The sequence below is a fragment of the Dipodomys ordii genome, unplaced genomic scaffold (genome assembly GCF_000151885.1).
Source record: "Dipodomys ordii isolate 6190 unplaced genomic scaffold, Dord_2.0 Scaffold24, whole genome shotgun sequence".
NCBI lineage: Eukaryota > Metazoa > Chordata > Mammalia > Rodentia > Heteromyidae > Dipodomys > Dipodomys ordii.
In genome coordinates this window covers 13,588,032-13,718,370 of record NW_012267240.1, presented here as the reverse complement: position 1 = coordinate 13,718,370, position 130,339 = coordinate 13,588,032, and the positions used below count along the sequence as shown (strand labels likewise).

General features: G+C 38.9%; 2 protein-coding genes across 4 annotated transcripts in view; both read left to right on the top strand.

Moving 5' to 3' along the window:
• Nucleotides 1–28,352, top strand: part of Mrc1 (mannose receptor, C type 1) — an 80,388-nt gene extending 52,036 nt beyond the window's left edge. The window contains exons 16-30 of the mRNA XM_013014757.1: nt 1,156–1,197; nt 2,236–2,399; nt 3,461–3,528; nt 4,675–4,775; nt 5,697–5,839; nt 6,210–6,324; nt 10,567–10,733; nt 13,271–13,373; nt 18,433–18,665; nt 21,682–21,847; nt 22,092–22,241; nt 23,732–23,845; nt 24,582–24,746; nt 26,259–26,300; nt 27,430–28,352. Coding sequence (XP_012870211.1) covers nt 1,156–1,197; nt 2,236–2,399; nt 3,461–3,528; nt 4,675–4,775; nt 5,697–5,839; nt 6,210–6,324; nt 10,567–10,733; nt 13,271–13,373; nt 18,433–18,665; nt 21,682–21,847; nt 22,092–22,241; nt 23,732–23,845; nt 24,582–24,746; nt 26,259–26,300; nt 27,430–27,677 — 2,021 coding nt within the window. The 3' untranslated portion in view covers nt 27,678–28,352. The remainder of the gene's footprint in view (nt 1–1,155; nt 1,198–2,235; nt 2,400–3,460; nt 3,529–4,674; nt 4,776–5,696; nt 5,840–6,209; nt 6,325–10,566; nt 10,734–13,270; nt 13,374–18,432; nt 18,666–21,681; nt 21,848–22,091; nt 22,242–23,731; nt 23,846–24,581; nt 24,747–26,258; nt 26,301–27,429) is intronic.
• Nucleotides 28,353–43,160: 14,808 nt separating this feature from the next.
• Slc39a12 (solute carrier family 39 (zinc transporter), member 12) lies at nt 43,161–104,588 on the top strand. 3 transcript variants are annotated; one of them, XM_013014648.1, is made up of 12 exons: nt 43,161–43,406; nt 49,599–49,880; nt 52,024–52,231; nt 59,634–59,806; nt 62,832–63,003; nt 69,377–69,549; nt 73,492–73,644; nt 75,790–75,897; nt 78,359–78,425; nt 83,984–84,142; nt 85,831–86,018; nt 104,460–104,588. In XM_013014648.1, exons 1-12 carry the CDS (start codon nt 43,161–43,163, stop codon nt 104,586–104,588), a joined length of 2,058 nt encoding a protein of 685 aa, XP_012870102.1. The 3 variants fall into 3 exon arrangements, with proteins under 3 accessions (XP_012870102.1, XP_012870101.1, XP_012870103.1); XM_013014647.1 differs by having other exon boundaries at nt 75,787–75,897; XM_013014649.1 differs by lacking the exon at nt 75,790–75,897.
• The last annotated feature ends 25,751 nt before the right edge of the window (nt 104,589–130,339 follow it).

Here is a 130,339-nt window from a genome sequence, read left to right as displayed (position 1 = left end):
ATAAGCAAAAAGAAAAAAGCCAGAAGTGGTGCTGTGGCTCAAGTGGTAGAGTGCTAGCCTTGAGCTGAAGAGCTGAGGGACAGTGCCCAGGCCTAAAGTTCAGGCATGACCGGACCCCCCCCCAAAAAAAAAACAACTATAAGGAGCTATTTTGATTAAACTACAATGCATACATGTCCTAAATAGCATGGTGAAACTTATTAAGATTAATACACATACATACATATATGAACATATATGTACACAGATAGATAGAAAGATAGATAGATATGCATTATATTACCAGAAAGTAAAACAGACTTTGATGAAGGACAGTAAGGGGTAAGTACTCACAAGAGAGAGAGGGAAAACAACAGAATAAAAGAGGATGAACATAGCTGAAGTATTTCGTATGTATGTATATGAACAAAACTGTGAAAGCTGTTGAAATTTCTTTAAGAGAGAAAGTGGGGTAAGGAGAGTGATAAAAAGTGAATTTGATAGGGTGACATGGTATAAATACGTGGAATTGCCACAATGAAACCCCCGTGTACAATTAGTACATGTTAATAAAAATATTAAAATATATAAGCTTAAGAGCTATGTCACCAATGTTCTGTGGTCACATTGCAACAAAATCCATATATATTACTAGCTACTTAAATTTTAGTAATCTAAAATAATATTATAATTCTTTGGACAAAACACACATATATATTATACAAAAAACTAGTTCATATCAACTAGTCTCAAACAATGAAATTGTAAGGAAATTTGTAGTTAATTGTAGGATATCTGATTGGAAACCTATTATTTACTGCACACCCCAGTTTAGCAATATTTCCTATTTTTTATTTCATCTATTCACATGTTAATAATACCTTTTTCTTTCACAAATTAAAGCTGAGCAATTTAAATCTGCATTTGGGATTTAAAGGACTACTTATGCCTAGAAACCCTGTCTACATTTCTGTGGCACTAGGGGGTGTCATTTGCTTAAATCTTAATTCCTCTTTCCCTTCATTTTCTTCTCCATAACACCGTAAGTGAAGTGGAGCATGAGGGCTGTGAGAGGGAACAGAAGAGACTTTATTTTTCAATATTGACACATGAAAAATAGAAGAATCTGTAGCATAAGAACCTGATGCACATTTTACATCTACTTTTCTTTTATAGGAAAAACTCTAAAACCAGAGCCAACACCAACCCCACAAGAAAGTAAGTGTTCCACATTTTATAGTCCCTGAATAGGGAGTGTTACCCCTTTCTTTCTCAATAAAAACAATTCCTCTAAAAGGGGGAAACCAGTTCTTAATATTTGAGGGTCTCGTGGAAGGTTGAATTTTTGTCTCCAGGAGAAGCCCCTGTGCACAAACACAAGATCTAATTACTTCAGCTCCCCATGGGTTCATGAATTGAGGCCAAGTATCTCCTTTAGCACAGGACCAATGGGTATTATAACCAAGTCTCTTGGTCAAACAACATGGATGGAGTTCTTTGTAGTTCTGGAAATCAGAAATGTGAAATGAGTTTGACTGGACCAAATCCACATGACCAGAGGTTCTTAAGAGATGTGTTTCTTATTTGGCCACCTTTTAGGCTTTTAGAGGGTATTCCCTGAACTCATTGGCCCAAACCAAGCAGTGTATTGTTTCAATTGTCTTGTTGCCTTTTTATGTACTTACACCTGCCTGTTTCCCTCCATCAGGAACTTGCATACTGATTTAATCTCTCTTTCTTAAGATCCGTGCTTTAATTCCAGCTTTTGTGCCTTTATCATTGTAAGCTTCCAGGCTTAAGAGTTGGGCACCTTTGGGGCCCTTCTTCTTTCTTTGCATAGAAATCCCAAATTCCATAGCTTGGCAGAAGCCTTAGAATCAGTCTTGCATGCGCATTTCTTGATTCTCCAGTTCTACCCTAAAGTTCCCAAGTCTGTCTGTGGTAGGTTATTTCTCACATAGAGATGGAATCTGATTTCCCATACTCTTATTCCTTGGAGCTAAAACATGCCAGGGACGTTGTTTAAAGCCTTGTAGCGATGCTCCCCTGCTGATTAAAGTGTCCTTGGGAGTTCTTTTACCCAATGATGACTCATGGACTTAGACTGGAAGAGAAACTGGCTTGTTTTTGCAGGGTGGGTGGCAGGTGAATGGTTGTTTTTGACAATTCAGTCTGTACTGGACATAGACATGTCTTTAATTGTCTAAGTAAAACTCTTCTCATTTTCTCATCTTTTTTTTTCTTTTTTTCTTCTAGACCCGCCAGTCACAGAAGATGGGTGGGTGATTTACAAAGATTACCAGTATTACTTTAGCAAAGAAAGGGAGACCATGGATAATGCACGGGCATTTTGCAAGAGGAATTTTGGTGACCTTGTTACTATTAAAAGTGAAAGTGTGAAGAAGTTCCTATGGAAATATGTAAGCATATAATTAACTGAAAAAAATGCAAGAGTGGCAAATTAGGAACAAAGATGAGATCTACAACTTAAACCCCATGACGTAAATTTAAACTTTGTGCTAAATTTGAAGCTTTTAAGTGCAGGGGTAATGATGTGAATTCCTGAGGCAGGTCCATAATAAGAGGAATAACTTATTGCCAAAGCATGCAGTATAGAGGTTATAACTTATTCTTTGACTATGCAGCATGGAAGTTGTAGCTTGTTGTTTGACTATGTAGAACAGAATCACAGAATCCAGAAATATTTTTTTTTAGTCTAGACTCTCCGAAGGGCCATATTTGAGTTGCGTAGAGTTGCTTAATTTCATTTTCCAAGATTATGTGTCAACGAATTGCTATATATCAATTATAGGCCCTTTGCATATCATACAGATTGATTGATTATTCATTTTAAAAATCTGCTTGGGATCATACTGTTGACTAACAAATAGTACAACTTGATTATTCATGTAAAAATCTTTCTTGATTGGTACCCAGATTATCAGCTATTATGGAAAATATAATTTACTTTTTCTAAGAATTCTTGGCTCATTATCTTTCTAATTAAAAATGATCAAGGTATGTTTTTGCCAGGGAAAGTAAGAAAGAGAAATGACAAAAAAAATTCATTTGATTAAACAGCATGCATGTATAGTCTAACTTAGCCTTTTCTTTGTGGATATACCTTGCTTTGAAATTGTCAAGTCACACAAATATATGTTTATATGATATATTATGTATTAAATCCATCGATAGTAATGAAGAAGTAAAGATTTGTTCAACACACAACTGTTCCAGGCAGTTGATGCTTTACACAATTACTAAGGCACTTATTTTATAGATAACTGTGGTAAAATTCTTTTTTTGCACATTTTTGTTTCTATTTCTATGAAGGATTAAACTTAAAGATATGACATAGCTGAATGAATTCCTCCTTTGGAAATGTTCCAAGTAGACTACCCAATTAGCATGCAGGTTTTACTTAAGAGCCTCCTTATTATGTGATTCTAAGTTGAATTATATGTAAATTTTTGTGTTTTAGGTAAACAAGAATGGCATGCAGACACCATATTTTATTGGTTTATTGATCAGTCTGGATAAGAAGTTTACGTAAGTAAATCAAGACAAAATAATTTCACTTAGAATAGTGATCTGATAAGTACTTAGGAGTTCTTTGAGGCCTTTCCTTTGCTGAAAAAATTTGAGAAGTAAATTCTCTCTTTTTCTCTTTTTAAAATATACTCTTTATTATCCTCAAATACTTGTACAAAGGAGTAACATTCAACAAAGCAGTTTATAAATGCAGTGTGTCTTGATCAATGAAAATAAATTCTGCAGTGTTCTTAATCTGAAAAATATCCCTTAAAAAGGAATTTAAAATCATCTCGCTAAATATTTTGACATTAATAATGTCAACCCCAGATTGGATTTAATGTTGCAAAATGTCATTTGTGTTATTTTAGGGTACATCATTGACTAAGATGTATTAGATAGACATGAGCACTAAATTTATTTTTTAAATTACAATCCTATTTGGACAAATATTGGTACTCAAAACCAAAGCTTTGCTTTTTGTTCTCTCATTCACTACTTTTCTTAACAACATAGCTTTGAAGTATTCTTCCTTCCAAGTGAATAAATGTCTTATATCCTAATAGATATAGGATCCAGGAAAATCTGTGCAGGAAAGAAGAAATAAGTATATTGGGGGAGGTCTTTCCTCATTCATTAGTAACTATGTTCTCCTGTATTTGAGGAGTCCATATGTCTGCTGGCCCATATACTGGTATCTTAGTCACATACCTTCTATGAGACTTTTATTGCTTTTGGTAGTAGAAACCTAAATTCAAGCTGATCATTTCTAAACATTAGAAATGTTTGCTATTCCTATAGAGAAGCCCCATTTCTTATATCATGTCCAAAGCAGGAGACTCACATTTGATGATCTCTTTTCCTCATAGCTCTCACAGCTTCTGAATTTCTATAGATGGTCTTCTTAAACAAATAAAGACAACATTGTACATGACGAAACCCAACTTGAAGTCGTGGTGAATTTGACCCAAGGGCTTCAAGAAAACACAATGTGTTAGATCTCAAGTGCCCGGACATCTGGTGTTTCCTGCCAGTTTCTCTAAGTTCACTTCAGTTTCCTAAGCATCTTGTGCCCCAGTCATCTCCATTGACTTGAACCTTTCTAGAGTGTAGCCATTTGTTTTAGGACTGGATATTGCCAAATGCTTGTATTTTCTTTTCCAGTTGGATGGATGGAAGCAAAGTAGATTATGTGGCTTGGGCCACAGGTGAACCCAACTTTGCAAATGAAGATGAAAACTGTGTCACCATGTACACAAATTCAGGTAGATAATACATATACCTCTTGAATTTGCTTTTGTTGGGAGGTGGAGGGACAATACCATCTCCTATAGCCTTAAGCTGTAAGTAGTACCTACTTAGTTTTAGAAAGGAAAGGAAAGAAAAGAAAAGAAAAGAAAAGAAAGTTGTAATTTTAACAGCGCTAACTGCTCAATTTTTAAGCAAAATTGTGTAGACATGCTCACCACCACGCAAACACAGGACCCTGGTGATTTTTACTTCTTCCTAAACTATGAGTCACAGTTTTCAGGTTCTTACTTGAAGAAAATACCTAGAGTATAGTCATGTATCATCTTTTCCTCTTTCTTTAGTTCTCCTATTATTCTATAAAATGCCAATCATGTTACAGTTCATCTGTTTAGTGGAAATTAGTTGAGGTAATGCATCTGAACATGAACACATATTGAAGGATCATTAGACTGTTATTACTAGTGAGTGCTAATTGCATAATACCTGTAAGTACCAAGTATACGTTTGGCACATAAAGAACTTTTTTTTTTGTCTGTTGTGAGGTCTGAACTATGGGCTCAGGCCCTATCCCTCAGCTCTTCAGCTCAAGGCTAGTGCTCTACCACTTGAACCATAGCACCACTTCTGGCTTTTTCTGCTTATGTGGTGCTGAGGAATCGAACCCAGGACCTCATGCATGCAAGGCAAACACTCTACCACTGAGCCACCTTTCCAGCCCCCTAAGGAACTTTTGTAAAACTGAACTATTACCAGTTTAAGTGAAAGAGGAGGGATATTGTGTTGATTCTTCTAGTCATTTGGGTACAAATAAAGTTTTATTTTACTTGAAACTATGTTTTTGAGAATCCTTCTAAAAGTCTAACTGTGGTTCTAAGAGAAAGTGATTTTTAAACATGGGCATGCAAATCTAACAGCTCTGTTGTGCTCTTTGCCAGGGTTTTGGAATGACATTAACTGTGGTTATCCAAATGCCTTCATCTGCCAACGCCACAACAGCAGCATCAATGCCACGGTCATGCCCACTACGGCCTCCACCCCAGGCGGCTGTAAGGAAGGTTGGAATTGGTATAATAACAAGGTATGAGGAGAATTGGTTGACATCTTGGCATTGTAACATGCAAAGTGATGTGTGCAAAGTTAACTTTTTGCATATGTTATCACTTTGGATTATTTTTTTTTGGCAAGAATAAGTGGGTCCTATAGAAAATGCTCAGTGGAAATTAAGGGCTTCCTTGAGATACTATCCAAATAGTTGTAACTTTTATCTCAAGGGGAGAAGTTGACTTGTAAAGAAAGTTTGTGGGTCATAAAGCGGACTTTCAATTAAAAAAATCCCTACTTGGGATCAGCTATCATTGAGCTATAAACTTTATGAATTGTTTTGATTTCTTTAGAGCAGACCTTGTCATCTTTAGTTAACCATCCCCCCCTCCCTGCTTCTGTCTCAGTGTTTCAAAATCTTTGGGTTTGTTCAAGAAGAGAGAAAAAATTGGCAAGATGCACGGAAAGCTTGCATAGGATATAAAGGGAATCTTGTATCCATACAGAATGAAAAAGAACAAGGTATGTGGGCTCCTTTCCAGTTGATGATGAATTTGAATATGTATATGTAAGTTTGCCCTAAAATGATAGGCTATGAGTATTGTAATGGAATCAAAGAATGATTTTATTTGGTTGTAGGTAATTTACTGGGTATTTTACATAGAATCTTTTCAATTATCATAGCAAATCCATACAGCAGGTACTATTTTTTATTATTGAGGAAATGATATTAGGAGAGACTTGGAACAGGGACCTTGACTGTGAAGAACTGGATTTCAGAATAGAATTCATGGATACCAGCTTAAATCCTATCCAGTTCATTTCTGAAGACTCAAAGAAGAGTAGTTCTAAGGAAGAAATGAATAATTGCTAAATTCTCATATGTTTATCTTCTAGGTACTTGGTTATGTAACTCATAATTAAGTGAAACTAGTATTTTTAATATGAATTTTGATTTTTTAAATAAGTTTTTTATTGTAAAAATACTTTACAGAGGGGTTACAGTTACACGAGCAAGGTAATGAGTACATTTTTTATCAAGCATTATTGCCCCCTCCTTTGTGTTTCCCCTACCATCCCTTCTCTCCCTCTTCTACAACTATACTACCCCCTCCCCCGCCTAAATTGTAAAGTTCTTTTTTTCAACATTGTATCTTGTACATCTCATTGTTACAATGGGTCAACCTGTAGGGTAAGTCAGAACAGCGGAGAGTTCTGAAGGAGAGCACTTGGAATATCTGTAGAGAAGATTGCAAACTTCATTCCACTGTAAAAATAAAGGCACTGCCTGATGCTGGTGGCTCATGCCTGTAATCCTAGCAACTCAGAAGGCTGAGGTCTGGGCATCTCAATTCAAAACCAGTCCAGGCAGGAAAGTCTGTGAGACTCTTATCTCCACCTCACTACCAGAAAACTGGAAGTAAAGCTGTGACTCAAAATGGTAGAGCACTAGCCTTAAGCAAAAAGAACTCAGGACAGTGCCCATGTCCTGAGTTCAAGCCCCAAGACTGACCAAAAAAAAAAGGCACCTCTACATGTGGGCTTTTGGGGACCGCCTTTGCTGAGATAAGTTTTAGGTTGAATTTGTGATTTGTGCTTTAAGAAGGAAGTGATGATAAATGACAGGAAACTCAGATTAAATCCATAAAGGGTTTGGGAATCACTGACTGAAATTAAGTTATTAAAGGCCTTTAAACAACTTAGGAAAGTCCTTGTGTGGATTTTGAAGATTTCCTTCTATGACAGGAAAAAGATTAAAATGAGGAAGGCATTCAAATATCCAGGACTCATCCCTTTGGCTGCTTCTTGAGGAAGATGGGCTTTTCTAAGGACTGTGAAAATCGCTCTGCTGGGGGTGGAGAGTGTGTGCTCAAATGAACAATGTAGAAACACCTGTGCTGGCTGGGCTATCATGGAGGAAAGATGCTCAGTAGATGTTGGTTGTGTGTGCCTATTTATGAGGATGTTATATACTGGATATTCTCTAAAGTTCCCTTTCATTTTGAATTTCTTTGACTTTCTAGATCACTTACAGCCCCAAATATTAGACCTAAAAAAAGGACAAGAAAGAAAGACACTAGAAACCTACAAATGTTTGCTTTGTAAATGTTACAGTGGGCTCTGTCTGAAGGCATTGAGCAGTAAACCAACTGAGCTTCCAATGAGAACCCTTGACAGATAGGTTCAACAACTTGCCAGATACTGAAAGGAAAAATCAAATGATAGCCAATACAGGAAGATGATATTCATATTTCTCTCATTGGCCTGCCATAGTCTAGGATTTAGCTACCTAGCAGAGAAACACAATAATTGATTTCCTCTTGTAACCACAAAGTGCTAATTCCTGGCATAGTGAAATTAGAACTCAAGTAATAGTGATGTACAGAAGGAAATGATTTTGAGATAAAATAATATTATTCCTGGCAAAACAGGCACATATTGTTGAGTTCTTATTGTGGTTGTTGGCAGTAAAGAAAACTTCAGTGCTGAATGCTGACAGGTAAAACTTTTTTCCCATTTCATTTCAAGTTGAACGTAGGCACACGTTGCCATCTTAAGACACAAAATAAACCAAATAAATATCTACTCATGCTATGTCTTTGGAATATATTGGAAGAAAAGTATATCTCTCTTTTTGATATTTTTATCTTTAGTTTGTTCAGAAAATAGGAAATCTTTGATCAAGGTAGTAGTTGCTGACTATACCTCTACTTTAAAAAAAGAATAAACGCATATAGTGGCTGCCCCACAGAACTGTTTTTGTTAAAGTTTTTGTATTATCTTTAAGTGTTTGTTCATGAATAGCTAGATCATTGCATGTCTGCAGGCTTCAATTTTACATATGTTATTAGTAACCCTAGGTCTTAATCATTCCATCATTTACATACCAGGGATACGCTTGAGCATCGATCTTGGCAGATTGTTGTTTACTGAGCAGGAGCTCATTTACCTAGGAATGGAAATAGCTCAAGTGTGTTGCAGGAAAGGAATGAGGCCCAGGACATTTAATTCTAACCTAGGTTCTCATAGTTACCACTGTCTTCGTTGCCATTGAACAGACAAAGATATAGCTTGCCATTTTGTTTTGTATGCTCTGAGTTTCTCTAGATCTTCCCATCCAAGGCTGTGATCACGTTAGCAATTATACATTTCTAGGGCCAGTTTATGACCACTGATCTCTAAGGAGGTACCTGTCCAGGAGGTATCTCAATTGGGTAGCTTTTTGGGTTTGGCAGTCGAGATATTGATCATTTGAAAATCTAATGCTTCTATGTCTTGACATATAGTTTTGATTTTTCAGAACTTTTCTAGGTTCTAGGTTCTCTCCCTTAGTTATTATTATTATTATTAATATGATCTTTAGTTTTTTATTATCCTTACTTACATGTACAAGGGATTTTAATTCAACATGGCAGTTTGTGAGTACAATGAATCTTGATCAACGCCATGTCTTTCATCATTTTCAGCATCTCTCCCATCTCTACCCATCCCCTGCATTATTGCTCCATTGTTGTATATACGTTGAATATTATGCCTACTTCATCCATACTTTCTCTCTCCAATTGTTCTTTCTTCTTCCCTTAACTCTCCTCATTTTTTCTTGAAAACACATGTTCCAGCCTCCTGGTATGCATTTTGTCAAACTGTTGGTGGTAATGTAAACTGGAACAACTACTATGGAAGGTAATTTAAAGATTCTTCCAAAGAACTAAATATAGAACTATCCTATAGAGGGGTGTAGCTGAGGAGGTGGGAGGTACAGGTTGGTAGAAGAAAAACAAAGGAGGAGGCAACAATGCTGGATAAGAAATGTACTCATTCCCTTGCTCATGTAATTGTAACCTCTCTATACAGTATTTTCAGAATAAAAATCTTATTTTAAAAAGAGAACTATTCTTTAATCTAGCAATACCACTGTTGGGCATTTTTACAAAAATATTACAAATCCAGATACAGTAAAGACACTTGTACAACCCTATTCATTGCCGCACTATTCACCATAGCCAAGCTAGGAAAACAGCCCAGATGTCCTACAATGGACAAATGGATCAAGAAAATGTGTTATGTATGCACAATAGAATTTTACACATCAATCAGAAAGAATGGTATTACATCATTTGCAGGGAAATGGAGGGAACTGGAAAAATTAAGTGGAGTAAGTCAGGCGCAGGGAGATAAATGACATATTTTCTCTCATGTGGAAATTTGATCTAAATTATAAATACATATGTAAATCCATAAGGATCATATACATATATACACAAACATATTAGTTCAATATACCTACATATGGTATATGTAGGAGAGGATTCCAAAGGTGTAATTCCTTTGAACACAAACTTATAGATTCCTCCAGCTATTATGATCAGATTATTGTCGTAAGGATGAAATATGTGCCTCTTTCTGCAGGCTAGTAGGCAGCCATAACCCAGATGGGGCTGTTTGACATAGGGAATGAATGTGCTTTGACTTCCTTTGGTCCCTTGCCCTCTTTCCTTGGCAAAGTACATCTTGTGTAGCTGTCTATAGTGGCCTCGATCAAAACCTAGACTTTCAATGTGAGAAATTTCTTTTTTTTAAAGTTCAATTGCCAACACCATGTAAAGGGGAGAAAGGATTTGTTTTGATGGTAAGTGCTTGTAAATAATAATAAAGACTTAAATCCTATGCTCCATATATTGAGCTGGATAGATTTAACCTATCTTCACTGCTTTGAATAGTAATTCCCAAAGTGTGAAATCACCTCATGAAACTTTCTTTTAGCATTTCTTACCTATCACATGAAGGACTCCACTTTCAATGCCTGGACTGGACTGAATGACATTAACTCAGAGCACACATTCCTTTGGACCAATGGCCGAGGAGTTCATTATACAAACTGGGGGAAAGGCTACCCTGGTGGAAGAAGAAGCAGCCTGTCCTATGAAGATGTAAGGATCACTTTCCTACCACCTCTCTCCCTACTATCCTCGGTGTAGATTAATCTTATTATTGATTACTGTCTTATGGAAAAACAAAACAGAGAGAAAGAGTATATAGTTAGGGCACACATTTCTCTCATATTTCTATAGGAAAAGGAAGGGGAAATGGGAAGGGAGATAGAGGTGAACTTTAAAGGGCAATATTTTCTTCCTGAAGAATTGGGCTAGGAATAGTCAATGGGGTAGCTGTATGGATCTGACAACCCTTAGCCATCTCCATGTGGAGAAGTAATTGCAGTAACCTAGTTCTATGGAAAAGTAAGTTTATCTGGACTAAGCCATTCAAGAAAATCACAGTCAAACTACTCTAAACAATAAGGAGATGTCTTAGGTCCAAGAGGAAACGTCTAGAATCCAAAAGACATATTACAATATTTTATCACAACTAAGATAACATCAGTTGAAAAATTTACTGGTGTATGTGCCACTAAAAATTCCATTAGACTCTGATATATTGCTGATTGTGGGATGTATTTCCTATTTCAGAAATGTTAACATATGAAAATGCATGTCTTCAAATTGGTGAGATAGGATACATGACTCACTGAATATTCCCTTCCTTTGGGTGTCTTTATCAATAAGCAGCTCTTTTTCATTCCTCCACCATGAAAAGCAGTGGAGAAACAGTAGACACGCATGTGTGGGCTTGAATGGCTGGGTCTTGAATGCCATCATTCCATTTATAAGCAGTGTGGTTTTGAGCTCACATCTCTTGTTTACATGAGGGGCAGAATCACAGATGAGAGAGAGAGTTTAGAAGAATTAATATACTTATAGCACTTAGATCAGTTTGCAACATTATAGTGCAAGGTATAATGATTATAGTTGATGGATTAAAAGGCCTAATGCATGCTATAATCCAAATCGCTATTATTGGATGACAGAGTATTCCACAGCCCTGATGTAGTCTTCTGTAAAGTTACAAAGATGTGATGCTTTCTAGCTGTCTGAGATAGTGACTTATTTTTCATTGTTACATCCTCCTTTATTTTTCCCCTACCATCCCTTTCCTCTCCACCTCCCCAACTCCTCCCTCCCCTCTCCAACTCACCCCCCCCCAAAGTTATACAGTTCATTTTCAACATAGTATCTTGAACATCTCATTGTTACAATGGGTCATCCTGTATCCTTATTTCAGCATTTTGTTATTTCCCTTCCCCTCCCCAAACTAGAAAAATGTATATACAAGACACAGGACACCAGAATCAAATACAGTGACAACAGGGGTTGTACCATGGGGAAAAACATACAAAGAAACAAAAAAAATCACATAGTACATTTTAAGTACATTTAAAAGAACAGAAACGAAGATAAAACCTCTTGTGTCCTTATTTTGGGGTTCATTTTGCTTAGCATCAGGTCATATGGTCATATGTATATGACCTCTTCTGTTTGTCTTAGACATATACTAGTTATTGCAGATAAGGGAAACCATAGAACCTATGTTTCTTTGAGTCTGGCTTATTTCACTTAATATATTTTTTTCCAAGTCTTTCCATTTCCTAACAAATGGGGTGTTGTCATTCTTTCTGATGGAGGCATAGAATTCCAGTGTGTGTGTGTGTGTGTGTGAGAGAGAGAGGGGGGGGAAGGGTACTGGGCTTGAACTCTGCCTGAGGTGCTGTCCCTTAGCTTTTTTACTCAAGGCTTGTACTCTACACTTGAAGCTTAGCTCTACCACTCTTCATCCTCTGATAATTTATTGGAGATAGGAATCTCACAGATTTTCCTGTACAGGATGGCTTTGGTGATCCACAGATCTCAGCCTCCTGAGCAGCTAAGCACTTGTGAGCTACCAGTGCCTGGCTATAATAATACTTTTATAATATACTAATATATACTAATACTATAATAACATTTTATAAGGCAAGTTAACAATGAAAAAAGTAGGGGTTGTGCTAATTCCCTCTTAATATTTCAGGATTGGAATAGTGTGAATTTGTATGGACTAGATGTTATATTCTTCTAGAATTTTTGGTTCCTAAGTTTTGTTAGCAATTTGTAACATTTCAGGTTTATATCTAAAATGCATCCCAATCTATAGGGTTTTTATTTCAGACAGGAAGAGCTCAAATGTGTGGGATCTACAGGAAAGGTGGATAAAAGTTGGATGGAAAGAAATGATGGACTGAATAGATCATAAAGTAGGATGATCTTAACATTTGGACATTAGGAATAATGTGTGTCAGGTGCTTATTATAGAGTTGATCTACAGCCAGGCATTGGTGGCTCATACCTGTAATCTTAGTTACTCAGGAGGCGGAGACTGAGGATTTCAGCTCAAAGCCAGCCTGGGTAGAAAGGTCCATAAGACCCTTATCTCCAGTTAATCTCCAAAAGGCAAGAAATGGAGCTGTGAGAGAGTGCCAGCCTTGAGCACTCTGGCTCTGAGTTCAAGCCCTTGCATTGGCACACACAGAACAAGAAAATCGATCTAAATAGTTGAAAATTCCTGCTTATTTTTTCCTTTTTCTGCACATGTACAGGCTGACTGTGTGGTCATTATTGGAGGCAAATCAAGGGATGCTGGGTCATGGATGGATGACACCTGTGACAGTAAGCAAGGCTACATTTGCCAAACAGAGTCTGGTAAGTTCTACCAAACCTAACCTGCCTGGAGAATCAGTTTGAGGTGATAATTGGGGGCAGAGAGGGCCGCTGTGTTTATACTCAGAAGCTGAATTTCAGTTCGAATCCTTGTTCCCCCAGATTTTTTTCTTTTTTAAGCACTTCCTGGGGAGGCAGGGAAATCTGGACAACTCACGAGAGTGACTGAAAATCCCTCTGACATTTCCGATGTTTGAATATGACTGCAGAAATCTTAACCTCCTCTTCATCTGAAGGCCAATTCAGGCCAGACCCCTTTCCTCTTTATTCACCCAGCCCCTCCCCCCCTTCTCCTTCTTGTCTATGGGTTCTGGACAGATTCAAACTATATCCAGAATGAAAACATTTGGGAAAACAATATTGCATCTCCAGTGAACATCTGTAACTGTTTTCTTTTGCCCTCACCATAATTCTCTAAACACCACCATATTGCAGCTGTTTTTCTGGCATTTACATTTTATTGGTTATTATAAGTACCCTAGAGCTGATTTGAAGAATACAGGAAAATGTGTGTTGATTCTAGGCACATGTCACACCACTGTTTTATTTTTTACTTATTTGTAACTGATAGATTAAAACATAAAATGGGTTGGGAGGGATAACCTTGTGACATTGTAATCCTTGTGTGCATTATAAAGTGTTCAAATCGGGCTATTCGTATGCTATTTTAGATAAGGGGCATGAACATGTGCTGATTTGTCTATCCAAGTGAGAAAAGGGTGTCCTGTCCCGTCAAAAGGTACTAGGGACATTATGGCCTACCCCCTGACTTTTAGACTGACAGCCAGGACTACCAACCAACATTGCCACCTGCTGTTCTTTAGACATAGGGTGAGAGTGAGGGCTCTTTCCTTAAGTTAATAGAAATTCACAAGCTCACTGAAACTCTTCCTCTTTTTGTGAGCATAAATGATAGATTATTTTGCCATTAAGAAAATACAATATTTTTAATAATAAGGAAAAAGTCACAAAGTGAAAAATGCAGCTTATAAAATTGTATAAATTATAAGTTACCAAAGAAAAAGAACCCACTTTCAACCTCCCTTAAAAGGGAGAATAAAGCTGGGTGCTAGTGGCTCCTCATCCATGTAATCCTGGCTACTAGAGAGGCTGAGATTTAAGGATCATGATTCAAAGCCAAACCAGTCAGGAAAGTCTGTGAGACTCTTTATCTCTAAGTTATCACCAAAAACACCAGAAATGGAGCTGTAGCTCAAATGCTAAAGTGCTAGCTTTGAGCAAAAAAACTCGTAGAGACAGCACCAAGGCCCTGAGTTTAAGCTCCAGGACTAGCACATAAAAAATAATTCTAAGGAAATACATCAAATAGCAATAAGTTGTTATCTTATAGTGGAGCAAAGAGTGGGACACAGAGCCATGGTAGTGCTTTTTTTTATTGTGAAAATACTGTACAGAGGGGTTACAATTATGTGGGCAAGATAATGAATATATTTCTTATCAAGCATTGTAGCCTCCTCCTTTGTTTCCCCTTCCCATCCTCCCCCTGCCCCCCAACCAATCCTCCCCACCCCCTCCTCCCCTGCACCAAAGTTGTAAAGTTCATTTTTTGACATAAGGACTTGTACATCTCATTGTTGCAATGGGACCACCCGTATCCCTATTTAAACGATTTGTTTTTCCCTTCCCCTCAACAAATTATACCGACATCAAATACAGTGAAAGCAGGGGTCATACTGTGGGGGAGGGACATACAAAGCAACAAAGAAATAATCTTATAATTGTGTTAGAAACAATTGCATGAAAGAAAAAAACATTTGAATACATATCTTAGGGTTCATTTCCCTAACATCAACTTATCTGACCTTTTCTGCTTGACTCAGATATATTCTAGATATTGAAAATAAGGGAAACCATGGAACTTATGTTTCTTTGGGCCTGGCTTACTTCACTTAATATAATTTTTTTCCAAGTCTTTCCATTTCCTAACAAATGGGGCAATGTCATTCTTTCTGATGGAGGCATAGAATTCCATTGTGTATATATACCACATTTTCTTGATCCATTCATCTACTGAGGGGCATCTGGGTTGGTTCCATATCTTAGCTATAGTAAATAATGCTGCAATAAACATAATCGTGCTGGTAGCTTTAGTATGGTCTTGTTTGTGATCATTTGGGTAAATGCCCAAAAGTGGGATTGCTGGGTCATAGGGGAGCTCTATGTGGAGTCTTTTGAGGAACCTCCATACTGCTTTCCAAAGTGGTTGAACAAATTTACACTCCCACCAACAATGAAGTAAGGTTCCCTTCTGTCCACATCCCCTCCAGCATCTGTTGTTATTAGAGTTCTTGATTTTTGCCATTCTAACTGGGGTGAGGTGGTATCTCAATGTTGTTTTGATTGCATTTCTTGTATGGCTAGAGAGGTTGAGCATTTCTTCATGTGTCTATTGACCATCCTTCTTTCCTCTTCAGAGAAGCTTCTCTTTAAGTCTTTAGCCCACTTATTTATTGGACAGTTGTTTCTTTGAAGATTTGTTGTTGGGGAATTTAATTTTTTGAGTTCCAGGTATATTTTAGATATGAGACCCTTGTCCATTGTATAGCTAGTGAAGATCTTCTCCCAATCCATAGGCTTTCTATTGATCTTGCTAGCTATGTCCTTTGCCATGCAGAAGCTCTGCAACTTCATGCAATCCCATTTGTCCAACCTTTCTTTGATTTGTTGTGTTAGTGCTTTTGTTTTGAGTCCATATTTTTCAAATGTCTACAAAGGCATGTCAGTACACATAAAAATATTTTAAAATACCACCACTTAAAGAATATATAAGGGATGTGGCTCAAATTGTAGACTGAGAGGCTCTAACTTCACTCCCCAGTGCCACAAAAATATAGAAACAAAGAATATATGATACACATGCTTTGCTGAAAATTTATAAAATACAGAAATTTATAAATAAATAAAAAATTATGTTTCCTATTACCTATCCATAGGTAACACGGTTAGAAAATGGTAAGAGAAGCTATTACCTATTGCCTGGGAAACAAAATAGTTTTCTCCTTGTTCTCCTTTTTTTTTTCCTATGAATGTTTTTCAGGAATAAGAAGACCTAAATTTCTGAGCTGTGTATCGCCTTCTGTAAACCTGTTACTTTTTTTTTCTTTCATCTTTACCTCAAGCCTCATTTACTACTTATTTTTTTTTTTTTTTGGTCCAGTCGTGGGGCCTGAACTCTGGGCCTGGGCGCTGTCCCTCAGCTCTTCAGCTCAAGGCTAGCACTCTACCACTTGAGCCACAACGCCACTTCTGGCTTTTTTCTTTTTTGCTTATGTGGTGCTGAGGAATCGAACCCAGGGCCTCAGGCATGCAAGGCAAGCACTCTACCACTGAGCCACCTTCCCAGCCCTTATCTAAATTTTTTTTCCAGCAGCTTTAGAGTCTATCCCGATCTAGGCAATTCTATCCACGCAGGAGAATTTACCTCAAGGAACAGGCCCAGGGTGTCTTATGTAATGATAATCTATCAACACTAGAGGGCAATACAATCAGAAGTTACTCAGTTGCTCTCTTTCTGAAATAAAATTAACACTCACCAGGCATGACAGAAGTTTGGCAACTTCTGTAGTAACAGAACAAGGCAAATGGTGGCTTGGGTTGCTACCCAAGTGGAACAGTTCAGAGAATTGTCCAAGACCATAGCTGGTAGGAATAGAACTTGAACCCAAGGCCAGTGGCTACTTTTTCTGTTAAAAACCCAGACATATTTTGCTGGCTGTTCCATGTCTGTTTGGACTACTTACCTCTTTCTTGCCCAACAGTCTTAAACCTGGCTGTATTCCAGTAAAGCTTTATTTATGGCATAAATTGGAATTTCATATAATGTTTACAGTGTCAAGTACTAGTTTAAAATGGAGTTTTATATAATGTTTACAATGTCAAATACTGGTCTTTTGATTTGAAAGTCATCTGTGGCTCATCTGTAAAAACAGATGAAAGGTGCAATTTAATCCTCTGGTGGTTGTTTGCTGACCTCTTTCCTAGTGCTTCAGCTAAGCTATGCAGAAACTAGCTCTATTTCTGTGTCTTAAGTAGCCTAGAGCACAGGCCTGGCTACAGATCAGTGGTTGGAAGCCAATGATAGGAGACCAAGGAACAAAGATCAAGAGCTGAAATGTGTGTCTTCAAGAGGCTCCAGACTCTGGTTCAAATGGCAGGCTAAATGAAGAGCATAGGAAATCATCATAAGCATTAAATTTGATCCTGAAAGCAAGATTAAATTAACCAGGGGTGGAGATGTGCATGTCATTGCAGAACATACCATTTTTTTTTTAAAAAAGCGTGATTTACAGGTGGAGTCAAATAGATACAAAGAGACTTCAGCTCTTTGATAGAGTGGAACAAATGGGGAGAAGGGAGGATGAAATTATTCTTGACCTTAACATTTAACCAACATAGAAAAGTAAAGATGAGTAATGACAATATTATGGATATTACATAATTTGTGGGATCTAACTGTGGTATTTCTTTTATACAGGGACTGGATCACATTGAATTTGCAATACAGTTTGTTTGTTAGTTTAGAAAGTTGTTTCTACCTCTAACTTACTATTTGACATGCAATTTGGAAACTATTTAATCAGGTCTGCTGATTTAAAATAACACCTTGTTGCTGGGCACCAGTAGCTCATACCTGTAATCCTAGCTACTGGGGAGACTGAGATCTGAAAATTGTGAGTCAAAACACAACATGAGCAAGAAAGTCTATGAAATTAACTACCAAACAGCCAGAAGTGGAATTGTAGCTCAAGTGGTAGAGCACTAACCTTGAGCAAAATAGCTCAGGGAAAGTGCCAGGCAATAAATTCAAGCCACAGGACACACACACACACACACACACACACACACACACACACACACACACACACACACACACACACACACACACACACACAGCTTGTTTAATATTTTCCAGTTTGTAGCTAGGATATTCTGATTGTTTCTATGATGGGTAAGATACAGTAGTCATGATGGTTAATTTTTATTTATTGATAATGCTAATAAAATAATCTTTTCATTACAGACCCTTCCTTGCCTAATCTTCCAACAACTGTTCCAACAAATGGCTTTATCAAATATGGGAAAAGCAGCTATTCATTCATGAAATTAAAGTTACCCTGGCATGAAGCAGAGAAATATTGCAGAGATTATAATTCTCTTCTTGCTAGCATTCTGGATCCTTACAGCAATGCATTTGCATGGATGCAAATGCACATATTTAATATTCCTCTGTGGATTGGACTCAACAGTAACTTGGTAAGCTTCTGGAAACATGCACAGCTTGACATGATGGATAAACTGTGGTCAAAAATAATACTCAAATTTTCCTCCTGTCAGACATTTATGTGAAAGAAACCATGTGGCATAATGTGACATATTACCAACAATAATAATACCCAGAGAGCCAAATGTGATGATGAACAGTTTTAATCCCAGTACTTGGGAGGCTAAGACAGGAGGATCCCAAGTTTGAGGCCACTCTGAGCTACATTGTAAGTTCCAGGACCACCTGAGTTATAGATGAGGAAACTGTGTCTTCAAACCCCAAGCAAACAAACAAAAACACAACCAGATCTTTCAAGGATTCACTACCTTAAAGGATCTGGTAGCTACTTTTGTGTCAAAGATCAAACTAAGAATTCTATAACTAGTATTCATATTCTTGTTGCTTTTGAACAGGAAAATGACAGTTTGCAGCTAAACAGTTTTACTTAGTCACTTATTTTGTGGCAGAAGCATGATTGTAATGATGTCATGATAAGAAAGCAGATTGTGAGCGTGCATGCCGGGTGATGGAGATGGTTTTATGTTTTGTTAGCAAGACAGCGTAGGTTGTTACAGGTCATAAAATGTGGATCTTCTGTGCATGTGTGCGAAACAGGTCATTGTTATCTACTCCCTTCATTCCATGATAGAAATAGTTAATTGCTATGCATTGTCTTGATGGCATTATAGAAGGGTTGGTAGGGAACAGGAAGGAGGAGGCCTGGAACAAAGAGTGGTGAGAGAGTTGCCAAAATAGTTCTAAAATGAATCTTCTCTTATGTTCCATCTGTCCACCCTCCATTCTTCTGTAGCTAGGCAATCAGCATCTCTCCAAGCAGAAGAAACTGAGATGTCTATCAGTAGGTATTTCAGATGTAATGCCAGAAATATGAATATCTACATAAAAAGTTTTTGGATGAGAGAAAAAGATCCACTTAGGTGAAAGAAGATGTACAAGAGGACTTATTCAATAAAATCTTCCTTTTTAGATGTTGGCTAAAGATGGCAGTAAATTAAAGAAGAAATGTCAAAAGGAGAAGAGGGTCAAGGTTCAAATTGGAAATTGGTTCATGCCATCAAATCTCATAGAACTCCCAATTCCTTGATACAGAGACAGAAATAGTTTGAGTATTTCCTAAGTAGGGAATTGGATATTTAAAAGTAAATCATCCCATGATGATTTCAATAATTAGACTTAGGCAAGACACTTTTGCATTGATGTTGGTTATGGTTTTGTTTATTTTTATTTTTGTTTTTATTTTTAAAATCTTCAAGTAAAGATGTTTCAATTCAACATGTCAATTTGTGAGTACAGTGGTTGATTATGATTTTAATAATTAGTTTAATAAAGTATTCAGTTTTCTCATGAATTTAAGATGGGTTTATATTTAAATTTGAGAAAAATGGTTCTCTATGATACCACCACTTATGAATAAAACTGTAGTATTAATTTCCCTATGTTTCTAGAGGTGATGGTTATACAGAGATTCTTCAATTAAACATGGGAGAATGTAAGAAAACTTGAACTTAAGATACCATGCCCTTTTAGTTTGTGACATTGAATCTCTGATAATTGACTTGGCAAATTAAATGATGTAGCTAAAATGCTTAGATTAAAAATTGTTTCTAATGTTGTATGTCTTCTCTTCTTAGGTATTATTTGTAAAAAATATCTCTTTTGAATTGTTAAAAATCTATTACTTATAAATAATATCTTTGAGGTTATCGATTACATGATTATACATTTGACAAATTTGGTAAATGAATTATACAAATGGAATGAAACAACTGTATTTTCAAAAACTGATATCATGATTCATATAGTTGAAAGATCATTTGACTGGAAATCAAAAATCCTGCCGTCCTCTCTTATCTCCCCAAATAAATAAATACCTTGTGCTGATACCACTGCAGAACAATGAGAAGATCGGAAGAGATTAGGATTTCTTCCAAAGACTCATAGAACTTAATATAATTACTTAAATGATATAATTTTACTATAGTACTATGTACTATTTACTATATTACTTAAACTACATAATTTTACTATAATTTCAATAATCTAAGAATATTTTTTTTTTTGGGTCCAGTCGTGGGGCCTGAACTCTGAGCTCTTCAGCTCAAGGCTAGCGCTCTACCACTTGAGCCACAGCGCCACTTCCGGCTTTTTTCTTTTTGCTTATGTGGTGCTAAGGAATCAAACCCAGGCTCAGGCATGCAAGGCAAGCGCTCTACCACTGAGCCACCTTCCCAGCCCTCTAAGAATATTTTGTTATAAAGATTAAACTTGTCTTTGATCATGAAAACTTGAAAAAAAAGATTTTAAAGAAGATATAGACTTTATCTCCCTTCTTTTCTCCCTCCCTCTCTCCCTCCCTCTCTCCCTCCCTCCCTCCCTCCCTCCCTTCCTTCCTCCTTTCCTTTCCTTTCCTTCCTTCCTTCCTTCCTTCCTTCCTTCCTTCCTTCCTTCCTTCCTTCCTTCCTTCCTTCCTTCCTTCCTCCTTGCTTTTCTTTCTTCTTTGTGCCAGTTCTGGGGCTTGAATACAAGACCTAAGCACTACCCATGAGCTCTTTTGTTCAAGGCTAGCACTCTACTACCTGAGCCACAGCTCCAGTTCTGTATTGTTTTGTGGTTAATTGGAGATAAGGTTTTAATGACTTTCCTACCCAGGCTGGTTTTGCACCATGATCCTCAGCTCTCAGCCTCCTAAGTACTAGGATTGTAGGAGTGAGCTATTGGCTCACTAATTTTATTAAAATTAGTGTTCTTTTAAAATATTTTCAATGCTATATTCCTCAAAATTTCTAAAAAATACACATTTAGGGGAAAAAAGTGTGCCTTTACTAAATTTGATTATTTTGTTTTTTTGTTGTTGTTTTATTCCCAAATATTCAAGATTCTATATCAGATCACAGTCTTTAGTATACTTTTTATTCTTCACTTGATTCTTTTGATGGCTTCTAAAGGAAGCACGATGCAGGCTCACTGTTGTTTTTCCTTGTGCAGACCAATAATGAGTACACTTGGACTGACAAGTGGAGAATGAGGTACACTAACTGGGCTGCGGATGAGCCCAAGCTGAAATCTGCCTGTGTTTATCTGGATGTTGATGGCTACTGGAAGACATCGTATTGTAATGAAAGTTTTTACTTCCTCTGCAAAAGATCAGATGGTAATTATGGGTGTGACTGATTGACCTGGTTTCACGGTGCATTCTACCAAAACACACTTACACTATTAAAGTCAATAAAACCCCCCAAATAAAAAGGGCAGATCCCAATAACATACATTAGACAATTGTTATTTTTTGTGTCTGAGGATAGATGATATAATTCGCTTTAGTTACTAAAATAGGGTCCTATACTTTATGAAAGCCTTAGGCTTTGCTTGGTTTTAAATACGGTTCTTATTCACAGAGATCCCTGCCACTGAGCCTCCCCAACTGCCCGGTCGATGTCCAGAGTCTGAACACACAGCTTGGATCCCTTTCCATGGACATTGCTACTACATAGAGTCTTCCTTTACAAGAAACTGGGGCCAGGCTTCTCTGGAATGTCTTCGAATGGGTAAATGTCACATTTTCCTCATAGAAAACTCCGTGCATCCGGTCACATGAATGACACTATCTATTAGCTTATAAGGTGGTAAGATGATATGTATGATGCTGGAGTTCAGAAATGATGGGTAAGCACTCTGCCATTGAGATACATTCTCAGACCCAGGTTTAGTGTTTTTTAAAAATAATTTTATATACCCCAAATAATACTTTCTGTCTTTTCAATCTCAAAAGAGAATTCAGGTTAAAAAAAATCACCTGCTGAGTGAAACATTCTTCTCAAGTGCCTTAAGTCCTTACAAGTATCATTTCTCGTAATCCAAAGCACTGAACTACCCTCTTCATTGACAAGCTCAGGTTTGGCAAGTGTACAGAAATCAATTGGCTATAAGAATCCATAGAAAAGTTTTTACACCGGGACATTGTAGTCATAACTCACATAGATATAACACAGATGAATGACTTGTTAATGAAATTTAAAAACGTCAAAGACATGAATCTTTTCTTCTTTGAGAGAGGTTAAGAGTCTCACTATATAACCCAGGCCGTACTTGAACTCATTATACTGCCCAGGCTGGCCTCAAACTCACGGTTCTCCTATCTCAGCCTCCTAAGTGCTGGAATGGTAGGTGGTTACCAGCACAACTGGCTAAAAACCACTTATTAAGTCCCACTGAATATTTTACTGCATTGCTTTTACTGTATTTTTAAAAATCATGTCACACCTTATAGTTCTTTGTTCAAGAGTTGAGTGCAGAGCTATAGGCTCATTACGTTAAACTCATTCAAAATTTAACCTTGATCTTCAACTTTAAATTCTCAGTTGAGAAGTCTGCTGTCAGTTTTTTGGTTTGTGTATATTTTTGTATATTTGTGCTCTGTTGTCAGATACACATATATCTAATTATTATATTTTCCTAATTAGTTGAAGTTTATTTTTGTAGAATATCTTTGTGTTCTCTAGCAATGACTTTTTATAAACTTCTTTAATCTAATGTTTTGTCAAATACCCATCACTTTGGGGAGGGGTGTTCTGGGCCTAAACTTTGGGCCTGGGCACTGTCCCTCAGCTCTTCAGCTCAAGGCTAGCGCCCTACTACTGAGCCACTTTCCCAGCCCAAATACCCATCACTTTTAAAGTTGTTATGTGCAGAGACATCTTTTCCCATGCTTTTACTTTGAACTGATTTATGTTTTTGAATGTCAACTGTGTCTTTGTCAGATGGTATAACTTTGGATCTTTTAAATTAATTAATGTGATGGTTCTGCTGGTCTGTTTTTTTTATTAGAAGGTTTATTCCATTTACATTCTTTGTACTGAGGAAGTAATCATCTATATCATCTAATCATCTATATTTCTATTCTTTCATCCATTAGGGCTTTTCCTCCCCAGTAAGGAGGCTAGGCTGATTTCTATTGCTCTTCATAAGATTTATAAAGATGCTTCCAGATACATATAGGTGTTTGTTCCCATTGTGTTCATCTTCGTGTCCTTTACAGATTCCTCTCTGGTTTCTATTGAAAGTACTGCTGAATCCAGCTTCCTGTCCTACCGGGTGGAACCTCTTAAAAGTAAAACAAACTTCTGGATAGGCATGTACAGAAATGTTGAAGGTAATTTTCACGGTGACATTATTTAATTACAAATGTTTCAGAAGGTGGCATACAAAACAAGGCTTCTGTTCCAGCAAGCCTTGACTGAAACACTGATTTGTTTGTGACGACTTTGAACCCTCAAACTCATAATGTTCATGTGAGATGAGAACTGAAAATTGAAGTGATGGAGATAATATAGTGCCCTCTACCGTTGCTAGGAAACACGGTCTTTTGTAGCTAAGGTTTAAAGAGTATTTCCATCTTCATTTTTGTTTGAATAAAAAGATGGAGGGAAAGGTAAAATGCAATGTTTGTACTAATTAGAAATAAATTTCCAAAGGACAAAGGGTGAATGCAGGAAGCCACAGTGCTAAGTAGATACTGTATGGAAAATGAACTGTACAACTCGTGAGCAGGGAGCGCAGGGAGAAACTTGGAGAAAGTAAAGGAAGGTGTAACATTGTTCAAGAAGAAATGTACTCACTACCTGACTTATGAAATGCTAACTCCTCTGTACATGACCTTAATAATTACAATAAGGAGAAAGAAATTGTCAACCAAAGCTATGTAACAGGGTCTTCTTGATTTCATTTCCTAGTTTTATAGTTTTGCCTATGTTTTTTTAAAAAAACAACAGCCTGGTTGTAAACAACTATTGGTTCTAGTCAAAATAATATGCTTTGGATCTATTGTAACCTGGGCTTCAGATGGCTTATTTCAACTTCTGTTTTAACTGGTTCCATGTGGTCACTAGGAAAGTGGCTGTGGATAAACAATAGTCCAGTCTCCTTTGTCAACTGGAACACTGGCGACCCCTCTGGCGAACGAAATGACTGTGTTGTGTTAAAGGCATCTTCTGGGACTTGGAATAACATCCACTGTACTTCCTACAAAGGGTTTATCTGTAAAAAACCTAAAAGTAAGTTTGAAGTTTGTCATCTGCAGGCTACCATTTCTTCCCAAGTGTAGGATGCTAGGAGTGGGATTATAACGTGATGATGATGGACCAACCCCTTGCAGGCTCTTGCAATACCTCTTGTGAGGTATTGCTCACAGCAGTCAGGACGATTTTGGTATATTAGTACACTTATACCTGGATATCCACACAGAAGGATTTGCTAATTTTCAAGAAGTTGGGACAGCTCATCTACAAAGCTGCTATTATTAGATGTTTAAAGACAAGAGTTAGATGAAATAGTTTTGTTCTTTCAGTCAGTTTGATTATTTTGAAATTGTTCTGATTTTTAAATTTTCCTTAATTGTTTTTTTTTCTTTTTGGCCAGTCCTGGGACTTGAACTCAGGGCCTGGGCACTTGTCCTTGAGTTTCTTTTGCTCAAGGCTAACATTCTACCACTTGAGCCACAGCACCACTGCCGGATGTTTCTGTGTTTGTGATACTCGGGAATCGAACCCAGGGCTTCATGCATGCTAAGATAGCACTCTACCACTCAGCCACCTTCCCAGTCCTTTAATTTTGTTTTAATATGGCATACCCTCTGCAGTGTCACAGTCTTCCTTCAAACACCTTGTAACACCTCAGACTTCCATGGGCTAATTTCAAAACCCTTAGTCTAGAATGTATATGGCTAGATTGGGAAGGTAGATTGTTTATCTTAAGTAAATGTACATAGAGGTTTCAATTCCATATGTCAGTTTAAGATTACAGTGTAGTTGATATCACCTCTTTAATCATCCCTCTCATCTCATCCCTCCCATCCCTTCAGTTTACCTAGTTCTATTTTCACATACACGCATTGAATATTGTGACTGCTTCTCGCCATCCCTCAACTCTCCATTCATTAGAGTGGGTTGGTTTTAAAAGCACCAGTGCTTAAGTTCCACCTGGAGGAACACATTGTGTGTGTGTGTGTGTGTGTGTGTGCGCACGCGTGCACACACACACGCGCGCACACACACACACACACACACACACACACACACCAGTCCTGGGGCTTGAATTCAGGGCCTGGGTGCTTGTACCACTTGAGCCACAGCCCCGTTTCAGGCTTTCTGGGGGGTAGTTAATTGGAGATAAGAGTTTCATAGGCTTTCCTGTCCAGGATGGCTTTGAATCATGATCCTTAGATCTCAGCCTTTTGGGTAGCTGGGGTTACATGTGTGAACTACCAGCACCGAGCAAGGAACACATTTTCAGATGTTCCAATATATTTAGGCCTATTGTCTAGCTATAGGATGATGTAATGGTACCGACAGATGGAAAGATACCTAGATAGATGGTAGATATATAGATATCCTCTTCTATATCTATCCATCCATCAGTCCATCCATCCATCCATCCATATCATATCATAGCATAGCATAGCATCATAAGCCAAACATAGAGAATTTCATACATCTCTGAGCCAAATAAAATGTACTGTCTACATGCAGTTATTGGGTTTTTATAACTGTTACTATGTTTTTTGCCAGTTGTTGATGCTGAGACTACTCATACATCTGTTACAACAAAAGGTAAGGCCATGATTCATTTCATATGAGTAATATTACAACACTTTGTTTTGAAGGCCCCATTACTCCTTTCCTAGGCTCCCTGCACATTTTGGTTGCTACTGGAACTCAGAACCTTATGTTCTCACTTGGCTGTTTTGCTTAAGGCTGGTGCCCCACTGGTTGAGACACTTTTCCACTTCTGGATTTTGCTGGTTATTTGGAGATAAGGATCATGTAGCTTTGTCTACTCCGGCTGTCTCCAAACTATGATCCCAGCTCTCAGCCTCCTTAGTAGCTAGGATTATGGATAGGCAAGAGCCACTGGCCCCAGCTCCATGCCCTTTTAGTAGAATTGCTATGTCTTAATAACAAAGTCATTACCTTGAGTGATAATTTAGAAAAGGAAATCTTATAGCCAGATTTTACCCAAAGAAATCTCTTGGAAGCAGTGTTTGCTCTGTTACAAAATAATTCCCTCACAAGATCCCAGAAAGGAATTTCTCTCCAGAATTCTATGGTATCTGTCTGTTTCTCTCTCTCTCTCTCTCTTTCTCTCAGCAAAGTTTTTTGTTTGAATTTTTGTAGGCAAGTGGGATTAGATGACTAATCTGATTTCACTCACTTTGCTGGCTTTTAAAAAACCCAAAATGAGACTCATGGCTTGCCACTAACTACCTGATTAGCCTTTTGTCTACTACATTTTACTTGTAATATTGATAAGTTAAAATTTATACTAATATTTTTACCTATTTTTCATTTGTTTTTAATAATTATTGTTATCATTTTATCTTCTCATATTTGTAATGCAGCCTTGGATTATTTTGCAAGAAGGTACACACATATACTTTAATATATATTATATATGAATTATTATATAGTATAACATATTGCATATAAATTATTATATCATATATAAAATATATAGTTTTACAATTATATTAATCATCTTGACATTTTTTTTTACAAAACATTTTGTTGGCTTGTTTTCAATGTTTAGAATTCTGTTTGACCAATAGCACTGAAAAGAGTATTTATGTATTAAATTTTTCAACAAGAAAAGCTGTATTGTTTTCTATCCATATTGAATGCTCTCTCTTCCTTTGCCCATTGCCTTGTTTATTTATTTGTTTACTTCTTTATTTATTTGTAGCTGACTCAAGGAAAATGGAGGCTTCTAAACCTACTTCCAGCGTGGCAGGAGTTGTGGTCATTGTGATCCTGATTCTCATAGGCGCTGGTGTGGCTGCCTATTTCTTCTATAAGAAACGCCGCATGCACCTACCTCAAGAGGGAGCCTTTGAAAACACTCTCTATTTTAACAGCCAATCAGGTTCAGGAATGAGCGATACCAAAGATCTCATGGGCAACATCGAACAGAATGAACATGCTATCGTCTAAGATCATCACATGACTGGGTGATATGGGAGTTTCCAAAAGTTGGGACATTTTAAATTCTCTATTGCAATGTGACTTGTGTCTTTTAAAAATTAGTACCGTACTGGTCTTTCCTTTGCTTTATTGAAGAAAAACGTAATTGCTTACATTTTCTAATCTGGCAAGACATTATTGTTATTATTATTATTTTACAATAGAGAGCTAATAGTGTTGATGATCACTTTAAAAAAATATTCCAAGTGAATACACCACACTGGAATGCTAACCCTGATGTGTTTGTGGTGGCTCGGGTCACCTTCATGCAGATGACAAGAGCTCTAGAAATTACCAACTATTTTGAAATAGTTTAAGGAACATCTAAAGAGATGCTACCCACTACAGTGCAATTCAACAACTGGAAGACCATTATAAAGCAAGTACAAATAACATCAAGTGGAATAAAAAAAATTTAACTATTGTTGAGTTCATTCCATTTACTTAGAACTATATTTGTCAACACAAGAGTAAGGATACTGAGAATTTCATCATCCCCAAGCAAGATGCTACAGACTGAATACTACTGTCCTGTTATTTGTATATCAAGGAGGCAAAGATGTGACATAAAAAATGTAAATTTGATTACCTGGGTGTATTTAGATAATGTGAAATAAACATTAAAGACAAGGTCTATTTTTAATAGATTTGCATTTTGGTGATCTTGCTAAGTATAAATTTACTTTAAAATGAAATTTCCTTATACTTCACTCTTAAATAAATATTATCAGTAGAGGAATACTAAGTTAACCTCTTCATCTGTTTGGAAGGTATGTTTTTAAAATGCTGTGTGTAAAGTGAATTTTCTTACTAAAATAATTTGCATAGTTCCCCCAGACTTCCCTTTATAACACTGAGCTAACTCAGAATTCAACAATCAGAGGAACTCTTATTAGGGATTGAAACAGTAATCAACCAGTTACGTTGGTGGATGCCAATAATTTCAGCAAACAGGAGACTGAGATAGAGAATCGTGAGTTGAAGGCCGGCCCGATCTACAAAGTAAGTTCAAGGCCAGCTTGGGCTATATAACAAAACTGTCTCAAAATAAAAAGCATTCTAAATAATCATTTTTTCCCTTTAGCAATTCGTTTTTGCTTAAGAACCTTGCCTTAGGTAAAGCTTTATGTCTTGTGAAATATTTTGTAAGTTTCCCATTTCCATTACCATACAGGTATACTGCCCCCTTACTTAAGGGGTTGGTCATGTTCTGATTTTGACTTGATATTTTGATATGTTTGATATTTGGCTGGGGCAAGTTATGATATAAAATTAACCATCAGTCCCCTGTATGTGGCAATGATTTTTGTCGGCTTTTTTTTGCAGAGGGAATAGAAAGGCAATTTAGTCTCTAGTACAGCTGGACAAATAAATTTTTAGAAATATTTGATAATATAAAAATTTGAGACAACCTTGTTATATGTAAGTTTTTAGGATTGTCATCAAATACATGAAGACTCTCATTTACAAGCAACTCAGGGCATTCACTCTGGTGCATGTATGAATTGAATATACTATTTAGGGACATTGAATTTGACCAATAAGATTTATGGATTTTTTTTTTTACAATGACATAGTCTGTCTCCTGCTTCCCGCCTTCCTCTTTCTTCTCTGTTAGAGAGGGTGTGCTCACATAGCCCCCACAGTGCTGGAACTTGGCATGCCCTTGCCTCAGTTTCCTGAGTGTTGGCTGAGAGATTGGTGTCACCATGCCTGATAAAAGGTAGTTTTATGGTGCGTCCATCCCTTCCACTAGGCTGAGCTAGGGTACTACTACTTAATCAGCCTTAATCGAGGTGCTCTGTAAAGTCATGTTACAGATATAAAGTCCCTAACCAGTCGGCATTAATTTGGAGAGATGGTTATGGGTGGGGTCACTTACCAGATGCATGGTCTTAAGATGGCTTTTTTTTTGGTGGGCGGAGGGGGGGGAGAGGAGGAGAAACAAAGAGCACAGCTTCAGCATGTGGAGCTCCAGCCCTATCCCGATTGGATTGTCAGAACTGATTGTCCCTTTCTGATGGCCTGTCTAATGGACTTCTGACTTACTTAGCCAATGTGGCTGGCACAACAGTACAAGTCAAATCCTGTAATATATCTTGATATGTACTTAGGTGGGTATGTACAAGTTTTCTCTATTTTCTACTGGTTCTGTATCTATCATTGAATCTTGATTATTTCACCGTTCCTAGAGGGACAACCACACCCATATATTTCTTATCCCACTAAAACCTAGACCAAGTATATTCTGAAGTCCTGAGTCCCCAAAATACTCCATGCCATGCAAGAGAAAAGAGTGATGGAAGAGTATTTGAAACGAAGAGTCAAGAACAACTATGATCAACACATCTTAGGCAAATTTTATTTAAAAGAACACAATCTTAGCCAAGTATCATGCATGCCTGTAATCTCAGAACTCCAGAGGCCAAGACAAGAAGACTGTGAAGTTTTCCCCCCTCTAGCTCCCGCCCCGGACTATAGAAAGCCAAACAAGGCCAGGCAAGGCACTGCATTCCTCAAAAGTGGAATACGATCACAGGCAGAGGTTGGGAGGATTAAAGTTCGAGATCAGCCTAGGCAAAATTTTAACAAGACCCATGGCAACAATCAAGCTAGAGCTTGTGGTTAAGGTCTATAGTTCCAGATACACAAGAGGCCTAAATAGAAAGATTGAACTCTGAATTTGGCCCAGGCAAAAAGTGAGACTCTCTAAGAAAAAAGCAAAATTGATCTGGAGGAGTGATTAAAGAGCTAAGAGAATGCCTGCCTAGCAAGTGTGAAGCCTTGAATTTAAAACTCCTGTACTAGCCAGGTGATAGAGGCTTACACCAATAATCCTAGCTACTCAGGAGGCTGATATCTGAGGATCATAGTTCAAAGCCAGACCGGGTAGGAATGTCTGTGAGACTCTTATCTCCAATTAACCACCAGATAATCGGAGGTGGCACTGTGGCTAAAGTGGTAGAGCACTCGCCTTGAGCTGAAGAACTGAGGGACAGCGCCCAGGCCCAGAGTTCAAGCCCCATGATCCACCAAAAAAAATTAAAATGAAAAAAGTGATCTGGAAGCTTCTGTCTTAATGTCAGGGCTGGCTTGGGGAGCAAAGCCAGTTGAGTAAGACACCTGTACACTCTTGAAAATGAATAGACAGCATCTTACAGGGAAAGGGGCAGACAGGCAGGAAAATGGAGGAAGATTTGATCAAAGCCATAGAGATGAGAGGCGGCTGGGCCTGAAGCAGGAAGAAGTGGAGAGAGACATCACACATTCCTCACAGTGCTTTCTTCCCTGTGTGGTCCTCCCGCTTCTCCCACACTCCAACATAGCAATGTCAGGCAACCAATGGCTCTAGTAAACTCTCAAAATTTAGCATCAGAGACCTGCAGAGACTGAAAGCATCTGAGAATGGATGCATATAGCACATTGACTTTTCTCATGAACAGAGTACTAGGCAGGAAATCCTATCTTTCCTTTGGGGATGTGAATATTACTTACATTGCACTTAGAACGGATGACAATCTATTCTTTGTTGACACCTTAAGAAAAAAAAATCACAAGTTAATTAACTGTGTTCGGAGGTGCATTGTAATCACCGGGGCTTTGCTGTAGGCTCAATAGACCAGAATGGGAAAATGGGACTAGGGACGGCTTAGTTAACTGAACAAGCATAATTCAGGTGATACCACTGGATCGTGAGGGCCTAAGGTTTGAGAGTATCGATCCCCACCTCCGGTGTTGAAACTTCATTGGCAATGGATGGATTGGCTGGTGGGGCTCTTTGAAGAGATTGTTAGGAGCCAGGAAGAGGGCTCCTCCCTTGTAGCTGGGGTTGGGGTCTTATAAAAAGAGGCTCCCTACTACATTTGGGAAGTTAGACTTTCTTCCTATACCGCGTGAGGTGCAGCTTTATTCTTTGCTTTTCTACCCCTGGACCAAGGATGAAGCTGGATCACCTCGGGGGACACCAGCATTTTAATCTTGAACCTCTTGACCACCACCATGGCAAGACGGTGAGTTAATTGGTTCTTTATACATTATCAACTCTGTAGTAGTTCATTATAGCCATATGAATCCATGGAGACATTACATCATGTTAAATAGTGTTACCTAGAAGGTACTCTGTATGACCCAGGGCTCCTTATCTGCTCAAATTCTCTGTTATGGGAGAGCCAGTGGGTGAATTTCCAGGTTTAGAATGGCAAATGAATTTCCCCACCCCCTTTTTTTGTTATTGTTTTCTTTCCCTTTACCACAGAGAAGCTTTGGCCAACACTCATTATGTGATCATTGGTCTATTTTCATGTTTCTGGTTTTTCTTAAGAAATCTATACTATGTCCAAATATCAAATATGAAAATTTCCTTAAAGCTTTGTTTTGGGTTAAGCTTTACTAGATGATAACGTCGAGATGATAGCGGTAACAATTTTAACTGGAAATTTCACTCAACCCACTCAACCGAGTACCAGGTGTTAGTATTTCTTTAGTGCTGTTCGTTCTGCAGTGCCCTCTGATGGGCAGTTACTGGCATGGCTCTCTCTCTCTCTCTCTAAGCCCCACTGTGCGGTGGGGCTCTACATTATTAACTTTACTCATGGCAGCTCTGCACAGTGGGTTTTGGTAAGGATTATTGATCTCCTTGAACTCGCTGAGAAGGATTAATGGAAATCTTTCCTATCACAGCTTTCTCCTATGAGTCGGAGTCTGATTACAACTCCTGTGAGCCAAATCTCCTAGGAGTTTGAGAGTGCTACAAAGCTACATGCTCTGCTCTCTCCTTTTTTTTTTCTTTCCTATTGATTGAAGTGTTTTGGGGCAGAAAGTTCAAACTTTCTGGATCTGTTCTTGATTCATAAACTTAGCAGGAGTTTTGCAGAGCATGAAGAAACTGCAGGAGCTTGTTCAAACCTCAGCTATCTCTGGGTGGTACTTAAGAGACTTGGGTCTAAGCTCTACAATGTGCATTTCAGTCACCATCCTGGGAGAATCTGAGGCCTATGTCTTTAGACTGACTTTCATGAGCACTCTGTTTGGGAGTTCCTTTGCATTGAAGTAGCATTTCTGGGTGCCAACTACATTGGAGAACTCTGAGAAGCTAATTAAAAAGAAAAGGACTGAGGATACAGCTCAAGTAGTAGTGTTTGCCTAGCAAGCTTGAGGCTCTGAGTTCAATCCCTAAGAATGCCATAATAATAATAATAATAATAACATTTCCCCAAAGTGTTAAAAATTTCACCATCTATTGGGTTAGCTGAGCCACTCTTTCTTTCCAACAATTAACCAGGAACGGAGAAGCTGAAATCTTTTTGTCCTCTTCTAGTTGGATCTAGAATGTTCCCCAGGCTGGGTCCCAACAAGGCAATACTGGAAAGTAATGAAACTTCTGAAAGGTGGGGCTTTGGGGGGAAGACTTTAAGTCATTGGGGATGTGTCTAGGAGAGGACTGCAGGACCCAGCCCCTTCCTGTTTGTTCACTGGTTGTGATGGACGAGGATTTGCTCTGCCATGCATCCCTGCCATAATGTACACCTCAGGCCCCAAAGCAACAGATCCCATTAGAAGCAGCTGTAAATCGAAAACTATAAACCCAAACAAACCTTCCTTTCTTATCTGTTAATTATCTTGGGTATTTTGTACCAATGACAAGAAAGCTAAGACAGTACTTTCCTCCTGTGTCCCCTTCTACCTTCCTGGTGTTAAATGCTTCCCACATCGCCTTCCCCAACACTGTTAGTGAATATGTGCAAATGAAGATGTCTTACTTATCCACTTCTGAACTATGAATTCTGAGCGGAGAAGCCAGATATTCTGTCATCCTGGGCAGAGCCTAGCTCTTTCTCTGGTCTGGGGGTAATAACAGCAACACATTTTTTTCTTTCTAGAGATGCCCATGTCATAAAAATGCTAGCCTGCCAGGTTAGAGTTTACCCATCTTCTAAAAGCCCATAAACAAAACTCTGATGTGATCACGCAAGTGAACTTAGTAACCCAGCTTTATTCTGTCTGGAAGAGTGAGGGCAAAAGGAAACAGAAAATACATCCAGTTCTTTGAGATAAGTTGCAGTAAGTATTTCAAAAGACATTTTGCTCTTCCTCAGTTTTCTGCAACTTTGGAATACCACATGACTAAAACAAGGGAATTGATGAAGTGTCTTTGGCCTATCATGATGTGCTAAGACAAAGCATGTGACCAAATAGGTTCTGTTGACTGTCAGGCATAGTATAGGGGTTGACTAGGAAACTCAAAGGCCCTAGCTCTTGGGCTGGGGAGAAGACTGTAAAATGTCTGGCATGGAAGGAGGAAGGGTGTGGGGTGGATAATCTGTAGGAATCTACATCTCTGAATATTCTATATTTAATCTAGCAAATGTTGGCTCCTTTGAAAAAGCTCTGAGCAAAGAGATAGGCTAAACTTCTATAGTTTCTTATGCTAAACTTCCATAGTCTCTTATGCCTTTTGTGTTGTTGAATTTGTGACTTATATGAAGTCCTCATGCTGTCCGTTGTCAGGTGCTTATGCTATAATCGTAGGAGGCTGAGATCTGAGGATCATGGTGTGATGCCAACCCTGGGCAGGAAAATACATCTCCAATAAACCACCAAAAAGCTGAAATGTAACACAAATGGTAGAACACCAGCCTTAAGCAAAAAAGCTAAGAGACAGCACCCAGGCCCTGAGTTCAAACCGAGGTACCTGTGTAGACACACACACACACACACACACACACACACACACACAGTTCTCATTTTATCTGGGCATGCCAGTCATTCCTCAGCTCACTTGCTGCCATGTGTCCCTAGACTGTCACTGAAAATGAACTTTATAAGAATTGCTTTGGCCTCAAGAGTCTGTTTCATACTGCTTGTGGTCTGCTTCCTCTTCTGAGAGTTCCCCTCCCATCTGGAGGCAGCCTGGCTGGATGCACCTGCTGTTGGCTCCAAGTCCCTGTGATCTACACATCCCAAAGCAGGCAGTGGGATTCTTGATCTTACTCTCATACAGTGTAGAGACTCAGGGCAGACCTGCAGAGCAAGAAGAAAGCAGACCTGTTGGGGGCGGGGTGGAGTGGGGGGCTTTAGCCTGAGCAGCTGACTTGAACTCCATGCCAAACAGCAAGGAATCTGGCACAGATCTGTAGAGTCTCAGCCAACTGGGGCCTCTGAATCCACAGCTTTCCTCTGGGTTTCCCTTAGCATGTGAAAAGTTCTTAAACTTGCCTTGCTTTCCTCTTTGTTCTTGTTTTAAAGCCAGCTTTCTGTTGTGAAGGGCCGCAAAATGTTTTGGGGTTTGCCTGTGGGCAGAGAGGAGCAGAGAGAAAGAGCTTGGGGTGCTATCAGGTAACTTTTCCTGAAGTTGATTCTGGGGGTATCCAAGCCACTGTGTTCTTTTGGACTGTCTTCAACAAGCTCATTCCACAGTGCCAAGCCTCCGGATAGCAAAAGAAAAAGCACTTATAAAATACTCGCTCCTTCACAGGAAACAGAATGTTTCAGCCAAGACAGCATGGCTGCCAACAAATCTCACATAGACCAAGACAGAAAATGAAAAAAATAAAAAATCAAGCACCATGGAGGGAGAGCACTTACTTGGTAGAAAAAAAAAGATCCTTCCCTAACAATTCCTATTATTCATGTATCAAAAGATGTTTAGGTAGTTTCCATAAAAACAAATGAAATCTTCATGGGCAAGATGCTACACACTTGTAATCCCAGCTACTTGGGAGGCAGAGGTTAGGAGGATCATGGTAGGAGGCTGTCCTTGGTCAAGTGAGCATGAAACGCTGAAAAACAAAAAGTTAAAGAGGTATGCCTCCAGTGGCAGAATGCTTGCTTTTACAAGTGCAAGGCCCTGGGTTCAATAGACAATATTGAATAAGAATCAGAAGAGAGAAACATGGTTATTTCAAGGACTAGAGACTGCACAAGATGTGGGTAGCCAATACTGACGTTTGTGCATGTCCTAGCTCTGACTTGGACCTATTTAACCTAATGGAATTTCCAGCATCCATTGCACTGGTATTGAAACACCCATGTATAAAATGTGAAGAACCCAAACAGAGAACTGTCTTCAAAGGTTGTCACTGGGCCCCAGCCAAGAGTACAGGGGTCAAAGACTCTGTGTGTTTTTCTGTGCACCCAATTCGAACATCCAATCCTGACACATTTGTAAAGGGTATCACCCTGGAGACACTAGCAAAACTAAAATCCCCTGTTCATTTGGGTAAGCTTTCAGACCAAAACATCAACCACAGGTGATCCCCATGGCCTCCTGTGGACTTGATCTCTTAGGAGATCCACAATCACTGCCAGCTATGACATGAACAACCAGCACAAGGGTCACGTGCCCTGAGGCTGGAAATGAAGGACACGTCCACTAGCACCTGGACAGCACCGTGCCTTAAAACATCCCACAGGGAAGCTGACTTAGGATGCAAAGAGCTGATGACTGGAAGATGTGGTGTGAAATGAGTGCTACTTGGGACTGTCTTGGCAGAGTGCATTTATAGAGATGGTAAAGATGGCCAGCAACAAAGCCAAGACTGCAGATGGATCATGCCAAACCTGCTCCTGGTCACAAAGCAAACAGCTCTACCTGGCAGGCTGTCTTCATTGCTCCTGCCATGTTTTCACCTTTCCAAGTTACCAGCAGGACTGTACCCAACAGAGCACTGAACTAGTAGTCTAGATTATAAAGCAGGCACAGAAGGACAGACTCACCAAGTGCTACTTGTGTTTGAAGTGTGTCTACAGGTCTTGAGGGGCATTTCTCTTTTGAAATGTGTGTACGTTTTACATCAAATTGTATTCTGGACATTATTTTAATGCAATTTAAGAGATATCCTAGGTGCCTAATAGACATGATAAAAATAATTACTGAAGACTCCCTTTTAAGCTGGGCACTGGTGGCTGACCCCTGTAATCCTAGCTACTCAGGAGGCTGAGATCTGAGGACCATAGTTCAAAGCCAACCTGGGTAGGAAAGACTGTGAGACACTCTTATCTCCAATTAACCACTACAAAAGTGGGAAGTGGCATGGTGGCTCAAGTGGTAGGATGCTTGCCTTGAGCAGAGAAGCTCAAGGACAGCACCCACGCCCTGAGTTCAAGCTCCAAGACTGGCAAAAAATTAAAAAGGACTCCCTTTAAAAAAGTTATGATATTGACTGGAAAAAGACAAAAATTCCATTGGTGTGAGTGGAAGGTAATCCTAACTTTACTGTGGATTTGTTTCATTGTGACATTAAAAACAAAACAAGACTTTGGGATTTAGAAAGAGTGTGTGTGGATATTGATATTTTCACCCTTTTTAATACAAAGACGTGCTTAGAGTCAGTCCATTCTAGTTAGAATTTCCATGAAATGTTTGATGAGTAATAGTTTTTGTTTTTTAAAAATAGTCCTTTAATTAAGAGAAAAAGCCTCAGGATGTAAAATATGTGAATGGGTGAATACAATATTCATGCCAGTGAATTTCAAATTTATACCTTTGGGCTCAGTTTCTACTTGGAACTTTTAACTGGGCTACTTGCTTGCTCTAGTTGAATGTTTGACAGATTTAAAATTCACAACTGGAGCACAGCCTATTCCCTGTGTGGGTGCCAGTCCCACGGCCTCCTTCTTGATGCATGACAGCATGCTTTATCCAATTGCTGGGTGTTTCTACAGTCATAATATTCACTGGACCAAGAATAGGTGGGAGGAGCTGGCCGCTGGTGGCTAATGACAGTAATCCTAGCTACTTAGAAGGCTGAGATGTGAGGATCACAGTTCAAAGCCAGTCTGGGCAGCAAAGTCTGTGATATTCTTATCTTCAAGTAACCACTAAAAAGCCAGAAGTGGAGCTGTTACTCACATGGAAGACCACTAGCCTTGAGCAGAAAAAAAGCTTAGGGATGGTGCCTAGGCTCTGAGTTCAAGCCAAGGACAGTATACACACACACACACACACACACACACACACACACACACACACACACACACACACAATGGGTGAGTATAGTCTTGAGGCTGTAGATCGTCCTATTTCATACAAGCTGTAGCAGTAACTTTTACCCAACAAAATATATGCTTGCTGAATTCAAATGTTATTTGTTGAAGTCAATGTTTTCTAAGAATCATTTTTGGAAAAGGTGTGGATAAAAGAGGCATTTCTCTAATAAATTGTACGGATATGTTTTCCTTTATATTTTAACAACCCCAGAGGGTTGTTAAAACAAATCCATCAATTTGTTTAAGAAATGTATATTTTCTCATATTCCAATCCAGAAGCTATAATCTCAGTGTTTGTTGGTATCAGTGTTTTTATAGAGAGAAAAAGCCAAAATGATTGACATCAGAGATGTCTCATGTCTTTTACAAGAGCCAGTTTTTTTTTTTAAATCAGAGATGATACCTTAAGGATGAAAGATAAAAAGCACTCTTTAGAGAAAGGAGAGAAGGAAGAACAATGTCACCAGCATGGGTGTAGCATCCATGGAGGACTAGTCTACCACATTGGACTGAAGCTTACACATGGACTAGGATTACAGGGAAGGCTCAGAGGAACACTTAAATACTTAGCAGTAAATCAAGATAACTCTCTGAGGCTGACTCAGTCTCTTGCAAGGCAGATCTCCTGTGATTTCCGGACCTTCCGGATCTTCTCTTAAAGGTTTAGCACCATCTCCCAACACTGCCAAACTTTCAACAATGAACTCTTGGGAATCAAACATGTCTGAACCATCTTGAGAGTGGGCAACACCGAAGAGGCTGAGGGAGGAAGATCATGAGTTTGAGGGTAGCCTGGGCTTCATAAACAGATCCGGCTTCAAAATAACAGCAAAACAGCTCATACAGAGCCACCGGTGGTCATTTACTCCTGTAATTCCAGCAATTGGGAAGCTGAGACAGAAAGATTACAAGTTCAAAGTCAGCCGGGGCTACATTGTGAGAAGCTCCTCCTTGCCCAACCATGAGAGAAATTGGTTTTAAATCTTAGTATCATGCAAATAAAAATAAAGGAAAAAGAAAAAAACACACATTACTTCTTTTTTAATTATTATTTATTTTTATTGTGAAAATACTGTACAGAGGGGTTACAATTACATGGGCAAGATAATGAGTACATTTCTTATCAAGCATTGTAGCCTCCTCCTTTGTTTCCCCTTCCCATAAAACCCACATTACTTCTTAGTACTCAAAAATATGAATAACTATTACAATGAATTTTTGGCAGTATTTGGAGCCAACCCTGGGCTTTAAAACAGGTTGGAGAGTGGTCAGAAAATAGGAGGTAAGCATTAAGAAGCGATGACAGTCTGTTGGGATGTGTCACACTGTAATAGCTTCCTACCTTTCCAGCTTTGGCACCTCTTTGCTTTCCAGAAAATCCCTACCTTTTATTCCATTGAGAGTAGTCAGGACCTTCCATCCACTTCTGCTTTGTGACAAATTCCAGCAGACTGCCAACAACCACATGAGCTTGCAAAGGGATCCCTGCCCTTGTCAATCCTTCAAAAGAAACTCCAGCCCTCTCTCACACCTGTCTGGCAGTCCCTGGCAGACTTTGAAGCAGAGGGAGGGCCCGGTGGTGCTGGTCTCCTGACCCACAGGAATGGTGAGAATAATGCATCTGTCTTGTCAGAAGTGATGAAATCTGTGGCAATTTGTCACACAGAAATGTAGTACAGGTCTCATTTACATGGTACTTTGCTCGGAGTGACTCAAAGTAGCTGTGAAAGTTCATGCCATCCAGGCCTCCATAATGCCAGATGATGAAGATACATGCTGTTGTCTCAAACTGGGTATCTGTTTTGGTCTGTGGCCCAAAGCAACAGAACAGTAAGGGGAAATGATCTTATGATAATAGAGGTTTACCGGTCCCACTCCAAATCGGAAGCCAGGGCTTCTGGTAACTTCAGCCATAATCCTTTCGCCTGCCTTCTTTAAAAGGCCACCTTTAGAAAGGATTAATTAAACAGATACTCAATACATGCTACTATCCATTATAATAATCATTATAAGCATGATTTAGAGGGGCTGGCATTTTGAAAAGGGAAAGAAGATAACATAAAGGGATCATGAAGCGGTGGCTAGAATTTGCCCATAAAATCTATGGTAAACACTGCGGGTGGTATGCAAATAGTTACAAAGGTATTAATGGAAACATGATAGACTCTAGGGAGAACTCAAATAATGTAATTCCTTAGACAAAGACAAAGCCCAACAAAATAAGCACCAGGAAACGGGTACTTGTGAGAGGGTGATGGGGCCTAGAGAAGGGGGGGTGAATAAAGGAGGGATAGGGAGGAGAATGCAGTCAAGAATGTATTGTATATAGTACAAAAGAAAGTAAGGGAAGGGGTGGGTGGAAGAGTAAGATGCGTGGTATTCCCAAACCACTTTGTTGAGTGGCAACTCTGTTGGACAACCACTTAAAGATGTTTTTTAAGGGACTATGGATCCGGAAGCATCTATCTCCTCATTGGGGACCCCATGTTCTGACCAGCTATGTCTACATAGGGATAGGCTGTGGGGAAGCTTTGCAGATATGGGGATGTGCTTCTTGCAGCTGAGTCAGGAAGTGATGGATGACGGCAAAGCACAGTTACATGGAAGTATCAGCAGGATTGGCTAATTTGGTAAGAGTTATGAAATTGTTTCCCTTTTAGGAAGCTCCTAAGTCCTTGAGAGTTGGGTGGGGCCAAGTTTGTCTCGGTGCTCAAGTGGTTCCCACAGGGAGCATTAGTCCACAGCCATCTCATCCTGAGTCTGAGTCTCCTGGCCCCGCCTCCTGTGGAGAGAGAACACTTAAAGTACTTTTCAATCTTTCTTTTTTTTCTTTTTTTTTTCACTACTGGAATTTGAGCTCAGGGGCTGCTCACTTTCTAGGAAGACATTCTACCACATGAGTCATTTACTTAATTTTTTTTTTTTTTGTCAGTTGTGGGGGCTTGAACTCTGGGCTTGGGTTACCTAAATTTTTTTAGGTAGGTTCTTGCTAACTTTTTTTTTGCTGAAACTGACCTGCAGCCATGATCCTCCCATTCTCTGCCTCTTTGCTGCTTTGACAACTCCAAACTCCAACTCTAGTTAATCTCATCATAGAGCCATTCCCCACCCCCACCCCCCACCCCAGGGAAGAGGCCAATTCCTTTCCCTTTAAGAGTTGTTGTAACACCAAACTCTTTATGATGGGTCATTAAAAAGAAGCCTGGCATTTCTGGGAGCATTCTTCCAGGTCTGACAATGATAGCAGCATTCTTCCAGAATTATCCATCCAATGCTTTCTGCTGCTTTTCATATTCGCTGATGAGACTCATCTCAGTTTCTTTCTCTCAGTTTCTCCATCCCCCCCCACATGCACACTTAATTGCTCTCTTTTTCTTTCCCTCTTTTTCCTTCCCTTCTTCTGTCCCTGCCTCTTTCTTTCTGTTCTCTCCTTCCATACTCTCTCTCCCTCCTCCCCTTCCTCTCCCTCATTCTTCCCCCCCTCCATACCCTCTTCTATATTCTTCTCTCTACCTCCTTCCTTCCTCTCCTTCCCCCTGTTCTTCTTCTCCCTCTTTTCCCCCTCCTCTATCTCCCTTCTGTCCTCTTCCTCTATCTCCCTTCTGTCCTCTTCCTCCATCTCCCTCCCTTCTCCCCCTCCCTCTATTCCTTCCCTCTCCCTCCCGCCTTTCTCTCCTCCCTCTCTCTCTGAGACCTCTTTCCATCCCCTGCAGTGCTCTGGGTCACTCTGATTTCCTAGGCACTGCATACTATTTGCAGGTCCTCTAACCACTGTAAAATCCTGTTTTAACCTCTCCTTTCTCCTGCCTCCTATACATTTTCCCATTCTGTTCCTTCTGTCTTTATTCACGAATGATTTGTGAATCAAGGAGCTGCATTTTGTAAGGCCTGGAATACGCAGCGTTATAAAATCTACCACAACTCCCCCCCCCCTCCCGGATCATAATCTATGCAGCTGGTGAAAGGTGCTTATTTGAATCAACATATTTCTCAGGTAAGAATTTTATTCTTTCAACAAACACTTTTTGTTTGAAAACTTTTATTTGGGAAAGCTTTTAAACTTCCTCCCCTTGGGAAACAAAGGAAGTTCTGAAAAGCCCATCTTTTCAACAAATCCTTGCTTTAAGTCTAGATGAGACAGAATGTCAGAGGATCAGCCAGGAGGAAAACATTTTGGTTTAACCCTAGCGTCTTTTCACTTCGCAAGTAATTTTTTTTAAAAAAAAATGTAGATTCTGTGCCCTGAAAGGCAAGTGACTGTAGATGATTCTAGAAATTTTGGTTAAATATTGACATAAATTTATTAACCACATTGTATTTGCTTATCCTCCCTAAAGCTGTCTGACAGAAAGTCCCCACTGTTATCCACCTTCATTGTTACTTTCAGAGCCTCAACTTCCATGGTAACGGGAAACTGTTCTGGGTTGAAATAATCCTCTCTAGCTCCCAGCTGCACACCCAAGGAATTTTAAAAACAGAGTACTCTAAGAACACAACAAATTCTCTGAGATTTAAAAGGCTGAAGAGCTTGAGAAAAAAAATCATTTTACCTTTCCTAAGGTAAGAGCCAGATTTAGAAATGTTTGGATTATCTTCTCCATTTTTTAAAAAGGGTAATATAAGAATCTTCAACTTTTTCATGTGAAAAACCACAAAAGTAACCTTAGGATCTTTGTTAGTACTTGAAGTCGTACTAGCTCATCTCAGGGAATCTGACCTGAGAGGCTGTTAACATTTTATATTTCTCAGACATTATCAACTGACAGGATTTGTGTTTTTTTTCCCTATCAGTGTGGATTAACTTCAGTCCCTGTCTTTGCAGTAACTGATGAGTGAGTGAATTTCTCATAGCTCCTCTTGTTTTTATAAGATTCTTTACTCTCCAGAATTTTGATTCTTGCTGAGTAAAAATGTGATCACTCTTTTCTTGACCTTAATATTTTTTTCCAGTACCTTTTGTTGTTGTTTTCTGTATTTTGCTCTGTTTTAAACCTTCCAACTTAACATTATATTAGTAATGTGTGAGAACTAACTTTCTCCTTAATTTTATTCTGTAACTAGTGATGAAGGGTGCAAATGTCATGAAGTCTTCCCAAAGGGATAAGAGGAAGGTGTTCCCCATTCTGACTTCCATAGTGTTTTCCACCTAGGCAGGGAAGGTACTTGATCCTTCCCATGTTTGACTTCAATTAGTTCAGATACTAGAGACAAGAAAATCTAAGAAGCTTCCATTTCTACAGTTTGGAAGTCCACAGCCATGATAAATCACCTATAGCTTTTCAAAACAGCGTGTCAGGGCAAATCAGCTTAGCTACCCAATTAACGAATCCTTTTGAACATAATATAGGCTCTATCCTTGAAGCATTTTTCTGTCTTCTACACAGAAACTCCTCTGGTTCCAAGAATATTCCCTGAACAGCCAACTACCCATTCTGATCTAAGACTGCCTCAAGACAAAGAGTGGACATGTGCTTCTGGACAAAGCTTTCAGTATTTGGGGCACCATTGTTCCTTCTGCTCAGCCTCCTTCCCTCTACTGAGATGGACCAATCCTCCACCCAGAGGAGTCAAGCCAAATTGGTAGATGTCCTGCGAGTTCTCTCTGCTGGTGACAATCCACCCCTCAACCACTCACAAAGTCTCCTCAAAATGTTACTGGAGAAAACTGGGTGCCCACGGAAGCCAACTGGAATGAAAGGAAATTGCAACCTGGTTAGTGAAAGACAATGGGTTCAGGTACCAGGGGTGAAGGGAGGGGGAGGCTCAGTGATTATGCAGTCATTTTACTTCTGCAAAGCAACATGAAATGCAAATCTTCCAAAACTCAAGTAGGCAACACAAAAATAACTTCTATATTTGCGATACTATTTACTATACACATAGATAGATACAGACATTCATTGAAAGAATAACGCTTAAGCTTCTAGAACCTTTTCTATTTAGAGGTGTTTTTTTGGTGTGTGTGTCTGCAGCAAGTTTGCATGTGACTAGTTAAATACTGTGTTCTGAAGGACAGATTATTTTGACATTCAGTTCTTGAAAATGTTCTCCTGGATACCTATTGGTGTTTTCTAATAATTTGCCTAGTGTGTGGTTGATGATTGGTTGATGATTGCTGTCTTGCAGCAGTGTTGATGTGGGAAAGACAGTTGATGGTAGAGTTGAAATCAGAGCCATAGCTGCAGAGGCTCTGTGTCACAGCCTTGTGGTTCCCATGGGTACCTCCAGTCACTTGTACACCTTCCTGAGCTGGGTGGGTTTCACCAAATATCCCTGTTGGGCTGTGTCCACCTCAGATCAGGACTTGACTTGCCTAGGATGAAATTTTCAAAGCTCTCTCTGGATCACTTTACTATGTGAAATATATTACATATTAAAATATGTTATTCTATAGTAAATATATATTATCTATATATTTTCATCATATACCTATAATTATATAATATATAGTAAATATAAATATATCATATAATTTTTCATTATATATTATAATTATATATTACAGAATTGTATGCTATACAGTACATATTAATATATAATATTAAGTTATAATATCATATATTAAAATATCAGATATTATAAAACATATAGTAGATTGGGGTTGAGATCCTTCTCATTCGGGCAACATGAGAGGGACTGATAGAGTGGCAGAGGAGAGAGTCCATTTCTTAAAATGGTGACAAAGAAAATCACTCTTCACCATTGACCCTCCCATTCTAGACCAAAGGAGACTTTTTTTTTCAGAAAAAAACCTTCACATACATAAACAAGCAAAAGCATAGATACTTATAACAGAAGTAAATCATGGCTGTCCTAAATAAATTTTGGAAGACTTATTCCAGCAATAGGGATGGGGGTATATTTCCTAGACAAGAGTTCGTTTAATTTCTTGCTTTTGTTGTCTTTTTTAATTTGATGACACTGAAGGGGTCTTGTTCAAAGACAGAATTTTTCTCTGCTGTTTGTGAAAAACGATAAAATGTCCAATGATTCTCAGAGGGAGTGTGCTATAATGGGCAGCCCTTTTGTGATGATATTAATATCCATGGTGAATCCAACAGAAGATATGTAGTAGAAATAACCAGGAGTCATATGTTAATAATGTCCTCTGAGAGTTTGCTTCAGGGGCCTGCTCTCCTTGGTGACATGAGGTACCTTATTCACACTAGTTGAAAATTACTTTTACAGAGGTGGCACTGTGGCTCAGGTGGTAGAGCACTTGTCTTGAGCTAAAGAGCTCAGGGACAGCACCCAGGTCCAGAGTTCAAGCCCCATGACCAACCAAAAAATTTTCCATGAAAATTAGTTTTGCTAGGGAGAATGTAAACAGGCAGAATTATTCTCCATTGTGGGGGGCAGGGGGGTGAGGAGGAAATGAATTATTTTATATTTATTATGTTCTGTGACATTATCAAGACTTGCCAATTTGGGTCCCATTGGAATGATTGCTGTTCCTTCATTGTGAAACACTTGGTATAATAACTCCATGTAAGGAACTGAGGTGGGACAAAGGTGGATTTTAGCTGCTCCTCTTGAGAGGCCATCTACTCACCTGAGTGCTCCATCCATGTGCATTCCAGTTCATGTTTCTCTGTGAACAGAGCCATCCTGCTCCATGGACTCTGTCTCTCTCATCACTTTATAGACTTGTTGTCAGGCAGTGATCATGGTTGAAATTCTGTGGTCCAAAGACACAGAAGGGGAGGGGGTAACTCACACCTCAGAATATTTGGAAAATAAGAAACTGAGTATTTTGATTTGGGAGGAGAGAAGACTGTATGCTAGTTTAAAAGTGGAATAAAATGGTCAGTCTGAGGTAGCTGATAACATACATTGGAACTTTAAAAATAAACCCATTCCTACTGCAACCATGCCAGATGTTGGCTCCCCCTCAACCCCCCCACCCACTTTCTTTAACTTAAAGCCTGGGCAGTCTTCCTGAGTGTCTTTGCTCAAGGCTAGTGTTCTACCACTTGAGCCAAAGCTACACTTCCAGCTTTTTTTTTTCTGTAGTTAATTGGAGATAAGAGTCTCACAGAGTTTCCTTCCTGGCTGTGTTTGAACTGAGATTCTCACATCTCAGCCTCCTGAGTAGCTAGGAGTACAGGTGTGAGCCACCAGCACCTTGCTTTTTTTCCCTCTCCCTCTCTCCCTCCCCTTTCTTTCCTCCCCTTTCTTTCTTCCTTCCTTCCTTCTTTCCTTCCTCCTTTTTATCTTTTCTTTCATCCTCTTATTCCTTTCTTCCTTGAAAAGGGTTAGAATGGACTTTCAGTGGACTCAATGAGAGGTAAAGTAACTTCCAAAGAATAAGCTTCTCTTTAGCACCGATGGGAACCATGACCATGCATAGGTTCCTGACATGGGAAGGACCCTGTGCTGGGATCTTCTAGCTTGGGAATGCACTGAACCTTGGCTTCCACATCCATATGACAGCCAAGTCTCCTCAGAGGATCTCTGAGGGTGAAAGGCATCCTGTGGACATTTCTTCCTGAGCTTAACCATGACTGCTCACATAGATGTCTCATGCATCCTTTCCCAGGGACACTGGAGGGTGGAATTCCTCAGAAATCTCCTCCAGCCAATGCCCAGGTCTGGCGAGCTGTTTCGGATGTCCAAGATGTTGAGGAATCATGGCAGGCACTTCTCAGACACTTTGGAGATGGTCCATTTAATTCATACCTGTCCTCAACCTTTGTCATAACTTCTGTGTGGCAAAATGTAGCAAGCATCGAGCATTATCTTACCTACCTGACAAACTTATTATAACTCTTCTCAGTTCAGTCAGGAAGGACACTCAATCCAGTACAGACCTATTAAGAACCAGTACCTGCTGTTCACTAACACCACTATAGCTCATTATTTGGCAGAAAAAGGAACAAAAACAACTTTTCTTCTTGTATTTTACAGTCCAGTATTATGCAGGATTAAAAAAAAGTACCCCTCTCCAAAAAAGACCTTATAAAAATCCTAGAATTTAAAAGAGGACAGCGGATCTACCCTCTGTGTTAAAAATCAAACTTGAAATAATTTGGGGATTAAAACCTCTAGAATTGATCCACCAGGTCTGATGGTTGTCTTTGGAATGTAGAGAAAGAAAACAGTCAAATTGCTTGTTGTCATTGATGGTCTACTGTGGTATAAAATAAAATTAATGGAGGAGGCAGTTACATAGGAAAGATGGACCATACTACCAAGAAATACAAATCAAAACAACATTGAGATTCCATTGAGATGGCCATTATCAAGAAAACTACAACAAATGCTGGCAGGGATATGGCCAAAAAGGAACTGTATTACACTGTTGGTGGGAATGTAAACTAGTTCAACCACTCTGGAAAGCGGTCAGAAGGCTCCTCAAAAGACTAAACAGATCTTCCCTATGACCCAGCATCTCCACTCCTGGGCATTGATCCAATAAAACACAAACAAGGCCACACTAAAGCTACTACCAGCATAACTATGTTCATTGCAGCATTGTTTACCATAGCCAAGAAATGTAATCAACCCTACTGCCCCTCAGTGAACGAATGGATCAAGAAAACGGTATATATTCTGCTCATCCATTAGGCTTAAAGCTTAATTAACCTCCCAAGAGCTATTTCCTTATGAAAAAATGAATTCTCTGAATCTGTATTTGGTATCTTTTTCCTTTAAAACTTATTCCTTCACCTGACCTGATTTAAAGGGAAATCCGTGGATTAATTCCTGAATGAAACCATTCTTTAACAGAGTCATTTCAGCAGAGTCAGCAGGCTTGGGCAGCCAATGGTGTGGCAGGTTGCTGTTTCTCACAGAAGCTTAGTATCTACCTCAGAAGTTGGTCTTGATTGAAACCATGAGTCTCTTCTCTCCCATAATATTAACTCAAACTTCCTATGCCTTGAGCCATATCTTTCTGTGTTGTTTTGTTTTGTTGGTTTTGTGTGTGTGTGTGCGCTTGCATGTGTGTGTGTGTGTGTGTGTGTGTGTGTGCGTGCGTGCGCACAGGCGCGCAGCAGTCCTGAGCCTTGAACTCAGGACCTGAGCACTATCCCTGAGCTTTATTGCTTAAGGCTAATGTTCTACCATTTGAGCACCACTTCTGGCTTTTTCTAAGTAGTTTATTGGAGAGAAGAGTCTCATGGATTTTCCTGCCCAGGCTGGCTTTGAACCGTGATTCTCAGATCTCAGCCACCTGAGTAGGACTACAGGTGTGAGCCACTAGCACCCAGCCTCTCTGGTTTTTGAACAAAGGTATCTTAGTGTAGGTGAGAAAAAGACTTTTTTTTTATCCTTTCAGGTTTTGTGATTGGAACCTGTGAAAACAGAAAAAAAACAGATTAATGGGAGGAGAGCCTGTGCAGTGTATTTGATGTTAATATTTTTGTGTGGTATGGGGAGTCTTGTAGACTTATATACCATTGTAACAAAGAGCAATAAATTGTGACAAGAGTAAAGAAAAAGAGGGTTGGGGTTAAGAATGGTAAAATACAGGAAAAATGATCAGAAAATCAGAAAATACATGAAGGACACTAATGGTTAAAGAATGTGTGAGCAAAGTTTGTATTGATTCATCTCTGCCTTAATTGCCTCTGATAAGAAGTCTTCTCGTCTTAGTACACTGGGTATTGATGTTCTGATTTTAGGTAGGAAGAGAGCAGAGCCCTTCCTCCACTGCATGTCAGTTGCCTTCAGCATAAAATTGTCAGTATGCCAATTTTGGGTAACCTTCTCAGATTTCCTTCAGTGGAAACATTTTTTTTACATCAATTCTCTTAGGTAACACAGAAGAGGATCAGAAGGCATGTACTCACTGAATTTTCTACCTCTTAAGTGAGAGCTATTATTCTATAGGCCCAGGGTGCAATCATATAAACCACTTGCTTCTACAGGGAAGACAGAAAAACACATATTGACTTTACACTAATGCCATGCAGAAAATACAATTATATTCTAGAGTCATGCTGTCTGACACCGCCTGTGTGGCTAATTGATTCCTTGATTTTTATAGCTCATCAGAATGTAGGTATGCTGGTAAGTATAAACTGTACCAGATTTCAAAGATAGAACCTGATGTAAAGAATATTAAATAGCTCATTAATGATTAAAAACATTGTTCCCAATTGTATTCTGGTTGTATTTCTTTCTGAAATTATTTTGGTTGTATTAATTTCTATAATATTATGAATAATTATATGCCAGTACTGGTGGGGGGGCTTGAACTTGGAGCTTCTGAGCTCTTGCTTACCATTTTCACTCAAGGCTGGCACTCTACCACTTGAGCCACAGCTCTCTTCCCAGACTTTTGGGTGTTGATTAGAAATAAGAATCTCCAAGATTTTTCTGCCTGGGTTGGCTTCACACTGTGATGCTCACACCGTAGCCTCCTGTAGCTAGGATTACAGATATGTGCCACCAATACCTGGTGGTAAAATATTAGTAGAATTAATTTGACCTATTTCTTTTTCACATGTAAAATACGACTTCCAGAAACAGGTGTGGCAGATGTGGCAGGTGTGCATGGTATTTCTGTTGAACAGTGTCATGCTGGAGAACATAGGCTGGAGGTATTTGGAAGGCTTCTCTAGAACTTGGCAATTCAAGTTCAGAACTGAGCAAGTAGAGGAACACAAAGCCCTGGAAGCTAGCGGCAAAGGGCTGGGTGACACTGGAGGGATGATTGGCTTATTTATGCAGAGTGGCAAATCAAGGACTAATAGTTGAGAACTAAATGATAACTGTTAGCAAGAGGGCTCCCTCACAGAGAGCATGGTTGAGATATAAAGGCACTACCATGTCTCACTACCTTATCAGAAATTAGCTGTGGGCCTGGCCACTTCTCTATTTACAAAATAAAAGGAGTGGTTATTGGTGTTCTGGGATTGTTTGTTAAATTTTCTTTCTCTCTCTCTCCTCTCCCTGCAGTGTTTTGAACCAGATGCACTATTACTAATAGCTGGGGGAGACTTCAAAGATCAGTTTAGGGAGGAGGTGGTTCAGAAAGTTTCCCTTCTTCTCCTCTATTACATTATTCATCGGGAAGAGATCTGTTCTTCAAAGCTCAACATGAGTAATAAGGACTATAAGTTTTACCTGCACAGCCTACTGAACCTCAGGCAGGATGAAGATGCCTATTTCCTGTCACTGAATGAGATGGAAGACATCTTAGCTGTCACCAGGCAGTATTTTGACATCCCCAGGAGCCAGGTAAGTAGAGCTAAAATGTTCCAAGATACAGTAATAGAGCTTTATTTATTTATTCTCAGATGTTAAAAAAACAACCTTGTAATAGACATAGATGTTAGCTGTGGGGTGGTAGGTGACCTAATTCTGAGTCCCAAAGTAGAAATGAAATGATTAATTGGAAGATAAGCTTTAGCCAGAAGCTGTGTAGGCCGGTCGGCAGGCAGTGCTGGTGTGTTCTTCTAAGTCTCTGCAAGCACTCAAGTGTGACTCAAGAGTTTATAGTGGTGAAGGGTAAAGTGTCTATTTAACTCTGCCCTTTGGGAAGAAAGCCAAGAGTTTCATGGGTGGATTTATCCTTAGTCATTTCACTGAAGAAACAGCTTGCAAAAGACATTATTTCCGAGAGCCCACACAAAACAAGTCCTTTTGTGGCTTTGATTTGTGTCATGTGTATGTGGTCCATTTACCTGTGTATGTATCTCTTCTCTCCTGGCTCCTACTGTTGGAAATAGGTACCTGTCCTTGTGTTGCTTTTACTGATCTAGAAAAGCTACCCTTTCAATCATGCTTTACTCTTCAGGTTTGCAATAGGAAGTTGCATGAGATAAAGATCTTTGGATATAAAGTTTGTTGTTGTTATTATTATTATTTATTACAATGTTAATGATCAAACCCTAGGCCTTGCACTTCCTAAATAAGTACTCTATCACTGAGGCTTGAACCCTAGCATGATACAATTTATTTTCTAGAAGAGTGAAGTGGATTTTTTTTCTCTCTGCTGTCCCTGACCCTTTTTGCTCAAGACTACTGCACTACCACTTGGCAGCTTTTCTTCCAACATTCTTGGGGGGTGTTAACTGAAGATAGACTCTCCTTCCCAGGCTGGCTTTGAACCTCAGTCCTCAAATCTCAGCCTCCTGAGTAGCTAGGATTATAGGCGTGAATACTGGTGCCCAGTGAAAGCTATATTTTTGAGCCACGTTTTCTGAAAAGAATCAAGGAACCATACCATATGTTGAAGAAGTGTGAAATTTGTAAAACAATACTGGAAATTGTTTTCTTTCTTTTGAAATAATGCATTGATATGCTCAGACAGATTTGGTCCTTGGTCTTAATTTTGATTTCTAAGAGCCTTGTCTCACGCAGCTGTGAAGTCCATGCTTTTATTTTAATTTGTTATTTTCACTCATGAAACTGCTTGCTACTTCTCCAAGTTTATTCCCATTTTCATAACTGGCTTAGAGGTTTGGCTTGATAGTCGATATTTTTGTCTAGAAAGCATGAGGCTCTGTATTCCATTCCCAGCAGTGAAAAACCACAATAATAACTGTTTCCCAACATTTCTGTGAATATTTTCTCCCAAGTTTGCCCATTAGTTTGTAAAAAGGGTACATCAAATGGGTACTTTTTATTCTTTGTCCTGAGTTACAAGAATTAACTATTGACACAGTCACATTCTTTTGATTCCTGTTTAGATAAATCTACTCTCTCTGTCTCCCTCCCCACCCCCTCAATTCCTAGTGAGCTTAGAATAGTGTGTGGCTCACAACAGGCATTCAATTCAATACACATTTAATAAACAAATGAAGATACAAGTAGCTACGAGGTAAAATTCTCTCAGATACCCATAATTTAATTGGGAAAAAACAATATACCACTGAAAAAGATCCCATGTCACAGGACACAGATATTTTATGACTTGTGACTTGAAGTGGTTACTCACTCAGCTTAAGACAAAAAGAGGAAAAGGAAGGGAAGGTTTCTTACAGTGACAAAAGCAGGAAAGCCAGGCTGAAGGCAAGACAGGGAATGCAGATATGAAAATCATGAGCCTGTTGCTGTCTTGAAAGGATAGAGAAATGAACAGGTGGAAACAGAGCAGGAGATCACCCTGTACAAGCACATCTGTAGGAGAGTAATGAAAAGATGGGGTTACAGGATGGGAGGATTTAGGGGGTCAGAACGTTCAGGGTCATGGCAGATAAAAGCGGCCTTTCTCAAATCATGAGCCAGAGATAGGAGAATGTTGACAGTTATTCCCACAGACAATTCAATCTGCTATTAGAAAAATGATTCACTGTTCTTTGGGAGAACCCCTGGAAATGTCTTCTTCAAAATGACCTTGGAAGTTAAATTTTGCCCTTCACTCTACATCTGATTTCAGTGTATGGGAGTGAAGAGGTTGCAGAAAACATCTGGGATCCTGGGTAGTGATGGTGCTGATGAACACACGCTTCCTCAGCTGGCGGAGACCATCATCGCCCTGTCTCTCCAAGGGGTTTGTCTGGGACGGAGGCACCTGCCTTCCCCAGACTATTTTACAGAATACATCTTCAGTTTCTTGAATAGTCCAGATGGCCTCCATCTATCAGGTGAGGATGGTTTTCATAAAATTCACTTCCAAGTCACATTTACCCAATACATTGTGTCAAAACACAAAGGCTGAAGCATTTTGATAATGAGGTATAGTGTTGTATGCTCGTTGGTTGGGTCTTAGTATGTAGCCCAGGATGGTCTTATTCTTTTTATGTAGTCCAGGATGAACTCAAACTTGAGATCCTTCTGCCTCAGCCTCCTGAGCCCTGGAATGAGAAGTGTGTGCACCCATGCCCAGAGCATGGAGCAAGAGAGTGCAGATGGCCTTGCAGGGCAAACATACTATAAACTTCTGTAATGTGAGGCATAAGCATGGCCCACTTCTGTAGTGATGGGATGGTGGATGGAGAGACAGGTGGAGAGATGTGATGGTATGCCATGAAGACTAAGTAGTCACTTTCCAATTTAGTACTTAATGCTGGAACAGAGGTGGCCAAGTGTCTAGTAGAATGATGTGAAAGTACTCAAAGTGGTTTAAGAAGGTTGATACCAGCTTGCATAGGATCATCGATGTAGGACATTTAATTTTAAGTAGAGTGACGTGAGTTGTTCATGGTTGCAGCCTTCCTGATGACCAGCTTTTGGGGGAGGTGGGAGTGAATGAGATATCACGGATGGAGCAGAATGTTTGCTTTGCACATTTCTTTGCACTTACTTGATAAACAGATCAATGCTTTATTTTTCAGGTCTGCGTTCAAGTGGCCAGACAGGGCATTTTCTAAAGCATCTTATTACCAATATCACAACTAGCATGTTAATGATTTCTTAATGTCATACCCACATTGAATGTTCACGTTTTACTGATTTTTAAAATGTGATTATTTTTTAAGTTGAATCATGATCCATACAAAAGTCTAGGAATTGAATGTTGTTGGTAGATTTCTTAGGTGTCATTTATTGATTGATTGATTGATTTTTGGTCGGTCGTGGGGCCTGAACTCTAGGCCTGGGCGCTCTCCCTCATTCTTCAACCCAAGGCTAGTGCTCTACCACTTGAGCTATAGCACCACTTCCAGCTTTTTCTGCTTTTGTGGTGCTGAGGAATCGAACTCAGGGCCTCATGCATGTGAGGCAAGCACTCTACCACCAAGCCACCTTCCCAGCCCCTCTTAGGTGTCTTTTATAAATGTTCTTCTTCTCCATCCCTTTGTTTTGTCTAGTTTGTTGCAAATTATATTTGGGGGAAGATAAAGGTGATTGTTTAGCATTTGGACTTTGTGATTGCACTGACAGTTACTTAATCTATGTCTTATGCCATGAATTTCATGTATGATGGTTGTTGTATGAAGGCCTTATTAGTTGTAAGCTGTTCATTTGGGAGTATGGATTTATAGTTGATGACATCCACCAGGAAGTATTGTCTCCCTTGTGAGAAGTTACAGGCTTTTAATGACCATTGTCTGAATTGATTTATTTTGGAGGTCTTACAAAATCCAGTTCTCTCAATTCTGTTTTATTTCTTGGTATTATAATTCTATGTGAGGGCTAGGAAGGTGGTTCAGTGGTAGAGTGCTTGCCTTGCATGCATGAGGCCCTGGGTTCGATTCCTCAGCACCACATAAGCAGAAAAAGCCGCAAGTGGTGCTGTAGCTTAAGTGGTAGAGTGCTAGCCTTGAGCTGAAGACTGAGGGACAGCACCCAGGCCCAGAGTTCAGGCCTCACAACCGGCAAAATAAATAAATAAATATAATTCTGTGTGAAAAAAACTTATCATTATTACTTTATTAATGTTCCTAAGGGAAATAATTGATATATTTATTGGTACTTTGTCAGTTTCCAAAATAATATACAACTCCTGTGCATCTTTCAAATGGGAACAGTGAAAAATTTAAAACATTATAATTTCATATCTCTGTTTATTATTATTATCCTATTAAAGCTTAGATTATTCCTCCTTTGACCAGTGGAATCTTATTCAAGTTGGTCTTAAGTTGCTGTGACAAAAACCAATAAAATATTTTATAATTCCCTTGCTTTCCTATCAAACAACATATTCTAGGTTCATCCTGTAAATTTCCTGCCCAGACAGAAACATTATTTTTTATACTTTTTATTGTAAAAATACTGTACAGAGGGGTTAGAGTTACATGAACAAGGTGTCTTCGTCCCAGACAAACCCCTTGGAGAGACAGGGCGATGATGGTCTCTGCCAACTGAGAAAGCAGGTGTTCATCAGCACCATCACTATGCAGGATCCCAGATGTTTTCTGCAACTTCTTCACTCCCATACACTGAAATCAGATGTAGAGTGAAGGGCAAAATTTAACTTCCAAGGTCATTTTGAAGAAGACATTTCCAGGGGTTCTCCCAAAGAACAGTGAATCATTTTTCTAATAGCAGATTGAATTGTCTGTGGGAATAACTGTCAACATTCTCCTGTCTCTGGCTCATGATTTGAGAAAGGCCGCTTTTATCTGCCATGACCCTGAATGTTCTGACCCCCTAAATCCTCCCATCCTGTAACCCCATCTTTTCATTACTCTCCTACAGATGTGCTTGTACAGGTGATCTCCTGCTCCTGGTCACAATTTTGTATTAGCATCTAACTTTCTTTTTGGCTTTCGTAAATGAGTTTTTCTTCCAATGTATCATCCAATTGATATTTGTATAAATAACTTTGTAACCTGCTCTGTGATTATTTTAAAATTATTGCTTTGGTTTTATTATGAAATATATAAATGTAGTTTATATTTTATATTGAATATATAACATAAATTACATACATACAAATTGTATATACATATATAATATAAATTGCATATACATGTAAATTGCATTCTCGCCAAACAATATAGCTTTGATTATTAATTGTTCAAATTATTTTTGCATTGTTTTTCTGATGATTTTATATATATATATATATATTCCTATTCTCTCCAACCAGTATAGCTTTTCCTCTTTGCAATTATTGTGTGTTTTAAATCTGCTTGCATTGATTATTCATCTCATTATTATGTTAAGCTGAGAGGTGATCAGCATTGTTCTGTCTGAAGGTGAAGGTAAAACCTGCACTCTTCATTAAGTGTAGAGAACAAATGAGCAAGACATATTTAAAATATTTTGCATTAATCTACATTTTTATATATTCCCCATGCTTATATAGTCCCTATTTCCAAATAGGAAATTCAACTCAAAAGGTAATTTTGGGTTTTATTTTGAGCCTGAAGCACTTCATTTGGCTCTGGGCACTGGTGGCTCACACCTGTAACCCTAGCTGCTCAGGAGGCTGAGATCTGAGGATTGCAATTCAAAGACAGCCTGGGCAGGAAAGTCCATGAGACTATCTCCTATTATTCACCAGAAAGCCAGAAGTGGCACTGTGGCTCAAGTGGTAGCCTTGAGCTAAAGAGCTCAGGGACAGTGCCCAGGCCAAGAGTTCAAGCACTACAACTGACAAAAACAAAACAAAAACCAAAAAACTTCATTTGGATTTTTTTGTAACACAGGTCTGGTAACAATGACATTCACTGGATTTCTTTTTTCTCCAGTTGATTTGGTGGGATTATTTTTCAGATATAACTTAACTGACTCATGACTTTTTTCTCTTATTTTCTTTGACAATAGCATTCCTCTACCTCTTTGTCTTCATTATTCACATCTGACTCAGCCATGAACAATGGTGGTGATGACTTATTTTTCTCTTGCTGCGTTTAGAATTTTATCGTGGTCAGATTTTTGTTGTCTGGGTGGAGATCTTTTTTTATATTTATCCTTCTTGGTGTTAGATGAACTTATTGAGCATATTGATTAAGATTTTCTGTCACACTTCGAATATTCTTAGGTGTGATTTACTATATGTTTTCTTATTCTTGTTTTTCTGTGACTCTTAATACATATATGCTGATAGACTTGTTGTTATTCCATAGGGTTTTGAGATATATTCAGGTTCTGGTTTTTTTTTCTTTCCATTTTTCAGGATGGATTATTTTTGCTAATCTCTCTTTGTGTTCTTGATTTTCTTTTTTTGTTTTTGTCCTAGTAGGTTGGTAGATCTCACCTCCATAGCTGGAATAATATCCCAGTTGTCGTTTTTTGCTCATTGCTGGGATAAGGTATGCTAACTGGTTTGATACAGCGTTGGAAGGACATGACTGGCAGTTTAGATGAAAGTCTGTGCCAATACGATTCCTTTATTTCCAAATTTAAGCAACAAAGGGATCAGCAGAAACCGTTCCCAAGCAAGTTTTACCTGGAACTTACTAGAAATAAAATTTAAATTTGACCAATAAGTTGAGTTAATTCATCCATCTATGAGTCTGACTGTAACTTTTGCAGAGGATTAAATCTATATTGACAAAAAAATGAGTAAATTCTGGTGAAAGTTTGAAATAGTAATTGATTAAACAATCTAATTTTTATATTATATAGCATTTTAAGGTACTGATTAAGATTGACAGCTTTGTAAATGTCCCTAAAGCCTTTTTAAATTACAATGTGAAACATATGCACAAGGTTGCTAGGTGTGGTATTATTAATTTAAGGCTGCCTAATGGATATAATTTCCTCCTCAGCTTTGTATCCGGTGGTTTACATACTTACTTAAAAAGTGACCTAATACGTGACCATTTGAAGAACCCTGACATAAACAAACACTTAAATGAATGTGGACTTAGTTACTACTTGGTTTTACATCAGTGTAGTAATCTTGACCTTAGGCAAATCCTTTCTGTAAAAATATGTAGTAAACCTTGACACATTTGTTAGTACCAATATTTTAAGACTTCCTCTGCTCACTCTGTCTCTTTCTCTCTTTTTTTTTTGTCTGTTGAGTCAGATAACTCTTGGTTGCAGTGATAACAGTTTTTAATCTGGAATTCTAGTAGCAAATGACATGTATTTGCCCAATACTTGATAGAATAATGGAAGGGCAGTGTGTCAGGATGACACAGAGTATCTTAAAGTTTAAGATGAATGAAACCATTTGGTCCATGATATTCTATCATTAAAAAAAAATTGTCAACAGCAAACATAATTTCTGCTCTTAATCATAGGTAACCAAGAATAGAATATTTTTAGAAAAACCTTGTTAGAGAACAAGGCTTACAATCATATACAAATTGACCTTTGCACACTCTCTAGGTGGGTTTTGCTTTGTTTGAGATCTTTTAAGGAGAATGGATGAGTGGGACCCCTATCAGGATTTCTGCCCTCATCCAGGAGAGAAAGCCTAGACTTTTTAAAAAAAATTATCATTTCTAGAACCTTCTCTCCCCACTCTTTAAGCCATATATTTTATTTATTTGTTTGTTTGTTTGTTGATTTTTGTTGGTCATGCGGCTTGAACTCTGGGCCTGAACGCTGTCCCTCAGTTCTTCAGCTCAAGCCTAGCACTCTATCACTTGAGTCACTGGGCCACTTCCGGTTTTCTGAATGGTTTATCGGAGATAAGATTCTCATCAACTTTCCTGCCTGGGCTAGCTTTGAACTGTGATTCTCAGATTCCAGCCTCCTGAGTAGATAGGATTACAAGTGTGACCTGCTGGTGCCTGGCTTTAAGCCATATGTTTTCATCTTAAATCTGTCTGTGGGGAGCCCTCTGGCACTTTTTTAACTAACTCTCCCTTATTGGAAACTTCTTGTGTAGCCCTGAGAAAAGCAAGAAACACCTGTAAACAGGCCTATGGGAATCCCTCAGAAACTCAGACTGTTGGGGTACCACCTGCAAAAAGGGAACAGAAGAGAGAACGGGCCAATGAGGGTTCACCTTCTGTCTCCAGGAATCACCAGGGTGAAGGTCCCTTTGTCTTTAGGGAGACATCTCTCCCACTCATGTCCCAGTTGTCTGTAGGTAAGACTGCCAGGAAGATGAGCAGCTGAGTTGCACCTATCCGACCAGCGCACCGATGTCTTCCCCTCTGAGTTCCTGCCTGTTGCATTTTGTGTCCCCAGTATTAGCAATCCTGCCAAAATTGGCAAGACTTCATCTCAAATTGTGCTTTGGTCAGAAAGAGGATAGACTAAAGCAAATGAAGCATGGTAAACAGAAGCCAAGAATTTAGAAGCCATGCCTTTGGAAACCTATGTGTACCATCTTTTTGCGCTACAATATTTACACAAGGAAAAAGATAAGAGGATGAGCAGCTCCCTCTATCTGACCCAAGATACTTAATGTGCTCTGAAAACTGAGAAGGGAGAACATGAAAACAACATTCCTTCTTACAAGCAAACACCTGGGAGAATGACCCCTTCCAATTACAGCCCTTGTCTTGAGGATAGACATGTTCTATGGCAGGCTGTATTTTTTTTTCCAGGAAGAGGTGCCCAAACATAATGGTCAGAAATATAAAGCATAGGTCTCCGAGATTCTGATCTTAAGTGATAAAAGTACAACAGCAAGAAGCCAGTAAGAGCAGAGACAAACGCCTGTCTGAACTCAGTGTGTTTCCCTTTGAATCCCTTCACTCTGTCTGTTAAGGGTGTGGCTCTAACCAATTGCTTGCTTGCTTACAAAAGGATGGGAGGACTGGAATTAAGTTTCCTATCAGTAACTGTACAGCCCCAAAGGGCCAGGACTGAGAGGCCTTTTGGAGTCTAATGCCAGACCACCTTATAGAGGGGTTCTGGGAGATGAGACAAGAACATCCAAGACAGGAAAATAAACGAAGATCCAACTGTGGTGGGGACCAGAGGATGGCTGGGTGAATGTCAGAGACAGGCTATAATTTATAGCTCCATTTGAGGAAGTGTGGACTCCATCAGCCCAAGAGAAGTTCAGAGAACAGCACAAACACTATGCTGCTGGGAGACAAAGACAGGGCAGACGTCTCCATGTGGCCTCATACACTGGGTAAAAAATGTCCTTGACTGCTGTTGGGCTGAGAGATGAGAGGCAGAAAAGAGTGGCTTAGATTTTTTTTTAAAGACTAAACCTTAGCCAGGATGCTTTCCTTCAACACTTGAGCTGCTACACAATGCCCAGTCAAGCAAGGTCGGCTCTGGAGACCAGTAGCAGGCTTTCAGTGGGTTCCTTTACCTTCGATTGTCTTCTGCCCCATGATGGGTGCCAAGATGATACACAGCATGATGGATTCTAGTTCTCTGACAATATAGAAATAAACCCAGGAAGGATAACTTACAGTTGTAGGGAGTTTATTTAAAAAAGAGAAAGTAAAGGCCACTCAGGAGAGAGTGAGCAGCGGGACCTGGAAACTGGTTGTCCCAATGGGAACCCCTTTTAAAAACATTGGTATAACCCCAACATCCAGCCTTGATCTGATGAGAGACTCTATGTCCCCATCAAGTATCAGTGCTCAACTTTGTTCCAGATGAAACCTGGGTTTGTCATCTGACTCAGATTTGTCTTGTAGCATGTCTACACTGTGAAGAGATGAAATGGTGGCTTTTCTGAATGTGACCTGTTTATTCTGCATGACAACAGATTTTATATGAAATTTCCAGACCTAGACCAACTCCTCCACATTCTCTGGACCAAAAGCATCTGCATCCAAAAAGATAAAGTGAGTCAACTTCCAAGAAAACAGAACAACATAACACACCAGGACTGGGGCTTCCCTGATGCACTTGGACCAGTGGGCAAAGAGTCAGATGATGATCTAACTTCCTGGGATCAGGTATTTCCATTATCCTACTTATATGATGATTTACTTGTATCAAAGGAAGTCCAGCCATGAAAGTTCTATCGGAGTTCTAGAACATTGAATGTGTAACTATTCTTAAATGTGTAACTATTCTTTTTCAGTGCTATGTTCCTGGGATTCTATTTCCATAAATGGGTTCCTGTAGACATAAGACCAAGGCCATACTATTTTGGTTAAGAATGACCTAGATATATCTATATATACATCTGTTTCCATATATCTGTTTTCTTCCATGGGTTCACATTCAATGCATGAACCACAAATTAGAAAACAGGCATTGAGTATTTATTACATGTTGATCTTCACTGTTGGCATGAGGCAGTTGTTAAGGAAAAATATGCATCTCTCAAGGAGCTCACAAAGCAGTGAAGGATTGAAATAATGCATAAATAATCACAATAATGAGTGAATATTTTAAATTTAGGGTAAATTAGGAAATGATTACGTTGTAGTATGAGCAACAGAAACATACTTATGGAGGGGATGGCTCTGAGAAGGTTTTGGGGAAAAGGTAAAATCTGAGGAGCCAATGATTGTATCTACTTCCGTATTTCCTAAATTTCTGTATTTCCTAGAGAACAATCCATGGTTTAATTCAATGCTTTGGTGTGTGTTTGTGTGTGTGTTCCAATAAAACTTTATTGAAACATCTTGGTGCTTTTCAAGAAGCAAATAAATAATAATTTGGAGAAATACTGGGAATGTACCTTTGGCTACAGCACATTAGGGAATCTGAAGGAATCCATTAGAAAGAAAATGTCTTTAATTGAATGTAGCATTTCTCCAACTTTGACTGTAGAGTCCTCCTCTGCTCTACTTTCTTCAATACTTTATAAATTAATTTTACACAAAAATGGCTTCTAATGTATGGGAGACTTATGAGGTCACAGACACTGAGTTATTTAACCTGCATCACTGCATTATTAGAACAACTACATGATGTTAGCTCATAGTTTTGCTTGCTACAGGTAGTCATAGAGCTCATGAGTAACTGCTTCAGTTCACAGACACCAAAGGCACATACATAGTTGTCTGACACATACTTGGTGTTCTGAACAACTGTTACTATGTGAGAAATGCTAATTTAAATAGGTTTGCTTTCTTTCTTTCTTTCTTCTTGTTGTTGTTATTTGAATCTTAAATAAGCAGCCCTCTTTTGGAATGCAGTCCTGAGCTTTTTCGCTCAAAGTGAGTGCTTTACCACTTTAAGCCACAGCACCACTTCTGGTTTTCTGGTGGTCAACTGAAGATATAAGTCTCATGAACTTTTCCTGCTTGGGCTGGCTTCAAACTGTGATAATCAGATCTCAGTCTCCTAAGTAGGTAGGATGTGTGCCCCTGGTGCCTGGCAACATCTGGTTTTTTTTTCTTTCTTTCTTCCTTCCTTCCTTCCTTCCTTCCTTCCTTTCTTTCTTTCTTTCTTTCTTTCTTTCTTTCTTTCTTTCTTTCTTTCTTTCTTTCTTTCTTTCTTTCTTTTTTTTGTGGTAGTGGGGCCTGAACTCTGGACCTGGTTGCTGTCCCTTAGCAATTCAGCTCAAGGCTAGCACTCTACCACTAGAGCCAGAGCGCCACTTCTAGCTTTTTCTGCTTATGTGGTGCTGAGGAATCAAACCCAGGGCCTCATGCATGCGAGGCAAGCACTCTACCACTGAGCCACCTTCCCAGCCCCAACATTCTGTTTTTTAACAAGTGGTCAAAATGATTCTCAAAGCTATAGATTAGGAATTAATTTTTAAATACATTTCAACGTTTCTATAGAAGTGCTGACATCAATACAAGTACAAACACACACTGATACTTTATGCAAAGGAATAAAGATGACAGGCTAGCTAATATAAAATTTCCCTCTGTTCTCTTCTTTATTAAAAATATGTTATGTTCAAAATTTTATGGAACATATGAATCACTATTAAGACATTTGTGTCAGTGATTCTGGAAGAAATTTAGAACAATGACTTAAATAGCACAGAGGCAGAAAGAAAAGATCACGGGCTTATAATCAAAGAATCAAGAAGCTTATAATCAAACCATCTTCCTCTTTGAAAACATATTCTAAAACTGGAAGCTGTTCTGAGATGAACTACTGTCTTAGGGCAACTTTAAAGACTTGTATTTGTTACGTATTTATGGCTTGTTTTTTTTTTTTTTATAAGCATGCCTAGGTAAGACAGAAAAATGTCTTTAAAAATTAGGTTATGTAGATAATGTTAGTAGAAAATAAGGGGAGAAAAAGTCAATTTTTGTGGAGAAGGCATTAACAGAGGGTAAGCCATTCACCTTAAAATTTTTAAGGTTTTATTGCTTGTGAAAGTACTTGCTCCCAACAAAGGCTGTTTAAATGAGAATATCAAAGATTTCATTATCATATAAAAATCTTAGTTTTGTGACTATAGAACTTACCCCATTAAAAATCAGCAAAACTAGTCAGATGTTAGTGGCTCTATTTGTAATCCTAGCTAATCATAAAGCAAGATCTGACTATTGTGGTTCAAAGCCAGCCTGGGCAAGAGTCCATGAGAGTTTTATCTACAATTAACCAGCCAAAATCTGCAAGTAGAGTTGTGACTTAAGTGACAGAGCACCAGTCTTGAATGAAAAAGTCAAGCAAGAATGAGAGATCTGGGGACTCAAGCCCCAATACTAGCACCAAACAAAATGAAACAAAACAAAATATCACCCCCATTATAACCAGTAGAGCTGGCTAGAACAGCGTACAACACTTTATAGCATAGTATTTTCCGCAGAGAAGAAAGGAGTTAGGAAATAAAGAATACTGAGAACAAAGTTAGCTACTGCAGGCTTTGAATTTAAAATACTCCTTGGACATGAATCAAAGCGTAATTAACTGAAGGTAGCAGGTAGTTGTCACCATGATTTCCCCTGTCCCCTGTGGCCAGAACCCTCCTGTAGCCCTCCATTGGCTCTAGCTCCTCAAGAGCAGTTGGTGGGACATCTTGTTCAGTGCTGAGGTTGTAACTGTGCATATTCTCTCCATCAGACTTGCTTCTCTGCACAGCAGCTGCTGGAGATATTTCTACAAGGCGGCCTTGCACCCATTTCTAAGGAGGACTTTAAACAGCTGAGTCCAGGGATCATTCAACAACTACTGAGCTGCCCTTGTCAGCTATCCAGAGACCAGCGGGCAAAGCTACCACCTACCACTCTGGAGAGTAAGGTTTGGTTCTTTATCAAAAAACACTGTATTTGGGGCTGGGAAGGTGGCTCAGTGGTAGAGTGCATGCCTTGCATGCCAGAGGCCCTGGGTTCAATTCCTCAGCACCACATAAGCAAAAAAAAAAAAAAAAAAGCATTACTTTAAAAAAAAAACACTGTATTTGTCATAAAAATAGCGAATATGGGATTTTACTATATCCAAAGTGCCATTCAAAGCATTTAACGCTTACCAATTCACGTAATCTTGCCAATAATAGAGGCGGTAGGTGTTATTCTTTTTCCATTTTGCACATGAGGAAATGGAGGCATGGAGATATAAGTAATTGATTCAAGGCACCCAATTAGTAAGTATAAATTTACGATTCGAAGCCCGGTCAAGCTGCTCCCATAGATTCATGTTGTTCACCCCATACTATCTTTCAAAGAATGTTCTGTACTTTGCATACAATTTCTATCCATTTATTTATTTGTTTGTTTGTTTACTTTTGGTCGGTCATGGAGCTTGAACTCTGGGCCCGGGCGCTGTCCCTCAGCTCTTCAGCTCAAGGCTAGCGCTCTACCCACAGCACCACTTCCAGCTTTTTCTGTTTATGTGGTGCTGAGGAATCAAACCCAGGGCCTCATGCAAGCAAGGCAAGCACTCGACCACTCAGCCACCTTCCCAGCCCCTAGATCCATTTATTTTATCCTCTATATTTGACTTCATCATTGAGTAACTTAAAAATCCATGGTTGAAAAGTAGCATGGTACACATGAAAACCAACATGAAATCTGAAACACCAGAAGAAGTCATTTTGTTTTGTTGCAAGCTACCCTGTGACCTTAAGAAAATTTTACCACCCCCTCAGTCTGCTTTTACCATCATCACCATCCTCATCACAGTGGGGAACCAGTGGTATACTATACAAGGCATGGAAAATATAAAAGATGAAGGCACATGGAGGAGTGTTCTAGTATATTGGTCTGCTCTGGAAGAGGATTGCCCAGTCCAGGGAGAAGGAAGCCTCCCGGTATGGCTGGCAGAAGTGTACGGATCAATGATTGCCCTCACCTGCCTTCCTCTGAGTCACGGAAGTAGAAAAGTACTCTCGGCAACTTTGCAGGGCACTTCGAACTTGAGATAGGATACCGAGTACAAAGATGTGTGCACTAAATGTAAAGCATCACGTACCTAACACCTCCTCCCACAACGTGGTGGCCTAAGAATAGCCATAACATTTAGTAAAGCAAGAGAGTGACAGAACATGCAACCTCTGAGTGTTGATCTGAGGACCCTAGATATAACCACAGGTGAGGCATATGGGCACATTAACATATAAATCCATGAGTATGCATGAACACATGAATATATATATGTATACATATATACATATATATATATATATATATATATATATGTCTTTCTCTTTGAGCTAGGTTGTAAGGCCCATCATTGTTGAATTGTGCAGCTACTTATCTCTAAGTCACCAGGGATTCTCCAGTAGTGAGTGGCTCACTTGAAGATTTTACGTGAGCAACACCATGCTTGGCCTAAATACCTAAGCCTTCAATATTCACTAGAAAGCAGATGCTTTCAATACAAATGAGCAACTCACCAGTCAGCACTCAATGGTCAACAGTGCTCAAGTAAATGAGGACAGGACTTGGTTCCTCGGAATGATTGTAGGCATACGCGCACTGCCGGCCATAGTGCTTGGTATGCACAAGGCACTTGAAAAAACAGTTTTAATCTTAAGATATATGAAAAAAAGTTGATCACCTTTTCTGAACTTCTAGACCCTTCTAGGAAATAGTCTTCCTGAAAAAAGTCCCAAGGAATATGCACCAGAGAACCTATAAAAAACATTACTTCAGTTTAAAATTTTGCATTATCTAATTGAGGGTAAAGCCTTATGTTGGCCTTTGGGAATCACAGATATGTAAGGTATTGTGTGTAAAAAGGGAGGCAGACACAGATGTTACTAAGGAAATATGAGTCAGTCTGCTGCTGCTTTAACTCAACCCTTAAGTACCAGAGCCAGTTAAGTGTCCAGGATAGATGATTAAGTCTATGTCAGAGTAAAATTTCACACCTATTTTAAGTAGCTGCTCAGGAATGGCTAGGAATTTAATAGATAGGTCAAGTTCTTCTGTAAATAATGAGAAATACTTAAGACAAAACTCATCTGTGAGTCATTTAACACCAACCAAGACAGAAAGGCACCTGTATAAGAGACCTGGGGTAAGTTAGGAGAGTCCATCAACCACAGAAGTCAGAGATTTTGATGCTTTTTCAGGTTGCTCTTCCCACAGAACAGAGAAAATCTGACTCACGTAGGATCTAAGAAGATTTGTAAACTCTAAAATGAGGGAAGCTTCATTTTGCTGCCCACAGGACTAAGAGGAAAGAGCAGTACTGGAAACTCCTGCCCTTCTCCTGAGAAATGTACCCTGATTTGACCTGTGTGTTCTTGCCATTTTATAGTCTTTTGTAGCTACAATAAAAACACAAAAGCCTTGAATTTTATTGGGCAGCCAGGTGTCCAAGTAAAATTTCACATAACGATGTATGAGAAGAGATGGTTGTCATTTCTATCTACAGTTGAACGGAAAAGGAATGGGATGTGAAACTCAGTTGAGCATCTTCCAGGATGTGCTCCTCACATGGCTGGTCTTCCAAAATTAGCATGGAATAAAATAATGGGTAGGTGTAGGACTATTCCAACCGTTAAAATTTAAAAATTTAAATTTTAAAAATTTTAACTGTAGAAATAGGCATTTTATAAAATTTGACTTTTTTCCCCCTCTGGTGCTAAGGTATTGAACTCAAGAATTCTAAGCACATGCTCTTCCCCTTAGCCATTTCTGTTTGTGTTGGTTAGTTGTGTTTGGTTATACTCACATTGTTAGGAGAAAAGGCTCTAGAGCTTGTGTACCATATGAATGTAAGAGTTGATTAAATCTACTGATGAATATCCCTCTCTTTCCCCATTGAGGTTTCCTAGCAACAGAGAAGAGGCAGTGACAGGGAGGGATAAAAATCTGAAAATTTCCTGCTGTTTTTGGTAAACTATCATCTCTCTTTTAATATTAGATCCTTGTACAATGTAGGCCTTAGGGTCAACAGAATGCTTATTGCATATACATGCTTATTGCATGTTCCTAGTACCATTGTATGATCTAAAGTAAAGAGTGAACTTCCAAAAGAATGACAAGTATGGTAAAAAAGGAATATTTTCTATTGCAAGCAGATACTTTCATAAAAACAGCAATAGCTGAATGATTTGATTTACTTTATGTATAGTCACTAGATAAAAGGGCAGTTTAGGCAGGCACCCATGGCTCATGCATCTAATAGTAGCTGCTTAAGAGGCATAGATTGGAAAGATTGTGTTTTTGAGGCCAGCCTGGCAAAATGTGCACAAGACTTCATCTCAACCAATAGGTAAGCACAGCGGTATAAAGGTGAGATTGGAGGATCATAGCTTTAGGCCAGTCACATCCAGAAAAGGCTGGATGTGGGGATATACACTTGTCATTCTAGCTGTAGTAGGAAGAGTAATAAATAGGAGGGTTTTGGTCCAGTCAATTCTGGGCAAAAAGCTAGATCTTAGCTCCAAATTAATGAGAACAAACAAGGTTAGAAGTCTGCCTCAGTGGTAGAATGCCTACCTAGCAATCATGAAGTCCTGAGAACTGCCTCTGAAAATGAGAAATTATATTTAACTTCCCTCATTGTTTGTTGTCCAGTTTGTCATGACTTGTTGGTAATTTCTAAATAAGCAGAAAACAGAGTATTTGTTCGGAATATCTGCATTCCACTAAAAATGACAGCTGAATAACTCCAGCCCCATCTCACTCATGTTTGTCAGTAAAGTTATTTCCTTTCTCTCATTGAGTATATTATCTTCCATTTCTCCCTTTATTTCCTCCCCCTTTATATTTTGTGTGTGTGTGTGTGTGTGTGTGTGTGTGTGTGTGTGTGTGTGTGTTTGCTTTTATTGAATAATCTTAAACATTTTACTTTTCTAGAGACATGTATGTGATTTAAGTGGTAGATCACTTGGTTTAGCAAGCATGAGGTCCTGGGTTTAAACTCCATTACTGCCAATAATAATAATGATAATGATCATCATCATAAATAATCACAACAACAAAGAAAGGAAAACATTTTCTGTATTAAAAAGTACCTGGAAGTCTAGGAACAGGAAATAAATTTCAAGAGCTATAAAAATGTACAATAACCTAAAATCTAAACTGTTCACAATTATTATATCACCCATTCTCATTCATTGGTGCATTTTCAGTGATAAATGCATCATTTTAACCATTGAGAATGATAATCACTTTTTTTTTTTACTTTTTTTTTTGCCAGTCCTGGGGCTTGAACTCAGGGCCTGGGCACTGTCCCTGAGCTTCCTTTGCTCAAGGCTAGCACTCTACCACTTGAGCCACAGTGCTGCTTCCAGCTCTTTCTGTTTATATAGTACTGAAGAATAAAACCCAGAGCTTCCACGTAATTGTAACTCCTCTGTATGGTATTCTCAAAATAATAATTAAAAACAAAAAAACCTCAGAAAGAGAGAAGAGGAATGTGAGTAAAAGACAGAACATCTTACAATAAGCAAAAGGAAAGAAATGTAAATATCACCTGGAAGAAATAATTGTATTATCAAAGCTTTTAGAATTGTATTGTCAAAGTGTATAGAATTCACAAACTTTATAGACCATGATAATGACAATTTGCCTTGTGAAGGTTAAAATGTTTGTGACTTCAACTAAATATCACTATTCCACAATTCTCTGAAATAAGAGAAATTTAGGTAATAATAAAAACCTCAGAAAGTGTCAAAATAAAAAAACACCCAGGGCTTCTTGCATGGTAGGTACACACTCTTAGCACTGAACCACATTCCCAGCCGCATAATAATCACTCTTTGAGATTACAAATAGACTTTACAATATTCACAAGAAAGTTCATCTGAGGTTTGTACTCATTTTGTATGAAAGCCAAGCTCCACATGGAACCAAACTCCATGTCCCCTCTTTACTTCCTTGCTTGGGAAGGGTTAAAAATGAAATTACAGAGTGGGGTTCACATCTACTGTCACTGGAAGTAATGATTTTAAGAGAGACATACTCATTTTGTTGGGAATGGGAAGTATGTGAGCTTTCTGCTTGCCAAAGTGATTTCTTTCTTTCTTGTTTTTGGTAGAGTTTCATCAAGATAGTGTCAAAGCAACAGGTTAAGAAAAGCCTTGTTATAGTCATTGCTGTAACAGAACGCTATAGATAGAGGGGTTTATGAACAACAGAAGTTTATTCCTCACAGTCCTGGAGGCTAGCAGGTGTCAGGTGAGGGTCCATTTCCTAGTTCATAAATTGGTATCTTCTCCACCTTGTGAAGGAAAGAATTTGGGTCTCTTCTGCCCAATTCTTTTTTTTTTAATTGCTGTTTCGAAGGTGATGTACAGATGGGTTACAGTAACATAAGTCAGGTAAAGAGTATATTGCTTTTTTGACAATGTCACCTTTTCCCTCACTCTCTTCCAGTGTTTCCCATCCATCCCCACCTACAAGTTGTATAGTTCACTTTCAACATAGTGTCTACTAACATAGTGTCTAGTGAGTATCATCACTGTGTTTGTTCACCCTTTGTCCCATCATTTCTGCCTCCCCCACCCCTGCTTGCCTTCCCAAAGACAAATAAATGGAAAAGCAAGACTACAAAGAAAAGAAAACGTAAACAGCAACAAAAAATTCTCCTTTTTCCATTTCTTGGAGTTTATTCTGATAAATGTTATATTGTATGATCAGATGCACTGTGCCTTTGATACTCCTCTTACCCTTCTTTGGTCTCACTGTGTGTGAATGTCTAGAGTCCTGCATAATTTACCATGTTCCAATGTGTATTAGATCTAGCTTCCATATATGAGAGAAAACACGTGTGGTTTGTCTGAGTTTGGCTTACTTCACTTGATATGATTTGTTCTAGGTTCCTCCATTTCCCTGCAAATGACATAATGTTATTCTTTCTAATGGTTGTGCAAAATTCCATTGTGTCTATGTGCCACTCATCTCCTGAAGGGCATTTGGGCTGTTTCCACAACTTGTCTATTATGAATAGTGCATCAATGAACACGAATGTGCAGGTGTCTTTACAGAATCCTCTGACCCCATTCTTGGAGGGGGATATGAACACTCAGACTGTAACAAGTCTGTCCATTCTTTTCTTCCTATATTAAAATTTTACTCCATATAAAACTTAGAAAACAATGCCACGTCCTAGTGAAATGTTCCTGTGAGACTGATTGTTCTAGCATTTTTAGGAGCTCCGGCAGAAATGGACAATGATGTGCCCTGACGTTTGTGCTATCTCCTCTGACTTAGAATATGGCTACAGCACAGTGGCTGTGATACTTCTCACGCTGGGCTCCATGCTTGGGTCCGTGCTGGTCCTTTTTCACGGCTGCCAGGACAACTACAATCTGATTTTACAGCTGTTCGTGGGCTTGGCTGTTGGAACACTCTCTGGGGACGCTCTGTTTCACCTCATACCACAGGTAATTGTTTGTTTTTTTCCATTTCAGATGGGTGGTAAAGAGTTTCTATTTACATGTAAACCCTGGAGGTATCTGTGCAAAATTCTGCAGTGACTTCAATAAATAGGGAAATATTTTATTTGGGAAAACATTATTTGTCTGCAACTTCTCAGCACTTGGAAGAGAGAAGAAAAGACCAAATATTAAGTTCACTACAGGCTATTCGTGTTTATAAGATTTTAAAAGAGGGAAAGTGTTGGGTCTTCATTCCTATGAAATAAGATTCAGCAAACAAGTGCTAATTGTCTCTCAATAAAAATCACCAAGGGTGTGAGACGTTGTGCTGCTTTTTCTCCCACATCAGATCTATTCTCTTCTTCTCTTCTCATTTTCTGCCCCAGAAGTTTATATCTCCTCTGTTCTCCCGCAGACTGGAATTTTGATTGGGTTCAGCCACTAGGAAGTCAAAGAAAAAAAAATCCAAGAGGAGAGGAGAGCCAGACCAGGATGTTTCTTTGCAGCTCTCCCCTGGCTCTGACATCTGCTCTAAACATAGCTGGCTTGATCTCAGACTAGAGCTACAGGCCCTGTCCTCAACTCTTTTTCAGTCACTGAGCTTCAGTGAGAACATTGGTTGGAAACCAAAGTCCTAAGCCAGAGACTCAACTCCAGAGTTTCCAATATGTCAGGTGTAGCCTTTCACCTCTCATTGCCAATTTACTAATGGCCATAAGGGCAGAAGTATGCAACCCATCTTCAAGGTACAGACATGAACTCAATGTTTACATATAAGCCTTGGGGCAGGAGGTGAGAGGCACACCATGGTATGGTATGGAATGGAATTACTCTCCTTATGGAAGTATCTGTCCTGTGAAGCTCTGCTGTTTGGTGAAGGTAATTTTGTTCTCTTGCCATAAAAGTGCTGTCACTCAGTTCTGTTGCCCCTGGCGTGCAAAAGAAGAGAGACTTGGAGAGAAGAGGGACTCGGAGGCAAAATGGAGTTGGGATGCTCAAGTTTTATCCTGCTTTGGTTCATTTGGGCGCCCAAGTAAGGGAAGCAATGCTTTGCAGCAAAGGCAGTTTCTAACTACCTGCAATGGTTTCCACTACCTTTTAGCCCTACGGGTAGTAATGGTGTCCTGGGTGGCTGGTCTCTGCTTCATTATCCCTGTTCATGCACTTCACCCTCCCTGGACCTCATCCAAGCCCCTCAGTGGTTCTCTTTCTTTTATATGATTTTATTTTTAAAATATTCTTTCGTAATTGTACAAAGGAGTTGCCATCTAACAAAACAGTTTCTGAATACAATATACGTTGATCAGTGTCACCCCTTTCAAGATTCTCACCCATCCATTCCCTACCAATCCCTTCCCTCCCTTTTCTTAATTTTGTAGGCTCTGCATTGGATTCTTGTCTGCCTTTTCTCCCTCATCTGAATTCTCTTAAGACAAATATAAGCACCGCAGAGCTGGCCCTTTATGGAAGCTTTCTGAGGATGTGTATTGATCAGAAATGAAAGCACATGCATGTGGGATGGTAAAAGAGTTCAGAGGGAAGACTCTGCAGATGTTCTTGATCTCCTCTGAGATCTCCCAATGTGGGCGGAGACGATGGATCAATGCTCCTGCCTCTTTGGAAATGTGAGCTGTAAAAATTTCCACAAGTCTCTGGCAATTTCCTACAACCTTACAGGGTCACTGTTATTGCTTAGAGGCTCAATAATTACTTGATGTTCTGAAAAAAAATCATAAAGTGAATGTTGGGGAAAATAAAACAAGCCATTATTAGTTTTAATTTCCCTCATAATTTAATTTTCTGGGAGTATTTCAGGGCTCTTACTGGCTTGAAGTGGTGGCTTAGCCTTTTTTTCTAGGTCACCAGAGTGTTGGGCAGAGTTGTTTGCTAGCCAGGACAGCAGGAAACAACAGCAGAATACGAAGGCTGCATGGGTTTCTATCCAAGGGGACGCAAGCTGCACTTAGGATGTTAAAATTTAATACATAACCCAATTTAAAAAAAACAGTGAAGGAGGGGGAGGTTGGAAGGAGTGGGTGTGAATGTTGAAAGGGTTGACATTGATCAAGATGCCCTGTTTTCATAAACTTCTTTGGTGAATGGCAATTCCTTTGTACAAACAACTACTTAAAGATAATTAAAATAAATTAAAAAGAAAAGGCTGCAGAAAATAAATAGCCAAACGGGAAGGAGAGGGGTCCATGGGCAGGGACAGTAGAGGTGTTGATAATTGATGTTTCTCCCTCATTTCAGTTGTTTTCTTTAATGAATGTATATTCACATGAAAATAAAATGATAAAATAGAAAAAAAATCACTCATTAAGGGTTATATAATAAAACTCCTGATTACAAATTACAAAAGGGGGAGGTGAAAAAAATTAACTCAGTTTCATGAAGTTTAGAAGGCAGGTTTGTTTTCTGTTTTGTTTTGTTTTTGGCTTGAGGAAATTAATGAGGATAAAAGAATTTTTAGCACAAGTGTGGTGGGAAAAACATCAGTAGTCCCTGAATATAATTCAGATTTTCAAATGTCTTGCAAAAGTGAGAGAAATATCACTGTTGGATTTCCTTCTACAATGGACCAAATTTATTCGACTTTATGAATCTGTATTTTATCCTGAGATTGGGGGTTTCTTCTGTTTGATTTAGATATTACAATTCTTTCACTTATGGGAAATAATTATAATTACAAGCTCTAAGTAGGTCTACATTAATGTTCTTACCAAAGGAAAATAGGACTAGTATCATGCACACCTACACACACACACACAAATACACAAATTGTACTTTGATAGCTACAGAAGATTGGCTTCAAGAGTCCTGAGGATATAAAATCTATGAATTCTCAAGTTCTACACACACACACACACACACACACACACAGAAGTTGCATGTGCCCTATGTATATCCTGTGCAAATCCTCTTGTATTTAAATCATGCATAGATTATTTGTAGTATGTAGTTCGATGTCAATGCTAAGAAAATTGTTATACTGCATTATTCCAGAAATAACTGCAAAATGTACTCACTCAGTATAGAAGCATTTTTTAAAATATTAATAATCCACCATTGGGTGAGTCTATTGATATAGAATGCACAAATACATGAATATACAAGACTATGTATACCCACATAAATGCCTACACACAAATATACACGTGTGTGCATGAGCATCTACACTTAACTTTATACATGTATAATATTTTTGTCATTTAATTTACTCTCAGGGGCATCTGAAATCTGAAGCCACTGAGCTATGTTACAAACTTTCCTCTCTTGAGGCAGGAATATGATGTATAATAATTTACTAAAAGAAGTCATGAAGCCAATCAGTGGGATGAGTCAGCAAGAAGAATATTCTCAATGTCTATCATATACTTTTTGTTTCTGAAAATACTGCTGGCCATATATATTAAAATCTGTGGAACGGCTTCCAGAAGGATTTCTTACTTACCTGAGTAGCTATTGAAATTTTACTTTCATTGTAATGGTTTCTGGAGATACAAAAGAAAACCTCAAATGAATTGTATCTGTGTTCTGGACATAAAAATATATCGATACCTTACAAAACATTTCTAGGTAAATAGGTATAGATAGATAGAACTTCTGAAAAAAAATTCCAGCTGAGACATTAAGAATTGGGTACAAATCTGAGCTAATTTCAGAAATAAACCTTAGGAGCCATTCTGATAATTAGCACAAGGTATTTAAAGCTCTCCTTTATTTTCTATGGTACACATTTTATTTGACCCTAACTAAACTATATAGTGGGAGTATTCATATATCTCAAAAGCAAAATGTATTATAAATAACTTCAGTTGTCATGGGAAATCCTCAGCCTATAGTCTAATATTATTCAACCACTATGATTGCCAATTAATAGTGAAGTAGTCCAAAGTAACTTCCTTCCTTCTTTCATTTTTCTTTCTTTTATCTTTTTTTTTTAAGGTTCTTGGTTTCCATAGGCAGGAGGCGCCAGAGTTTGGACATTTCCATGAGAGCAGAAGTCATATTTGGAAACTGTTGGGGTTAATTGGAGGCATCCATGGATTTTTCTTGATAGAAAAATGTTTTATTCTTCTTGTTTCATCACGTGCCAAGGTATATTTTACTTCTCACTTACCTTTTGGCTTTGAGGTTTTGATCATTTACATTCCTAAATGGCTGCAAGGTTCCCTTTTGTGTATCAAAAAGTAGTCATTTTGTGTAGAGATAGTGATTGATGATAGATTGGTAAATATGTGGTAAAATTCATACAGCAAAATGCAAATAGTAGGATCAATGAAGTGGATGTGTTAAGTAGTAGCTTGTTGATATATTTGAAACTTTTTGAGAATAAGTAGAATCCAGGCTTTGAGTGTATCTCAAATGAAAATTTATAATAATTATATTTTAGTGAGGGAAAATTGGAGGGGTTATTTGTTCATTTGTAGGAGCTGGAGTTCAAGCTAGGATATTATAGTAATTGCAAGATTAGTATTGCTAGCTTCAATCACAGCACTTCCCTAAAAACTTACGAAATTAGCTTCTGCAAAATCTCTCAAAGACTATAAAAAGTTCTTGGTCCTCTCTCATAGATCACCATTCTTCGATTGAAAAAACTAAATTATAATGCCAATATACCAACCTATAACTTACAACTAGATAGAAATTTAATGAGTTTGGACATGAGTGAAAGAAATGTCAAATATCCAAATATGCAGTGTGTTCATATTGACCCTGAGCTTGCCATGACTTAAAATGATGTATAAGAATGCAAATTTAAGATTCATGTTATAGTATAAAATAAAAGAAATATAAATATTTACAAGTGCTTTAATTAGTGAATATATTTTTGGCAATCTTAGTTTAATAGTTCTGTTCCAATATAGGTTTTGTTTTCATTTTTGTTTTGTCAGTTATGAGACTTGAACTCAGGGCCTGGGCACTGTTCCTGATTTTTTCTGCTCAATGCTAGAACTCTACCACTTTGAGCCATAGCACCACTTCAATTTTCTGGTGGTTAATTGGAGATAAGAGTCTCACGAACTTTGCTGTCCAGGCTGGCTTCCAACAATGAGATCCTCAGATTTCAGCCTTCTGAGTATCTAGGATGACAGGCATGAGCCCCCAGTGCCCAGCTATAATAGAGTTTTGATGATTGTCATTTTGGTGTCTATATCAGGAGTATTCAAAATTAAATTTTGCATAAATTTTAAATTTTTAATAGAGATTTAAATACAATAAGATAATGTAAATAGAATAAAACCATGTCACCAGGCACCGATGATTCACGCCTGTAATCCTGCTACTCAGGAGGTTGAGATCTGAGGAGCATGGTTCAAAGTCAGCCTGGGCAGGAAAGTCCGTGAGACTCTTTATCTGCAATAAACCTCTAGAAAACTCAAAGTGGCACTGTGGCTCGAGTGGTAGAGGGCTTGCCTTGAGCTGAAGAGCTGAGGGATAGCACCCAAGCCCAGAGTTCAAGCCCCATGACTGACAAAATAAATAAATAAATAAGTAAATAAATAAAAGAATAAAACCAACTTGTCTTCAAGACTTTTAAAATCGTAAGTAGACATTGTTGAAATTGCATTCCCTGGCCTCAAGCTCCTTCTGACTCAGTCTCCCAAATGCTAGGATTAATTCAACTTGAAGTTGTATTCTTTTTAAAATTATATGTTTATTATCTTTAAGTAGTTGTACAAGGGGGTTACCATTCAACATGTCAGTTTATGAGTACAATGCATCTTGATCAATGTTCACCCCTTTCATCATTCTCCATATCTCTCCCAACTCTACCCATCACCACTTTTTCTAGTTTTGTAGAATAAGCATTGAATATGAATGAATTCTGCCCCCTTCCTCTCTTCATTCATACATCTCCCCTTTCATTTTTCTCCCCTTCCCCCTTCTGACCTCCAACATCAATACCAGCTTCCTGGTATTCATTTGGTTAGATTGTAAGTTAGTTGTTCTAAGGAGTTAGGCTATTTGATTTCTCCCTTGCATAAACCACCTTGGACTAATACATCTTGGGCACATGACCTTGTACATGTTTACTTACACCATTATTAATTAGATCTTGTTTCCACATATGAGAGAAAATCTTAAAATATCTTGAGCATGCATGAGGTTTGTTCTTGGTGACATTTAATAGGGTTTTTTTTTTGTGCCACCTACTTGATAAGTGTGCAAAGAACCATGGGATTGATCAGGTTGGCTCCTGGGCTCCATACTAATTTTCAACCATCCTCCATCTAGCAGGGTCTGTCCTCAGCTAATGGGCACGTGAGACATTGCCACCATCTTGCATCCAACTCTGATTTAAGTGACCAGTCAGGCAGAGGCAAATCTGCCTCAACTATCCTATTGGTAGGTTCCTAATGTGTAGCTTTCTACTGATTTGATTGCCTTCTATCCTTCATCCTCCAATGAATCAATGGGAATCAGTAGTTTGCATATGGCATAGAATCCACTCCTGATTGGCCTATTCTTGACCATGATACAAAGAGTATTTGGGAAACTTTGTGAAGCACTCAGAAGCTATTTTAAAGAGCAAGAAGTACTCTGAAACATGGCTGATCAGCGTGTCATCATGATCAATATTCATTGGTTTATGTGCAGGATTTTTGTAAGCCAGTTGACCTTTATGTTTTTCATTCAGTATGTTCTGAAGCCATTTTTTTAGGTTGATGCTAATACTTGTTGAACAAGAGTTTCGTGCATCTGGGACCAGAGTGTTCATTTCATAATGCAGGAGGCAGGCAACTCTGTTTAATGAGGTATTTCTAAGTAAATGCCTTTCAGTCTACTGAACTTTGTGCAATCAAATCTTCCATATGGATTCTTAAAGTAATATTCCTGTTGTATTTCTGAAAGAAAAAGAGTATAGGGACAGAACAAATAAGAAAGTAGTCTACAAATGGCTCCTATAACCATCACTTTGGTCATCTAAAAGGTCATATATAGAAAGGTTGACAGTTCAAGAACAGATTTCTGAGCAGAGGAATAAATTATAAACAGCAAGAGAAGTTGGGCAGTAGATTGCAGATCCAATGCTAACTCCGACTTGAAAATATTAAAATGTTCAGTTTGATGATTTTTAAGACTTTGTGACATTTATTAGATACTAAAATGTATCTTCTATTTGATTGAAAGGCCCAAAGTCCAAAATATAAGCAAATCTCTAAAACTGTTTTGAACCCTGAACACTCTAACATGCTAACAAACTCAGTGTTCCCTTTGTATTTAAGCTGAGATGTCATCAGAAAGTGAAACAGAAATCTGATGACTTTTCTTTTCCAGGAAAGTATAGGTTGAAAGAGGAAAAGTCGTAATTCTTCCCAGTCAACCTGGAACTTTGCATGTTTGCTTCTAAATTCCTGTTTTGTTTTGTTTTTGAGGGAAGAAGAATAAATCATTGAGGAAGCTTCATCCAGTAGCTCTTCACATTTTTTTGTCTGCAGTACTGAGTTTGAACTCAGGACTCACCTTTGAAGCATACCTCCTGCCCAGAGATTCAGTCTTTTAATAAAACTATAGAGCATTTTGATTAGAATTTGGCTTTTTATACAAATTGAACACATTTTTTCTAGATCCACTCAATTTCTAAAACTGTATCTTATGGGCGGCTTTTACTCCTTAGCTTTCCTTCTCCCCAAATAACCCATCTGTGTGTGTGTGTGTGTGTGTGTGTAAAACCCATCTGTGTGTGTGTGTGTGTGTGTGTGTGTGTGTAGCCACATAGATGCCAGTCCTGGAGCCTGAACTCAGAACTTGGGCACTGTCTCTGAGTTTTGTTTTGTTTTGTTTTGCTCAAGACTAATGTTCTACCACTTGAGCCACACCTCTACTTCGGGCTTTTTGGTGCTTATAACTGGAGGTAAGAGTCTCATGGACTTTCCTGCCTAGGCTGGCTTCAGATTGCCTCCCAAATAGCTAGGATTACAGGCATGAGCCACTAGCTGTCCATCTTTTGAATTCATGCTATTATTTTAGGAAAATTTACCCTCTGTCTTTATAAGAATAAAAAAAGATGCTTATGTCTCACATTAAGTTATTGTCAGTTTCTACTACCTTGGGTGATGAATCATTTGATATGCTTTTTAAAGGCAAGTTTAAGAGTAGATAAAAGACATTTTTTTCATAAAATTGGTTATGAATCTGAGGCAGGAAAAGGTAGCATCCATCCGAAATTGAACTACAAGTCAATCTCTAAAGTTGTATAATTGTAACTCATAGAAGACAATTTCAGTTTTACTTCTCTGTCTTATGAAAGGACAAGCATTTAAAATAATCTATTCTATTTGTATTTTCTAAGTCTGTTGATGAACTTTGTAAATTAGCAAGATTCTTTTGCTGACAGGTAAAGTAATAAAAAGGAAAGCTATGCTACAATCAATGAAATTGAGTGCTAGGGTTTCCTCTCTACCCAGAATGCACCGTCTGCATACAGATCAATGCCAGATGGATTTTGAATGAATTCTAGATCCTCAACTCACTTTTCAGGAGGTGTGCCCAGTTTTATTACAGCTTCTGAGTCTCATAAAGTTTTCTCAATTGAAGAGTCAGAATACAGACTATCTGAATGGCCTTCAGCTCTCTGTAGAGGAAAGGGCTCTAGTCAGGATGCCATCTCATCTAAATGTAGTACAAAGTGTACACTGACTTTCATTTCTTCATTATCTGTTGCCTATGAAATTTAGTGGTTCTCATATGCATTTAGAGTATTACAATGTCTTGTAAAACTCCACCAAACTCTTCAGATGGTTCCTATTTCATGCAGACATGATTGTTACTTGCTGCTCATCAGTCATTTTCTCATTTAAAATAGAGAGGCCCAGAAGATTCACAGGCAGCTGAGAATCCTATAGGAAGTACTACAGCCTTGAGTAGAAAATGTAAGTATCAATTATAGGAAGCCAAACTCTAAATGGAGAGATATCTGCTTTCAAATATGTCAATGTCATATGGATTTTCATATTTGCCACGGACCAGGTTCTGTCGGGACGACGGAGGACACCTAGGGGAGGAACCTGGAATAGGGGGGGAGATGGCAAACAGACAACTCACACACATTAGGAGTGGATGCTGAGTGCTGAGTGCTGAGTGCGATTTAATGCAGAGGATAACAAACTTTTATAGCAAAAAGTCTCCATAAGAAAGGCCAAAAGATTACACAACCTTGCTGCAAGGCTTCGTTCTTGGATGGTCACCAGCTGGTCGCCTGAAAGGGCAAAAGTTTACACAATCTTGCTGCAGGGCTTCATTCTTGGGTGGTCAACAGCTGGTCGCCTGAAAGCCACTTGTTTCCGGCTTATCTCTAAGAAATATAATGGGTTTCGACGTTTGTCACCATCTAACCATTACCTTATTTCTCTAGAGGCCTTAATTGTCCCATAAGATCTTTCCTGTTCCTTCTTTAATAGTAAGGTCACGGAGGCCTAGATCTAGCAAGTCTCTTAGTAAATGAAAGAGAGTAACAGGAAGTTCTTTCTCCTAAGTAGTTATCTCAGCAATTGCCATACATTCTTTCTGTTCTAGCCGCCCTACAGCTTCTAGTAAGTCTCTTACAAACAATTCCTTCTGCTGAAATGACTTCGTGAAACCCCCAATACTTTTATATTTGCTTATGGCTTGTCTACTAGCCTCCATAAGAGGGGTTTCAGGGTAGCACTTAACTCTGGTGAGTTAGTCAAATTTTTAAGACACTCATCAGATATTGGAGTCGTTAACACTCTTAAGAAAGAGCTTTGAATAAGGGAACGTTGACAATGAGTAAGTACGATGAACAGCAGAAACAGTAAAAGATTAATAGGCACTCTTATACAGTGAGGAAAAGAAAGGCAGAAACACATCTTTCCCAGGGGTTTGCCAGCCTTTTTCCAGGAGTAGGCCTCTTAGAAGCACTATTCTCCGAGGTAGACTTTGGTGAAGTCCCAAAACTTGGAGATAGGTTTCTGAAGCCCCTATCTTGGTCTGATAGATGGTTTCCCATGCTAAGCAGACTCCACTGGAGTCGGCGTGGCACATATTGGGAAACTATTTCATTCTGAAAAATTTTACAATGAATTGTTTACAAAGAAGACCCATTCTTATCTGTCTCCCAAGCATACTATGCATTAATATCTATCTTTTTCCAAATTGTTTTCCCCAATTGTTTAAGACAGGCTCCCTGAATTCTTTTATTTGTGTGTCTGTGTCTGTGTCTGTGTTTGTCTGTCGATCTCTATCCGTCTACCTGTCTGTCTTATCTATCACTTATCTGTGTAGGTTTTTTAAAATAATGTTTACTTGATGCTTGAGAATTCATCCAATTTCATAAGGCTTATTTGATGTTTGAGAAATCATCCAATTCTCTACAACATATTGAAGTAAGAAAAAACATTATCTAAATGATATAATTGAAGAGACCAGTTGTCAGACAGGTTAACTCATTGCCCAAGACTATATTCCTCAGAATTGAAGAACTAAACAAATGCTACTAATGTACTATTCATTTTTCTGTGATCGTTAATTTACGCACACAGCTATGGTTTCCTCTCAGATTGTTTATTCAAGAAATATTGAAAGCACTGTAGTTCAGTGTTAGAGGACTGTCTAGCATCCTGGAGGCCCGGGGTTCAATCCCTAGTACCACCAAAAAAAAGTTTGAAAAGGTACTGTTTTGGGCAATAGATAAACTGGAGAAGAAAATAAGACAGTACTTAGTCACAGTTACCATCTCATTGGGATATAAATACTGCTTGTAGCATATGTGTTACTATAACAATGGGTATTTTAAGTGTTTCCAGTACATTAGTTCATGCCATTGATTTATTTGATTTTAAACAAATAATTATGTAATTTCATATTCTGATGAGTTTTGCTTTCAGCACCTTGATGATACTGTTTTTCCTCTATAATTTTTAGCTCTGGAATTAATGTAGAATGTTTGACTCCATCTAGTTCCACAATAGCCTTTTTTCTACTTGTTAGTTTTTTAATTTTGAAAGGAAGAAACACTTTTTCTAAGTCAATGTAGGAGCAGGAAGTGGGAGCAGTTGAGGGACAGTGATGGTGTTATTCAAAGTTCTTCCTAATATCTTTCCACGTCTGATGGCAAGCTTGGCATGGGCGGGGTAAATCCAAACCAAAGCCCTCAGCTGGTATTTTTTGTGGGGGGGTTAGGTTGTGGGGTCTGAACTCTGGGCGTGGGCGCTGTCCCTCAACTCTTCAGCTCAAGGCTAGCGCTCTACCACTTGAGCCACAGCGCCACTTCCGGTTTTTTTTCTTTTTGCTTATGTGGTGCTAAGGAATTGAACCCAGGGCCTCATGCATGCAAGGCAAGCGCTCTACCACTGAGCCACCTTCCCAGCCCTCAGCTGGTATTTTGCCAGAATCACCCTTACTTAGCTTGCTCATTTGTTTCATATTACCTTATTCATAGAATTCAACGTGTGTTTCAAAAAATGGATGTGTAAATCTTATTCACAGTCAATTTGAAACAAATCACATTAGTCCAAATCCATATTTCACCCTAGAAAACTTCATATAGTACAGAAAAGTGGAATATGATCACTAGACACACAAGCAAAAGTAATGTACTATAGATATTTCTTTAATGAGTACATTAAATTACCAGGAAATGCCAATCTTCAACTAGATAATATTTTCATTATCTTAAGCAATATACATATATCTTTGTGCTTTATATGCAAATGTGTATGTTTGCCCTGTGGCTTGCTATCCAAATCTGACATTTAGAAACCCATCATCAGAGATACTAAGAAACAGCAAAAATACCCTACTGTTTCCTAGTAGGGTATATAATGGCTGGGACTTCTCTTTGAATATATTCCATTAGGATCAAAAGTACGTGAAGGCATGTGGAAATCACAATTTTATTAACATGCTGCAGTGCAGTCAAATGTATCACTTTAGATTAAAATTATTTTCCCAAAGAAGAGCTTCATCTCTGAAAATTTCCAGGAAGAGCTAAGGATTTTAATACCATTACTAGACCCAGATAGTATCCAGGCATTGACAAGAAGAATTTCCTGAATTCAATAACTTGATATTCATTTGTGTGTTTATGACTATTTCCTGAAACTGCCCATTTCTAGTGAATAAGAAAATGAGTTAGTAAACCACAAGAAGGATCTCGGTTCTAGAGTGATATCTGTCGATGAGTATCATTTCCGGAAGCAAACTGCACACACCACTTTTATAAAGCAGTTAATATAACCCTCTCCTGCCTGAAAGTCTGGACTATGAGTGTCAGTTACTGAAGTTACTTTTCTATGATATATAATATGCACTGTATCAAATTACATCTCTCTCTCTCTCTCTCTCTCTCTCTCTCTCTTTCTCTCACTTGCTTGCTCACTCACTTTCCTACTCTCTTGATCTCTCACTTGCCATTACTGGGACTTAAACTCAGGGTCTTGAGCTCTTGCTTGGCTTTTTCACTCAAAGTTGGTACTCTACCACTTGAGTCACACCTCCACTCCTGGCTTTTTTCCTGGTTAATTGAGGAAAAGAATCTCACAGATGTTTTTTGCCCTGGCTGGCTTTGAACTTCAAGCCTTAGATCTCAGCTATCTAAGTCTCTAGGATTACAGTGCCCAGCTACATTTCCCAAATACAGTACCAAACCTTACAACGGCAAAGCCACTCTCAATCTCAGACCATGTGCCGAGCAGAAATCTGAAGGCACCCTTTTCCTATCCCTGTTAGATGAAATTATGAGAACAATGTGGTCAGTTCTAGTAATCTCAACAACCACTACCTACATCTATTGTATTTTCACCTGAATAGTGAATGCTTTAGATGATTAGATGGCCGAGACTCTTCCTGTCAAATGCTACACCTGGCCAATTGACTGTCAAAACAAGTGTTAGCCTCAAAACACTCTCCATGTCAGTCATTCAACTCTGCAGTTGGCTTATATCATATAATTTGGGGGCTGGTGTGGGGCACAACCCCTGCAGTTCTGCCCATTAAAATCCCAAACCCAATTACAAGAGCCAAATTATTTCATCTTCTCTCTCTTAATCAGATAATGTGTATTATGTAACAAAGTGCTATGAAACCAGAAGCTTCTCTCTATTTTTCCTTTAATATCTACATGGCCTAGTGCTGAAATGTGTTTTTCAGGAAGACAAGGGGAGAAGGGCATTGAGGCATGGTACCTTGAGCTAACTTGGGCCAGAAGAGCCATTCACGGTACTGTTGTAGCTGCAGTTTGGGCACTGAATGAAGCATTTTAAGAGTATTGCTAGCACTAATAAATGGTAACCCAATGAGGTAGTAATGGCAGAAAAAGACACTGCTACAGATGGATGGGAGGACAGTCGGACCCAGAGGAATAGTTTTGGAAAATCAGCTCCCCGTTATTGTCATTTTTCAGGGAGATTTCTCTGCACCCACTCCCACTACTATAACAAACTACCAAATACTGGGTGCTTTATACACAACAGAAATTTCTTCTTCACAGTCCACAGATCAAGGTAGGCAAGGGCCTACTTTCTGATTCACAGATGATACTTTCTTACTGTCTTCTCCCATGAAATAAAAGAGAAGGGAACTCTGACATCTTTTTTTAGTGTTCTAATTCCATTCATGAGGACATTGACCTTTTCACCTACTCACCCTACCAAGGCCCTGAATCTTAATTCCATCACATTGGGAAAGGACATTTCAGTGTATGAATAGGAGCACAAACATTCAAAATGATATTCATTTGCTATACTTCCACAATCCACTGTGTAAGCCATGAAATTACTTGCACTCTGTTTTTTGTTACATGCCTGAGAAGTTTTCTAAAAAATTTAAAGGCATTGTCAAATAATTTGGAGTTGATTAATTACTCTAGACACTGTAAAACCTGCATACCCTTTTGTCTTGAAGCTGTGTTTGTATAAGGGTTAACTATTTATAGAAACATTTGATATTGGACAAAGTAGATTGTAATAACACTGTTGAGAATCTTTTTGTATTTTTTGTTAGGCCCTACTTCTTGTGAATACTCTCCAAGAAACTTGGTAGTATTTATTTCAGTATCACAAAAAAATAGTGCAAGGTCCTTCAGTCATTACAAAATGCATTAAAAACTCACCAATGGAAAAAAAATCATTGGCCGTATTGAGAGAGGCTATAATATTTTAATTTATATCTTTTGTCCTAGTTAGACAAGATGATAAAATAGTAAATGCCAGCACATCATTTACCTTATTATTGTTAAACTTGTTAGTAAAAGAATAACCATTTCAAGCTTACTAATTACTATAATTGCATGTCCAGTCCTAACTTATTTTAAAAGCAGAAATGAAGTGGGGGTTATTGAATTAAACATGTATTAGAATGTCACAGGTGGATGGGAAGGTTGTTGGAATGAAAGTTGGATTGGCAGAGTTCTGTGGTAGCTACTGCTCTGCTAATGCTTCTCATCCCCCTTTTTTTAAATATAAATATTTAGGCAACACCATTAGCTTGTTGGCCATAATGATACTGGTTGGGGACAGTCTGCATAATTTTGCAGATGGTCTAGTAATAGGAGCAGCATTCACATCATCATCGGAATCAGGAGTGACCACAACGATTGCTATCTTGTGTCATGAAATTCCACATGAAATGGGTAAGTCCAACACTTATTCTTTCCTGCTCATTGAAAAAGTCAGAATAATTGTAGTTTGACACGCTTATATATATTTTTCCAATGAATAAATGCAGAAAGAGGAATAATTTCCATTTGTAATTCACGTAAACCATAAGGGAATTCACAACACTGTTCCTATACCTTGTAACAGAATTCAAGTAGATTCCTTTATGATCTGTCCAACAGTGAGAAATAGCTCTGTGTGGAGAATTCCAGAGAATTCTCATTCCAGAGAATGGGAGAGAATTATGCAGAGAAATCTCAGTTTAAAGAACTTTGGCAAGGACTTTAAAATGTGTGTGTTGAACATGGGAAAAAATATTAGCAGAAGAACTTTGCCCATTGTGGCAGAAAGCAGGCCAAGGAGGTATAGTAACATTTAAATTAAAGCCAAACCATGATTGCATCAACCTTATTTATATGAAAATGATTAAAGCCGAAGATAAAGTTGAAATGACAGGCGTGTGGTAGTGGATACACAAAGCTCTCTTTCTGGATAACCTCAGCGGCCTTGTAATTTAAACCTGCCTCCCGGAAACCAAGACAGGATAGACGAGAATCTTCTCAAACAGACCCAGAGCCGGTACACACACACACACACACACACACACACACACACACAGGCCCTCAAAGGGATTAGCCCTTATTTTTCTGCTTCCATTTCACGTTTGCATTGTTGCTCAGACCTTTGCCCAAAACCCTGTTGCCAATGCATTATTGGCTTTTTGGAGTAAATTATCCAAGGTCCTTTTTGATCTCATTAAAATATACCTGGCCTGGAAGCCATACCCTATGGTCCTATGTTTAGCTGCTATGATAGTGGAATAGCACCCACTTCTTAACCTCAAATGTGCATATTACATGTTGGGAAATCACCAAGGAAGGGACTACAGCAGCCCATGGCAAGCAAAGAGATTTCAAGACCTCTTCCTCAGACCAATTATAAAATGGAACTAAGAAACAGAGCCCCCAGTCTGTCTCTTCTACACAGTGTTAGTCTCTTCTCAATCCGCAAGACTAAGAAATAAATGTTCTCAGATTTACTCGTATATCTTTCTCTTTTTTTGAAGAAAAGGTGTGGAGAGAGGGTGTTCTTTTTTAAATCTGTACTCATCAAGGCAGTAGAACCACTTTTCACAAAGAAAAATTGTTTTCACACTTGATCTTAGCCAAAAGGCCGGGAAGTGATAGAAAAAATTGTTTTCTAAACCACCTTTTGCAACGATTTGAAAATCTCTAAGTAGTTTTATCCTTCCCCATAGTAATTCCTATATACATTAACTCACAAAAACTGAAATAATATGATTTCCCCTGTCAAGTTCCAAGGCAAAAAGAGTTATAATCCCTGGGTCAGAGAGGGACTCGGTCTTGCATTTATCGAATTCGAAAATGCCACAAGATAACAAAAACTGGAGAAAATGTCAGAGACCTCCGTGAACAGACTATATTTAGGACAAGCCAGAGGAAGAAAATGCTCATTGCTGCTAACATGAGTTGGCTGTGAACCCTACAGAAACATAGGAAAGCGGTTTAATAACTGGTCCGTCAACGTTACTTGTGAAATTGGTTTCAGTTGCTGAACTCTGAAGCAGACTTGCACTGTACTGTATCATCAAAGGTGTCTACTGAGATGATAATTACACTTCCCTTTTCCGCTTAAACTTCAGGAGATTTTGCTGTTCTTTTAAGCTCTGGGCTTTCCACTAAGACCGCCATCCTGATGAATTTTCTAAGTGCTCTGACTGCCTTCATAGGACTGTACATTGGGCTCTCAGTGTCCGCTGACCAATGTGTCCAAGACTGGATCTTAACCATTACTGCTGGAATGTTCTTATATTTATCATTGGTGGAAATGGTAAGCGTTGTGACTTTTCTGTTTTTCTCTCTTTTTCTTTTTTATGTCAAGGTGATGTACAGAGGGGTTACACTTACATAACTAAGGTAATACATACATTTCTTGTCAAACTTATTACCCCTTCCTTCATTTTTTCTACACACTCAAAATGTAAAATCAATTCAGAAAAGAGAATTAATATGGCAGGGTAAATAGGAAGAATAATAGTTCACCCTATATTATTTCCTTCTATTGAAGATATAGAAAATAATATAAAGGATAATATGAAGAATAATATATATATATATTATATAATATATAATAAATATAAATAGGTTCTCTATAATCTAAGGAATTTGATCATAGGCAAAAGGAATGTAGTATGAAATTTAAAAAATAATTATTGGCATTTTTATCTACTTAAATGGGAACTTTAAATGCTTTATAATTGTCTAAAAAATGTGTTGGATAAGAGTGGAATCCCTTGTCTTGTTCCTGATTTTAGTGGAATTTACTTCAGTATTTCCCCATTTAGTGTGATATTGCTTATGAGTTTGTGGTATATAATATTTACTATGTTGAGGTACATGGCCTCTATTCCTTGTATTTGCAGAGGTTTTATCCTAAAAAGATACCGAATTTCATCAAAGGATTTTTCTACATCAATTGAGATGATCACATGATTTTTGTTCTTGATTTTGTTTATTGACATATTATATATGTGCACCTATATACACATCATATATATGTATATATACACATACATACATACAGATATATTCTTGTAGGCCAGGAATACAAGTACATTGATAATGGTGTGTTATCTTTTTAATGTGATATTCAATGCTGTTTACGAGTATTCTATTTTATTATTTTATTTTGCTTTATTTTATTCATTTTTGGTGTTAGTACTAGAGATTGAACTCAGAGCCTCTCACTCTTACTTGGCTTTTTCTTTCAAAACTGGGGCTCTACCACTTGAGCCACACCTCTGCTCCCTCAAAGTACTTTGTGGAGAATTTTGGGGTCTTTCTTTCTTTCTTTTCTTTCTTTCTTTCTTTCTTTCTTTCTTTCTTTCTTTCTTTCTTTCTTCCTTCCTTCCTTCCTTCCTTTCTTTCTTTCTTCCTTCCTTTCTTCCTTCCTTCCATTCTTTCTTTCTTTTTTGGTCATGGTGGGGAGTCTGTGTTTCTTAAAGATATTGACCTATCATTCTCTTTTCTTCTTGTTTCCCAGTCTGGTTTTGGAACAATACATATTCATAGAATAAATTTGGTAGTGTTTGCCTTCCTTTCTATTTTGCAGAAAAGTTTGAGGAGTGTTGGTGATTGTTCTTTTTATAAGTTCTGATAGAAGTCAGCATTGAATGCATCAGGCCCTAGGCTTTTCTTTGTTGGGAGGATATTATTGCTTCATTCTCATCACTTCTTACAGATCTGTTTAAGCAGCTTAAATTTTTCTTACTTCAACTTTGGCAAATGGACTGCCTCTAGAATTGTATCCATGTCTTCCAGGTTTTCCAGTTTGTGTGAATGTAAGCTTTTAAAACATTCCCTCACAATCTTCTAAGTTTCATTGGTATTGTTGTGATACACCCATTTTCATCTCTAATTCTACTAATATGTATCTTTTCCATCCACTTTTAAGTTAGATCAGCCAAAGGTTAACCAATATTATTTACCTTTTCAAAGAACCAACTATTTGTTTCATTGATGCTAAGCATAATTTTTTTAATATTGTTGGTAAAAAGGTTGTATGCAGAAAGGTTACAGTTACATAAGTCAGTTAAAGAGTACATTTCTTTTTGGATAATGTCACCCTTCCTTCACTCTCTCCAAGTTTTCCCCTCATCTCTTCATCTACAAGTTGAATAGTTCATTGTCAACATCGTATCTGGTGGTGAGTACCACTGCTGCATTTGTTCACTCTTTGTTGTAAAGTTTTTAGTCTCTAATTCATTCATTTCTGCCCTAATCTTTATTATTTGTTTATATCTGCTATGTTTGAGTTTGTCTTCTTGTTTTTCTGGGAGCTTAAGATGCAAGCATTAGGTTATGTATTTGGGATTTCCTGTTCTCTTTTTGTTGATGATACCCGTAGTTATAGACTTTCCAAAATTTTAGAATACTTCATGGATTCTCACATAGGAACTAGGCTAATCTCTGTCTCATTCCAGTTTTAAAATATGTGTTGTCCAAGTAAGCACTGGTTTCCCTCATTATTGTGAGATTCGAGTGGATGAGATTGACATCAAAGGTCCTTCTATGTTTTGAAGTATTCTTCTATATCACTTGTAATACTCAGAATAAAATTTAACTTTGAAAATGAAGCTACAAGTGAAACAAATCCCATCCCATCCCCCTAACCTAAGTTTAAGGTAAGAAAATGCTGTGATCTTTCCAATTTGAATCTGGATTTGTAGCCATTGTGACTTTGAATACATACAGTACTAAAAGATAGGAGCTACTCTCTGTTGAAAATGTGCATGTATTACGTATCAGTCCTCAGATTCACTTTGGGCCTCTTGATTGTCATCCTTCTATTTGGGATTGCTTTTTTCTTTTGGGTTCATTTGGGGTCATTTGCTGGATACTTTTTTTTTAATTCAATTCTGTTTTTAACCCAGACTGGATATCTCTTCAAGTATGATGGATGTGTATGTACAGAGTCTATCTTTGTTGTTGTTGTTGTTGTTGTTGTTATGACTATTCTTCCAATATTGATCTGGGAATATTATCAAACCCTATTTATCATGTGGAATGCTAAGCTCAATATATCATTTTCCTTTCAGTGTCTTTGCTACTTACTTATCTTGTAAGAGTAAGGAATTGCTCCTAAGAAAGCATGTATCTGATGATATTCTTTGCCATTCCAACTAGCATAAATCTTGAACTTGGGAGTTGTGATTGGCCAAGGAAAAGCCAGCATCCTGGCAAGAAGACAGAAAAGAAAATACTTCGAGTTTCCTGGGGCTACTTCCTAAAATTCAGGTCGCCTGCTCTCTCACGGCCTTCGGAGTAACTTCTAAACAAATACAGTTCCTTTCACATAGCAGCAAGTTTAACTGTTGCTTTCCTCTGGGATTGTGCCAAAGAAAATAGTCTGTCCTTTAAAGAGAAGAAAACAAAGTTCCAAGACTCTGTAATATGGCAAAGAAAATAAATGACAGCAACTGAAGGGTGAAGGGGTATGTTTTAGGGCATGGGTTTTTTGTTTGTTTGTTTTTTGTGTGTGTGTGTGCTAAAGCCCTTGAATTTATCAGGCACCTTCTGAGTTAATGTGAACAGACTAGCTAGACTTTTGTTTTGTTTGCTTGTTTCAAAGTAATTTGATGTGTTATTCCACACTCCTAAAAGAGAATTGCGGGGCAGGGGGTGCGGGGAGGGCGGCATTAGAAATGAGGTCAATGAAGAAGAAACTCTTCTCTAGGGACAAGTGCCAGACTTCCTATTCCCAAGTGGTAGTGCCTCCTTGAAAGTACCCTGACTCCCAGTTGCAGGGAATCGTTTCTAAAAGAAGTGAAGAATGAGTACAGATCTGTGAAACCAAGGAAAATGACTGTTCTGTTAGGAAGATCCAGGTCCTAGACTGCCATTCCCTGAGAACAGAAGCAACAGCAAAGCTGTGTGAGAGCCACACATTTGGGATGGATCTGGGGAAGCACAAACTCAGGGCAGAAAGGGTGAAGCATGGAAGGAAACGCCCATCTAATCATGTACTTGAAGTGGTTCAGCACTCCGGGGGACTCAATCACAGAAGATCGTCTCAGGAGGTTTTGATAAAATGGACCTCAAAAGTTTTGATCTGGGGCATGAAAGAGAATTCAGATGTCAGCTTTGGTCCCTTCAACCCATTGTCTCTACAAATGTCACCTCCCCTCCTCTCTCATTACTAGATGATACGTATTTTAATGCTAGGAGCATTTCCATAGGGACCACATGCCATCAAATAGGAGAACCCCAAGACAGAAGAGAGTAATGTGGCATAGGATGGGAATATGGCACAAAGCTAATTAATACCCACCTGGAATTGGTCTCCGCAGCTGAGGCTTAGTGCGGAAATGGGGTCAAGGTCAAATGCAGAGCACAGAACTGGTGTCCATAAGCAGTCTCCCTTTTCTCGACCAGACTAAGTTCATGGCCTCCTTTGGATTTTTTGAACTATTAGAAAGTTATTTTTAAGTCATTGTACCAAGGTTGAATTGTCAACCTATCAGTTTTTGAGTACATGGCATCCTGATTACTGTTACCCCTTCTATCATTTTCCTCCATCTCTCCCAACCCTACTCATCCTTTGCAAGTTACCTGTTTCCATAGTTCCATTTTTACATAGATATGTTGATTATAATTGTTGCATTCATCCACTCTTTCTCTTTCCTTTCATCTGTCCCTTACCTCCAACAAATCATGCTTCAGCTTCCTGATAATTATTTTGTTAAAGTGTCTGTTAGTTGTTCAGAGGAGTTACACCCTGGAGATCCTCCTTTGCCTATTCCATTCTTCAGTTTGTTTGTGTAGACAGGCATATGACCCTGTGTAAGTTTCAAAATAGGTTTGTAATGTAGGTCTAACTGGAACATGGGTAGACAGGTCTTTACTTTTATCCTGATTTGTCATTTCTGGGATAAATGCCCCTAAATGGTATCACTGGATTACAGGGTAGTTTTGATGTTTAATGTTTGGAGGCATTTCCAGAATGCCTTCCAGGGTGGTTGTACTGTTTTGTATTCCAACCAACAGTGTGGATAGAGCTCCTTTGACCCCACATGGCTGCCAGTATTTGTTGTTGTTGTTATTGTTGTTGTTCTTGGCAATGGCCATTCTTACTGAGGTGAGGTGGAATCAGAATATGGCTGTGATTTGCATTTCCTTGAGAGCTCATGGTCTTTTTCATACTTCACATCCCATTTATGTCAAAGCCCCTCTCTGGTAGTAGCCAGCCAAATACTTCACAGGTCCTTAACTCAAAACAGTTAGAAAACCAGTGTCAGCCTTGCTGGTCTTTGAAGTCACTTTTTATAACCACCAGCTCCACCCTCCAATGCCTCATCCTGGTTCTCTCCCCATCACACAGTACTTGAGCTGACCAAGATCCTGGCAGGGCCGCCCAGGTCTTCATGAAAGGTCCGAGTCTCCATTGCTTTTCCCTTGTCCTGCCATGTTTTCTGCAGTGGTCATCACCGTTCCAGTTTTGGAAGCAGCAAGTGATGCTTGAAGGGATCCATTTCTAAATAGTTCTTTATCTCTCCTCTTCCTCTCCCCCCTGCCCCGCCTAGCGTAGCAGCAGTGCAGTTCTTCCTGATCATCAATACTGGGGATTTCTACCAGTAGAGGAGCTTTTACTTGGTTGCTTATTTTATTGGTATAGGAAGCCCCTGATGACACCTCCTTTCTGGAGGCTCTGGGTATGGATCCATTTCCTCATCTTTTCCAGCTTCTGGTGGCTACCTGCATTCCTTGGCTCCTGGCCACACCCACAAAGCTGGCTGACCACTCGCTCAACCTTGCTTCTGTCAGCATATCTTTTTCTGACCACTGCTGAGAAAAGGTGAGATCCACTTCCCCACACATGTGATTAGAGATGGAAATGACCCCAATAATCTGGGATAAGTTTACAATCCCAACATCCCACACTTTATAGCTTTACATGCCCATATTAGAAAGGAAGATTAATGTTCTCTCTCATAAAGCTTGAAAAAAGAGAAACTTAAATATAAGGTGATAAGGAAGGAAATAGTAGAAATTATAGCAGAAAACATAAAGCATCCATATAGACTCATTTCTAGTTTGCTGGGGTTTTTCCTCTGATGTTCTGACGTTCTGCTTCGAACTGCAGTTCTCAGATCTCAGCCTCATGAGTAGCTAGGATTATAAGCATGAGCCATTGGTGCCTGGCAAAAGACTTTTATTTTTAGCTAATATGATTTAGTCTATAATATGTAAGTTAATGAATTTGTAAAAGAAAAAAGTGGGTTATGCCAAGGAAAGTTTTGGGGGGTTTCTTTTTTTTTAATCTCCAGCAAAATTTCAAACCTTTAGGCATTTTTCCTAAGGCTTTTAGATCCTGCAGACTGAGTTTCCATAGCAACATGTGTGTGTGGAAACCTCCAGGGACTCTTGACTGTAGATGGAATTAGAGATGCTTCAAGAACTGGGGGAACTGGGCAGCTACCCAGGGCTCACTATATTAATAGAACCCAAGTGGATGGTAAAGGAGTTATAGCCCAGGGAAGGAGGTAGTGGAGAAGGAAGCCCCGAACAAAGCAAAACAAATCCTTGCCATGTAAATTTAAGGCACATTAGTGAAGAATTTGCCTCTGTATCCATAGTTTCCATGTCCATGAATTTAACCAACTGCATTTGAAATATATCTCCCCTAAATTGCATCAGTACTGACCACTTAGGCTTTGTTCTGGACATTATTCTCTAAACAATGAAGGATAACATTTCAGTAGATCCACCTTGTGTTGGGTTTATAAGTAGTCTATAGTTGGTTGGGGTGTTTGTTTGTTTGTACCAGTCCTGAGTCTTGAACTCAGGGTCTGAGCATGGTCCCTGAGCTTTTGTGCTCAAGGCTAGTGCTCTACTACTTTGAGTTACAGTGGCATTTCTGGCTTTTTTATTAGTTAATTTGGATAGTTAATTGGAGATAAGAGTCTCATGGACTTTCCCGCTCAGGCTGGCTTTGAACCATATTCCTCAGCTTTCAGCCTCCTGAGTAGCCTGGATTACAAGTGTGAACTACCTTATGCCTGGTCTATAGTGGCTGTTAGACACAGGAAAGTGTGCCTAGGTTATATCCAAACTCTGAGCCATTTTATAGGAGGGACTTAAGCATTGTAGAAGTCCTGCAGTCCATGTTCCTTGGGTAAAGATTGAAGGATCAATGTGTGATCTATTTCCAACCCTGACTCTCCACCCATTTCTCTTTACCACGAGTATTCCAAGATTTTTCACTATTCTTAAATCTTCTCTTTCTCTTCACCAGAATATTGGTAATATTGCTTCAAACTTCCCCTATAATAATGGAGGGAGAAGCATCCAGATTGCACAGTCACTTAGAGCAGTTTACAATCTACCATCTTATGGGAAAGCATCCCTTAGAAATGATATCAGAGCTAGAATTTTCTTGTTTTCCTGGAACACTTTCCAATTTCTGTCTTTCTTATGTGAAAGGCAGATAAAGAGTTTTAAATTTCAACTTAAAATTCTCTGCCTCTAAGACATATGCAAAGGAGTAATAGTAGGATCTGTACATGAAACTCTTTTGATAAATAATGTGATCCATAGCCCAGTTCAGATTCATTGATCATTACCTTACTTCAGGACATGTAACATCTTCTGAGTGAATTGGTGAGAAGCGTGTGTGACAGGACCAAGCAATGTCCTTCCCATCCTCACCTCTCTTAGTTGCATGACTATGGCATTAAAATGAGGATTCTACACTTTCAGAATTTTGACCCCATTCCCTCCTTTCCATCTTTACTTTGCAATTTGTTGAGTTTGAGTCAGTCTTTGGGATTTGGGGCAGTTCTAGGGTGTGAACTCAGGGCCTTGAACTTGCTAGGGTGGTGCTCTACCAATTGAGCCCCTCTGCCAGTCCTTTCATTTGGTTATTTTTAGAGATGGGGATCTCACTTTATGCTTCACTAACCTGGACCTCAATCCCACTATCTGACTTTTACATGTAGCTGGTGTGACAGGTGTGTGCTACCATGCAAAACCCATCAGATTGAGCTTGATCCATAGTTTTCCCAGTCTCAACTTCCTAAGTAGCTAGGATTAAGCTACCAGTTGACTTAGCAGTTTGAGTCTTTCTATCTCAGAGAAATTTAGATAAGTCCAGTCAATAATTCAGTCAGTAATTTAAAATCACCAGACTGGGTATGAAAAAAAGCACTTTTTCCCATTACAAAACAAAAACAAAAACAAAAAAGAAAAAAGCAAAACAAAACTAGTAACATCCTTTCTTAGAAGTTTGGCAATACCTAGGTACAATGCCTTTAAATATGCCATTCACAGAAAGAAGATATTATCTTTGGAGAAGATATATGAAGTAACTTTTATGTTTGTGTGTTTTTTTTCTTCCATTTATTTTTGAAGGGCAGCACTGGAGATTGAACCCAGGGCTTCACCTTGTCCAGGAAAGCACTAGACCACTTGAAGTCAGTTGGTATAGTTAAATAATCATTGAAACCAAAACTTGTATCATTTTAAATAATCCCTGGATAAGGAAGAAATGACCAACATCACCTCCCATTTCAGGCAGCAAATATAGTGTTGTTTGACATTCAAAACTGTTGCTTCTCAAAAGAAATATGAAGTATTCTTAGCAACAATCTTGAAAGGATTCTCTTTCTGTAAACATCAATGAGTCTTCAGGTCCTGGCGGTTCACTCCTGTAATCTTAATACTCAGGAACTGAGATCTGAAGATCCTGGTTCAAAGCCAGCCAGAGCTGGAAAGTCATGAGATTCTTACCTCCAATTAACCACCCAAAAAATTCTGGAAGTGGAGCTGGGGCTCAAGGAGTAGAGTGCTATCCTCAAGTGACAAAAGCTCAGGGACAGTGCCCAGGCCTTCAGTTCAAGCCCCACAATGGGTGCATGCAATGCACACACACACACACACACACACACACACACACACACACACACTACAGAGAAAGAAAGAGATAGATAAAGATAGAGATAAAGCTTCCAAAGCCATCATTTCTTATACTAATGCTGGCTGATAGCTACCTTTGTTGAGTATATAAAATTAAGAATTCATATAACCGAATCATATCCCCTAAGGAAAAAAAATAGAGGAGTGGACTACTACATACAAGCAAGAAGTGGTATTTCATCTCTCCTTATTGTATGACAATGATATTATCTTCCTCTTACAACTTAGTTTTCAAAGAGAAAACGTGACTCATCTACCACAAAATGCTTCATGAATTGCCTAGGAGGGGCAACATCTGGTGCTGATCCTCAGGACCCTACGTTTGAATGTCTGACAGATACAATTCCGTTCTGATGTGTTTTAAATTTTTGAAAGTTACCTTTGGCTGTCACTAACGCATTGAGATCTGTGGTCCTTGCCTTCTTGCCCAAGAAGAAAGATTGACATTGCTGTACTGCCAGGTATGATGGTGCATGGCTGTAATCCTAGCCCTCAACAGGCTGAGGCAGGAAGATTGCAAGTTCCAAGCCAGTCTAAATTGTCTAGTGAGACTGACTGAATGAATGAATGTTTAAAAATAAGGTTGCTATGTTAAGTTTTTTTTTAATCATAGCTATGAATTAAAAAGACCTCAATTCCAAGCAGGACCAGTGTGAACCAGAACCAATTTGCCAGTTTCAGGATTTCATTGAGTCATCATAATCTAATAACATACAATTCCAAAAATAGGACCTTATGCTCACAGCTTCTTTCCATGAATTTCAAAAGGAGCCCTGAAGAAATTGAATTCTGTCCGAAAAGAAGGGGAAATTTAAGTAATAAATTCAGGATAGCCACTCCCCATCTTTTATTGACATGCGTGGGAGATTGTTCAAAGTGAGAATGGGCACAGTATTTTCATGCCAATATTCGAGGGAATTGGTGCAGTATTTTTATGCAAAGATTCCAGAGACAAATTTCCATTCTCCAGGATATTTTAGAAAGACATCTCCTGCCAGATACTACGGAGAGGCAGTACTTAATAAAACCTCATTTCTCTTTAAAGACTTCTGCCATCTTGTTTCAAAAGTGATCACAAAGAAATTTGAAATAGACAGGACTACAGACTTGATAAAGAAAAAGTGCAGTTCAGCAGAAAATAGTTTGGGGTTATTTATGAATCAGGAAAGTTGTGTTTATACTCTGGGACTCTTGAGCACCAAACAAAACCCAGAATTTGGGTAAATTAGGAAAATGAATCCTTCCCAGGCAATAGCTAACACTTCTATCACTCTGTTCTCAAACGTCACCCACACGCAGCTCAGTGTAATTGTGACAAGCCAACAACTGCTCATCAACATAAAGCTTTATGTATTTATTGTAATCAATTTACGCATGTGATGAAACTGATCATTTCAACCATTTTTATGTGTCTTCTTCAAAGGCACTGTTAGGTTATGATGACCATTTTCCATCTCCAAAACCTTTTCACCTTTCCAGACCCAAACCCTGTACCCATCTAACAGTAAGAGCACCTCCTCTCCCTTCATCCCCAGGCAATTCAACATCATTTTCTGTCTCCATGAATCTGAGTACTGAAAACTCCTTATCATACAATCTTTCACATGAGTTTCACTTGGTGTAATGTTGCCAAGGTTCAACTATGTTATAACATGCCAGATGTTCATTTGTTTTTAAGACTAAATAATAGTCATTGTATGCATAAATCACATTTTGTTATTCCACCTCTGGTGAACATTTGGGTTATTTTCATTTTTGGCTACTATGAGTGATGTATGTATATGCCCTGACCTTTAGTTTGGTTGGGAATATGTCTAGGGGTTGGTTTGCTTTATTTTCTTCACTATATGACTTTTATCTCTTAGTTCTGTTCCTAAGAATAATATTCTTTTGATGATATTGTACAGGGAACTTTTTCTTGATTTCCTTTCTGAATTGCTTTTTGTGAATGAAGAACATTAGATATTTTAAGTGAATACACTTTAAGTGTTCTAGAAGGACTTCATGTTCACAGCAAAATGGATCAGAAGGCAAACAACATTCTCATATGCTTCCAGTCCCCCGGCCCCCCCATGGACATCCGGAACCTAGCAATTTAATTCTGTGATATTCCACAAACCCACAGTGTGACATCATTATGAGTCAAAGCCCATAGATTATATTAAAGTTCACTCTTGGTATTATATTTTCTATGGGTTTTGACAAATGTACGATGACACATGTCTATCACTATATTTTCAGAGGAGAGTTGTACTGCCTCATCATCCTGCTGTTTCTCCAGTTCATCTCAACCATTATCATCATTTTCTGTCTCCATAATTTTCATTGTTTTAGATTTGTTATATATAGCCACATCGTATGTTGCTTTTTCAGAATGACTTCTTCCACTTCATAATATATATTTACATTTTCTCTATGTCTTCACACAGATTGGTAGCTCATTTCTATTTAGTTCTGACTAATATTCCAGTGTCCAGAGACATCATAGTTTGCTTCTCTATATAACTATTGAGAAACATCTTGATTGTTTCCAAATTTTGGCAATTATGGATAAAGCTGAATGCTTTTATGTCAACATTTAGGTTACCCCTATGGAAATTCTTGTGTGGACATGAACTTTCTTTTTTCTTTTCCTTTCTTTCATGCTCACTCTTTTTTTCCTTTTTCCTTCCTTCCTTTCATCCTTCCTTCCTTCTTTTGTCCTTCCTTCCTCCTTTCCTCTCTCTCCCTTCCTCCTTTTCTTTCTTTTCTTGCCTTCCTTCCTTCCTTCTTTCTTTCTTGCTTTCTTTCTTTTTGTGAAAATTCCATGCAGAAGGGTTACAATTATATGGGCAAGGTAATGAGTACCTTTCTTATCAAGCATTGTTGCCTCCTCCTTTGTTTCGCCTTCCCATCCCCCTCCCTATCCTCCCCCCCACCTCCCCCACCCCGCCCCGTGCCAAAGTTGTAAAGTTCATTTTTCAACCTAACGTCTTGTACATGTCATTGTTACAATGGGTCCACCTGTACCCCTATTTAAACAATTTGTTTTTTTCCCTTCCTCTCCACAAATTATACCAACATCAAATACAGTGAAAACAGGGGTGATACCATGGGAGAGGGACATACAAAGCAACAAAGAAATATCTTATAAATATGTTAGAAACAATAGCAAGAAAGAAAAAAACATTTGAGTTCTTATCTTGGGGTTCATTTCGCCTAACATCAACTTATCTGACCTTTTCTGGTTGACTCAGACATATACTAGTTATTGCAAATAAGGGAAACCGATGGGACCTATGTTTCTTTGGGCCTGGCTTACTTCATTTAATATAATTGTTTCCAAGACTTTCCATTTCCTAACAAATGGAACAATGTCATTCTTTCTGATGGAGGCACAGAATTCCATTGTGTATATATACCACATTTTCTTGATCCATTCATCTACTGAGAGGCATCTGGGTTGGTTCCATATCTTAGCTATGGTAAATAATGCTACAATAAACATAGTTGTGCTGGTAGCTTTAGCATGGTCTTGTTTGTGATCATTTGGGTAAATGCCCAAAAGTGGGATTGCTGGGTATAGGGGAGCTCTATGTGGAGTCTTTTGAGGAACCTCCATATTGCTTTCCAAAGTGGTTGAACAAGTTTACACTCCCACCAATGATGCAGTAGGGTTCCCTTTTGTCCACATCCCCTCCAGCATCTGTTGTTATTAGAGTTCTTGATTATAGCTATTCTAATTGGGGTGAGGTGGTATCTCAATGTTGTTTTGATTTGCATTTCTTTTATGGTCAGAGAGGTTGAGCATTTCTTCATGTGTCTATTGGCCATCCTTCTTTCCTCTTCAGAGAAGTTTCTCTTTAAGTCTTTAGCCCACTTATTTATTGGCAGTTGTTTCTTTGAGGATTTGCTGTTGGGGGATTTAATTTCTTAAGTTCTGGGTATATTTTAGATATGAGACCCTTGTCCGTTGTATGGCTAGTGAAGATCTTCCTCTTCCTGCCTGCCTTCCTTCCTTCCTTCCTTCCTTCCTTCCTTCCTTCCTTCCTTCCTTCCTTCCTTTCCTTCTTTCTTTTCGTTTTCTTTCTTTCTTTCTTTCTTCCCTTTCTTTCTTTCTTTCTTCCCTTTCTTTCTTTCTCTTCCTTCCTTTCTTCCTTCCTTCCTTCCTTCCTTTCTTTCTTTCTTCCTTTCTATGTCCGTCCTTCCTTCCTTCCTTCCTTCTCTCCTTCCTTCCTTCCTTTCCTTCTTTCTTTTCTTTCTTCCTTTCTTTCTTTCTCTTCCTTCCTTTCTTCCTTCCTTCCTTTCTTTGTTTCTTTCTTTCTTCCTTTCTATCTCCTTCCTTAGTTCCTTCCTTCCTTTCTTTCTTTGTTTCTTCCTTCCTTCCTTCCTTCCTTTCTATCTCCTTCCTTTCTTCTTTTTTCCTTCCTTCCTTCCTTCCTTCCTTCTTCCTTCCTTCCTTCTTCCTTCCTTCCTTCCTTTCTTCCTTCCTTCCTTTCTTTCTTTCTTTCTTTCTTTCTTTCTTTCTATCTCTCTCTCCCTCCCCCCTCCCTCCCTCCCTCCCTTCCTTCCTTCTTTCCTTCCTTCCTTCCTTCCTTCCTTCCTTCCTTCCTTCTTTCTTTCCTTCCTTCTTTCCTTCCTTCTCTTTGGATAAATACCAGGTTGCATGTTTGTTAGGTCACATGGTAAAAGTATGCTTAGTTTTATAAGGCACCACCAAACTGCCTTTTGGAATAGTTGCAACATTTGGTATAACCATTGGCAATGAATAAGTGTTCCAGTTAATCCTCAGGTTCACCAGCACATGGTATTGTCAATATCTTGGATTTCTGGCCTTTCTGATAAGCATTTGATGGCAACCCATTGTTTGAATTTGTAATTTCCTAATAACACATAAAGTTGGGCATATTTTCATACGATTACCTTTCCTCTATATTTCTTATTTGGTATCTGTTCAATTTTTTGGCCCATTTTGCAAATAGTTGTCTACTTTTTATTAAGTTACTTGATCTTTTTAGATGGCAATTCACTATTGAATACATTTTGAAAATTCTCTCAATTTGTGACTATCCTCTCATTCTCTGAACATTGTCATTTGCCAAAAAGACTTTTTTTTTCAGAAAAAAAATCCAATGAAGTACAGATAGCTATTCTTCCTTTCATGGACTGAGTCTTTGATGATATGTTGGCTTGATTATCTTCACCAAAGTTCATGCTGAACTTTAATTCTTGGTGTTACTTACTAAGAAGGTAGAAACCTAATTGAACCATGGTAAACTTAAAGTTAAGTGAGGTCTTACCCATGAGACTCTGCTCCAGCAGAACTCTGGGTTTCTAAAAAGAGGAGGTGAGACCTATGTTAAGAAGTTCTCTCTCACCAGATTAATGTTCTACACTGCCTGAGGACACTGTTGAGGGTCCCACCCACAAGAAAGACTTCACTAGATGAGGTTTGCCCTATCTAGAACTTTCCAGTTTTCAGAACCATGAGTCAAATAAATAATCTTAAAGTTGCCTACTCTGAGCCCCCAGAAATTCATTCATCACTGCCAAGCACTCCAATCCAGGCCCTGATTCCAGCAGACATTTCTCCTACTGGGCTTCCACTCTGATAAACCATGATCCTTTCAATCCATCTTACGTCTCTCCAGTCTCTGTGCTCCCAGTGACCTCTCCTGAACTCTGCAGAGTAGGTGATTTTTCATTTGATCAGCTTTGTGCATGAGAGAATAGAATGACAACAGCTGAGCTGAACAGGAGATCAGGAGGCCTTGGGGGATGAACTTTCAAGCACATAATTTGCACGTGCTAACAAGGAATTGGAGCTCTTCATGCCAAATGTAAACATGTGCCTTCTGCAAGAGCTAAGAAAGCCACTGACCATGTGACAGCATTGGAGCAAGTGAGCCTTCCAGAGATGAAGTGTGGTTAAGGAGCCCTTCAAGATACGTTTCTGAGCTTTCTTCTTGCTCATCTCTCTCAAACATGACTCTGCTTATAAAATGCTAATCATCTCTGCCTCAGTGAACACATAAGCATTGAGAATCCCTTTTGAAAAGGAAGATGTCATCAATTCTCAAGGGAGCTGTGTGAAGAGATTGATGCCCAGTGCTACATTCCTGAGAGAGACAACATATTTCAAATATAGCTTCTTCACCCTCATAAAATATATAACCAAATGTCTTCAATGGATGAATATTGAATATTTATGTTTGAGTCATATTTTTTAAAATTATAGTGGAGTTTGAACTCAGGACCTCATTTGCTGGCAGACTGTTCCTCAGCCCAGATTTTGCTGATTGTTTTGGAGACATTATCTCACAGACTTTTCTGTCTAGGCTGGCTTTGAACTATGATCCTCTAGATTTCAGTCTAGGATTATAGGCGTAAACTTTGACTAATGCAAGGACTGCTATCTTTGACTTAAAACATGGGATGCTAACCTTTCTTCTTCAGAATGCCCATATATGAAATACAGGTGATGGTAAACATTGAAATGGGTCTTTAATGATGTCAACAATAAACCAAGTTTAGATTACAGAGAAATCTTTGGTTGAGGCAGGAGTCTGAAGGTCAAATGAGCAAGAAAGAGGGACAATCTATTAGCTCCAGTGGGTGTTTCACCTATCACCCTATTTTTATGACAGGCTCTTTCTGCTTTGTAACTGCTGCATAGTACCTGACATTAGGTGTCCATCTGCATTTATTCATTCCTAAGGTGTTCTCTTAATTTTCTCCATGAGCATTTATTTTAAAGCTTCTCCTTAACTAGGAATATAATCAAAGGGACAGACTCAAATTTAAAACATATACTTAATATCACTTTTTAATAACAGAAATCCTACTTAGTAAGTTATCTATCACAACAATGTATTGACTAGTTAATAAAACTTTGAGGGACCGTTGTCTATGGATAAATCACGTGATTATGTGGACTGTGGTACATTTTAAGGAATTTCTCACCTATAGCTGGGTTCAGACTTTGAAAAAAATACAGGCTAGAGAGCTGCATTTTAGGTAAAGATTGCCATCCCCCGCCTCAGAAAAATGACATGTTCTTAAGTATCATGTATTTTGCATCCATTGATTTGGGTTAGGAAAATTTCTAAACATAATACTAAAAGATAAGTTAGTTGTCTATTTCAGCATTTCAAAGTTCCTGAAAGAAGTCTAAAACCGTTCATTCCTCTTAGCACTGTTTCTGAATAAGATTCTTGCTAAAACTGTTTTCTTCTCCCCCTATCCCAATACTTTAGTGATAATTAACTCTAGCTCTCATTTCATCGCCTCATGAGCTTTGGTGTAAAAAAAACAAAACAAAAATTAAGATTTATAAAATCACTCAGCAAAGAATTCTACTACCCTGGAATAAAAGGAGACTTTTCTCACTAAAAGCCAGGGAGGAATTGGTAGCAATTAAACTCTTCACAGACATTTGAAAAACCGATAGAAAATTATAGGCTCTTGACAGTTAATTCCTATGGGCCTTTATTTTCCTTCAAACTTGACTGAAATGATGGCCCACCTATGTAGGTTCAGAGTTGCTGAAAAGCTGTAGTCAGATAATGGCTTGAACCTTGCCATTCTGTTTGTATCTTTTGGAAAGAATTTCTATAGGATTCTCTGCTATTCTGTTATGTGTTTAAGTGATACTTTGATTTATGTGTTCATCCATTACCATTCTGGAAAGAATCAAGGCAACTTAAACTGAATTTTCTTACCAAACCAAATCACATATGTGGGCAAAGGTAGTTAAGATAGGTCACCCAAGCTCCTATGTTATGATGCAACTGTCTTCATGCTTTTTACAAATCTTGAAAACACAGAACTAGTACCATATCTTTAATGTCCACAAAACATCGTATATGTGTTATATTATTCTCTCACTGTATTTTCCTTTAGTGATGGTGTTTATGTCAAAGTGGACATGGGTACCATTTTGATTTTTCTAATTAGAAGGAATGAATTTCAGATCCAGAGCTGGTCTTTGGAGGTCATTGGATGTCGAGGACCTCGATGAGCTGACCTGGCTTCTGGTCCTTGCTTTAATATCACATGGCTGTACCTTAGCCACATCCTCCCTGAGCCAATGTTTTCATGTAACTAAAAGGAGTTAATGGTTATTTTTCATGCAGGGTTATAAAGAGTAAAGAAAGAGGAGATATAAGAAAGATAGATGAAGCTAGAGGCATAGCTTAGTGGTAGAGCACCTACCTGGCAATTGTGAGACCCTGAGTTCAAAACTCCAGGACTGAAAATAGAAAAAAAATAAGAAAAGACAAGTAGATATATATGAAAAGCAAATAAAGTACATGTTGCAAAATATTTCATAGCTTTGGCATTCTGAAAGACCTCTGCAGGAGAGGTAGGCTTCCAGAACACAAATAACTGAATGAATACCAAATCATCATAGAGTCCTGTCTACTTGTCAGAAATATGTAAAATATAAAATTAAAATCCAGTGCTTCGGCTTCCTTTTGTCACATACAAAATTGGGAATGGATTAGGTATCACCCACAGTGTATAGATTTTTTCCATGTATCATTTTTTCAAAAATCTAATAATTGAAGGGTCATACAGGAATTCTCTCAAGGAGCATATTCAAACATAGCAGAAAAGTACGAACAGGGCTAGTAATTTTAAGGCCATCCACTCAAAATGGTAGTTCTGGGGTCTACTTTGGTTTTTAGTCCAGTGGACTAAATACTGCTGGGGTATAAATAGGACACAACTCAAATCCATGTCTTACTGAATTATCTAATTAAAAGAAAGAAATACCTTCCTCTTCAAGAAACAGAGCTCCGAAAGTGCTTCAGCTTCACTGCAGGCCCTTGATAATGTAGGCATGCTGGTTTTCCCATTGTATAGCCCTTGAATATTTTATCTATTGATCTTCTATATGGCAGGTTACATAATCAGTAGTTCTTTCCCATGGGTGATTTTAGACCCAGGGTACGTTGCCAATGGCTTGGAAATATTTCCCATATTTCATAGCTGGCACAGATGTACAGTTGACACCTAGTAGCACATTTGGTGGGTGCCAGGGATCTAGCTTGAATATCTGACAGTAGACAGTAAAGACCTTGTAACAAAAATTCCCTCCAAAAGTCAGTGTTGCCAAGATGGCGCCACTAAATGTCCAGTCCACAGTGACCTGAGCCGGAACTCAGCCCACGGAATTTCCATGGGTTCCCTCTGAAATCACTTTGTGGTAAGAGATTTCACCCATGGCGACCCTTACCGTGGTGAGAAATTTGTGCTAAGATAAGGCAGAAACACACTGTAGCCCTGCACATGATGCCTGAATGAACTTCTCCTTCTAAATGGCATGAAGGCATTTCACAAACATGAAATCACTTCCTTTTGTCTCTGAAAATAAAATCCAGTCCTAGGAAATGATGCTTCTACTGTGCTAAAGGTCACGGAGACCTTGGGCAGCTCTCTGAAAACAAGCTATTCTAGATGCCTTGCAGCGAATTCATTTATCAGTGCCATAAACCTAATAGAACAATGGGGGGAGGGGAAGCAAACCTTCCACGTATCTATTTCCCATCTAAACATTTGCTGAGAAGAAAAGTAAGAAGAGTGCAGTTTCACCAGACAGCTCAGTCAATGTAAGACTTCTGTCAATACCTGGATCCTTCCAACCACCATCTCATTAACATACAGTGACAAGAGCTACTAAGCTTCTGGGTAACTGTTTTGGGAATTTTAAGGATATTAACTTTTGAATAACAAGTCTCTCAATGTTTTCCCACCAGGCTTTTCCCAGCAGTTGAAAATATCTGGATCTTATTCTGGTTTTTCATTCTTTTTTTAGCTTCCTGAAATGACTCATGTTCAAACGCAGCGGCCCTGGATGATGTTTCTCCTGCAGAACGTTGGATTGATCCTAGGTTGGCTCATTCTCCTGCTCTTGGCTATATATGAGCAAAATATTAAAATATAAGCTAAGGTCCTCAAAATTCATCCGAAGTGAATTGATAGGGTCTCATTTCTTTTGCTGTACTCTGTACTGATTAGCAAATTAGGGTGTTTTTAAAAAAAATTGAGGTAAAGTACATATCTTTTAATTCATTAACGTATTAACTTATAATTCACTTTTGGTTTTGAAAGCATAAAGGTCAGGTTGTCCTTCACTGAGATTTTTTGGTTGTTGTTTCTAATGTTATGAGGAAACTTGTTCCCCTCTCTCTCCCTCTCTTCCTTTCTCCCTCCATCCTGCGCCTTCCTTCTCTCTCCCTCCCTTTCTCTTTCTCTTTCCCTCCTCATCTTGCTCCCTCCATTTCTTTCCTTCTCCATCTCTGTCCTTTCTTCCTGCCTTCCTTTTCTTCTTAGCCTTCTTCCTTTTATCTGTTCTTCCTTCCTTCCCTCCCTCCCTCCTTCCTTTCTTCCTCTTTTTCTTTAATTGTTCGTCGTGGGGCTTAAACTCTAGGCTTGGGCGCTGTCCCTGCACTCTTCAGCTCAAGGCTAACACTCTACTGCTTGAGCCACAGCGCCACATCCAGTTTTCTAGTGGTTTATTGGAGATAAGGGTCTCACGGACTTTCCTGCCTGGGCTGGCTTTGAACCGTGATCCTCAGATCTCAGCCTCCTGAGTAACTAGGATTACAGGCGTGAGCCACTGGTGCCCAGCAACTTTCTTCTTTATTTGCTTTTTTTTGTGCATAGTAAATCCTTAATTAATTCTAATAAACTTAAAATATTGTTTTCTAGGAAATATGCTTATTTGTAGTAATTAAAGTACATAGATATCTGTTTGATATGATAGCAGTTACAACATTTTTATGTCAGTAAGACCTTTTCCCTGTGGAATTATAAGCAAAGGCAAACTGCATCATGAACAAATGCAATAAAGTCTAGTTTTCAAGCAATGCTTTGTCTTACCTTCTATGACTGGATGTCAGATTCCACATCCTTTCACAAAGGCTGCACATGATAGACTTCAACGGAAGCAGCATCCCCGGGGATTGCTCATGAACAAGCAGTCTTTAAGTCTGGGTGACAATATGTCAGCATTCTCCAGTGGGAGACGCCACAAGAGATCTGTCCCTTGCAAGTGCTGGAAACGAAAGCATAAACAAAACAAAAGAAACTGAAGCTTATATCTGAACATGCATTAATGTTTAAACTCCCATGGATTGCATAGTAGACTATACGGATAAAACTATTATGACTGATAAGTGAGCTATGTTCTATAATATTTCTATGGATCTCTACATAGGATTTGTTAAGTTCATGAGTAAGTTCATCATTGATAATATAGCCTATTAAAATAGAAAATACCCTGGGCTTTAGTCATTTTTTACCTTGAAAACTTCATGATCAATATTTCCCTTATTTTAAAATTACATATGTATTCTTAATTATATATAAATATTTAAAATTATATATAATCTCTTATATATACAAAGTATATATAATTTAAAATGTGTATAATTTATTATATGTAATGATAAATTTATATATATCATATATAATTATACATAACATATGTTTATATCAATATATGATATATAATATAATTTATAGTATTTATAATATAAAATGTATGTATTATAAATACTAAATAGATTTATATATAAGTATATATAGTTTTATATAGATATATTATATATAGTATACTATTATAAATTAATATATAATTATATATAAAAATAAATATATACAAATACATTTTTATATATTTATATTATATATAATTATATATTTATATATAATTATATAATATATATTTACATATAATTGTATATCATTTATATATAATATATATAATTTATATTTATATATAATAATACATAATTATATATACTATACAATATATAATACATTATACATTATAGGATATACTTATATAGTATATAATATATAATATAATACATTATATTATATATCATATGTATTATGGTATATAATATTATATATAGTATATATTATAGTATATAATATATTATAGTATATTAATATATATAACATATAGTATATATTATAGTATATAACATATAATATATATTATACATTATATAATGTATATAATTATATATAAATATATGAAATATGTTTATGTTTTATATAGTATATACAGATTTATATATAAATTATCATCTCTACTGTAAATAATGTATAACATATACAATAATATATTAATTATTAATTTTAACAATTATATTAATAACTATTAATATTGATTGAGTATGTGCAATGTATTAATATATGATACACTATCTATAATATATATAAATGTATATTATATAGATATATCTATATATCTTATTTAGGACTATATAGTATATAATATGTATTATATATTATTATATATAGTTACATATAAATATATATTAAATTGGTTTGTTTATACACACACACACGCACACACACACACAGATATAGAAAAGAGAAGAACTGTTTTACTACCCAAGTGACTCATGGCACTCAGTCATATGTTTCTTTTCTTTCTTCCTTTTTTTTTTTTTGTTGGTCATGGGGCTTGAACTCTAGGCTTGGGCACTGTCCCTCAGCTCTTCAGCTCAAGGCAGGTACTCTACCAATTGAGCCACAGCACCATTTCTGGTTTTCTGGTGGTTTATTGAAGATAAGAGTCTTGTGGACTTTCCTGCCCAAGCTGGTTTTGAACCACGATCCTCAGATCTCAGCCTCCTGAGTAGCTATGGTTACAAGCATGAGCCATTGGCACCTAGCTATGTTTCTTTTCTTTTATACCTGACACACAAACTGGTAGTTGCTCCTGGCCATGGCCTCACCCAACCATCATCATTTTCATCACTTTGACTTCTAAATGAAATAGATTTGTTTTCTAGGTATCTTTAGAGCTTCCTATAAGAGGGTAAGTTTGTATAGTGCAATCATTATGAAACTTTGGCCTGCATCCATAATAGCTAGATGATTTATCTATGGTAAAGATAGATCACTCTCACTTTGTACCCTGTAGGTTTTGCCTCTGTCTGGGTGAGGTCTGAGATCTCAATTTGCAGCTCTGGGTGGTTATGATATTGCTGGCTGGGGCATGACTCTGAGCACTGAGCATGTGATCAAAGTTGAGCAGGCTTGGCTTTGAGAAAGGACAAATGGATAACTCTGTTGCACAAGAGCTGTGTGCTTTTGGTTAACACTTCCATAAGATTAGGCTGGACATGAGCTCTTGACCTGAAAGTCTTTCCTCTTTGTCCCATTCCACTGCATCATCGGACCAGTCCTGGGAATTACTAGTTGAGGAGTCCAGGCAGCATTTTGATTCAGTCATTTTGAAAGGTAAGCACACTTACCATAGAGAGCGTTCCCCTTGGTTTGCTAGAGAAAACACTGTATCAGAACAAGCAGCACTTGGTACAAACAAGCCAACATGGTCACAAACAAAAAGTACCTGGCACCATCTGTGTTTGGGTCTCTATACCCAGATTTTGACTTTGACAATGTGTCTTAATCTCTGCCATCTCAGGCCAAACAGTTGTGATGGATGGCTTTGTTTTCACTGTGAGTTTACAGTGGTCTGAGACTAAATTAGAAGTTTTGGTGTGAGCTGCTCATTCTCCAACCTTGAAGTTAAAATGAGTTTGAGGGCTGGGAAGGTGGCTCAGTGGTAGAGTGCTTGCCTTGCATGCATGAGGCCCTGGGTTCGATTCCTTAGCACCACATAAACAGAAAAAGCCAAAAGTGGTGCTGTGCCTCAAGTGATAGAGTGCTAGCCTTGAGATGAAGAGCTGAGGGACCCAGGCCCAGAGTTCAAGCCCCATGACTGACAAAAAAAACATGAGTTTGACACGGGTGGAAGTGTGAAAGGGGTGAAGGACTTAAATGAACACAGTAAGGGTTTCAAGCTTATTGCCAGGATTCCTTGATTTTAAGCAGAGAATTGACCATGTAGAGGCCATCCTGAGGGTAGTGTGGCATGGTGAATTTCAGGACTCCTTTCTTCCTGGCCCATCCCCCCCTTCTCTACCTTATTATGAGAGTTTTAATGATCTACATCAGGGTCTAGACAGCACATCATGGCCTGAGGTGCCTTCCAGCCACAAGTAATATAGAATTACTAGACAATCTCTATTCCTCAAACAACTGAGTGCTAATAATAAAAAATATGATGACAACTCTATGCCTTCTGAAATATGGCATGGCTGACCACTATCCTCTCTTTAAGGTCAAGTTATTTTTACCCACAGATCTTTAGAGTCCATGGTAATTTTCTTATAACCAGATGTTTTCATAGGGGTAGAATGTTTCTGTTTCCTAAGCCTAAGTTCAGGATTCTACTGTATGTCTACAAGATGATTGATTTGTTGTTGCTTGCTGCTGCTGTTGTTGTTGCACGAGAAATACTCCCTAAGCAAAATCAAAGAGCAAATCATGTGGGAATCTTCCTTGAATGTCCATCGTCCATGGACAGGCAATTCTTGGGGAGAAGGGAATTGTCTGGGATTCTGGGTTGCTGCACAGAGGCTGGAGAAATGGATGTTCCGGCTACATGTGGAATCACTCTAGAAAGTCAAGTGTATGTGCCTGAAATCTGTGGCCACTCCCTCCACTCCTCCCTTTTCAGAACCCAGGTTTGATAGTGAGGCCACACCTCTCCTTCTGAGATACACTCCAGATCATGCACATCTTCAGTTCTCTTTCCTATTCTAAGCTAGAAGGAGAGGGCCCCTAAGCTGCTAACCACTAGGGTAGTTCTGGGCTTATCAGATCACACTTCTTGTGTGGTCCCTAAGAAATTAGTTTCTAAAATGGGTATGTAGGTTTATGCTTATACTCCCATTGCTTAGATTGAGGGAATAGTGATTCAAGGCCAGCTGGGGAAAAAGAAGTTTGTAAGAGCTCAGTCAGTTAAAAAGCTGAGCATGAGCCAAGCTCTGGTAGCTCATACCTAGTCCTAGCTACTAGAGTGCCTGAGATGTGAGGATCACAGTTCAAAGCCATGGAAAGTCTTTGAGACTCTTATCTCCAATTAATCACTAAAAAAAAGAAGCCAGAAGTGTAGTTGTGGCTCAAGTGGTGGAGCACTAGCCATAAGTAAAAACAGTGATAACTCAGAAACAGAATCCAGGCCCAGAGTTTAAGCCCCAAGATAGAAGAATGCTGGGCATGGTTGCATGCTATTATCAGCTATGCAGGAAGCATAAATAGGAGGATCACAGTCTAAGCCAGCCTCAGCATAAATAAATGTAAGATCCTATTCAAAGAAAGCAAAAAAGGGTGAAAGACATGGCTCAAGTAGCAAGCACAAGGTGCTGAGTTCAAATTCTAGTAACACACACACACACACACACACACACAGGAGAAAAATAATTCAGTCTGAAAACTAAAATCTAGATTCAAATCTCAGATTGATTTCTGGGGGTAACAATTTTCTCTTTCCATAAAATAGGACTCAAAATGGCTCCTACCTCATCGGGTTTGGGTGAGGCGATAGTTACTTCTCATGAAGCACCTGGCATAATTCCTAGGAAATACTAATGGCTCATCAGCATGATCATCATTGAGAAGCCCTTCTTCTAGCATGGCATCAAGTTGTATGCCTTAGACCTGACTTTCTTTGGTTTAAGAAAACATCTTTGGTGAGAAGAGATTAATACAGACCCATGCATACCCATATAATCAAATCTCTCTCTCTCTCTCTCTCTCTCTCTCTCATAGTTTAGTGATAGCATGCCTGTCTAAAATGCATAAAACCCAGGATTTGATCCTTAGCATAGGAAAAACATGTGTGTGTGTACACATGTATAATTTATATTTATTTTAAAGCCTCCAAAAACACCTGCCAGCCCTTCAAAGCTGTCCCATATGCTTTTCTCCTTGATTTCCTTCCAGCACAGGAAGTGGTAGCACGGTGGCCCCGCCCTAGTTCACCTCATTCTGTTCATCGTCCTTACAAACATTTCCACCAGGCGTCATAATGCTTAAACTCCGCTTGAAGCCTTCTCTTTTATTCTTCATCTCTTTCGAGTGAGTGAAAACCAGTTGTGATTCACGGCAGTTACGCTTGTAAGGTTCAATAATGGAGCCTTGGCTGAGGGGAGTCTGGCTGAGGTCATGGTTATTGTCATGCCTTGATTTCTGCTCAGAACAAAAACTATAGCTCAGCAGACTCCAAGGCACCTGCGGAAGAAAGGAAAACAGTGCTGCAAAGTCGATTGGAGGAAGAAGGTCATCTGCTTACTGGAGGCCTGGTGTGGTTGAGTAGAGCTGGGACACTTCCACCTGCACTCCTAGGAAGGGCATCCTGGACAGTGGCCTATCGTGGGTGAGTGGGCGCAGTTAGCATGCTGCTGGCATGCATGCCTTAAACCCAAATGCAACATGGGAGACAGTTTGAGATACCAGAGGTGGCTTCCAGATCTAGACTGGTCTTAGCTCACCCATCTTCGCTCCTTTGAAGGGTCTTTGAAATGTGTTTGTACATCTTTCCCGTGGATACTTCTATTTCTGCATCATCTCCCACTTGTAATATTCAAGTTCCAGGATGCCTTTTGTGACATTCAGGCCTTCTCTCCTCCACTCCCCTCCCCACGCTGTCCTTCAGCCTACTTTGAAATGCCTCTTTTCTCTCTTTCTTTGTTATAATATGTCCCTCCACCCCCCCCACCAAAGTCATGCTGAAAAACATTTAAAATGTTCTTCCCTTCACCCTCACCCCAAATGAGGGGTGCTTCGTTTAGTGAGAGAACTTCGTTTAGTTACTGAGAACTTAGGTTCTCAGTAAAGCCCAGGCAACAATCTCAGCTTCACACGGGACTTGGAAAGTATGTAGGGTTTGGGCTTTAGGGACTAGATGCCTCTATTGGTCTTTAGCATTTCCTTCCCAGGCTACGCAGAGTGAGGGTAGGCAACACTACATACATAGTGTTGGTAGTAAAACCAATTTCAAATCCTTGATTCAAACCTTTGATTTCATTGTAGCAACAGAATGGCAACCAGTCGCCTGGTGCTGCAATGTAGCAGATCCAGCTGATAGTGCTATTGTCAGTCTCATTTTATAGATGAAGAAATTGGCTAGCAGGGAGGTCATTTAACACTCCCAGTGTTGAAGAGCTAAGGGACATCAACTTTAGAAAATGTGTTATTGCTCCTTACATCACGCAACCTCTTCAGAGAGAAAACTGAGGCTCATAGAGGCTGAGTTACTGTCCTAACTCTTAACTCTAGACAGCAACCTGACCCCATGCTAGATCTTTCTCTTTTATTCTGTGTTGGGGAGCAACCTCCTGACAAACACTCTACCAAACACTATCTCCAATTCCAATCTTGGTGGGAGGGTGAGTGGGAATACTGTGGCTTTAACTCAGGGTCAGGGCATGGGCACTGTCCTTGAGCTTTTGTACTCAAGACTAGTGTTCTACTACTTGAGCCACAGCACCACTTCTGGCTTTGTTGGTGCTCCATTGGAGAAAAGAGTCACAGGCTTTCCTGCCTGGGCTGGCTCCTAACTGTGATCCCCAGATCTCAGTCTCCTGAATAGCTGGGATTATAGGTGTGAGTCGCCAGCTCACCACATTCTTCCCCAGCTTTGTCAGATCTATAAGGTCTCAGGTGGGGCATCTAAGGTTCATTTGCTATTCCAGTTCAGGGTAATTTTTCCCTGTGTGGGTCTGTATACTCTATACAGCTTTTTTTTCATTGTCTGCTTTGTTTCTTAATTGTTGATTTGAGGGCATAGAAAGAAAGCACTCAGAGGACTGAGCTCCCATCTCTCACTAACTGAATTGTCATAACTGCATTTCCTTATTTGAGAACCAGGAGATGCTTTATAATCTTTTTGAGCACTGAATCCTGTGTAAGGACTCTGCCCAGGGAAAGTGGAGGTGTTCATATTCTCTACTGAATATCAAAAAGCACAGAGTTGAGAATCTAGTTGTTTATATTTTTTTAAAAGCCTTGTTAGCACCAGGAATCAATGGCTCACACACATAATCCTAGCTACTCAGGAGGCTGAGATCTGAGGATCATGGTTCAAAGCCAGCCCAGGCAGGAAAACTGGAAGTGGCACTGTGTCTCAAAGTGAGAGAGTGCTAATCTTGAGCAATAAAGCTCAGGGACAGTGCCCAGGCCCTGAGTTCAAGTCCCATAACTGATAAAAAGTCTTATAAGCATGCATTGATTATACATACAGATTGTATTACGATACTTATACACATGGATGAAATACACGTTGGTCAAATTCAAATGCAGACTCTATATTACTCTTTCAATTGCACCCATTAAAAAGTTTTAGTAGGGTTCATATATATAATATATGATGTATAATATATTACCTTATATATTTATATACCTTCAACGACTTCTTTTATAATCATGCATTATCATATTATTTCATTATATAGTATGTCTTTCATCTCACTTAACATGATATAATCTCCAGTTTCACCCATTTTTCTGGCAAGTGACATAATGTCTTTCTTCTTTATAGCTGACTAATGCTCTGCTGTGAGTCTGCACCACGCAGCCATGATTCAGTTTTTGGACAGCTAGGTTCATTCCATAACCTGTGGTGCTGCTCTAAACTCGGGTGTGCAGGAATTTCTGATGTGTGAATATAAAGTTGGAGAGATGACTTGTCAGTAACTCGGAGACTCGGTTTCTTTGGGGCTCTATCTCCTTCAGGAGTTAGGAGTAGTATTTGGTTTGTTTCTGAACTTCAAAAGGTTGTACAAGAGAGATTCACAAGACAATATGTTGGAAATGATCTGTACAACTTTGGGAGAGGGGTTGGAGGGGAGGGAAAGTGGGAGAAAAATGAGGGAAAGGGTAACAAGTTTGGCAAGAAATGTACATATTACTTTACTTATGTAACTGTAACCCCTCTGTACATCACCTTGACAATTAAAAAAAGTGCACAAGGGAGTTACACTTTACATGTCCATCTAAGTGTCTGGTACTTCTTGATCAGAGTCACCCTTTCCCTCATTCTCTCTGTCCTCTCTTGCCCTCCTACAGACTCACTTCATATTTCCCACATCCTTCACACATGTACATTGGGTTTTCTTGCTGTATTATTTTTTCCTGTTTGCTTTTCATTCATCCACCTCCCCTCCCATTACCCCTGCACTTACAGTCTTGTTGCAGGAATGTTCTTATTTGTGATTCCGCCTGGAATGTTGTAAGTTGATCAGTAAGTATAGCACACTCTTTATTCATCTTTTGATCAGTACTGTAAGCCGATTCACCAAATGTTCTATGTAAAAGGAATCTAAGAGATCTCAATGTGGTTATAGTGGATAAGCAAACTAGTCTCATTTGGAGTTTTGGATGTATCACCTTTTAAAAAATTCACACAAAAGTACACGGTTACCAGGCCAGTTTGGCAGTTCATTGGCACAATAAAAGAAAAATATTAAATGGAATAGATGTCAGAATTTTCCTGCTCAAGAAAGAAAATATTGTATAAAGTGAGCACTAGCTGTAATCCTAGCTACTTGGGAGGCTGAGATCTGAGGATCATGATTGAAAGCCAGCCTCAGTGGACAAACCTGTGAGACTCTTATCAAAATCTAAGCCAGTAAGGCCCTAGGCTGAAGCCCCAGTACCAACACACACACACACACACACACACACACACACACACACACACACACACACACACACACACACACATTATTCTGTGATAGCTCATATCCCAGGCAATAAGTTTAATATTGTAACAAACATTGAAGAGAGTCATGAAATGAAATTTCTTTGGTTTGTTTTTGCTTTACAAAAGGAGTAAGTTCATGCCCACCAAGGGACATTAGCTGCCACTTGTCAGGTGCCAGTGGCTCACACCTATAATCCTAGCTACTCAGGAGGCTGAGATCTGGGGATCAGGGTTCAAATCCAGCCTGGGCAAGAAAGTCCATGAGACTCTTATCTCCAATCAACCATCAAAAATCCGGAAGTGGAGTTGTGGCTCAAGTGGTAGAGTAAAATTTATTGTTTATTTCAAGTACACAGTGGTAGAATACATTTCTTGTTTTATTTTTAAACAGTATTTTATTGTGAAAATACTGTACAGAGAGAAGTTACTCTTAAATAATAAGCACGACTAGCTCTATTCTTTGTTGGAGTTCATTTGCAAGGTACTTTCTAAGTGCTTCATATTGTTAATTTCCATTATAGAGATGAGCACCCTGAGTCTGAAAGCTACAGTAAATTTCCCTGGGTCCCACAGCTAGTAAATGGCAGCTCCCCTATGATTCCCCAGTCCCAAGTGCCTCCCACTCATTGTACTCCCCTGACAAGACTGACAGGAAGTGGGAAGACTTCCATGCAAGGAGATTGTCTGAAGCACTATGTAGGCATTACCTACCCAGCAAATCTGTACCCAACTCCCTGCCCTAGTCAGGGAAGGCTGCCATGAAAGGGTCAGGGCCAGGACAGGCTCTAAAGCTCCCACCAAGTCTGGGAGCTGATGCCAGTGTAAAAGCATTTTGGAGAATGACAACGTACTTGTGTTGCAAATATGCTGTCAACTCAAACTCTTTGCTGCACACAATTTAGGTTTGGGAAGCACTTTCTGTCTATTTGTAGAGCTGTTTTGGGCTTTGCCAACTCAATGTGGTGTGCTTTTCTCAGATTTCTAGGTCACTATCATAGCACTCAACAAAGGATTTGTGTGGGGTGGGGGAGAGTAGACTCAAGACTGACCGAGGGCTTCACATGTTAGGCCGTGTGTGTGTGTGTGTGTGTGTGTGTGTGTGTGTGTGTGTGTGTGTGTGCTGGTACTGGTATTTGAACTTAAGGCCTTGAGCTCTTGTTTAGCTGGTTTTGCTTAAATCTATCACACTACCTTTTGAGACACACCTCCACTTTCAGCTTTTTGCTAGTTAATTGGAAGTAAAGAGTCTCTTGGATTTATCTACCCAGGTTGGCTTCAAACTTAAATCCTCAGATTTCAGGCAACTAGCACCCAGTACCCTTCCCTTAAAAAAAATTAAGCCAGGCCCTGGTAGTTGGTGCATGTAAGCCTTAATGTTTAACACAAGCCTAGATTACTAAGAGTCTGAGTTTGGTTTGTAAACTGCCTTTGACATATACTTTCTATGTTAAGATTCTGTGTTAAAATTCTTTATTTTCTCTAAGTCCAGATCCCATCCTGGATACAATACTTCTGGCCTTGTAAAGGTGATCTATGTGACACAGTTCCTTTCGTATAGTAGAGCATTCAAATGATAGCTATGGTTCTATTCTTGCTTCTGTTCATACTTGCATCTGCCTGGTGACTAGAAAATGAAAAATGCTTCAGTTGAATTCATTCAAAATTCATAGTAATAATATTAGCACCATTTGGTGAGCACTTTCAATATTTGGGGCCTTGCTGTATAAAATAATAATCTGTCCTATCTCACTGAATTTTCTAAACAACTGTAGTTTTGGCACTCTATGTGTTTATTATCCTGAAAAAAGAGAAATACTATTACTACCCAACTATCAGATGGAGAAAATGACAGAGTGATTAGATAACTTGGCCACATCACATAGCTAGAGTAAAGTTAGGGCCCACACCCTACCGGGCTGATGCTTGCACTTCTCACATACAAGTGGCATTGCGAACTTCTGTTTTTCCCCACAGGTTACACCCCAAGATGGAAATAAGGAGAGTAACTCCCCTGTGGAGTTGTCTTCCCCTTTACCTTAAATAACAGTTACGTCCAGTCCCTAACGTCCAGTTCTCTCTCTTCATCTGCTTGGGTGGTCCCTTGCTTCTACAAAGACCAACTTGGCTGCACAGGTCTCTTTCTGATCTTTTAGGGACTGTAGAAAGTTACCATTCTCTCGAGAGAAAGTTGCAGTCAAAGCAACCTCATTTCTACCCTTACTGTCCACCAGTTGTTTTAGGTCAACCCCAGAGCAGAAATAGTCCTGCCTTTGGTTCCTTCCTTTTAGTTTCTTAGCATATACCTTCTCTGCACTTCTCCATACATCATTCCTCCCCGAACCCCAACAAACACATTCCAGAAAATGTGCATTGGTGTTACATAATTATACAGGAGAATCGCGGGGACATGTGTTACCTTTTAGGCTGCTGGTGTACAGATTGGGCTAATTGTCATTTGTCCAATCCTTTACCTTTCTTTCTGAATAATCTTTATTTCATGTCTTTGTGCAGAAAGCCATGTTTGGATTTAGAGTCTGTTATTTTGATCTGTCTGATAAGAAAATCACTATCATTTGAACCCACAGCTTGAGGGGCTTGCATTTCTTTCCAAGTACGATAAGTTCTTAAACACAAGTGGGATGAAAAACATATTGTGCCTCCCTCGGGGACTATTTAAAATGTAAAATATAAATATTTCTCCTCTGAATGTACTTAACTTAGCGGGCCTGTCTCTGGTTTGTGTCTCTCCAGTCATCACATGGAGATGGTGTTTGCTGTTCCTTCATTTAGCAGAGGCGAAGGGAGCCGGGGGGACACGGGATCAATCCTGCAGCCTGTTCTGCCCCGCAGAGTGCCGGGAGGTTGCCAAGTCTCTCTGATCACATAATGTCTTTCAGATAAGGCTAATGCTGCTGAAGGCCTGGCCGCATGTTTGTGTTTTATGGTGACAGCTAAGCTGGCTCAGAGTTGCCTGTTGCAATTTATCTCTTGTGGGGGGAAAATTCTCACTAAATGCTGACCCATCAAGGGGACCCGCATGTCACCTCTCCCAGACAGGACCTGCGGATTGGAATGCAGAGCCCTCTTCAGACCATCCCCAAATGCCCTCCACTCTTTTCCTCGCCCAACCAGAGGGAGAATTAAAGACTATCTAGAGCAGCCAGGCATTATTAACTCTCCTAGCTACTCAGGAGACTGAAGACCTAGGGGATCACGGGTTGAAGCCAGTCAAAGCAGAAAAGTCCACCAGGCTGCATTTCTAATTTACAGACATTAAAGGGGTGGCTTGAGTGGTAGAATGACAACCATGAGCTCAAAGCCGAGACTGAGAGACCCTGAGTTCCAATCCCAGTACTGGCAACACATACAAAAAGAATAGCTAAAGAATAAAGACAAATGGGAATACTTCCTGCTGTCATCATCTTCTGCCAAGTCATCTGCTCCCTCGAGTCTTGCCCTGGGTCTTGCAGTTTTCAGAGACTTGATATATTATCCCTTCCTTGCTCCCTATGATATAGGACCAAGGGCATATGGGTCCAGAGCAGAAGAGAGAACACGGAAGCTCTTAGATCTCATCCTGTGGCTGGAAAATTAGATAATGGTAGTGATCTGAGTGGATTAAGATTTTCCAAATGCATCCCCTCCTTTAAAAGTCTTTGATGAGAAAAAAGAATGACAGAATAAAAAAATATTCATTGAGTGTAGAAAAAAATATATCATTGTTAAGACAGGGAAGATTAGAACTCGAGAGACAAGGTCAGCTGGGAGGGTGGCTCTCGAGTATCCCAGCTGGCAGCCTTTCCACCAGACAGAGTCTCCGGAGGATTCTGTGTGCTGATCAGATCAGGGTGAGTGGTGGCCCTATCACCTCAACCATTTATCATGTCTTTGTGTCAGACACAAAATTGTGTCTACTAGCTATTTGGAAATGCTCGCTGACATCTTGTCAGCCATAGTTTATGTGGATCTTTTCCTAGAGGCTCTATTGTATTCTGTGGATCTATTAGTGTTGCCTTTTGCCAGTAACACACTGTGTTCATTACCATGGCTTTACTGGAAGTCTTCGTGTTGGCTAGAGTTATTCCAACTCCGTCCCTTTCCTCTGATGTTGAGTCCAGGTCTTTTGATCTCTTTCGAGTCAGTGTATTGCCTCAGATGGAACATGGGATTGATGGTAGGTTTGTCTTCTTTGCAAATTTCAAGATGGTGAGTTTCCCTTAAACCATATTTTCCCCCACCCTCAAATCTCAGTAAGTTGTCTTTTCAGCAAGTTGTTTCAAAACTTCTCTTGAGATGACATACTTCCCTACTTGTTATTAGGACTGAACACATTTTTTTAATCTCGAGCTATTTGGGGACTATTTGGGGAAATGATTTGAATTTCCCTTAAACCATATTTTCCAACCCCCCCTCAAATCTCAATAAGTTATATTTTCATTTTTATTTTCTGCAAGTTTAAAAATTTCTCTCGAGATGACACTCTTCCCTATGTGTTATTGGGACTGAATATGTTTTTTATCTTGAACTATCTGGGAACTTCCCAATTATCTTCCTGGTAGGGATTTCCCATTTAATTCCATTGTGGTCTTAGATAAAATATTGTTACAATTTTTATTTTTTTAATTTGTTAAAGAGTGTTTTTATGACCCTAAATGTGGCCTATCTGGGTGGATATCCTGTGTGAGCTTGAAGAGATTTGCACTCTTTTAAAAAATTATTGTTGTTGTTATTATAAACGATATACAGAAGAATTACAGTTATTTAAGTTAGGTAATGAGTATATTTCTCCTCCTCCTCCTCCTCCTCCTCCTCTTCCTCCTCCTCCTCCTCCTCCTCCTCCTCCTCTTCCTCCTCCTCCTCCTCCTCCTCTTCTTCTTCTGTTTTGGTCATGGGGCTTGACCTCTGGGCCTGGGTGCTGTCCTTCAGCTCGTCAGTTCAAGGCAAGCACTCTACCACTTGAGTCACAGTGCCATTTTCAGTTTTCTGGTGGTTTACTGGAGATAAGAGTCTCATAGACTTTCCTGCCCAGGCTGGCTTTGAACCATGATCCTCAGATCTCAGCCCCCTGAGTAGCTAGGATTACTGGCATGAGCCACCAGCACCCAAAATGAGTGTATTTCTTTTTGGATGATGTCCCCCCTTCCCTCACTATCTCAGTTTTCCCCTTCTGTCCCCACCCACAAATTGTTTAATTCATTTTCCACATTGGATCTAGTGAGTACTGTTCCTGGATATGCATTCTTGCTGTTTCGTGAAGTAGCCTTTAAATAGAATTATAGCCTGTGGATTGATATTGAGTGGTGTTGAGTTCCCCTTAGTGATTTTCTGCCTGCCAGATCCTGGATCTTCCCATTTCTAATAGATGGGTGTTAGCTGCCAATCTCACGGTTGGATTCATCCATTTCTCCTTACAGTTAGAACATTATCAATTTTATTATAAAGGAGCAGCTGTGGCTAGCCCTTTAATAATGCATTACTAAGGTATAGAAGGAAGAGATCAATTTATTGTTGTTTTATTAGACTTCAGTTTGTTAATAAGCATGTACCATTGACAGTGAATTTCACAGATGTTACTTGCTGCTTCTCCTCCCAGGTGGGACTCTGTGGGTGGACCCTAGGGACTGGACTTAAGTGTTTTCCTTCTCCCAGGTGAATGGCCTGAATAGCTGTAATTTGGAGTTTCCCTCTTCCTGAGGTCAGTCACATTCCAGTAAAAGCCAGCAGGACTGTCTCTTATTTAACTAATTTCTCCTATTTAACTAGTTTAATAAGGTCACCAGCCTTGTTAAAAAGAACAGGGCATTCCTGTGTGTTTCAAAATGGTGGATTTCTGTTTCCGCTGTTCCTACCAGAAGTAAGAGGGAGTCTTTCTCTATATCTACTATGAGAACCTGGTCTAACTCCTGGGAGTAAAACTCACCAGAGGCAAGGGGAACTCCAATGACTTAGCCCCCATGCATTTTGAAGTCAGATTTGCTTGCACCCAGTCTTCAAGCCGTCCATCAATCTCACAGCTCAGCGCCGAGCAGGCCCAACTCCTGAGAGGTTTCAGCTTCAGAGTTTCTGTTTCCAGTAAGTTCTGAGTTTTTGTTTGCGTTTGTCTTTCTGGTTTCTGGGCATTGCTGTACTCTGTGACCTCACTTTCCTTGTGGATTGAAGAAGCATTGTTGATTCTCCAGTAGTTCAGCTTTTGTACTTCATTGGGTTGTTTGTGTTATTGTTGAGTTAGGAGTTTATGTATTCTGTATATTATACATATGATTATGTATGCTTTTGATCAGATATATAATTTGTAAGGTGTTGTGTAATTCTGTAGGTTGTCCTTTTGCTTTGTTACTATTTTTTGGTAGATAAAAGTTAGGAATTTTAATTAGGTTCAATGTATGTATGTCGCTTATACTGGTTCATATTTTTAGTATTATACCTAAGAATCCATTAACTAATCTCGGGTCATGGAATTTTACCAAATTCCAAGTCTTCTGTGTTTTTTTTTTCTTCTAGGGGAAGGGTTTTGAATGGGTGTACATTTGTACTGAGGGTGTTTCCCTAGGACATTTATATACATGCACACAGTACAATTTGACCATTTTCATTCCTCTGCCAGATTCCCATTCCCCCCTCCCTTCTCCCTTTTCAAAACGCATTTGGTTTCATTATGCTACACACACACACACACACACACACACACAGACACACACACACACACACACACACACACACACACACCTGTTTATCCTTTTGTTCCTCAGTATCCTCTCCCCCCTCCCCCCTATATAGCATCAAGTCTTCTTAAACTATTCAGGTTTTTCTTGAAACCTTTACTGTCTTAAATACTTCATATATACAATCTTTATAAGTCCTTGCATTAATCCTATGTGGTTATCATTGTCCCTTTCAATTAATAAGGACAAGTCTAGCTCAAAACAATAATTTCCCAAGGGTGTCCAATTAATAAATTCATAGAGTGAGGATTTAAATTACTGTTTGCAAAATCTTTTTAAGTTTTTTTTTTTCTCAGTCATGGGGCTTGAACTCTGGGCTTGGGCGCTGTCCCTCAGCTCTTCAGCTCAAGGTTAGCACTCTATCACTTGACCTACAGCATCACTTCCGGTTTTCTGGTGGTTTATTGTAGATAGGAGTCTCACAGTCTTTCCTGCCTGGGCTGGCTTTGAACTGCGATCCTCAGATCTCAGCCTCCTGAGTAGCTAGGATTACAGGCGTGAGCCACTGACACCCGGCTGTTTGCAAATTCTCGATGGATACTAATTGGAAGTGGAGAAGAATTCAGAAATGAGATATAATTCACCATGCTTTTCAGGAATGGTGCAAATCATAAGTTATTTAAAGATGTCTCCAATATTCTCCATGTTTTATTATTTCCGATACCATAAAAATGTGCTTAGCCGGATGCCAGTGGCTCACACCTGTAATCCTAGCTACTTAGGAGGCTGAGATTTGAGGATCACAGTTCAAAGCCTGCCTGGGCAGGAACGTCCATGAGACTCTTATCTCCAATTAACCACCAGAAAACTGGAAGTGATGCTGTGGCTCAAGTGGTAGGGTGCTAGCCTTGAGCTGAAGAGCTGAAGGACAGCACCCAGACCCAGAGTTCAATATCCACTACTGACAAAAGAAAAAAATGTGCTTAATATGTGAAAAAATAAATGCAATAATATTTCTAAAGTATAATGAATTCTCAAACATGGAAACATGCCAGCTGATGGCATTAGGTGACATTCAAATAATGTGACATTCAGATCTCCAAACCAGGTTAACAGGAAAAAATCATGTAGAAATTGCCAACTTTAAGGATTCATTTGCCTCCTTGATGTATTTCTTAGCATGGCATTCAGAGGATTTAACAAAAGCTTACAACGTATACCGACTCAAATGTTATATACAAGCTAATTATGTGTCAGAGTGACTCAGTAATAGACAGGCCAGAAATATACACTTTCACATGGCAACAGCTACAAGTTAAACCAATTTGGTGATGACCCTTCTTCTCTAACGTTGATTGTTCAACTTTAATTCATTCTACAGAACTGTAATACTTGTCCTCTCTCAAATTTCTCATATTAACCTCCCTTCTCCTGACCCCCCACCCCCCTGCGGCCAGGATTTGGTACAAATTTCTTGAGAAATGCTGATAGTGAATTCTTGCATAAAAACACTAACTAGAATCCGTTTTTCCTCCACAAGTTCTTCCCACTGCTTTCTAGCTGGCAGCCTCCCCTGAGAGGATAAGAAAGTGGCCATGGGTTTCATGCCTAGGTGTTTGGTATAATATTTCGAGTGATTATTGGGTATATTAGCTTCCCATTGCTGTTTCAGCAAGTTACCACAAACTCATGAGGATAATCAATATAAATTTATTCTCTTAGAATTCTGGAGGTCAGAATGCCATAACAAGTTTCACTAGGTTTAAGTTAAGAGGTTGGCAGGGTTTGTTCCCTCTAGAGACTCTGTTGAAAAATATGGTATTTTGCTTTTTCCAGCTTATTGGGATGACCTTTCTTTATTCGTTGTGGCCTTGTGGTAGTCTGCTTGCTCTTCTATAACAAAATATCAAAAGAAGAGGTCTTTAAATTGGAAGAGGAAATAGAAGAGAAGGTTAGTGTGTTGTAGGGGGACTTATCCTGACCTTGTTGACTTTGAAGATGGAGGAAGTAGGCAGAGGCTACAAATGTGGGTAGCCCCTTGAAGCTGAAAGACATAGGAAATGGAGTCACCTCTAAGCCTAAAAAAAAAGAAAAAGAAATCCCAGAGGACACATTGAATTTAGTCCTGTGAGAACCATGTCAAACAGCTAATCTATGTTATTGTCAGATAAGAAAATTGTGAGTGGGTGAAGCCACTCACATTTGATACCGGAGTACTAATGATCTTAATGAAGTTCCAGGTATACAATGCCTTTGTACTGAGTAAATGCTCACAAATTTGCCTACCTCTTCAAGGGACTCCTAGGCCCCAGAGAAGGATTTAGAACCTCTAACTTACATTTCTTGATTTGTTTATGGTCTTCCCCAGCGTTGTTGTCTATTTTACCCCCTAATTGTTCTGCCTGGAGGAGAAACATGTAAAATGTGCTATAAATTATGTATGTATAGATTACAATATATAGTTATTAAAAATTAAACCATTCCTAGCCAGGCACCTGTGGCTCACACCTAGCTACTGAGGAGGCTGACATCTGAGGATCAAGGTTTAAAACCAGCCCTAGAAGCAAAGTCCATGAGACTCTAATTTCCAAAACCACCAAAAGTGGAACTGTGGTTCAAGAAGCAGAGTGCTAAACCTCAGCACAAAATCTCAGAGACCATGTCTTGAGACCAAGCCTTGAGTTCAAACTCTAGGACTGGCGCACGCACGCACACACACACACACACACACACGCGCGCGCACGCACACACACACGCATGCACGCACACACGCACACACGCACACACACACACACACACACGCACACGCATGTAAACCATTCCTGGCCCTGGCCTACTGTCATTCCAGACAGATGTAAAGCTACCTTGCTGAGGCAGGATCTCATTATCTCTCAGGCGGCTCGAGCCACCTTTTCACAGCTCTCCTGTACTTCCTTGGCTATTAATCTTCCACACTATCTTTATAGGGTTTTTTATTAAATTGAAAAATGATCATGTCCCCTCAGAGGAAAGTCTTCAATTACTTCCCATCACTTACAGAAAAAAATCTCAGATTCATAAGTGATCTTCAAAAGGCTTTCTGGTACATGTTCATATACCTCTCTTTTCTAGACTGAGACTGTACAGGGCATACATGAGCCTGGGCTCTGCCTCACCAGCACAACACCATAATCCATAATCATTAAAGCCACAAGGCACCTACAGTTCCCATAGTAACATACAAAGTGCTCACTTCCTTTTCACCTGGCCATGCACTTCCCTTCTCCCAGAATGCTTTTCTCTGACATCATGGTAAGCCTAAGGTCAAGTTTTGATAGGCAAAGGTTAGCATGTGTCTGTCCATGGAGTACATATCACTGAAAGTGGCCAGTCCACTAAGCATTTGGCTTAGAGGTTCAAGACAGAGAATGCATTCTGCTGTCAAAGGCCTTTCAACTCACTAAAGATCAGCTAGAGAGGCAAGTTAAGTAAGCACTGTGCTAAGGGACTGTGATAAAGCACACACACTATACAAAGGAAGCGCAATAGAATAAATTGTGGGGGGGGTTTCCTGACCAAAAAAAGAAAACACAATACTGAAAAGATGAGTGTTGCAGTTATTTTTCCATGGGTTCCAACCAACTCTGCATGCAGTCTGAAATCAGAGCCACCCTGTGGCCCAACAGTGATGACATTCAAATGACAGACTTTGCTGGCAAATTACTATTTACCGGAAGCGATGGGCAATAAACAATTCACTTGGAGATGTTACCCTGGTTGAAAAATGCATGTCTGTGGAAGCTTGAGGACTTGCTTTTTTTTTTTTTTGGTCTTCAAAAGGAAAGTCAGTCAACAAAATAGTAATTATACCCATCTGCAGTATAGTCTGTCACTGATATATGTTCATATATATGCAGATATACACATACAGACAGACATATAATTTGGTGTTGGGAGGGATTTGTGGCATCTCTAAAGTCTACCTCAAAGTTTGATCTAAAAAATAAACATATGAAAACACATACAAGGCTGTGTGCATATATCCAGGATCAAACTGACTGAAGTATGACATATGTAGGGTAGGTTTCCATGATACAACTCCTTTGAAAAATTAACACAGTTTAGTAACATGAATATCAGGGTGCTGAAATGTATTTTGACTGTTGGGTAGATTAAGGGGAGGGAGGGTGAATGGAGAGGTGAATGGTGGGTGAGGATAGTCATAATACTTAATGCACATATGTGAAAATGGAGCTAGGAACACAAGTTGAGGGAAGATGGGATGGATGGAGAGGGAGAATGTTGAAAGGGGTGATGCTGATCAAAATGCATTGTACACATGAATTGATATGTTGAATTAAAACCTCTTAGTTCCTCTAGTTAAAGATAAAGTAAAATAGAAGTCCACTTCAATGGTCTGTGGCACTAGTGCGTTACTCTAGCTGAAAGCTTTTTGATAAAATGTTTTGGATTGAATTTTATGTAGTGACATCTGCTTCCTGTGGGAATGCATTCACTGGATTTGGTTAGCTATGCCTCTGGTCAATCTTTTTCTTAGAAGCGATCCAATAACTTGCATGCAAATTCTCACAAGAACTCAGACTTACACAATAGCCTTTTCGCAACCAGCTACACACATCTCAAGTCTCCTGTTGTGTTCCTAAGTTGACTTTCTCCATACCTATTATGTCCAATGCCAAATCTACAGATAAACTTTATCTTTCTACAACTATCCACCACAGGCAGGATCTCTCTGAATTAAATCAGTTGCCCTGCACAACCACAAGTGCTGTGTATTTCAAGGAAATCAGCATGGCTCTCTGAAATAAATGGGTAATTCTCCATTATTTTTTAGAATACTTTGTGCCTATAGAAAACTCTAACCCCAGTATGACAATAACATGAGCATGTTGCTCTTCAGTCATGGTGAGGTAAATGCAGCAGCCTCATGCCAGAAGAAAGGTCCTATCATATGAAATTCTTCCTGTATCTTTGGGTGTGTGGGCTACAGTGTAGGGAGACAAAATGCCACCGTACACATGGCATGGTTGTGCAGGTGGCCCTGTCAGAAGAGAAGACAGCTGTGAGTGGCCCTTTATTCCGAAAGCCAAGCTGTTCACTTCTGTTTGCAAAGGGCATGGCAATCATTTGAAATTACTTCTGAAAATCTCTCTTGACGTCCTGTCTTTCTGTTTTCAAAGCTAAGTTCAGTTTTACTTGGTGCAATTTATAAAAGGATTTCCAGGATTCATTTTGATCAAGTGCCATTGTTTTGGGGGTTTTGTTTTGTTTTCTGGATCATTCAGTCAGTCTGTTTGGTGATTCTTTCTGGGAATCTAGTTCACCCTCCCACCTTTTTACAGACAATGACCTGCAGGCCTATAACCTTTCATGTAATTATTCTAATAATTTAACACTTTCTTCTAGACCTTTGTTTAATCCCTTATATGCAGAAACCTGTTACCACATTGCAACATTTACGACTATGACCCTTGAAACCTAAATATACGTGTCTTAAATTGCTTACACTTTAAACTAATCTCCATGTTTTCTCTGTTGGCCACTCCTAAGCCAAGAGGATCTGTCCACCCTCCCTCTCTCCCTTCTTCAGACTTCCCATCTACTCTGTTCCCCACCACCCCCAATACACATTACCCATCCTTCAATTTCTTTACTTTCTGCCTCAATTACTGCAATGAGTACCAAGGCTTTGTCCCCACCCAACCAGTTTATCCACATGTCAACAAGATTCAGTTTATGCTCAAAGATGATAAAATAGCTCCACAATCTAAAACTAGATTGAAAAGGCTTCAAGGGGATTTACGATCTATTTTCAGCACTCTATGAATGTCTTTATGGATGTTTCTTTGAGGTATGGGGAAGGGTTGGTCCTGTGGCTTGAACTCAGAACCTGGTACTCTTGCTGAGCTTTCTTGCTCACAGCCAGTGTTGTACCACTTGAGCCATACTTCTAGCCCTGCTTTTTTGCTGATTAATTGAAGATAGAGTTTAGTGGCCTTTTCTGTACAGGCTATATTTGAAATTCAGCTTTCCAGTTCTGAGCCTCCTAAGTAACTAGGATTATAAGCATGAGCCACCAGCATCTGTGGTTTTTTTGTAACGTTTGATTATGCCTTATTTTGACAGAAAGGAATATAATTCATTTATGTATTGAATCATCTGTGCTTGTGACCAGAAATGCCTAGGAATTTGGAGTATCTGCATTTGTTTTTGTGTTTACTTGTCCCCTATAGAGCCAATTTTTAAAATGAAAGGGCTTTTTTTTTCTTTGTTTCTTTTTTTCTTAATCTTGTGGTTAGAGCAAGAAAGAGCTCTTGAGACTGAAAGAGGCTGTTTAGACAAGAAATGGTCATTTTCAGAATCAAGCCACATTTTCCAGAGTTGTAGGAAGACTGACTATAATCATACCCAGCGGTAGGTGATTTTTAAACAGTCTCTGATGTGAAAAGCTTTCATCCACTGGTGTTAATGATATGCGGACTATACAAGGCAATAGAGATCTGTGTGCTTTAACCCCATCGGTTGGTCCTTTGGTTTGTAGAAGGTTTTGTAAGGGTGGGCCTCAGTGATTGACACGTAGGAATTACAGAGCTTTATTAAATGCATCCCCATTGCTGCTTCTCAGTACTTCCTCCCACTCTTGTTATCTGTTCTCAGAGTCTGGTGACTAAGTTTTTTTTTTTTTTTTTAATTATAAGGTACACTTCTCAACAGTACAGTCACCCTCCCCCATCTTCTGACTCCTGGTGCCTCTTTTCAGCTTTGCATCACCAAGCTCTTTCTCCCATTTCCTTCTGGCAAAAGATAGCTGATGTTGTTGATTGTCTCTTCCCAGGAGGACTGGAGACTTTAGCTTGCAGTGGAGGGCAAAGATAGAAGTTGGATTCGGGTTCTTTCAGATTTTTTTTCAACCTTCTGGAATACCCTGGAATATTCTGGAATATCCTTCTCATTTGTAGTTCTTGCCCCTCTACTCTGCCTGCCCTCCTATTCTTCCTCCTTATCTCTGTCTTCTCCTTGTGTATATAAGCATGCACACTCTTTAGGTTCTTGTCTCCTAAATCACAAAAGATTATTTTTGACTCCCAATTTATATCCTACATAGGAATATCTTCAAAAAAACAAGAGAGGAGAGAATGCAACTATGAAACCCATAAACCCTACTTTTTTCTCTACTGTTAACAGTTATGTTCTGTATTTGGCAATTGATTTAAGAAACCCACACTTATCAAGCTCTACTACAGATCTATAATACCAAAACTGGCTTGGTATTGGCACAAAAATAGACCCTAAGATCAATGGAATAGGCTTGAAGACCTATATACTTAGTTATCTGATATTTGATAAGAGAGCCAAAAATAAACAGTGGAATATAGATAGCCTCTTCAATAATTGGTGTTGCAAAAACTGGGCATCCATATGCAGAAAACTAAAAGTAGATCCCTATTTGTCCCCATGCACTAATACCAATTCAAAGTGGATCTAGGATCTCAATGTCAGACCTGAAACTGAAATTACTACAAGAAGGAGTATGAGAAACACTAGAACTCATAGACATAAGCATAAACTTTTTGAAAAGAGTCTCAGGGGCACAGCAGATAGGATTCTTGACAAATGGGATTACATCAAAATAAAGTTTCTTCACAGCAAAGGATATAATTAACTAGAAAGACAGCCAACAGATTGGAAGATCTTTACCAGAAATATTTCAGACAAAGGCCTAATAGCCAAAATATACAAAGAACTCAAGAAACTAACCCTTCCCAACATTAACACAGAAATCACTAAATGGGCAAATGAGCTAAGGAGAGACTTCACAGAAGAAGAAGTAAGAATGGCAAAGAAACACATAAAGAAATGGTCATCATCACTGGCCATAGAGGAAATGCAAATCAAAACAACTCTGAGATTCTATCTTACCCCAGTTAGATTGGCCAACAGCATGAATTTGAACAACAAATGTTGGCAGGGATGTAGGGGGAAAGGAACCTTATTGCACTGCTGATGGGAATGTAAACTAGTAAAACCATTCTGGACAGCCATATGGAGGTACCTCAAAAAACTAAACATAGATCTTCCCTATGACCCAGCCATACCATTCCAGGGCATCTTCCCAGAACACCACAAACCAGGATACAGTAAAGACACTTGCACATTCATGTTCATTCACAATAGCCAAGTTATGGATACAGCCAAGATGCCCTACAATAGAGAAGTAAATCCAAAAAACGTGGTACCTGTACACAGTGGAATTTTACACAGCCACTAGAAAAAAAAATATTTATATCATTTGCAGGGAAGTGGATGGACCTAGAGCAGATCATGGTAAGTGAGGTAAGCCAAGCTCAGAGAGATAAACGGGGCATGTTTTCTCTCATATGTAGAAGCCAGATCTAAAATATCCTGGGATATGATAAATTAGGCATTCATATACAGTGAGACCAAAGGAGGATACTCTTAGGAGAGGAACAGAAAGGCACAATGCCCATGTGCATCAGATCATATAAAATAACATTTATCAGAATGAACACCAGGAAATGGAAATAAGTGGGGGTTTTTTCCCTTTGTTGCTGTTTTTGTTTTCTTTTTGTCTTGCTTGTTCATTTATCTGTTTTTGGTAGGGTAATGGGCATAGAAGTGGAGGGACAAATGATGAACAAATGCAGTAGTGGTACTCACTAGACATTATGTTGAAAATGAACTATACAACTTGTGGTTAGAGTGAGGAGGAAAAAATTGAGAGTAAGGGAAGGGGTGACATTGTCCAAAATGAAATGTACTATTTGCCTGACTTATGTAACTATAACCTCTTTGTACATCACTTTTATAATAATTTTTAAAAAAGGAAAAAACAAAAACAAAAGCTTATCCCTGCTGTTCAGGAGGAAAAGAGAGTTTACTGGTTCCTATCTATAGTTGCTATAGTAAAAGAAATGAATTCCTTTGAGTTTGATGCAATCCTATTTGTCAATCCTTTCTCTCCTTTATTGGGTGATTGAAGTTTATTAAGGAAGTTACTGCCTATGCCCATAAATTCTAGTGTTTTTCTGTAGTCATTCCAAAGTTCCAGGTCTTACATAAAGATCTGTGATCCACTTGAATTGATATCACTATAGGAATCTGAATTGCAGTCTTCAACAAGTAGATTTCCAGTTTTCTCAGCACTTGTGTTTGAGGAGGCTGTCTTTTTTTTCATATATATTTTTATTGTAAAAATACTGTACAGAGGGGTTACAGTTACATGAGTAGGGTAATGAGTACATTTCTTATCAAGCATTGTTACTTCCTTCTTTGTTTTTCCCTTACTATCCCTTTCCTCCCCACCTCCCCAACTCCTTCCCACTCCCAGAAATTGTAAAGTTCGTTTTCAACATAGCATCTTGTAAATCTCATTGGGTCAGCCTGTATCCTTATTTAAGCATTTGTTATTTCCCTTCCCCTCCCCAAATTAGAAAA

Excerpts from the sequence above, each read along its gene's own strand:
- Slc39a12 (XM_013014647.1), top strand. The coding sequence starts at position 43,161 with ATGTGCTTCTGGACAAAGCTTTCAGTATTTGGGGCACCATTGTTCCTT. Across the intron at positions 59,807-62,831 it reads ATCTAACTTCCTGGGATCAG|ACTTGCTTCTCTGCACAGCA; the intron begins GTATTTCCATTA and ends TCTCTCCATCAG. Across the intron at positions 63,004-69,376 it reads ACCACCTACCACTCTGGAGA|AATATGGCTACAGCACAGTG; the intron begins GTAAGGTTTGGT and ends CCTCTGACTTAG.